We start from the raw sequence: 144,179 nt of genomic DNA, 5'->3' as shown, positions 1-144,179 counted from the left end.
GCTTTAAAGAAGAACTCTGAGGATAGCTGTGCTTGGTCATGTTAGCTCAGGGATTGGCTTTAAAGAAGAACTCTGAGGATAGCTGTGCTTGGTCATGTTAGCACAGGGATTGGCTTTAAAGAAGAACTCTGAGGATAGCTGCGCTTGGTCATGTTAGCACAGGGATTGGTTAAAGAAGAACTCTGAGGATAGCTGTGCTTGGTCATGTTAGCACAGGGCTTTAAAGAAGAGCTCTGAGGATAGCTGCTCTTGGTCATGTTAGCACAGGGATTGGCTTTAAAGAAGAACTCTGAGGATAGCTGTGCTTGGTCATGTTAGCACAGGGCTTTAAAGAAGAGCTCTGAGGATAGCTGCGCTTGGTCATGTTAGCACAGGGATTGGCTTTAAAGAAGAACTCTGAGGATAGCTGTGCTTGGTCATGTTAGCACAGGGCTTTAAAGAAGAGCTCTGAGGATAGCTGTGCTTGGTCATGTTAGCACAGGGCTTTAAAGAAGAGCTCTGAGGATAGCTGCTCTTGGTCATGTTAGCACAGGGATTGGCTTTAAAGAAGAACTCTGAGGATAGCTGCTCTTGGTCATGTTAGCACAGGGATTGGCTTTAAAGAAGAACTCTGAGGATAGCTGTGCTTGGTCATGTTAGCACAGGGATTGGCTTTAAAGAAGAACTCTGAGGATAGCTGCGCTTGGTCATGTTAGCACAGGGATTGGCTTTAAAGAAGAACTCTGAGGATAGCTGTGCTTGGTCATGTTAGCACAGGGATTGGCTTTAAAGAAGAACTCTGAGGATAGCTGCTCTTGGTCATGTTAGCACAGGGATTGGCTTTAAAGAAGAGCTCTGAGGATAGCTGCGCTTGGTCATGTTAGCACAGGGATTGGCTTTAAAGAAGAGCTCTGAGGATAGCTGCTCTTGGTCATGTTAACACAGGGATTGGCTTTAAAGAAGAGCTCTGAGGATAGCTGCTCTTGGTCATGTTAGCACAGGGATTGGCTTTAAAGAAGAACTCTGAGGATAGCTGTGCTTGGTCATGTTAGCACAGGGATTGGCTTTAAAGAAGAACTCTGAGGATAGCTGTGCTTGGTCATGTTAGCACAGGGATTGGCTTTAAAGAAGAACTCTGAGGATAGCTGCTCTTGGTCATGTTAGCACAGGGATTGGCTTTAAAGAAGAGCTCTGAGGATAGCTGTGCTTGGTCATGTTAGCACAGGGATTGGCTTTAAAGAAGAACTCTGATGGATAGCTGTCTTGGTCATGTTAGCTCAGGGATTGGCTTTAAAGAAGAACTCTGAGGATAGCTGTGCTTGGTCATGTTAGCACAGGGATTGGCTTTAAAGAAGAACTCTGAGGATAGCTGCGCTTGGTCATGTTAGCACAGGGATTGGCTTTAAAGAAGAACTCTGAGGATAGCTGTGCTTGGTCATGTTAGCACAGGGATTGGCTTTAAAGAAGAACTCTGAGGATAGCTTTGGTCATGTTAGCACAGGGATTTTTAAAGAAGAACTCTGAGGATAGCTGCGCTTGGTCATGTTAGCACAGGGCTTTAAAGAAGAGCTCTGAGGATAGCTGCTCTTGGTCATGTTAGCACAGGGATTGGCTTTAAAGAAGAACTACTGAGGATAGCTGTGCTTGGTCATGTTAGCACAGGGCTTTAAAGAAGAGCTCTGAGGATAGCTGCTCTTGGTCATGTTAGCACAGGGATTGGCTTTAAAGAAGAACTCTGAGGATAGCTGTGATTATCATGTTAGCACAGGGCTTTAAAGAAGAGCTCTGAGGATAGCTGCATTTGGTCATGTTAGCATTCTAAATTGGCTTTAAAGAAGAACTCTGAGGATAGCTGTGCTTGGTCATGTTAGCACAGGGCTTTAAAGAAGAGCTCTGAGGATAGCTGTGTTTGGTCATGTTAGCACAGGGCTTTAAAGAAGAGCTCTGAGGATAGCTGCTCTTGGTCATGAAACAGGGATTGGCTTTAAAGAAGAACTCTGAGGATAGCTGTGCTTGGTCATGTTAGCACAGGGCTTTAAAGAAGAGCTCTGAGGATAGCTGTCTTGTCATGTTAGCACAGGGCTTTAAAGAAGAGCTCTGAGGATAGCTGCTCTTGGTCATGTTAGCACAGGGATTGGCTTTAAAGAAGAGATCTGAGGATAGCTGTGCTTGGTCATGTTAGCACAGGGCTTTAAAGAAGAGCTCTGAGGATAGCTGTGCTTGGTCATGTTAGCACAGGGCTTTAAAGAAGAACTCTTGCCATTTTCTTAAACATCTTCTCTAAATTGTATTTTATTTCTATTGTGTTTATATTTTCTGCATCGTTGGGAAGGGCTTACTGTAAGGTCTACATGTCTTGTTGTATTCGGCACCTGTGACAAATACAATTTGATTTGATCCCTAACTCAAGATCATCCCCAACACTGCTGTTCCAGTGGAACCCCTACTGCACCTGAACCCTTGACCCTCTCATCCCCTCCTCTAGACCCTCCATTGGCCAGCTTGGACAGGAAGCAAGGCTTGGCAAGCTCCATAGCCACACACCCCATCCTATGGCTTAAGCTCTGTCTCAAATGTTGAATCATCAGCAGCACACCACCCTACATCACACTGCTGGCTTGCTTCTGAAGCTAAGCAGGGTTGGTCCTGGTCAGTCCCTGGATGGGAGACCAGATTCTGCTGGAAGTGGTGTTGGAGGACCAGTAGAAAGCACTCTTTCCTCTGGTTTAAAAAAAAAGATCACGATGCAGTGTTTGGGGACATTACCCTGTGTAGGGTGTCATCTTTCGGATGGACAGTAAAATGGATTTCCTGACTCTGTGGTCACTCAAGATCCCATGGCACTTATTGTAGGAGTAGGGGTGTCAACCCGTCTCCTGGCCCTCATACAATTATGGCCATCTAATCATCCCCAGCTTTCTATTAGTTCATTCATCCCTCTCCCGTGTAACTGTTCCCTGGGTTGTTGCTGTAAATGACAATGTGTTCTCAGTCAACTTACCTGCTAAGACAATCTGGGATGTACCTTGAAATGTGTGTATGCAGAGAGAAGGGTACGGTTGCTAAATGATCTCTAATAAAGTCTAGCCTCCTGATTACCAGACTGATTACCACTGTGGTATCATACACACTGAGTATACAAAGCATTAGGAACACCTTTCCACGTCATAGACTGACCAGTTGAAAGCTATAATACCTTATTGATGTCACTTGTTAAATCCACTTCAATCAGTGTAGATGTAAGGAAGGAGACAGGTTACATAACGATTTTTAAGCCTTGAGACAATTGAGATATGGATTGTGTATGTGTGGGCAAGACAAACGATTTAAGAGTTTTTGAACAGGGTATTGGTAGTAGGTGCCAGTTGCACCGGTTTGTGTCAAGAACTGTAACACTGCTGGGTTTTTCACGCTTAACAGTTTCCTGTGTGTATCAAGAATGGTCCACCACCTAAAAGACATCCAGCCAACTTGACACAACTGTGGGAAGCATTGGAGTCAACACGGGCCAGCATCCCTGTGGAACACCTTGTAGAGTCCTTCCCCCAAAGTGAGGCTGTTCTCAGGGCAAAAAAAAAGGGGGGGGGTGCAACTCAATATTAGGAAGGTGTTCCTGATGTTTGGTATAGTCAGGGTACCAATCCATATAGTGAACATTCATGTAAGCTCGTGAGATAAGGCGGCTGGTGAGGGTAAATAAAGTCCCCCTACACCAGTGAGTCCAGAATGGCATCTTAGTTTATGTGTCATTCTGAAGCGCTGTGGCTTCCTTCCTACACCATGTGTTTTTGTGGCTTGTCAGAGTTAGGGATGCTCATTAGCCAAAGGGCTGAAGTAAACTTCCTCCATCGGCTATCACCCAGACCGCTCTGCTCCCTGTCACTCATTCCTAACAGGGTGTCAATGCCGTGGTAGCCTACGTGACGGGCACTGCTAAATGACACATGCCATGTCTGTGTGCTCGGATCCATACGAAGACAGAACAGTGTGACACGTCTTGGTGACATTCGCTCTACCACTGTCTCCTCCCTGAACATGACAGAAGCCCAAAATACAAATCCAGAGGCACTTTCGTTGGCTCTAAATAATACAGATAACATCATTTTCTTGAGTTACCATAACCACAAGCCTCAGAAATAATTTGGAATAAACTTTATAGGCTATGTGAAATCCATTTGGACATTGTGAGGTACCAGTTGACTGACTGCGTCTCTCTGGGGAGGTCAGTGTGGGGGTGGACGGGAGGTAGAGACGTATTACTCCTCACTATATCTGGGAGGAAATATGTGGGGTTCCGGCCGTCATGCAGACTGGTCATTGTAGAATTCAGGGATGGGAGTAGTCTTAACAATTACACACAGTGGAACAATGGACTGTCATAACCAGAGAGAGAGAGGAGAGACAGGGGGAGAGAGAGAGAGAAGGAGCGACAGAGAGAGGAGAGACAGGGGGAGAGAGAGAGAGAAGGAGCGACAGAGAGAGGAGAGACAGGGGGAGAGAGAAGGAGCGACAGAGAGAGGAGAGACAGGGGGAGAGAGAGAGAAGGATCGACAGAGAGAGGAGAGACAGGGGGAGAGAGAGAGAGAAGGAGCGACAGAGAGAGGAGAGACAGGGGGAGAGAGAGAGAGAAGGAGCGACAGAGAGAGGAGAGACAGGGGGAGAGAGAGAGAGAAGGAGCGACAGAGAGAGGAGAGACAGGGGGAGAGAGAGAGAGAAGGAGCGACAGAGAGAGGAGAGAGAGGGGGAGAGAGAGAGAAGGAGCGACAGAGAGAGGAGAGACAGGGGGAGAGAGAGAGAGAAGGAGCGATACAGAGAGAGGAGAGACAGGGGGAGAGAGAGAGAGAAGGAGCGACAGAGAGAGGAGAGACAGGGGGAGAGAGAGAGAGAAGGAGCGACAGAGAGAGGAGAGACAGGGGAGAGAGAGAGAGAAGGAGCGACAGAGAGGGGGAGAGAGAGAGAGAGAAGGAGCGACAGAGAGAGGAGAGACCGGGGGAGAGAGAGAGAGAAGGAGTGACAGAGAGAGGAGAGACAGGGGGGAGAGAGAGAGAGAAGGAGCGACAGAGAGAGGAGAGAGAGGGGGAGAGAGAGAGAAGGAGCGACAGAGAGAGGAGAGACAGGGGGGAGAGAGAGAGAGAGAAGGAGCGATACAGAGAGAGGAGAGACAGGGGGAGAGAGAGAGAGAAGGAGCGACAGAGAGAGGAGAGACAGGGGGAGAGAGAGAGAGAAGGAGCGACAGAGAGAGGAGAGACAGGGGGAGAGAGAGAGAGAAGGAGCGACAGAGAGGGGAGAGAGAGAGAGAAGGAGCGACAGAGAGAGGAGAGACCGGGGGAGAGAGAGAGAGAAGGAGCGACAGAGAGAGGAGAGACAGGGGGAGAGAGAGAGAGAAGGAGCGACAGAGAGAGGAGAGACAGGGGGAGAGAGAGAGAGAAGGAGCGATACAGAGAGAGGAGAGACAGGGGGAGAGAGAGAGAGAAGAAGCGACAGAGAGAGGAGAGACAGGGGGAGAGAGAGAGAGAAGGAGCGACAGAGAGAGGACAGACAGGGGGAGAGAGAGAGAGAAGGAGCGACAGAGAGAGGAGAGACAGGAGAGAGAGAGAGAAGGAGCGACAGAGAGAGGAGAGACAGGGGGAGAGAGAGAGAGAAGGAGCGACAGAGAGAGGAGAGACAGGGGGAGAGAGAGAGAAGGAGCGACAGAGAGAGGAGAGACAGGGGGAGAGAGAGAGAGAAGGAGCGACAGAGAGGGGAGAGAAAGGGAGAGAGAGAGAGAAGGAGCGACAGAGAGAGGAGAGACAGGGGGAGAGAGAGAGAGAAGGAGCGACAGAGAGAGGAGAGACAGGGGGAGAGAGAGAGAGAAGGAGCGACAGAGAGAGGAGAGACAGGGGGAGAGAGAGAGAGAAGGAGCGATACAGAGAGTGAGAGAGAGAGAAAGACAGAGAGAGAGAGAGAGCTAGAGGGAGGGTAGCAGGGGGTCTCCCTACTTACGGACGACTGCAATTAAAATATAGTGTGGTCAGTGAGGGAACTCACTGGAATTCAAATTGGATTTTGTATGGTAGTGAACTGGGTGGGAGGAGAGAAACAATATAACGTCTTCTTCTTTCTGAACAATGGGACTTTGATAGAGAGACCTGTTCAAGAATCGCATCTGTTTGACCTATTCTTTAATTGGTTTCCATGGAGTCCACGTTAGCTCCTTTTCAAACTTAAAGACACCTCAGGATTCTCTCTCATGAAAACACAACAACACACAGACTTGAACTATTTGGCGCCAGCAACAACTATCTCCGTGGGAACACTCACAAGCGCTCTACACTGAATTGAATTCAACATAAAAAATCTGTTTGCTTTATGTTATTCCCAATCATGAGATCAAAACAGCATAACGTAAACACTCCGCCAGTCCCTTTGTGACATCACCAGGGGTTTGCTTCGTTGCACCTACTGCAAATCAAATTCACAGGTTTATTTCTGTTTCGGCTCTCTCTCTTTCTCATTATGAAGCTCGGTATTTTAACGGACATTTCACCCTATAGTTGAGCTACGTGATTCATTTCCTCATTGTCTCCAAACAGAGGTGCAGGGAGGGAACGCTCAGTGATGGCCGCAAGGCCTCATTTGCATTTTGTACTGCAAATAAAAGCTGATGATTCATACTTACAGATGAGTGGGAACAGTTAGTGAGTGCCAGCGTTCCTATTTGGGGTGTATGGATATTATTATGGGTTGGGAAGAGGAGTGTGATAGGGTTGTGACAAAGCAGCGGCCATTATTCCTTGTCGTTAGGTCGGCCTGGGGCAATGTGCTGTATCCATGGGTGGTTGGTTGGTTGGTTTGGTTTGTCTCCTTTTCTGTCTGCCTTTCCGTCCAACTAAGCCACGAGCACACCAGTGGCAAGTGTGACTATGTTATATCAAAACACTCACAACTCAGAAGACTGGACTTGTGTGTGTGTAGCCTAGTAAACACACTCACACTCACATAAACCATCATAAAATTCATCTCAGCTCGAGAGCTTAACAGCTGTAGAACAAGAACAGACTATATGTCCGTAAGCATTCAGAGTGCAATTCTAAATCCCTAATCAAATTGTAGTGTTACTACGGAAAACATCATTCTTATTAGCTTCTGTTGAGGAACATCGACTGAGGGCAGCCCACCTGAGTTGACCTTCCACCTGGAATCTGTGTGGGTGTAGCTGCACAGCCCAGTGAACTGAACTAATCAAAAGAGATTGAAAAACCGTCACTTTAATTACAACATACTGCAACAACAAACTTTAGGCCAGAATTGTTTACGTGGATGAATGTCCTCCTAAGCTAATCAAATTAAAAGTTTTGTGGTTTTGGTTGATTGTTGATGTAATTTTGGTGATGATTAAAGAATTTGAGCGTTTCTTTCACAAACCAACACCATTGTCTGTTTGCTTCCTGTCATAGGATAATCTATAACGCCCCTATCGTTTATGAGTCACACACTGGAATAATGACGTTAGAGGAGCTGCAGTGTCCTACTCAAAGTTAACTGTCTCAAGGCTACAGCAAGGGAGAGTTAGGATCCCAGATAAGTGACAAATGGCAATACAGTGTCACCTCTTAACAATGCAATGTACTCTACATGCGAGTGTACATTTTACTTAAACAGATTCTGGGTTGTAACTGTCTACTGTAACACATTTTTCTCAAAGCCAAATATTCTAGTGAGGTTGGGAGTGGAATCCATTGTATACTTGATTTGGGCAATTTACTGCACTTATTTTGTCAAGATGTCAAGATCAGGATCGCCTTGACCTTGTTGGCTTTGATGCCTGATTGTAACGGTCATCGGTGGAAGAAGGTGAGGACCAAAGTGCAGCGTGGTACTTGTTCATGTTATTTATTTAAACTGAACAACATCTAACAAAGAAACAAAAAGCACAACCGAAACAGCTCCGTCAGGTGCAACACACACTACACAGAAAGTATAGTCACCCACAACTCAAAGGTGAAACCAGGCTACCTAAGTATGGTTCTCAATCAGGGACAACGATTGACAGCTGCCTCTGATTGAGAACCATACCAGGCCAAACACAGAAATCCCAAATTATAGAAAAAAGAACATAGACTGCCCACCCCAACTCACGCCCTGACCATACTAAAACAAAGACAAAACAAAGGAACTAAGGTCAGAACGTGACAGTACCCCCCCCTCAAAGGTGCAGACTCCGACCGCAAAACCTGAACCTATAGGGGAGGGTCTGGGTGGGCGTCTGTCCGCGGTGGCGGCTCTGGCGCGGGACGTGGACCCCACTCCACCATAGTCTTTGTCTGCCTCTTAACCCGCCTCCGTGGCCTCTTTAGAGCGGCGAACTAAGGTCAGAACGTGGCACTGATTTCCCCTTATCCTGACAACTTCACTTCATTTTCATATTGAGGAAGTCAAACGTAGATAACTGGAAACAACATGATGAACAATGACAACATACAGTGCATTCAGAAAGTATTCAGACCTCTGGACTTTTTCTACACTTTGTTACGGTACAGCTTTATTTTAACATGGATTAAATTACTTTTTTACTCATCAATCTACCCACAATACCACATCATGACAAAGTGAAAACAGGTTTTTAGATTTTTTTTGCAAATAAAAATTCCTTATTTACATATGTATTCAGACCCTTTGCTATGAGACTTGAAATTGAGCTCAGGTGCATCCTGTTTCTATTGATCATCCCTGAGATGTATCTACAACTTGATTGGAGTCCACCTGTGGAAAATGTGTTTGATTGGACATGATTTGGAAAGGCACATACCTGTCTATATAACATCCCACAGTTGACAGTGCATGTCAGAGCAAAAACCAAGCCATGAGGTCAAAGGAATTGTCCGTAGAACTCCGAGACAGGATTGTGCTGAAGCACAGATCTGGGGAAGGGCACCAACATTTTTTTGCAGAATTGAAGGTTCAGAAACACAGTGGCCTCCATCATTCTTAAATGGAAGAAGTTTGGAACCATCAAGACTCTTCCTAGAGCTGGCCGCCAGGCTAAACTGAGCAATCGGGGGAGAAGGGCCTCGGTCAGGGAGGTGACCAAAAACCCGATGGTCACCCTAACAGAGCTCCAGAGTTCCTCTGCTGAGATGGGAGAACCTTCCAGAAGGACAACCCTCTCTGCAGCACTCCACCAATCAGGCCTTTATTGTAGAGTGGCTAGATGGAAGCCAATTCTCAGTAAAAGGTACATGACAGCTCGCTTGGAGTTTGCCAAAAGGCACCTAAAGGGCTATCAGACCATGAGAAACAAGATTCTCTGGTCTGATGAAACCAAGATTGAACTCTTTGGCCTGAATGCCAAGTGTCACATCTGGAGCAAACCTGGCACCATCCCTACGTTGAAGCATGGTGGTGGCAGTATCATGCTGTGGGGATGTTTTTCAGTGGCAGGGACTGGCAGATTAATCAGGATCAAGGGAAACAATAACGGAGTGAAGTACAGAGCGATCCTTGATAAAAACCTGCTCCAGACCTCAGACTGGGGCGAAGGTTCACCTTCCAACAAGACAATGACCCTAAGCACACAGCCAAGACAACGCAGGAGTGACTTCGGGACAAGTCTCTGAATGTCCTTGAGTGGCCCAGCCAGAGCCCGGACTTGAACCCGATCGAACATCTCTGAAAAGACCTGAAAGTAGCTGTGCAGCGACGCTCCCCGTCCAACCTGACAGAGCTTGTGTACAAAATGCAGGTGTACCAAGCTTGTAGCATCATACCCAAGATGACTCAAGGCTGTAATCGCTACAGAAGGTGCATCAGCAAAGTACTGAGTAAAGGGTCTGAATACTTATGTAAATGTGATATAAAGTTCTTCATTTTTAAGAAATGTGCACAAAAAAATATGCTTTATCATTATGTGGTATTGTGTAAAGATTGATGAGGGGAAAAAACGATTTAATCAATTTTAGAGTAAGGCTGTAACGTAACAAAATGTGGAAAAAGGGAAGGGGTCTGAATACTTTCCGAAAGCACAGTAATTACCATAATGTGAACACTCACATAAAACAGCCATGAATTAAAACAGTATCACCATCATGTGAACACTCAAATAAAACAGCCATGAATTAAAACAGTATTACCATCATGTGAACACTCAAATAAAACAGCCATGAATTAAAACAGTATTACCATCATGTGAACACTCAAATAAAACAGCCATGAATTAAAACAGTATTACCATCATGTGAACACTCAAATAAAACAGCCATGAATTAAAACAGTATTACCATCATGTGAACACTCAAATAAAACAGCCATGAATTAAAACAGTATTACCATCATGTGAACACTCAAATAAAACAGCCATGAATTAAAACAGTATTACCATCATGTGAACACTCAAATAAAACAGCCATGAATTAAAACAGTATTACCATCATGTGAACACTCAAATAAAACAGCCATGAATTAAAACAGTATTACCATCATGTGAACACTCAAATAAAACAGCCATGAATTAAAACAGTATTACCATCATGTGAACACTCAAATAAAACAGCCATGAATTAAAACAGTATTACCATCATGTGAACACTCACATAAAACAGCCATGAATTAAAACAGTATTACCATCATGTGAACACTCACATAAAACAGCCATGAATTAAAACAGTATTACCATCATGTGAACACTCAAATAAAACAGCCATGAATTAAAACAGTATTACCATCATGTGAACACTCACATAAAACAGCCATGAATTAAATGCATTTTCCCCATATAATCTGCAAGAATACATCTAACATTAACCTTGTCACAAACAACTGTCAACAGAGAACACTTAAATATATTTAAGTGGCACGACTTCTGGAAATTTCTTGAGATCATAATTGCTCTAAATTGCCATTTCTTTCTTGTGTCTTTTTTGAGTCCTTAAAACATCTTGACAATGGAAGGTATTCAGCAGTTTGGATGACAAATATGTATCTCTCCATAGCATAATGCTGTACTGTAAATTAATACTCATTTTAAGTCTATTCATTTTGTACTTTCTGATTTAAATAGTCAAAAAATGTAATGTAACTGTAATTGCATAAAAGTACTGATTGCTTTTGATAAAGAACATTATCTGTTACCTGTTGTAGTAATTCTAACCATGCCATGGGTAATTACAGGTAACTATGCAGTTGGTACAACACATGGAAGTGTTTTCTGATGTTTATTAAATATTCAATCAATATTCATTATTTTAATTTAATTAATTAATTGCTAATATGTAACATGGAGGTACTCTATATAAATGAATCCATTTGTTTGGCTGTGGTTATTGACTGGAAAAATGTCAACAGTTACACAAGTGAAATTAAAACAGACATGAATCAATTATTAACGATCACGATATTGATGCACAGTGATTTGTCATTGAATATGACAAAATGCCTATATACAAATATACACTGAACAAAAAAATATGAATGCAATATGCAACAATTTCAAAGATTTTACTGGGTTACAGTTCATATAAGGAAATCAGTCAATTGAAATAAATAAATCAGGCCCTAATCTATGGATTTCACATGACTGGGAATATAGATATGCATCTGTTTGTCACAGATACCTTAAAAAAAAGATAGGGGCGTGGATCAGAAAACCAGTCAGTATCTGGTGTGACCACCGTTTGCCTCATGCAGTGCGACACATCTCCTTCACATAGAGTTGATCAGCCTATTAATTGTGGCCTGTGGAATGTTGTCCCACTCCTCTTCAAGTTGATGGATATTGGCGGAAAATGGAACATGCTGTCATACACGTTGATCCAGAGCATCCGAAACGTGCTCAATGGGTGACATGTCTGGTGAGTATGCAGGCTTTGGAAGACCTGGGACATTTTCAGCTTCCAGGAATCGTGTACAGATCCTTGTGACAAGGGGCCATGCATTATCATGCTGAAACTGTCACGCCCTGATCTGTTTCACCTGTCCTTGTGATTGTCTCCACCCCCTCAAGGTGTCACTTATTTCCCCCGGTGTATTTATCCCTGTGTTTCCTGTCTCTCTGTGCCAGTTCATCTTGTATGTTCAAGTCAACCAGCTTGTTTTCCCCCATACTCCTGATTTTTCTATTTTCTTTTTGCTAGTCCTCCCGGTTTTGACTCCCGCCTGTTTCTGGACTCTGTACCCGCCTGCCTGACCATTCTGCCTGCCTTGACCCTGCCTGCCACTCTGTACCTCCTGGACTCTGAACTGGTTTTGACCTTTTGCCTGTCCATGACCATTCTCTCGCCTACCCTTTTGGATTATAATAAATATCAAAGACTCAAGCCATCTGCCTCCCGTGTCTGCATCTGGGTCTCGCCTTGTGCCCTTATAGTACGAACTGGCCGTGACAGACCCAGCAGACTTGGACCAGCTCCACCATGCTGTCTCCCTGCAGGGAGCCACCATTGGGAGGCATAAGGAGCTACTACCGGACCTTCTGGAAGGGCTTCAGTCCCTGACGGAACGCCATGACCAAGGGTTTAAGGCTATTATGGAGCAAATCAGGGAGTTAGCTCATACACAGCCTGCCACCTCTGAGAATCCACAACCACCTAGTAACTTTTTTCCTATTAGTGGTGAGTTTGTACAGCCTACCCCAGCTCCCTAAGAACCCTGCTTACCTTCTCCGGAGCGATATTCTGGGGATCCTGGTACCTACCTCTCAGTGCTCCCTTATTTTTGAGTTACAGCCATCTTCGTTTCCTTCAGACCGATCGAAAATAGCGTATATTATTACGCTAATGTCGGAAAGGGCGCTCTCCTGGGCTACGGCAGTTTGGGAGGCGGCCGGAAAACTTCTTGAATTGCGTCGAGACTCCCATAGTGTGGCAGACTACACTGTTGATTTTCTCACATTGGCCGCCGAGAGTACCTGGAATCCGGAGTCCCTTTTCAGTTAACCCACTGTTCCTAGGCCGTCATTGAAAATAAGAATTTGTTCTTAACTATTAAAATAAAACATTAACGTTCGCATGACTCATGAGGTAGAAGTTACGTTTATTTAATTACATTTATAAGGTTTCCTTTGTTCATATTTCCCTTTTCTGGGTTATGTCGGAGTTATCTCCTTCTTCCAAAATCAGTGCGTTCAAAACAATGGGAAATTGGAAAAAAGGAGCTCCGACTGAGAAAAATCGATTTGAACGGTCATCCAACTCGGAAATCCAATTTAGGAACTAGGGCCTTTTTCTATAGCTCCAACTTTTTCTGACCTGAAGATCACTGTCATGGTTTGACCCCGTATTTTTCAGGTTCCAAGTTGTTTTGAACGTGGCATAAATCCTATGTCTACTGTTTTTGTTGTGCGTAGTAGGACCGCCCGTGCCTTAGTGCGCATAGAAACAGGCTACGTGGCCAGCGCTCCACGCTTTGGAGTCAGAATCTGACCTAGAATATGTGGACAACTACAAATACCTAGGTGTCTGGTTAGACTGTAAACTCTCCTTCCAGACTCACATTAAACATCTCCAATTCAAAATTAAATCTAAAATCGGCCTCCAATTTTGCAACAAAGCCTCCTTCACTCATGCTGCCAAACATACTCTCGTAAAACGGACTATTCTACCGATCCTTGACTTCAGCAATGTCATTTACAAAATAGCCCCAACAGCTGTCAAAGCAGTTTACCGATCACTGTACCTGTACACAGCCAATCTGTAAATAGCCCATCTAACCAACTACCTACCTCATCCCCATATTATTACTTACCCTCTTGCTCTTTTGCACCCCAGTATCTCTACTTGCACATCATCATCTGGACATCTATCACTCCAGTATTAATGCTAAATTGTCATTATTTTGCCTCTATGGCCTATTAATTGCCTTTACCTCCCTACTCTTCTACATATGTACACACGGTACATAGATTTGTATATTTTACTTTTCTAGTGTGTTATTGACTGTACGTTCGTTTATGTGTAACTCTGTGTTGCTTTTGTTGCACTGCTTTGCTTTATCTTGGCCAGGTCGAGGTTGTAAATGACAACTTGTTCTCAACTGGCCTACCTGGTTAAATAAAGCTGAAATAAAATAAACACAAAAACGTTGAGTAAGAGAAAATGATTGTTCCATGTATGCATGGTGTTGAAATATCATTAATAATCGTTAAGTCTGATTAAGACGAATGTAGCAATGTAACAATAGATGTGGAAATGGCCTTTTACATTGTAGAATAACCAGTTTATTGGTTGTAATTGGCAATTGGGTGCTTATATTATGCAGGCCTACCTGTTTGAGTTCCTCTGTTTGACAGATGCCATTTGGTTTCTCAAGGGGAGGCTGTACAGTCTTGCCCTCTACCAGTGTCCGTTCAGGTAGGTCAGGTTAAGCCTGATACAGAGGCTATTTCTTTTAGACTATTGCCCATGTATATTTGGTGAATCTACTTGTATGTTTTGTATGATATGGTGTTTGTGACTTGACTGGACTTGCTCTTAGAATGCACAACTTGGACTTGACTCGTTCCACTTGGGACTCGACTTGAGACTCGAACCTTGTGACTTGCTTGTGACTCGAATAATAGTGACTTGTTCCCACCTCTGGCCCAAAGTAAAGCTCAGCCATTAAATAAAAATAAAATTGAGCTCCACATTTCATCATATACTCTTTACCTGATACACAAATGACAGTCTTTATTACAATTATCCAGAATGCAACCAACCATGTCTTTTGACTGATCATTAAATCAAATTGTATTTGTCACATGCGCCAAATACAACAGGTGTAGACCTTACCGTGAAATGCTTATTTACAAGCCCTAACCAGAAACCGTGGATTGATGGCAGCATTCGAGTGAAACTGAAAGCGCGAACCACTGCTTTTAATCAGGGCAAGGTGTCTGGTAACATGACCGAATACAAAACAGTGCAGCTATTCCCTCCGCAAGGCTATCAAACAAGCTAAGCGTCAGTACAGAGACAAAGTAGAATCTCAATTCAATGGCTCAGACACAAGAGGTATGTGGCAGGGTCTACAGTCAATCACGGACTACAGGAAGAAATCCAGCCCAGTCACGGACCAGGATGTCTTGCTCCCAGGCAGACTAAATAACTTTTTTGCCCGCTTTGAGGACAATACAGTGCCACTGACACAGCCTGCAACGAAAACATGCGTCTCTCCTTCACTGCAGCCGAGGTGAGTAAGACATTTAAACGTGTTAACCCTCGCAAGGCTGCAGGCCCAGACGGCATCCCCAGCCGCGCCCTCAGAGCATGCGCAGACCAGCTGGCCGGTGTGTTTACGGACATATTCAATCAATCCCTATACCAGTCTGCTGTTCCCACATGCTTCAAGAGGGCCACCATTGTTCCTGTTCCCAAGAAAGCTAAGGTAACTGAGCTAAACGACTACCGCCCCGTAGCACTCACTTCCGTCATCATGAAGTGCTTTGAGAGACTAGTCAAGGACCATATCACCTCCACCCTACCTGACACCCTAGACCCACTCCAATTTGCTTACCGCCCAAATAGGTTCACAGACGACGCAATCTCAACCACACTGCACACTGCCCTAACCCACCTGGACAAGAGGAATACCTATGTGAGAATGCTGTTCATCGACTACAGCTCGGCATTCAACACCATACTACCCTCCAAGCTCGTCATCAAGCTCGAGACCCTGGGTCTCGACCCCGCCCTGTGCAACTGGGTACTGGACTTCCTGACGGGCTGCCCCCAGGTGGTGAGGGTAGGCAACAACATCTCCTCCCCGCTGATCCTCAACACTGGGGCCCCACAAGGGTGCGTTCTGAGCCCTCTCCTGTACTCCCTGTTCACCCACGACTCACCCACGACTGCGTGGCCACGCACGCCTCCAACTCAATCATCAAGTTTGCGGACGACACAACAGTGGTAGGCTTGATTACCAACAACGACGAGACGGCCTACAGGGAGGAGGTGAGGGACCTCGGAGTGTGGTGTCAGGAAAATAACCTCACACTCAACGTCAACAAAACTAAGGAGATGATTGTGGACTTCAGGAAACAGCAGAGGGAACACCCCCCTATCCACATCGATGGAACAGTAGTGGAGAGGGTAGCAAGTTTTAAGTTCCTCGGCATACACATCACAGACAAACTGAATTGGTCCACTCACACAGACAGCATCGTGAAGAAGGCGCAGCAGCGCCTCTTCAACCTCAGGAGGCTGAAGAAATTCGGCTTGTCACCAAAAGCACTCACAAACTTCTACAGATGCACAATCGAGAGCATCCTGGCGGGCTGTATCACCGCCTGGTACGGCAACTGCTCCGCCCTCAACCGTAAGGCTCTCCAGAGGGTAGTGAGGTCTGCACAACGCATCACCGGGGGCAAACTACCTGCCCTCCAGGACACCTACACCACCCGATGTTACAGGAAGGCCATAAAGATCATCAAGGACATCAACCACCCGAGCCACTGCCTGTTCACCCCGCTATCATCCAGAAGGCGAGGTCAGTACAGGTGCATCAAAGCTGGGACCGAGAGACTGAAAAACAGCTTCTATCTCAAGGCCATCAGACTGTTAAACAGCCACCACTAACATTGAGTGGTTTCACTAACACTCAGTTTCACGCGAATGCTGCCATCAATCCACGGTTTCTGGTTAGGGAATGTTTTTATCGTTGCTATGGGAACGACATCTTCAACGCACGTTCTAATGAACTCGCACACCGAATCAGCGTATTTGTCAATATTTTTATCTGACGCAATACGAAACATGTCCCAGTCCACGTGATGGAAGCAGTCTTGGAGTGTGGAGTCAGCTTGGTCTGACCAGCGTTGGACAGACCTCAGCGTGGGAGCCTCTTGTTTCAGTTTCTGCCTGTAGGCAGGGATCAGCCTCTTTAACTATGCCACTTTGTTTACATACTCATCTCATATGTATATACTGTACTCAATACCATCTACTGTATCTTGCCTATGCTGCTCTGTACCATCACTCATTCATATATCCTTATGTACATATTCTTTATCCCCTTACACTTGTGTCTATAAGGTAGTAGTTTTGGAATTGTTAGTTAGATTACTTGTTGGTTATTACTGCATTGTCGGAACTAGAAGCACAAGCATTTCGCTACACTCGCATTAACATCTGCTAACCATGTGTATGTGACAAATAACATTTGATTAGATTTTGATTTGATTTAAACAACAATGCAGTTCAAGAAATAGAGTTAAGAAAATATGTACTAAATAAACTACATTTTAAAAAATCTAATCAATCAAGAAGTAACACAAGAAATGTACATAACAATAACAAGGCTATATACAGGGGTTACCGGTACCTAGTCAAAGGCAAGCTGCTTAGCTGAAAAAACAAAGGATAAATATGGGCCGAAAACACAATTCATCTCCATCGTTCATTGAAGTTTATGGGTAATTTACAGCAAAACCTTTAATAGAGCCAATCATTTCAGTAACCACTGGTAAAGTTGAAAAACTGAGAAATAACATGACATTGAACAGTGAACCATCGTATGTGTGTATCTAATAATTTAAGAGAAGTATTGCTGTTTTGAATTTGGTCAAGTTTGTGTGGAAGAGGTGGAAAAACAGTTGTTATCCATCAATTATGATACATGGCAGGGTACAGACAACCTAGATGGGAAACTATAGAGAATGGTAGTAGACTGTATTTCCACCCCTATTTGCCATGTCTTTAACCAAAGCCTAAAGGAGTGTGTGTGTCCACAGTTGTGGAAGGAATCTAAAATAATTCCACTACCTAAAAATAGTAAAGCACCATTTGCTGGCTCTAACAGCCAACCAATCAGTTTGCTGCCTGTTCTTAGTAAACTGATGGAGAAAATTGTGTTCGAACATGTCACGACTTCCGCCGAAGTCGGTCCCTCTCCTTGTTCGGGCGGTGTTCGGCGGTCGAAGTCGGTCCCTCTCCTTGTTCGGGCGGTGTTCGGCGGTCGAAGTCGGTCCCTCTCCTTGTTCGGGCGGTGTTCGGCGGTCGAAGTCGGTCCCTCTCCTTGTTCGGGCGGTGTTCGGCGGTCGAAGTCGGTCCCTCTCCTTGTTCGGGCGGTGTTCGGCGGTCGACGTCACCAACCGCTGATCCATTTGTCATTTTCCATTGGTTTTGTCTTGTCTTCCCTCACACCTGGTTCCAATCCCATCAATTACATGTTGTGTATTTAACTCTCTGTTTCCCCTCATGTCCTTGTCGGGGATTGTTTGTTGTATGTATTGGTGATAGTTATGTTCTGGTGTGCGACGGGTTTTGCACCCTCTTATTTTATTTTGTATATTTTGGTTTTCTGAGTTTTTGTATATTCATTCAACTGCTCCGTTTATACCAAGTTCACTCTCCTGCGCCTGACTTCCCTGCCACCAGCATGCACCCATTACAGAACAAATACAATGCTATTTTTCAAAGAACAAGTCAACTACTGACTTTCAGCATGCATATAGAGAAGGGTACTCAACTTGCACTGCACTGACTCAGATGACTGATGATTGGCTAAAATAACTGGATAATAAGATGATGGAGCGGTAGATTTCAGTGCAGCCTTTGATGTTATTGATCATAATGTTATTGAAAAAAACTCACTAGTTATGGCTTTACATCTCCTGCCATCTCAAGGTTGGGGAGTTACTTATACAATACAACACAGAGAGTGTACTTCAAAGGAAGCTTCTCTAACATCAGATATGAACAGTGCCATGTCCCTCCGGGCAGTTGCCTTGGGATGTTACTCTTCTCGATTTGCCTCTTGTCTTACAAGAAGCTAAAATGACGATGTACGCTGATGATTGCACACTTTACACATCAGCACCTACAGCCAGTGAGCTCCAACTCTCAGCAAGGAGTTCCAGTCAGTGTCAGAATGGATCATTCACAATACATTGGTTTACATTGGTCTTAATCTAAAATGAAAAGCATTGTATTTGGTTCAAAGCATTATGTTTGACCTAAACCTCAACTGGAGTTGTTTATAAAGGGTGTGACATTGAACAAGTTGAAGAAGCTGAACTCATAGGAGTGACATTGGTTGGTCAGTTATCATGGTCAAGTCATATTGACAAAGTAGTGGAAAGGTGTGTCTGTTATAAAAAATATGTTTGTTTTTTTAGACAAAGAACAACTGTACTGGTTGTTCAATCTTTGATTTATTCCCATCTTGATTGCCGTCCAGTAATATGGTCAGGTGGAGCAAAGAAAGACCTTGCAAAGCTGCAACTGGCTCAAAACAAAGCAGCATGCCTTTCCCTTAACAGCACACAGAGAACTAACATCAACAACATGCATCATATTCTTTCATGGTTGAGGAGAAATTGACTACTTCTCTTCTAGTCTTTTTAAGAAACATTTGAATAGACTTTTAAATAGACATACCCCACCAGACACGCCACTATGGGTTTCTTCACTGTACCCAAACCAAAAGCAGATTTAATGCATCGCTCAGTTATGTATAGAGCCATGTCATCATGGAATGCTCTGCCACTAGAGGTTACTCAGGCAAAAGGCAAGTTTAGTTCAGAAAACATCTTGTATCACAGCGCCTCTCCTATTTCTAAAGATCTAATTTAACTGTACTGTATACAAGTGTGTAAATAGCATTTTTGTCTCTTGGTGTCTTTCAAATATATAACTCTTAATTTAATGTAATATATTGTGTTGTTCTTGTCAATAACTGTTGTGTACTTTGTCATTCATTTGTAAATGTACAGTGCATTCGGGAAGTATTCAGACCCCTTCCCTTTTTCCACATTTTGTTACATTACAGCCCTGTTCTAAAATGGATGAAATAAATGTTTTCCCTCATCCGTCTACACACAATACCCCATAATGACAAAGCAAAAACAGACATACTTTATTTACATACAGTTGAAGTCGAAAGTTTATGTACACCTTAGCCAAATACATTAAAATTCAGTTTTTCAGTAAAAATTCCCTGTCTTAGGTCAGTTAGGATCACCACTTTATTTTAAGAATGTAAAATGTCAGAATAATAGTACAGAGAATTATTTATTTCAGCTTTTATTTATTTCATCACATTCCCAGTGGGTCAGACGTTTACATACACTCAATTAGTATTTGGTAGCATTGCCTTTAAATTGTTTAAGTTGTGTGAATTTTGGCCCATTCCTCCTGACAGAGCTGGTGTAACTGAGTCAGGTTTGTAGGCCTCCTTGCTCGCACACGCTTTTTCAGTTCTGCCCACACATTTTTTATTGGATTGAGGTCAGGGCTTTGTGATGGCCACTCCAATACCTTGACTTTGTTGTCCTTAAGCCATTTTGCCACAACTTTGGAAGTATGCTTTGGGTCATTGTCCATTTGGAAGACCCATTTGCGACCAAGCTTTAAAGCTATAACTTCTTGAGAAGTTGCTTCAATATATCCACATAATTTTCCTATCATCATGATGCTATCTATTTTTTGAAATGCACCAGTCCCTCCTGCAGCAAAGCACCCCCACAACATGATGCTGCCAGCCCTGTGCTTCACGGTTGGGATGGTGTTCTTCGGCTTGCAAGCCTCCCCCTTTTTCCTCCAAACATAACGATGGTCATTATGGCCAAACAGTTCTATTTTTGTTTCATCAGACCAGAGGACATTTCTCCAAAAAGTACGATCTTTGTCCCCATGTGCAGTTGCAAACCGTAGTCTGGCTTTTTTATGGTGGTTTTGTAGCAGCGGCTTCTTCCTTGCTGAGCGGCCTTTCAGGTTATGTCGATATAGGACTCGTTTTACTGTAGATACTTTTGTACCTGTTTCCTCCAGCATCTTCACAAGCTCCTTTGCTGTTGTTCTGGGACTGATTTGCACTTTTCTACCAAAGTACGCTCATCTCTAGGAGACAGAACGCGTCTCCTTCCTGAGCGGTATGACATCTGCATGGTCCCATGGTGTTTATACTTGCGTACTATTGTTTGTACAGATGAACGTGGTACCTTCAGGCGTTTGGAAATTGCTCCCAAGGATGAATCAGACTTGTGGAGGTCTGCAAAAAAAAAAAATCTGAGGTCTTGGCTGATTTCTTTTGATTTTCCCATCATTTCAAGCAAAGAGGCACTGAGTTTGAAGGTAGGCCTTGAAATACATCCACAGGTGCACTTCCAATTGACCCAAATTATGTCAATTAGCCTATCAGAAGCTTCTAAAGCCATGACATCATTTTCTGGAATTTTCCAAGCTGTTTAAAGGCACAGTCAACTTAGTGTATGTAAACTTCTGACCCACTGGAATTGTGATACAGTGAATTATATGTGAAATAATATGTCTGTAAACAATGTCGTAACCGACTTGCCGATGTGTCATTGTCAAAGTAGATGTCCTAACCGACTTGCCAAAACTATGGTTTGTTAAGAAGAAATTTGTGGAGTGGTTGAAAAACAAGTTTTAATGACTCCAATCTAAGTGTATGTAAACTTCCGACATCAACTGTAAGTATTCAGACCCTTTGCTATGAGCCTCGAAATTGAGCTCATGTGCATACTGTTTCCATTGATCATCCTTGAGGGGTTTCTACAACTTGTTTGGAGTCCAACTGTGGTAAATTCAATTGATAGGACATGATTTCGAAAGGCACACACCTGTCTATATAAAGTCCCATAGTTGACTTTATATGTCAGAGCAACAACCAAGCCACGAGGTCAAAGAAATTGTAGAGCTCCGACACATGATTGTGTTGAGGCACAGATCTGGGGAAGGATACCAAAACATTTCTGCAGCATCGAAGATTCACAAGAACACAGTGACCTCCATCATTCTTAAATGGAAGAAGCTTGGAAACACCAAGACTCTTCCTAGAGCTGGCCACCCTGCCAAACTGAGCAATCAGAGCAGTGATTGGGAGGTGACCAAGAATCCGATGTTCACTCTGACAGAGCTCCAATGTTCCTCTGTGGAGATGGGAGGACCTTCCGGAAGGACAATCATCTCTGCAGCACTCCACCAATCGGAAGTCACTCATCAATAAAAGGCACAGGACAGTCATTTGGAGTTTTCCAAAAGGCACCCATAGGACTCTCAGACCTTGAGAAACAAGATTCTCTGGTCTGATGAAACCAAGATTGAACTCTTTGGTCTGAATGCCAAGTGCCACGTCTGGAGGAGACCTACAGTGAAGCATGGTGGTGGTAGCATCATGATGTGGGGTTGTTTTTCAGCGTCAGGAACTGGGAGACTAATCAGGATCGAGGGAAAGGCGAACAGAGCAAAGTATCTTTGATGAAAACCTGCTCCAGAGTGCTCAGAACCTCAGACTGGGGCTAAGGTTCACCTTCCAACAGGACAACGACCCTAAGCACATAGCCAAGACAATGCAGGAGTGGCTTCGGGACAAGTCTCTGAATGTCCTTGAGTTGCCCAGCCAGAGCTCGGACTTGAACCCGATCAAACATCTTTGGAGACCTTAAAAAAGCTGTGCAGCAACGCCCCCCATCCAACTTAACAGAGCTTGAGGGGATCTGCAGAGAAGAATGGGAGAAACTCCCCAAATACAGGTGTGCCAAGCTTGCAGTGTCATACCCAAGAAGACTTAAGGCTATATTCACTGCCAAAGGTGCTTCAACAAAGTACTGAGTAAAGGGTCTGAATACTTAAGTAAATGTGATATTTCACTTTTTGATTTGTCATTATAGGGTAATGTGTGTAGATTGATTAGGAAGAAAAACGATTTAATAAATTTTAGAATAAGGCTGTAACGTAACAAAATGTGTTAAAAGTCAAGGGTTCTGATTACTTTCTGAATGCACTGTATGTGGAAGAGTAGCTGCTGCATATACAGTTGCTAATGGGGAACCTACTAAATTAAACTAAACTTCAGATGATCACAGAGAGACTGTGGTAGAGAGAGAAAACTAACAGATGACCCCAGAGTTAACGAACAGCAATTAGAGAAGAGAAGTAGCTCTGCAGTCTTTTATGCCCTTCCACATGTCACCTTCCTCAACTTTTACCTGGAGTGGAAGAGAGAAAGTTGTACAATGTGTCATCATAATACTTCTTTAATGAAGTATAATACTATCTCTACACACAAGGAAAGAGCAAGGAGGACCCATCATATCGTTTGATACACTAATAATGTCTCACCCTGGCCGAGAGGGGCTGTAACTAAACTCAGTTCAGTACCATAGATCCAACTACACCACCCTAGGATTGTACCAAGAGCATAGGGAGTAACAGTTTTACCATAGATAACACAGGTTCTTTAAGAATGGGCTTGAGTGGAAATGGATGAAAGGAAAATCAGAGGCAACCAAGTAATACTTCTCTTAGCCTCTTGAGACTAGGGGGTAGTATTTTGATGTTTGGACGAAAAACGTACCCAAATGAAACTGCCTATTTCTCAGGCCCAGAAGCTAGAATATGCATATAATTGGCAGATAGAAAACACTCTGAAGTTTCCAAAACTGTCAAAATATTGTCTGTGAGTATAACAGAACTGATATTGCAGTTAAAAACCTGAGGAAAATCCAACCAGCAAGTGCTGTTTTTCTGAAACCTCCCTGTTCCATTGCATGCCTTCCCTCCATTTAAAGGGATATCAACCAGATTCCTTTCCCTATGGCTTCCACATGGTGTGAACAGTCTTTAGACATAGTTTCAGGCTTTTATTCTGAAAAATTAGCGCAAATGATCACATCGCGTCAGTGGATAGCTGTGTCCCCCCAGAGTTTTGAAGGCCATAAAGATCATCAAGGACAACAACCACCCGAGCCACTGCCTGTTCACCCCACTATCATCCAGAAGGCGAGGTCAGTACAGGTGCATCAAAGCCGGGGCAGAGAGACTGAAAAACAGCTTCCATCTCAAGGCCACTAGACTGTTAAACAGCCACCACTAACATTGAGTGACTGCTGCCAACACACTGACTCAACTCCAGCTCACTTTAATGATGGAAATTGATGTAAAAAATATATCACGAGCCACTTTAAACAATGCCACTTAATATAATGTTTACATATCCTACATTACTGATCTCATATGTATATGTATATACTGTACTCTATCATCTACTGCATCTTGCCATCTTTATGTAATACATGTATCACTAGCCACTTTAAACTATGCCACTTTTATGTTTACATACCCTACATTACTCATCTCATATGTATATACTGTACTCGATACCATCTACTGCATCTTGCCTATGCCGTTCTGTACCATCACTCATTCATACATCTTTATGTACATATTCTTTATCCCTTTACACTTGTGTGTATAAGGTAGTAGTTGTGGAATTGTTAGGTTAGATTACTTGTTGGTTATTACTGCATTGTCGGAGCTAGAAGCGCAAGCATTTCGCTACTCTCGCATTAACATCTGCTAACCATGTGTATGTGACAAATAAAATTTGATTTGATTTGGTGCGCGAGCAGCATGGAGCAGACATTTTCTCTCTCTCTCCTATTGAAACATTATTGATTATTTATTGTAAAGACAACCTGAGGATTGATTATAAAAAACATTTGACATGTTTCTACAAACTTTACGGATACTATTTGGAATTTTCGTCTGCCCGTTGTGACCTGCACGAGCCTGTGGATTACTGAACAAAACGCGCCAACCAAATGGAGGTTTTTGGATATAAAAATAATCTTTATGGAACAAAACTAACATTTATTGTGTAACTGGGAGTCTCGTGAGTGCAAACATCCGAAGATCATCAAATGTAAGCGATTCATTTGATTGCTTTTCTGACTTTTGTGACCAATCTACATTACTGCTAGCTGTTTAATGTTTTGTCTGCTGAGAGAGCTGTCCTAACATAAACGCTTGGATAGCTTTCGCTGTAAAGCTTTTTTGAAATCTGACACGCCAGGTGGATTAACAACAAGCTAAGCTGTGTTTTGGTATATTGCACTTGTGATTTCATGAAAATTCAATATTTTTAGTAATTCAATTTGAATTTGGCGCTCTGCAATTCAGCGGATGTTGACGAAAATTATCCCGCTAAAGGGATTGGTGCGCCAGAAGGTTCTCTTAGCAAAACCAAGGCTTTAAAAAAATCTAAAAAGCTCTGCCACAGCCTCCAAACAAATATAGTTTACCTCTCACCTGTACTTTCCCCTGGACAGCCACACCTCAACCAATGGAAACAAGGGTTATAAAGAGGCAGAGAAAAACAGGGAGCCCATCACATTACTCAATGAATCAAGCAATAAACAAGCGCTCAATTAAGAGCAAAGGGTTAGAAGCATGCACAATAATTAAGAGCATTTGTCAGACCTGTGACAATGAAATCAGCACTAGATTGAGTACAGTTACATGCACACAATAATATGATTATTGCGGACAGTCAGATTAATATAATAGTTAGATTAAAACGTTTACATGCTTTGCAAGAACAACGATTTCCCTAATAATCCTGTATATATGGACACATATGAAATCAGGCTATCTGATGGGACTTTGATGAATGCAGAAAATCTCAATCAAAATGAATGTTCTACCACTGCAACATGTTCGTTTTGGGAAGCCTATTTGATTCTGAGTACGGACATAAATAACGTTTGTATGTGAACTACTTCTAAGATGCATACTTTCAGTTGTTCCCTAACTCACTTGGTTCTCGGCTGGTGCTAGCACATGCAGATCAAATACACCACTGAAACTCGGACGATTAAGGTGTTTACATGTCCTAATAATTCAAAAGATTTCTCAGAAAACCGGGTGTTTTAATCATCGTATGCTTACTTTGATTATGACCGTACACCGATTAAGATAAGCAGACTAAGGTGTTTACATGACCAATGCAATACTCGGCCTACTGCCATAATCAGTTTATTATTAGTGTGTGTGTAAACCTACTCAATGGTTCTAAGAATACCAGGTTTTCTTCTGGATGGTGTCAATAAAGGTAACTTTTGTTTTGAGCTTTTATACGGGCAATTGTGACTCTTAAATTCTCATTTTACTTGATCACATTTTAGCCAAAACAGTTAAAAGCATTACTGGCATCACCCACCAGAAGTTACATTGACACCTTCATGGAGATAAAGAGGATTGTGGTCTCAGGATGGATTGTCCCCCTTTGGCAGTGGTCATCAAACCTGGTCCTAAAGCAATAGCATGCAATCCTACTGCATTCTGCTCACCTATGAAGTTACTGGGTCAAAACATATAAACAAAACCCACAACATTCATGTTTAGCTCATTTGACTCTTTTAATGCAGTTTTGTTTTCAACAACAATGACTTTTGACCCTGTACTAAGAATAGCGCATGTCCTTGTTTTCCTCACTGGGCAGCATCTTGTGTAACATGACGTTGTGCAACCATTATGGGCACTGTGGGACAAATACACACAGAGCAATCATCTGCAAAGACTGATGGGAATTATGCAAATGTGCTGTGACTGAAGCGGACACTAAGCATCCGTGGTCGCCACATGAGCGTGAGACGGACTTAGGCTCTGATGTCACTTAGATGTTGTCTTGGCCACTCATGGCCAAAAAGTGTTACTTAAGTAAAGCTGACCCAGGAAGCGCCATAGGAGACATATAAACTTGCTACTAAGCCTCAAGGGCTGATACGTGGTCAGTGTTATGATTGGCCCCCTTATGGTCAAGGTTAGGGTTGAGGCAGGATCAACTAATCCTATATCTGTGGAAAGACAAGTGGTGTCCTATTGGACTGCAGCTGGTAAGAAAACAATCCCAGCTCTGATGCAGTTGGCAGCCATCCTCAAGTCCTCTTATTACAGATTCAACTCAGCATTCACTGTTTGTTCTTATGGTAGCAAACAGAGATGGCAAACATGGTTAAGTCACAAGAACGAGAACCTGGAAAGATAAATCATGGGAAGAGGCGACACGTGCAAATCCTAAACAGAATTAGTGACAAAGGGTGAAGATTAAAACTGTGATGTCATCACACAAAGACTCTGACGTAAACACATCGACGTTGACATTTAAAATGGTTAAGTAAGGGTTAGGTAAGGGTTAGGTAAGGGTTAGGTAAGGGTTAGATAAGGGTTAGGTAAGGGTTAAGTAAGGGTTAGGTAAGGGTTATGGAATAGGTTAGGTTTAGAGTCTGGGTTAAGGATAAAGGTTTAGGTTAGGGATGTCCCAATGATCTTGGATAACACTAATGGTACTAAGACGGGGTGGCAGGCAGCTTCCATTGTGGGTAGGATAGAAAAAGGCCACACGGCATCGACCGCCCTCACCAAGACATGATGGAGGAGCACAGAAACAGATGGAGGAGAAAGATCTTTATTTTTCCACAAACACTTCATATATATTCTCATATACACTTCGGAGACTGAGAATTGTGAAAAACATCAAGTGAAATGAAATTGTATTCATAACATGCTTCGTAAAACAACAGGTGTAGACTAACAGTGAAATACTTACTTACAGGCCTATACCAACAATAGAGCAGGAGAGAAAATAGAGAATTAATCAAAAAGTAAAACACATAATAAAACAAGTAATAACAAATACACAATGAGTAAAAATAACTTGGCTATATACATGGGGTACCAGTACTGAGTCAATGTGCAGGGGTACGAGGTAATTGAGGTAGATATGTACATATAACTAGGAATAAAGTGACTAAGCAACAGTTATGTTCAACAGAAAAAATACTTAGAAATCAACTACAATCACTTCCAGTGAATGCTTAAGTCATATTATCAAGCCTTTCATAACAAAATTACCATATTATGAAATAAATCAATAAACAAGTTATGTAATACAGGAATTAAAGCAATCTCATTTGAATGGTGTTGATATGCTTTGACACGGACATCACTAGTCAAACGAGTCTCTGCAAATGCGTATCCAGATCAGACACTCAGTGTCCCAGGACTAAATCAGATTATTAGTAGTCCACTGCCCACCGCTGTGAGGCAGAAAACAGGCCTGACTGAAGCCACTCTGGGCTGGCTGAACAGGAGTCACAGAACAATGACGAAAAGAGGAAGACCAGCAATAGATAAATGTCTATTTTGGGGGGAAATCTTTTTTTTTTTAAACAAGTAATCCGTCCATGCTCCACATTTTGAGCCGTAGATTCACATGTGAAGGATATGTGCAGCCACACATAACAGTACCAGTTGAAAGTTTGGACACTTAATTATTCCAGGATTTTTTTTTTTTTAAACTCTTTTCTACATTGTAGAAGACATCAAAACTATGAAATAACACGTATGGAATCATGTTATAACCAAAAAAGTGTTAAACAAATCAAAATATATTTTATATTTGGGATTCTTCAAAGTAGCCACCCTTTGCTTGATGACAGCTTTGCACACTCTTGGCATTCTCTCAACCAGCTTCATGAGGAATGCTTTTCCAACTGTCTTGAAGGAGTTCCCACATATGCTGAGCACTTGTTGGCTGCTTTTCCTTCCCACTGCAGTCCAACTCATTCCAAACCATCTCAATTGGATTGAGATTGGTGATTGTGGAGGCCAGGTCAACTGATGCAGCACTCCATCACTCTCCTTCTTGGTCAAATAGCCCTTACACAGCCTGGGCGTGTGTTTTGGGTCATTGCCCTGTTGAAAGAAAAATGATAGTCCCACTCAGCGCAAACCAGATGGGATGGCGTATCACTGTATATAACATGTAATAGCAGACAGTGATGCTCTTCTTTGTAGTAAAAGAGGAACGATCTCAACCTGTCACACATAGCAGGGGTGAGATGGGGATAACTCCATCGTTAGCACACCCACTCCACCTGCATTTTACCCTATTCATATCATCAAGCTACACTTTATTACATCCTTATTATCATTATTAGAATCACTGGAGATCTCCACCAATCCCCTGGGGAAATCAAAGAAACACGTCTCTGTTTCCATTGATCATCCTTGAGATGTTTCTACAACTTGATTGGAGTCCACCTGTGGTAAATTCAATTGATTGGACATGATTTGGAAAGGCATACACCTGTCTATACAAAGGTCCCACAGTTGACAGTGCACGTCAGAGCAAAAACCAAGCGATGAGGACAAGCCTTTTATTTTTAATAACTTTATTTTTTTTAACAGTTTTTGCTTTAGCATTATGAGGTATTGTGTGTAGATTGATGAGGGGAAAAAAACAATTTCATCCATTTTAAAATAAGGCTGTAATGTAACAAAATGTGGAAAAAGTCAAGAGGTCTGAATACTTTCTGAATGCACTGTAAAAACGTATTTTCTGTGCCATGAAGGAATTGTGCGTAGAGCTCCGAGACAGGATTATGTTGAGGCACAGATCTGGGGAAGGGTACCAAAAAATATCTGCAGCATTGGAGGTCCCCAAGAACACAATGGCTTCCTTCATTCTTAAATGGAAGAGGTTTGGAGATCTTCCTAGAGCTGGCCGCCTGGCCAAACTGAGAAAAGGGCCTTGGTTAGGGAGGTGACAAAGAAACCGATGGTCACTCTGACAGAGCTCCAGAGTTCCTCTGTGGAGAGGGGAGAACCATCCAGATGGACAACCATCTCTGCAGCACTCTATCAATCAGGCCTTTATGGTAGAGGGCCAGTTGGAAGCCACTCCTCAGGAAAAGGCACATGACAGCCTGCTTGGAATTTGCCAAAAGGCATCTAAAGGACTCTCAGACCATGAGAAACAAGATTCTCTGGTCTGATGAAACCATGATTGAACTCGTTGGCCTGAATGCCAAGCATCACATCTGGAGGAAAAATGGCACCATCCATATGGTGAAGCATTGTGGTGGCAGCATCATGCTGTGGGGATGTTTTTCAGCGTTAGGAACTGGGAGACTAGTCAGGATAGAGGGAAAGATGAATGGAGCAAAGTACAGGGAGATCCTTGATGAAAACCTGTTCTCGGGACCTCAGACTGGGGTGCTCAGGACCTCAGACTGGGGAAAAGGTTCACCTACCTATAGGACAACGATCCTAAGCACACAGCCAAGACAATGCAGGAATGGCTTCGGGATAAGTCTCTGAATGTCCTTGAGCGGCCTAGCTAGAGCCCGGACGGAACCCCGATCAAACATCTCTGGAGAGACCTGAAAATAGCTGTGCAGCGACGCTCCCCATCCAACCCGACAGAGCTTGAGAGGATCTGCAGAGAAGAATGGGAGAAACTCCCCAAATACAGGTCTGCCAAACAAATACAGGTGTGCCAAGACTCAAGACTGTAATCGCTGCCAAAGGTGCTTCAACAAATTACTGAGTAAAGGGTTTGAATTCTTATGTAAATGTAACATTTAATTTATTGTTTATTTTTTTCATTTGCAAAAAATTCTAAAAACCTGTTTTTGCTTTGTCATAATGGGATATTGTGTGTAACCGATTTAATCCACTTTAGAATAAGGCTGTAACGTAACAAAATGTGAAATAAGTCAAGGGGTTTGAATACTTTCTGAATGAGCTGTATAACAGATACTGACAGACAACAGGAAGTTGGTATCTAATTAATTCAGCTGATCAGTTGGCCTACCTGTGCATAATTAATCTACCTGTCCTCAAGGACACATGCGTAGTATCTGTCACTCGTTTATTTTAAGCATTTACCAAGTGTACATGTAATTAACCAAACAAAGCAGGGACTTGATGTGTAAAAAGTAAAAAATACTGGAGTGGCTAAAATGACAGAGAGAGGGACAACTAACAAACAAACAAACAAAAACACACAGGACAATGAGTTAAGTTTGCTCCTGCATATGCCAGTCTGGCTGTGCCAAAGTTAGGGCTGTTTGTATTAGTCATTAAATAAACCAAGATCCATTCATTGGCAGTAATACCAACTTGGAGGTAAATGTCTCACCACTAATGTTTGGCCTATTTGTCTTCCCACTCCTCTGTAAAATAGATGTCAGAGTCTACCACCAGTGTCACCCACCTCTAGTACCTCGTTAAAGTGGAGGAATACATTCGAATACACTCTGAATTCAATTACTGTCCGTTTTAAACCAGGCCGTATCACTGCTCTCTATATTTTCTGGACACATGAGCTTTGCCCATTAATGTCAGGCATTGCCTCTGGGGACCCTTGGGCCTAGCCACCTCATATAAAAGCAGTGGGAGGAGGACCCGTTAACAGTCATAAGGCCACTGTCACCTCCTTTATTGAGATGAGTTCCTCCAAGTCGACCACAACACTGACTGCGTTAAGTAAACGTGGCACGTGGTGGCTGGTACCAGGGGTGGCAAATCTAGTAATCCAGTTATTAGCATGGCACCACAGATAAGTGCATGTACCACATTACAATTACGAAAGCAAATGATCATCAATTAAAGGACATCTGTTTCCATGGCGAATTAGTGTCCTCTCTTTGGGTCATCTACTGTAGCCGATGCTCTCTACAGACTTACAGCGGGCCAGTGTCTCAGTCTCGCATAGTCATCTACTGTAGCCGATGCTCTCTACAGACTTACAGCGGGCCAGTGTCTCAGTCTCGCATAGGCATCTACTGTAGCCGATGCTCTCTACAGACTTACAGCGGGCCAGTGTCTCAGTCTCGCATAGGCATCTACTGTAGCCGATGCTCTCCACAGACTTACAGCGGGCCAGTGTCTCAGTCTCGCATAGTCATTTACTGTAGCCGATGCTCTCTACAGACTTACAGCGGGCCAGTGTCTCAGTCTCGCATAGTCATCTACTGTAGCCGATGCTCTCTACAGACTTACAGCGGGCCAGTGTCTCAGTCTCGCATAGTCATTTACTGTAGCCGATGCTCTCTACAGACTTACAGCGGGCCAGTGTCTCAGTCTCGCATAGTCATTTACTGTAGCCGATGCTCTCTACAGACTTACAGCGGGCCAGTGTCTCAGTCTCGCATAGGCATCTACTGTAGCCGATGCTCTCCACAGACTTACAGCGGGCCAGTGTCTCAGTCTCGCATAGTCATCTACTGTAGCCGATGCTCTCTACAGACTTACAGCGGGCCAGTGTCTCAGTCTCGCATAGTCATCTACTGTAGCCGATGCTCTCCACAGACTTACAGCGGGCCAGTGTCTCAGTCTCGCATAGTCATCTACTGTAGCCGATGCTCTCCACAGACTTACAGCGGGCCAGTGTCTCAGTCTCGCATAGTCATTTACTGTAGCCGATGCTCTCTACAGACTTACAGCGGGCCAGTGTCTCAGTCTCGCATAGGCATCTACTGTAGCCGATGCTCTCTACAGACTTACAGCGGGCCAGTGTCTCAGTCTCGCATAGTCATCTACTGTAGCCGATGCTCTCCACAGACTTACAGCGGGCCAATGTCTCAGTCTCGCATAGTCATCTACTGTAGCCGATGCTCTCCACAGACTTACAGCGGGCCAGTGTCTCAGTCTCGCATAGTCATCTACTGTAGCCGATGCTCTCTACAGACTTACAGCGGGCCAGTGTCTCAGTCTCGCATAGTCATCTACTGTAGCCGATGCTCTCCACAGACTTACAGCGGGCCAGTGTCTCAGTCTCGCATAGTCATCTACTGTAGCCGATGCTCTCCACAGACTTACAGCGGGCCAGTGTCTCAGTCTCGCATAGTCATCTACTGTAGCCGATGCTCTCCACAGACTTACAGCGGGCCAGTGTCTCAGTCTCGCATAGTCATCTACTGTAGCCGATGCTCTCCACAGACTTACAGCGGGCCAGTGTCTCAGTCTCGCATAGGCATCTACTGTAGCCGATGCTCTCTACAGACTTACAGCGGGCCAGTGTCTCAGTCTCGCATAGTCATTTACTTGTTGTCAGTCTCACTTTCTCACAACAGGACCTCATCACTGTGTTGGGTCAAATTCTACAATACAAAAAAGGATGGCTAGTGATTCCATATTCCGGGCCTTGAGCCCTTCCTGTGTTGCATCACACGACTTAGTGATTGGTTGAGCGGGGCGTTGATTTGACAGTGAGGTGACCGAAAGCGTTCGCTCCCCTTGTCTGACATGGTAGTGTGTTCTATTTGTGTCGGACAGCATGTGCTTCTCATGATGGGACCTGACACCGCTCCTGGAGGAGAGGGGGGAAGGAGATGGAGAGAGAGGGGGGAAGGAGATGGAGAGAGAGGGGGGAAGGAGATGGAGAGAGAGGGGGGAAGGAGATGGAGAGAGAGGGGGGAAGGAGATGGAGAGAGAGGGGTGAAGGAGATGGAGAGAGAGGGGGGCAATTACTGTTACACACAGTGTAGTATGATGAAGATGCTACGGGACAGTGACTCCCTTCAATGTTTTCCTTGGCAGGGCGCAGAGGTTCTCTAAGCAGGACTACATACACCAACATTTAAAATTTATAGTCAGTCAATAGCGGCTAAGATTTTTTAGATGAGGGATGACAGAGCTATGTTGGGATTGGGATCCTTCTACAATTCTAAGGCAGGGGTGTACAGATCCATTCCTGAATAACTACATGTGTACAGGATTTAGTTCCAGCCATGTACCAATAGGACACCTGATTCAGCTTGTCATGGCTAAATTTGCAATCACGCTCTGCAACTGGAAATCCTCACATCTCCCATTTTCTCCAGCTCTGCTGTCAGACCGTCACCTTAGTCAGAAGATGGATGCTGTTATCAAATGTAATAACATTAAGATATTCTGGAGAAGAATACACTTCTTTCATGTTATTTCATTGCATTATTCCCTAGGGTTCCTTGTAAACCACAGATATATTGTTTTCCCTGCTTTTTCATACTCAAGACGTCTGAATGATGTGAGAGAGATAGACATGGTATATAGAAAATTGTCCTTTCATCAAAATGTGGGGATGTAAGGTGTAGACGTCTAGACAATTACGTATTAACAACCAGATGGATTTTCTATTAGGGTTCTAATGGAAATATAGAAATGTTAAAAAACTATTATGAAGGAAAATGCTAACACTCGCTCACCATTAAAAAATGTATGATTTATTTAAGCAAGGTTAAAAGATAAAACATTTCGGCCTACAATGGCCTTCGTCAGAGTCAATCAAAAAAAAACTGTGTTTAAATAAAACATCGAATTTTTATGCTGAGCGAATGTTGCACCTTTTCCTTTGCACCGTTGATTACATTTCCAGAAAACTACTATGAACCAGAACTAAAAGAAATCTATGAGTGTGTGGGAGAGAGAGAGAGAGAGCGACGGACGGAGGAAGGGAGATAGATAGATAGATAGATAGATAGATAGATAGATAGATAGATAGATAGATAGATAGATAGATAGATAGATAGAAAGCGACAAACTGGCAGAGAAAATGAGAAACAAATATAAGAAGGCAAAATAAAGAAACTGAAACAAAGACTAAGCAGAAAGACAAAGAATGGAAAAAGCAGAGTTCTAGTCTGTGCTCTCTATGAAGCTGATTGGGATTCTAATGGCAGTCAGTGTGAAATTTGGATCAAGTGAGAGAATCACTCCTGTCTGGCAGGCCAAGAAGACAGGAGTGACATAGCTAGTGATGTACATGTATGCAGCAGTAATGAATCATTGAGAAATGCTACTGACGGTCTTGGTGAAAACCCTTCTCTGTGACATTTTTTGTTTTACCTTTATTTAACTAGACAAGTCAGTTATTTTCAGTGATGACCTAGGAACAGAGGGTTAGCTGCCGTGTTCAGGGGTAGAACAACATAATTTAAAAAAATCTTGTCTGCTTGGGGATTTGATCTTGCAACCTTTCGGTTCCTAGTCCAACACTCTAACCACTAGGCTACCTGCCACCCCATTAGTAGGTTCACCACCAGAAGGCAAGACAGGTCAGCTGGAAAGGTTAGGAGAATGTTAACAAACAGTCATGTCTTTGCTTAGTTGAGATGGGGGATAATGGCTCTGAAGTGCAGCATGTATGCTATTTCTACCCACAGTAAATGATGGAGGAGACCTTAGGAAGAACTAGGTCATACAGTCGCTATTGAAAGTCTACACACCCCTTGTAATCTTCCCATTTTGTTGCCTTTAAATTATTTTTTATTTGTTTTAATCTCTAATGCTCTACACAACATACTCCACATTTTCAAAGTAAAAGAAAGTTATGCATTGATGCATTGATTGCTTGTCTTCACACCCCAGAGTTCATTATTGGTGGAAGCATTTTTGGCAGCCATTACAGCTGTGACTCATTTGGATCCCTTTGTATTTTCTTGTATTGTGGTGGCAGCATCATGTTATGGGTATGCTTGTTGTCGACAGGGACTGGGGAGTTTGTCAGGATCAAAAGAAACTTGAATGAAGCAAAATGATTCACAGCTGTAATGGCAGCCAAATGCACTTCCATCAAGTATTAACTGTATTGATGTCTTCAAACCTCAGAGTTAATGCTTGATGGAAGCGCATTTGGCAGCCATTACAGCTGTGAATAATTTTTAATAAGATTCTACCAACAAACCTTGCACTTTTAGGGGAACATATCTATTGGTTTTGTCAAAACAGCTCAACCTCAGTAAATATGGTTGGGAATCATTGATGAACAGCGATATTCATATTTTGGCTAAACAAATTTACGCAGATTTTAAGCACGACAAAGAATGTACGTTCAGGAACACTCAACACCTCTTGGAAAGCCATTGTGGTGTGTCTTTGACATTCAAATATGTGTAATAGTGTTGTGGAAATAAAACTCTATTCAAGGGTTAGGTTTTCAGAAGACTGAGGCAGGTTTTCCTCTAACTTTGCTCCTTTTGTCACGCCCTGATCTGTTTCACCTGTCTTTGTACATGTCTCCACCCCCCTCCAGGTGTCGTCCATCTTCCCCATTATCCCCTGTGTATTTATACCTGCGTTCTCTGTTTGTCTGTTGCCAGTTCATTTTGTTTGTTGAACCTACCAGCGTTTTCCCCCTTGCTCCTATCTTGTCTAAGTTCCTGTTGTCTAGTTTTTCCCGGCTTTGACCCTTCTGCCTGTCCTGACCCTGAGCCTGCCTGCCGTCCTGTACCTTTGCCCCACCACTCTGGATTACCGACCTCTGCCTGACCTGACACTGAGCCCGCCTGCTGTCCTGTACTTTACACCCTCTCTGGATTATTGACCCCTGCCTGCCTTGATCTGTCATTTGCCTGGCCCTGTTTGAGGAATACACTTTTGTTTCTTCACCACTGTAATACCTTTCAAGTTTCTTTTGATCCTGACAAAATACCCAGTCCCTGCCAACAACAAGCATACCCATAACATGATGCTGTCACCACAATACAAGAATATACAAAGGGATCAAAATGATTCACAGTTGTAATGGTTGCCAAAAATGCTTACACCGACAATGAACTCTGGGGTGTGAAGACATAAGCAATCAATACATTGTCAATTCATTTGGAAAATGTTCTATAACTTTCTTTCACTTTGAAAATGTGATCTGTAGGGAAAAATGAAATCCTTCATAGATTTAATTTTAGGACAGCAAAATGTGAAGACTGTAAAAGGGGTGTGTAGACTTTCACCAGACTTCACTAGCTTACATTGTGTACATCAGTTTATTAGGTACACCCATCTAGCACCAGGTCGGACCCCCCCTTGTCTCCAAAACAGCCTGAATTCTTTGGGGCATGGATTCTACAAGGTGTGGCATTCAAAGGGAACTAACGTGTGCCAGGAAAACATTCCCCACACCATTACACCATCGCCTCCAGCCTGTACTGTTGACACCAGGCAGGATGGGGCCAGAGACTTATGTTACATCTTGATTCTGCCATCAGCATGACGCAACTGGAACCAGGATTCGTCGGACCAGGCTATATTTTTCCATTCCTCAATTGTCCAGTGTTGGTGATCGCATGCCCACTGGAGCCGATAGGAGTGGAACCCAGTGTGGTCGTCTGCTTCAATAACCACCACCACCAGTCCACTCTGAGCTATTGAATCATTATTTGCCTGTTTGTGGCCAGCCTGTTAGCTTGCACAATTCATTCCATTCTCCTTCGACCTCTATCATCAACAAGCTGTTTTTGCCCACGGGACTGACGCTGACACTTTTTTTTGTTTGTCACACCATTCTCGGTAAACCCTAGACACTGTCATGTGTGAAAAGTCCAGGAGGTCGGCCGTTTCTGAGATACTGGAACCAGCGCGCCTGCCACCGACGATTATACCACTCTCAAAGCCGCGTAGGTCACTGGTTTTCCCATTCTAATGTTCAATCAAACAGTAACTGAATGCCTTGGTGCCTGTCTGCCTGCTTTATATAGCAAGCCACAGCCACGTGACTCTGTCATTTTGTGAATGGGGTGGTGTACCTAATAAACTGGCCATTCAGTGTATGTTGGTGTGTAATCATGTTTAAGAAAAGTTGAGGAACTCTAATCTACAGACAGTGCTTTAAAAGGGCCATATATATATTATTTTTTAAAGTTGAGCTAGTAAGCTCCTATAGCATTCCGAACATTCTGTTCAAGACATTTTAAGCGATTGCCATGAAATATTGGACAATGCATTTCAGACCAATCTGTTGTTCTTGAAGTTGATTAGTACAATTATATTAATTTAGAATGTACTCTGAGGTAATCTGTTATAAATATTCATCATGTCTCAGCAATATTTTATTTATAATTTCTAATTCAGGGCACAAAGTCTGCATTTGATTGTCTGAGTGAGAATCATTTTGAGAAGTGCACCACCAAAATTACAATTCTGTCCATTTTCTGAACAGGACTAGTGCATGACATAATACAGGTCTCCTTTTTGTAGAACAGACCAGCCACTGAGATAAAGAACAACTATAGTCTAATAATTATGTCTGCATCCAAGCCTGTGTGCGTGTTAGAAAATATGTTGTATTCTAAACACACACACACACGCACACAACCAACATTTATGACTCATCTCATTCAAACTACCCCAGACTTTCACAGATGCGTTCATTCAAGTTACACCAATGTAACTCCGCGCATACGCAATCTCTGAGCTCAGAGCGTGACACTTGTCGCGGGTCTTGGCTATATAAATCCAAACTGCCGTGCTTTATTTGAAGAACTCCTTATACACATTTCTTGATCCATCACTCGTGGAAGAGGAAGAGAGTTCTCAACAAATACCTAAAATCCAGGGACACAACGACTCAACTGAAGGTATGAGACCATATATGCTGGCAACAAGCCCAAGCATAGATCATACTTCATTTTAAAATGTTATTTACACTTGTGTGTTGGAAGGTGCCATTACATGTTATTCCTCAACATGGAAAGCTGTTCATAGATTTCCACATTAACTTGATGGATACGCAAAGATGCACGCATAATTCATATATTCCCTCTCTGCTATCTCGTTTTGATTTTGTGGACGTTTCACCAACCCCTGGATTTATGGCCCACTAAATGGATTACTTTGCATGTACATATTCTATTTAATTTATTTCTGGCTGTAAATTCCTAGTCTGATAATGGTAGAGATGACAGGAATTTAAAATGATAGACAGTGTATTCTCATCACAATTGAAAAACTTTTACTTAAGTCATGCACATGTAGTTTATATTATCCTGCAACTTCATCGCATGCAACGAATGCCTCTCAATTTTATGAACAAAACGTATTGTACAAACATTATAATGATTGAGGGAGACGTGAAGTTAATTGTCTCCATTCTTCTTCAGATCTCGTTGAACCCCTGACATGAAGCTCAATTTCCTCGTCACCACCGTGGTTCTGCTCATTGCTTTCTTACCGCGCTATGAGTGTAGGGCTATCGAGAGCCCTGGCGCTGTCCAGCGCGCCACCGCTCCACATCACGACGCGCAGCAACAGTCTCTTCCCCTCCTGACGCGACATGGAGAGGAATACTACATCCGACTGGGAAACGGGAACCGCAACTCTGCTGCGTCCGCACCTAAAGGCATGTACCCAGAGGGCTCCCCAGCGGTCTACAACAGAGCCTTGCAGCTCCAACTGACGCAGCGTCTTCTACAAGGCAAAGTTGGGAACATCAGCCGGTTCGTCAGCGGCTTCGCGAACCAGCTCGACGACTCGATTGAGAGGGGGAGGAGGTCTGATGATCCGCCGATATCTCTAGATCTTACGTTCCACATGCTCCGACAGATGATGGAGATGTCCAGAGCTGAACAGTTACAGCAACAAGCCCATAGCAACAGAAAAATGATGGAGATCTTCGGGAAATGAAAACTACATCCATCCATCCGCCAAAGATTTGTTTTACATTTAGCACAAAACACACAGTATTCTGTACCATAGTGCTGCTTTTCCATCTTTGTTTATAATTATTTATTTTATAGCTTTAACCTGACGGTGGAGACTAAATTGGTTTGTAGGTTACTTGTAATTATGATTGTAGCCAATATCATGCAAGATAAAGTATGTCCTATGCATTTGTATTAGGCTATTGTTGTTGAAGTTCTGCGTCAAAACTGTAGAATATACACGATTCTGTCTCTCTTTAAGACAAAAACATATTTTTTTGGTAGATCTTATAGGCTTAGGAAATGACGTTTTATTGTATGTTATGTTATTTAAGTTTGTTAATAAACTTATGAGCAACCGGTACATTTTTGTTGTGCAAGAGAATGTCTTATACTTATATTTTTCAATAAAATCTGAAAAGTTGTTTGCACTTCTCTGTGGATATTTGTAAATTCTACAGTTTATCGCCCATATAGTTAGCCATTTGAATCTAAATTTGGTTTTGTATAAATACTGGACACAAACTTCTCACTGATCTGAAGTGTCTGGCAAAAAAAGCTAAAGATGATGATCTGTATAGCCTACAGTAGTCCGTACAATAGAATCACGTCTGAGGATGGAGCGAGAGCGTTTCTTTCAATCCCGCAGATGTCTAATTGCATGTGCTTTGAAAAGCAGCGCCTGTCCAACGGCAATAGTCGCTATACCATGTGTCATGCAGTGAGAAATAAGTCCAAAAAGAAAGAGAGATTAGGTCTACTCTTAATCATAAAGATAAACAGAATTTGTTTTTCCTGTCCTTGAACTGATTTAGGATCAGCTCGCTGCCACAAGTTGAAACACTCACATAAAAGGATACAGAATTCAAAAGAAAAAAACATATAGTGAAATGACTATTGTTAATGCATTTATATTAGCCTACTGATGACTTGTGCCACCAAATTGATCCAGACAAGGTAAAGAAAAAATGACATTAGAATCGAAGTCAGAGAATCACTGGAAATGTGAGCACAATAACAAGCTGAGAGGAGTTAGTGAGATGACCATTGCCTCAAAGGAGCCTCCTTACAATTCAAGCCTCATCTACCTAGCTGTTTCAAAACACTCCTCTATGAAGGAGCGCCACTCATTACACAGTCCAAGCCACTGCTTCGCTAGTGACAAGACAATAAAAACACCAGATGAGCTCTTTCTTGTGTGAGATGAGTGGCACGCGTCTGTATGCCCTGATCCTTGATCCGTAGTGTCAACATAAACAAAATAACTGTGTCTGTGAGTCATTCAGCTTATTGTCTGCCCTACATAGCAACAGGGGGCTCATTACAGTGTGGAGCCTAAATTGTAAATGTTGCAGTGAACTATTCTGTGAAGAGTGAACTATGCTGTAAACCTGATTGACAAGATAAGTAAATGATGGATCTGGGTGTGTGGATTGTTAAAGCACCACCACAAGATTCACCTTACACACACACACACCCTCCACTGGGCTGGAAGACACTATTTGGATTACGCAACAAGCTTCCTGACATCGTTAGCTGAACTGAGGCAGTGAGATGTGTGAACTAACGCCTGTTTAATCCTAAGAAGGGGAGGCATAAGGGAAATACCACATAGAGAAATGGTGCTGGAGGCCAATGGAAATGACTTTGGCCCACATGCCCTGAATGGTCTATACTCTGCTGGAAGACAAAGTATCTACAGTGAGGCAGTAAAGACAATGGTGCATTATGATTTTCTGCACAAAGGAAGAAGGACACCTGAACAAACAAGCGGTTTTATTCACACATTTTATGCATGCAATATAATGTACACTGTGACAAAATGCAGGCAAAATATCTTCTTTCTTCTTATATTTTTTATGAGAAAAGTCTGCTTGCCATCTCTTACAGTAATTGAAAAACCTAGCCATGTATATATTAAACCTGGAGTGCCTTCAGAACGCTTTCACACCCATTGACTTTTTCCACATTGTGTTGTTACAGCATGAATTTATAATAGATTACATTTAGATTTTGTGTCACTGGCCTACACACAATACACCATCATGTCAAAGTGGAATAATGTTTTTAGACATTTTAAAATTGGATAAAAAATGAAAAGCTGAAATGTCTAGAGTCAATCAGTATTCAACCCCTTTGTTACGGCAAGCCTAAATAAGTTGAGGAGTAAACATTTGCTTAACAAGTCACATAATAAGTTGCATGGACTCACTCTGTGTGCAATAACAGTGTTTATCATGATTTTTGAATGACTACCTCATCTCTGTACCCCCACATACAATTATATCTAAGGTCCCTCAGTCGAGAAGTGAATATCAAACACAGGTTCAACCACAAAGACCAGGGTTTTCCAATGCTTCGCAAAGAAGGGCACCTATTGGTAAATGAGTAAAACAACGAAACAGATATTGAATATCCCTTTGAGCATGGTGAAGTTATTATTTCCATTTTGGATGGTGTCTCAATACACCCAGTCACTACAAAGATACAGACGTCCTTCCTAGCTCAGTTCCCAGAGAGGAAGGAAACCATTTCACCATGAGGCCAATGGTGACTTTAAAACAGTTACAGAGTTGAATGGCTGTGATAGGATAAAACTGAGGATGGATCAACAACATTGTGTTAATCCACAGTACTAACCTAATTGACAGAGTAAAAAGAAGGAAGCCTGTACAGAATACAAATATTCCAAAACATGCATCCTGTTTGCAATAAGGCACTAAAGTAAAACTGCAAAAAAAATGTACTTTATGTCCTGAATACAAAGCATTATATTGGTGGCAAATTGAACACAACAAAACCACAGAGTACCACTCTTCATATTTTCAAGCAAGGTGGTGGCTGAATCATGTTATGGGTATGCTTGTCATCAACAATAACTAGGGAGTTTTAGCAGGTATAAAAATAAACAGGATGGAACTAAGCACAGAGAAAATCCTAGAGAAAAACCTGATCCAGTCTGCTTTCCAACAGACACTGGGAGGAAAATGCTCTTATCAGGACAATAACCTAAAACACAAGGCCAATTATACACTGGAGTTGCTTACCAAGACAACATTGAATGTTACTGAGTGGCCTAGTTACAGTTCTGACTTAAATAGGCTTGAAAATCTATAGCAAGACTTTAAAATGGCTGTCTAGCAATGATCAACAACCAACTTCACAGAGATTGAAGTTTGTTTTATTTTTAAACGAGCAAATATTGTACAATCCAGGTGTGGAAAGCTCTTAGAGACTTACCCAGAAAGACTGAGCTGTAATTGCTGCCAAGGTGATTCTAACATGACTCACATTTTTCATAAATATTTGACAAATGTTCTAATTTTATTTTTCACTTTGACATTACAGTGTTTTATGTAGATTGTTGACAAAAATTAAATCAATTTGAATCCCACCTTGTAACAACAAAATGTGGAAAAAGTAAAGGGGTGTGAATACTTTCTGAAGGTACTGTATATATTATTATACTATGTGAATTCATAATGTAACCAAATATATATATATATATTTTTAAATACTTTTTCAGTAAAAAAACAAACAATAAAAGGCAGAAAAATCTTCTGGAAGTTCTTGTTTGAGATGTTCAGCTGATGATATTCTCTAATGATGTAGTTCAGACGGTGGCATCTTGCCAACTTCATTAAAGAAACAACACTGCTGCTTAGACAAAACTCTACAACGGCAGTCTGAGGGAAAACTAAAATTAGCCACAAAAAAAATATTTCTTTAACAAATCAAATTTAATCAGGCTAAAAAGTCTTCCTATAGTGAACTTCCTGACTCCTGAAATGCACTCCTATTGGGAAAAAAACATGTCCACATCCAGCTGCATCCAACCACAGCTTTGGGAGGAAGTCCCAGGAGAGTTTTGTGTAAGAAGGCTCTATCTATCACCTGTGCAGGTGTGCTTCAGGTAGATGTTGTCCATAGGCACTGATCATGGATCAGCTTAGCTTTCCCCAATCCTAACCTTAACGATGAGGAGGGAAAACTCAAAACTGACATTAGAACAATGTCCAGGGGCAACTTCATCCTACTCCTGCAAGAAGTATCTTTGAGTCTGGACCAAAGATGGTGGATAAATTAAGATGTCCCTCTCAGGCCGTTTACCACTGAAAAAAAAGGATCAGTTCCGGTCTGATTAACGAGGTGGCTCTCACATAGGCTTCAATGCATTAGCAGCTGGGTTTGGTCTGCTTAGTTCATTGACTCTATATGAACCAGAAAAAAATGAGAGAGTCTGATGTCTCACTTCCTCTCCATCTCTGTTTGGGCCATGGCTGATGGTTGGCTGTGCTCTGTGGTTGGCTGAGTTAAGGGGCGGGGGATGGGAGTGGGGCAGCTGTTGAGGATCCACCTCCTACTTCAGCCTCTGCCTTTCCCCCATCTACCTCCTCATACTCACCTTCGTCATCTACAGACAGAGGGATATTGATGTGAGAGATAAATGTCTGATAAACAACAACGCAAGAACTACATATACTGCCTATGGAAAGCTTAATATACAGTTGAAGTCGGAAGTTTACATACACTTAGGTTGGAGTCATTAAAACTCGTTTTTCAACCACTCCACAAATTTCTTGTTAACAAACTATAGTTTTGGCAAGTCGGTTAGGACATCGGCAAGTCGGTTAGGCCAAGTCGGTAAGGACATTTTTTACAGACATATTATTTCACTGTATCACAATGCCAGTGGGTCAGATAAGTTTAGATAAGTTGACTGTGCCTTTAAACAGCTTGGAAAATTCCAGAAAATTATGTCATGGCTTTAGAATCTACTAATATGCTAATTGACATCATTTGAGTCAATTGGAGGTGTACCTGTGGATGCATTTCAAGGCCTACCTTCAAACTCAGTGCCTTTTTGCTTGACATCATGGGAAAATCAAAAGAAATCAGCAAAGACTTCCGAAAACAAATTGTAGACCTCCACAAGTCTGGTTCATCCAATTTCCAAACGCCTGAAGGTACCACGTTCATCTGTACAAACAATTGTACTCAAGTATAAACACCATGGGACCACGCAGCCGTCATACTGCTCAGGAGGGAGACGCATTCTGTCTCCTAGAGATGAACGTACTTTGGTGCGAAAAGTGCAAATCAATCCCAGAACAACAGCAAAGGACCTTGTGAAGATGCTGGAGGAAACAGGTATAAAGGTATCTATATCCACAGTAAAACAAGTCCTATATCGACAACCTGATAGGCCGCTCAGCAAGGAAGAAGCCGCTGCTCCAAAACCACCATAAAAGAGCCAGACTATGGTTTGCAACTGCACATGGGGACAAAGATCGTACTTTTTGAAGAAATGTCCTCTGGTCTGATGAAACAAAAATAGAACTGTTTGGCCATAATGACCATCGTTTGGAGGAAAAAGGGGGAGGCTTGCAAGCCGAAGAACACCATCCCAACCGTGAAGCATGGGGGTTGCAGCATCATGTTGTGGGGGTGCTTTGCTGCAGGAGGGACTGGTGTACTTCACAAAATAGATGTCATCATGAGGAAGTAAAATTATGTGGATATATTGAAGCAACATCTCAAGACATCAGTCAGGAAGTTAAAGCTTGGTCGCAAATGGGTCTTCCAAATGGACAATGACCCAAAGCATACTTCCAAAGTTGTGGCAAAATGGCTTAAGGACAACAAAGTTAAGGTATTGGAGTGGCCATCACACAGCCCTGACCTTAATACTATAGAAAATTTGTGGGCACTGTACTGAAAAAGCGTGTGTGCGAGCCAGGTTGCCTACAAAGCTGACTCAGTTACACCAGCTCTGTCAGGAGAAATGGGCCAAAATTCACCCAACTTATTGTGGGAAGCTTGTGAAAGGCTACCTGAAACGTTTGACCCAAGTTAAACAATTTAAAGGCAATGCTAACAAATACTAATTGAGTGTATGTAAACTTCTGACCCATGTGATGAAAGAAATAAAAGCTGAAATAAATCATTATCTCTACTATTATTCTGACATTTCACATTCTTAAAATAAAGTGGTGATCCTAACTGACCTAAGACAAGGAATTTTTACTAGGATTAAATGTCAGGAATTGTGAAAAACAGAGTTTAAATGTACTTGGCTAAGGTCTATGTAAACTTCCGACTTGAACTGTAGCTTTCACCTAGCCTGTTTTCAGATCAATAAAGATGACAGCCCGGAAACAAGGAAAGTAAACCACACAAGACAATTGAGATGCACCCCACCCTGCAGGGGCAGACAGAATGAGACACAATAAGATGTTTCACTACCAACTCTTCCTACCTGAGATGAAGTCAATGCTACGCAGGGCCCTGCCCTCTCTCCAGAAGTTAACGGTGTAGTGATCCATCGCCTCATATCCTTGCTCCACCTTCTCCAGGTGGGAGGTACTCGACGCCTCCCCAGTCCTGACACACACACACACAGGGAGAGAGTCAGGCTTTACCTTATTGTGTATGGTGTTTAGAGATATGTACAAAATGCGGTACATGATACACACTTTGTTCTGTCAGCATGTGTACTCACCTTTTAAGGAGGTCCTTTACAGTCTATAAGACAGAGAAATGGAAAGGGTTACTCTAAATTCCTGATTTATGTGAAAAGTTGAATCAGGATTGAAGCCTGAATGTTAAGGGAGAGTCAGTCAGTCACCTGTAAGAAGACAGCCATCTCTGGTTCCTCCAAGGTCTGTATGCCTGTCTCTACGGTCTTACAGCTCCGCTCCAGGTGCTCTTTGTACTTCTTGGTTAAACCACGAATGTAGTTGAGCTTCTCTTCCTGCTCGGCCACCACCTTAGAACTTAAGTCCCTCTTCCTCTCCTCCAAGATGGCGTACAGATGGTCAAACTTCTCACACAGCTGGGACTTCTGCCTCCTGCCATTCTCCTGTGCGCAGGCAACCACACACACATGGACGGACAGACAGACGGACACAAACACACAAGCGTTTTCTCCCGTTGCCTTGCCTAATGATCATGACCCAGCTCTGAACACGACCCAGCTCTGAACACGACCCAGCTCTGAACACGACCCAGCTCTGAACACGACCCAGCTCTGAACACGACCCAGCTCTGAACACGACCCAGCTCTGAACACGACCCAGCTCTGAACACGACCCAGCTCTGAACACGACCCAGCTTTGACCATGACCCAGCTCTGAACAAGAACCAGCTCTGCATGACAATCCTGGGTAACACCACCACAGGTGACACAGAGGGGACTGGAGCCACTCCAGCTTCCTCCCCAGTTCAGTTGTTACTAGCTCATCAACTCCAATGTGTGTGTGTGTGTGTGTGTGTGTGTGTGTCCACTCTCTCCCCATCAACTCTCCTCTTGGTTTCTCAGTGTGAGAGAGAAACGGCAGAATACTTAGTGTGTTTCTTGGTATGTGTGAGGGAGGACAAAGTGTCCGAACGTATTCGTTTATTTTTGTGTGTGATAGAAACAAACAGACTTAGAACACCTTCTCATTTTTGTATAGGGGGGCTCAATACAGTAACATCCTGGTTTCAGTTGGCTGTGTTAGTGAGAGGCAGACAGACAGAGACAGAAATACAGGTGCTGCCACACTGGCCCAGTCACCTCTATGGTCCGGCAGGTCTCCTTTAACTGACTGATGATGCCCTGGATCCTGTCGTTGTTCCCCACCATCATCGCTATCCCGTCAGTCAACTCCGTCTGGGGGCACGCAGTACACGTACACACACACACACACAGAGCCAAAACGGATCAGTCACTGAGAGAGTTGCAATGCACTGACATGCGCAGGAGGCAACTGTCCCATTTCACCTACTGTGCATCTCTTGAAGATGTTTTCCTACATCAGTCAAGACCATACAGCAGATAGTTGGGTCCTCACCTTCTGTGTCTGGTACATGCTTTTGAGCGGCGCCACCTCACAGTCCTGGTGGGCTCCAAACACCTTGCACATGGAGCAGGTGGGAACGCTGTGGGTCACACAGTAGATGTTGATCTTCTCCTCCTTGTGCTCTTGGCACATGGCCTGCTCCTCTGTCCTCTCTGGGGCCGCTGGCTTGGCGCTGCTGGAAGGGGGAGGGAGACATGATGAGACTCCCAATACTAGGGGTGCATCTTACTGTAATAGTTTAGTGGCTTCCTCTCCTGATCAGTTTCCTTCCACTGGATGTTGTGAATCAGGCTGCCTGCCCATGATAACTGAACATCATTCAGTCATGATAGCCTATCAAGGTCATAATAGGCTACATCACATCCTAAGCCTTAAGCATCTGTACAAACAGTATCTAAATGGAGTGACGTGTGTGTCATACCTTAGTTTTTAGTCACCCTTCCTCCCAACACGTAAGCATTGCACACACACACACACGTCGGCTGGGAGTATATCATTGTGTTACTCGGACCAGAGACCTCCTGCCAGCCAAATCAACCCTCTGACTCACTGTGGGACCATGGGTTAATATGGGCACCAGAGGCTGGGTGACATATACACTGCCTTTAAGCACGCAAAACTACACAATAAGCAAGCGTACCTCTCCTTCTCTTTTTTCCTCTATCAAGCTAGTGAATGTCAAACACACAGAGCACCCCTCACCTCCATTCCACTCTATCCCTCTCTATGTCGAGCAAAAGAGTTTTGTCTCGTGAATAAAGTCTAAAGCGTTAAGCGTGATGTCGAGTGAAAGGACAGTAGAGAGCTAGATTACATTGCCTCATGGCTCCTATTCTTCATAGCAACACATTCATCTGATGGATTCTTATAGCACTAAACCCTCCAGCAGACACCATAGATAAGATGACACTCTCACTACAAAACCGCGGACACTTAGCTCATTTTAGCTAGCGGGAGTTAAATATAAACAGTAATCCGTCATGTAAATGTGATGTTTGTGATCTACGTACTTCCTTGACTGTATTTAGCTCCAGCTGTTGTCATCGCTGTGGCTTCTGGAGGGAGAACATCTGATTGAAGGACGTCATCTACTACTGTATTTCATTATTTCTTTATCAACACTATTTTATGATCTACTACTAGTCACCTTCATCAGCCACCATTTGTCTTTATAAGGCAGCCTGGAATACTTGTATACGAGGCCAGAAAAGTAGTCAATATTGTAGAAAACATTCAGTATGAGTGGCAGCAGGAGTTTTTCCACAGTAAAGATTGAGGCCCAGCTTTGTCTTGGTCAGGTGTCAGGTCATGTGATGAGGAATCAGGAAAAATAACACGTTTCAACACTGGAGTTTCAACACATTTTTAATGTAGGCTGTATGTAGTTTTTCAGAGCTATCATTATACAGTGGGGCAAAAAAGTATTTAGTCAGCCACCAATTGTGCAAGTTCTCCCACTTAAAAATATGAGAGAGGCCTGTAATTTTCATCATAGGTACACTTCAACTATGACAGACAAAATGAGAAAAAAAATTCCAGAAAATCACATTGTAGGATTTTGAATGAATTTATTTGCAAATTATGGTGGAAAATAAGTATGGATTTCTGGATTTTTTTCTTTCTCATTTTGTCTGTCATAGTTGAAGTGTACCTATGATGTAAATTACAGGCCTCTCATCTTTTTAAGTGGGAGAACTTGCACAATTGGTGGCTGACTAAATACTTTTTTGCCCCACTGTATATGTCACTGTCAATGCCCTAACTGGCCTATTTTAACAAATCACTGTTCGTCTTCATGTAAGCAATTCACTGTTCGTCTTCATGTATAAGGAATTCACTGACATATTGCAAGTAGTATTCGAGCCTGGGAATGTAATACAATGGGTGAATAAGATAAGGAAATTACACATAAAAAAAGCATTTTCCCCTGAACTCACAAAATAGAGTAACTGGATGTTTGTATTTAGTTTGTGGTACAGCAGGACCATGATGGTAGTGTCTGAGACAGACTCTATTTCCTTTATAATTACTATTTAAAATTATTCCTGTAACAAGTACTGTAACAAGCTAGTGAGAACATGGAGAAAATGGTTTCCCCCCAGTTTGCTCATCTCTTCATGCACCTTGGCTGGAAAGTGAAGTACAGGCACTGGAAGTATTATTTTTCCTTTGGACTCCTATAGTGTACGACTCTCTCACCTGGTGGACTCCTGTTTGAACATGTCAATGATGTTCTCCACCAGCAGGTTCCTCTGGAGCCCGTAGACCCCATGGCGGTCCAGGACCACCTCGTGCCTGCAGGACGGGCACCGGAAACGGCCACCGGAGGTCACTGACCCCCCTCTGGTTGGGAGGTATGGGTTGGAGGCCTAGACAGGATAGAACAGACAGGGGCATATTAAAATGTATACCAAATGTAATATCTATTATTGTCTATGCCTAATATTTCATCTGTAATACTATAGTCACATTTGAGGCTACACAAAATGACATGGGAGCACATTGCTGAGATTGAACACTGCAATGGCTCATGGGAAACAACAACAACAAGATAAAATAAAACACAAAATGAGAACAGTGCAGAGGTTTTGGTGTACATAGCCTATGGGCATGGACAAGAAACAAACAAAAACAATATCCCTGATATACAGTAAAACTAGTTGTTAGAAATAGACCAACAAATAATAAAGTTTGTAGATTAAACACGGTTTAATATATATGTATACCGGAAAAAACATAGCTATTACTTACGTTATTGCAGGACTACTTTACCTGAAAGATATCATTGGCACACTTTCTACACAGGTTGTGTTGACACGGTAAAATGACCACTGGTTTGGTAAATGTTTCCAGGCAGATGGGACAAATCAACTGCTTCTCCAAATTGTCCATGACGTTTCTCTTCTGATACACACCCACTCACTCCGTTAAGACGTTAAAAGTGTCAAATGAATAATAAGAAATGGTTAATTCGGCATTATAACGTCCCAAGCCGCTTATTTCGGAGTAAAATTGAAAAGTAGGCCCACGGTAATTGCTCCGGTTCAACCTGTTCCTCACACTGAGTATAGTGTGGCACCCAAACTGGCTGCTCGAGCGGGTGTCAGGGCTGTTTTTAGAAAGTGTCAGGTCGAAGGTTGCCATGTTTACTTGCCCATATATGAAAATGAGTCTAGATAGGGCTTGGGCAGTTAATGATTCCTCGCAGTAGTCTTTAAACTGACCCCATTTAATGTAAAGCTGTGTGTCATCAAACTGTTAGCCTATATGCAAATATCATTGTATAACAAAAGTGTTTGAGGATGTGTTGTTCAGGGGAACAACATGAACATGTGACATAATAGGCTATTTATATTGGCTGTGGTAGGATTTACATTTTGGACTCAACTGATGTTTTGATGAGCATCGCAGTTCGTTGGTAATCCTAGGGGAGTTCAGTAAACCTACTAGAATTTCAGTGGGCGCCCTGAAACTGTAAAAAATTGACGAACGCTCTACCATTTAAGTTTAATCCGCTTGTGGTTATTACATTTGCAAATTAGAATCCACCTGTGTCTGATGAACAGTGGCATACACACTATGATTGAATATAAAAGCAGTATAATGAGCCAATTTGATGTATTATGGTATTTTAAAATAATATCTACGCATATAAAACGTATCAGAATATATGATCAGCATCATGAACAGTATGTCGTAGTGTAAACAGTACAGTATCTCGCAGATCAAGGAAGGAACGTTCATCCAGTTCATGTTTCAAAACATTCTAATGTTAATCATTCAGATACATTGTATCAGAATTTTTCATATGAATACATAGCAACACATGACTGGCTACAAAGTAATTTCTATGTTTATTTATGGAAAATAGACAACAACACTGATTGGGAAGGTCGGGAAAAGGTTTGGAGAATGCGGGCATCGATCCCGCTACTTCTCGCATGCTAAGCGAGCGCTCTACCATTTGAGCTAATTCCCCTTCCTATACAATGGCAGCAGTGACTCATATAAATGCATCAGGCTATTTAGAATGACGCGTTGAACGTGAGTAGCTGGTTAGGTGCTATGTTTCCACCACCCTCTCGAAGTTAGACTTTTTAGTCTGTCGTCAGAGTAACAACAGCTTCTATGACACTTTAATTTAGGAAACAGTTCATTACCACCATGTCAACCTTATTAGAAAATTTCGCCAACGTCGTTACAGCTAGTTTAGTTTTAGTCTAGGAATATACAGAGTACTGTCCTAGATTTTATTAATGGTTGCACACAGCCTCAGTATATTTGACACGGCTCATGCTCGCTAGCTCGTAACGTTAAATCGTAACGTTAAATGTGTTGAATGCGTTTGAAGCGAGATGTAGCTAGCTACCTTTAGCTATGTGCATATCTCGTTTGTTTTTATAATTCGCAATCTAAATATGTGACTGCTAAAATGTCGTCTACTCATATATTATTCGACGCTAAGTAATTAATTACAGAAAGTAAACTCGGACACCAACCAGCCACATATATCCATATATATAATAATACATGCACACATATTGTTACGTATAGATAGCCCGCTAGTCAACGGTTTCATGTACTCCCTTCGATAGCTCAGTTGGTAGAGCGGAGGACTGTAGAGGTTACATAGCGATCCTTAGGTCGCTGGTTCAAATCCGGCTCGAAGGAGTTTTTTTTTGCTCACCTGATTTGTGAAACCAGACCTAACAACAAATTTAAGTATAATTTGTACGCCTATATGTTTGTAAGATGCGTAATGTAATTACAAAAAAAGATGTTGAAGTAACTTTTCAAAAAGGAAAGTCTATTGTCACATGACACAATTCTAAATCTCTCAATCCTTTCACAGCCATACTTATGCCTACTATACTGCATAACAAACAACACAAAACAATAACAAACACAAAACACATTGCACACAAAGGAACACTCATTCATAATTTACAAAGTGTAGTCAAGGGGTGGAATGGAGGCCTTCTGGGATCTACATCGGAATGAATCCCCCTTAGACCTGGGTTCAAATAATATTTAGGGTATTAAGGAAGGAAGTATTTAGATATATTTTTGTTGTTGTTGAAAAGACAAGTTTTTGAATATTGGAATTTATTTGGAAATACACTTGGAACTTCTGCATCCCATGCATTCAACCCAGGTATTTGAAAATAGTATTTTAAATAACTATTTGAAAATAATTTCAAATATTAGGCTATTTTTGGGAATTATTTGAAAAAACGTGAAAATACTTCCAATATAAGTAGTTAATTCAGGGCACATTATTTGAAAATGCTAAAACACACAGAAAATACGTTTTTACAGTGCATTCAGAAAGTATTCAGACCTCTTGACTTTTTCCACATTTTGTTACATTACAGCCTTATTTTAAAATGGATGAAATTGTTTTTTTCCCCTCATCAATCTACACACAATACCTCATAATGCTAAAGCAAAAACTGTTAAAAAAAATAAAGTTATTAAAAATAAAAGGCTTGTCCTCATCGCTTGGTTTTTGCTCTGACATGCACTGTCAACTGTGGGACCTTATATAGACAGGTAGGTGCCTTTCCAAATCATGTCTAATCAATTGAATTTACCACAGGTGGACTCCAATCAAGTTGTAGAAACATCTCAAGGATGATCAATGGAAATAGTATGTACCTGAGCTCAATTTCAAGTCTATTAGCAAAGGGTCTCAATACTTATGTAAATATGGTGTTTCTGTTTGTAAAAATATATACATTTGCAAACATTTCTAAAAACCTGTTTTTTTCACTTTGTCATTATGGGGTATTGTGTGTAGATGGAGCAGGAAAAATATTTATTTAATCCATTTCACAATAATGCTGTAACAAAATGTGGAAAAAGTAAAAGGGTCTGAATACTTTCTGAATCCACTGTAAATAACAAATACTTAAATACACATGTATTTGAACCCAGGGCTGGAATCCCTATGACATCACCAGTCCTCTAATGTCTGCTCTCAGGTGTGTTAGGGATAGGCCTGTCGTCCGTCACCAATCAACCTGGTCTTCTTGCTGGTATTGGTTGGTTGCTGTATTATGGGGATGTCGTCAGCATCTGGAGAGGGTAAGATCAATTTATCAGTGCATTTAGTTTATGTTGTAATGTTACACAGAACTATGAAAATATGGCATATCCTCCAAAACTGTCCTAGAAATAAGCCTACTACAGGTGTAGGATCTTAATTTGAGCCAGTTTGATACATCAGGAATAATCCTGCAGCAACAGGAAATGTGAATTATTATGTGGTTTATAATGAATGGATTTTTTTTTTAGGGGCAAATCAAGTCTAATATTTAAAGTGGAAATTACAAACTTTAGAAGCTTTTTAAACCTTGACTACTCTACAAGTTTGCAAAAAGAGTGATCAAGTTAAGATCCTACATTTGTACACTAACTATAGGAAGTGACGTCTAACCTCCTGCCTCCTGCTGCCGGTTGTCCTTTTGGCACCAGAGACTAGGCACACTTTGTCACAGCCTGGCTGTCTTGAAGGGCCGCTTTAATCACTTCCCTACAGTAGTAGGTACAATTCCTATTGGTACATGCTCACAATAAATACGTTATCATAAGCAATGTGTTCTGAAGCCAAATATATGAGTAGGCCTTCTTATCATCCCCCCATGATGGCTGAGAGACTCTGCAATGAGTGCTGGAAACAAAGGCCATTGTGAGATGGGGCTCAAAATAACTGCTTATGGAAACACATTTAGAGATGTGACTCAGAGGCAGTAATTATCAGTTATGTTGGAGAACTGCAGCAGACATGAAGAATAAAATCACACCCAACCTCCCACAGCTACCTGGCACCAGAGCAATGTATCATATCCAAATATCTGGCCCAAATATATCAAGTCTCTTTATTTTCATTAACAGGCTGACTTGGTGCGTTGGAGAAAACATCGTATTCACAGTCTATGCCATTCCGCTGTCTTCGTGACTTTGCTTTCACATCAAAGTCACTTCGCAGCATCAAATGTTTTCCCTTTAATAGATGAGGAAGTATCGATACGGTAGGAGAGTGATGTAGAAAGAGCTTATTAAAAGGGTTGCTGCTGTTGTTTCAACAGAAGGATAATAAAACTGCGAACTATAGGCTAATTCTGAAGCAGTAAGAGATAGTGTGTGAGGCTTGCTCAGGGTAGAAGTTGCCCTTAGGCACAGCATTACCTTACCCTCCCAGAGTCCTAACCTTATTAGGAAGATGAAAGGCAAAACTGACCTCAGTTCAGTGTCAAGGGGCAATTTCATCCTTCTCAGTGGGGCTCACCTGGCTCTCTGTTTCAAAACCCTGCTGAACATTGTAGCTGTGAACACCCTCCAGGTGTGTGCTGCTCACCTGTCTCCATGTCTGTGCGGATCTGCTCCCCCAGGTTGCCAGGGAAAATGTAGGTGTCGGGGTCCTTTGGTTTTTACACATCCCACAGCAGCAGTTCAAGTAGCAGCACAGGCAGCAGCAGAAGTAGCAGCCTGTTAGCATGCTACAGACCATAAACAGGATGGACATAGACCATTCACTATTAACACATGAACATAGACTAGATTTCCTTTTTCACACACACACACACACACGCACACACACACACACACACACACGCGCGCGCACGCATGAAATAAACGTTGAATAAACGTTGAAGTTCTCTCAAAACTGCTGAGCCACGTACAGCCTGAGGGAGACATAGCTGTTGTAGATGTTCCTCTTGGAAGCATCTGGCAGGACGGAGTGGGCATTGTTGAGCTCCTTGAATTTATCTGTGGCGTTCAGGTTCTCTGGGTTCTTGTCTGGATGATGTTTCAAAGCAAGCTTTTTGAATAGAAAAAAATGTATTACAAAATTGAAAAGATTATTCACTCCAGAAGGCTAAGCTAGCCGAAATGCCATCTTCTTCATTTTTACTATCTTGCTACTTTATGGTCTTATCTAATGCTTTCAGTAAGAGGCTGCACTATTATCTCTCATTTCCAAGCTGAGATCTTTTCCCATGTTTCAGTGTGTATCCCGTCATCTCTAGACGCATTCCTGTCTACACTCTCAATACCTGCAGATCACTCTGAATACCTGCAGATCACTCTGAATACCTGCAGACCACTCTCAATACCTGCAGACCACTCTCAATACCTGCAGACCACTCTCAATACCTGCAGACCACTCTCAATACCTGCAGATCACTCTGAATACCTGCAGATCACTCTGAATACCTGCAGACCACTCTCAATACCTGCAGACCACTCTCAATACCTGCAGACCACTCTCAATACCTGCAGATCACTCTCAATACCTGCAGACCACTCTCAATACCTGCAGACCACTCTCAATACCTGCAGACCACTCTCAATACCTGCAGATCACTCTCAATACCTGCAGACCACTCTCAATACCTGCAGACCACTCTCAATACCTGCAGGCCACTCTCAATACCTGCAGACCACTCTCAATACCTGCAGGCCACTCTCAATACCTGCAGACCACTCTCAATACCTGCAGACCACTCTCAATACCTGCAGACCACTCTCAATACCTGCAGATCACTCTCAATACCTGCAGATCACTCTCAATACCTGCAGATCACTCTGAATACCTGCAGACCACTCTCAATACCTGCAGACCACTCTCAATACCTGCAGACCACTCTCAATACCTGCAGATCACTCTCAATACCTGCAGACCACTCTCAATACCTGCAGACCACTCTCAATACCTGCAGGCCACTCTCAATACCTGCAGACCACTCTCAATACCTGCAGGCCACTCTCAATACCTGCAGACCACTCTCAATACCTGCAGACCACTCTCAATACCTGCAGACCACTTTGAATACCTGCAGATCACTCTGAATACCTGCAGGCCACTCTCAATACCTGCAGATCACTCTCAATACCTGCAGACCACTCTCAATACCTGCAGACCACTCTCAATACCTGCAGACCACTCTCATACCTGCAGGCCACTCTGAATACCTGCAGACCACTCTCAATACCTGCAGATCACTCTGAATACCTGCAGATCACTCTGAATACCTGCAGACCACTCTGAATACCTGCAGACCACTCTCAATACCTGCAGACCACTCTCAATACCTGCAGATCACTCTGAATACCTGCAGATCACTCTGAATACCTGCAGACCACTCTCAATACCTGCAGACCACTCTCAATACCTGCAGACCACTCTCAATACCTGCAGACCACTCTCAATACCTGCAGACCACTCTCAATACCTGCAGACCACTCTCAATACCTGCAGATCACTCTCAATACCTGCAGACCACTCTCAATACCTGCAGGCCACTCTCAATACCTGCAGACCACTCTCAATACCTGCAGACCACTCTCAATACCTGCAGGCCACTCTCAATACCTGCAGACCACTCTCAATACCTGCAGACCACTCTCAATACCTGCAGATCACTCTCAATACCTGCAGATCACTCTCAATACCTGCAGATCACTCAGAATACCTGCAGATCACTCTCAATACCTGCAGATCACTCTCAATACCTGCAGATCACTCTCAATACCTGCAGACCACTCTCAATACCTGCAGACCACTCTCAATACCTGCAGACCACTCTCAATACCTGCAGATCACTCTGAATACCTGCAGATCACTCTGAATACCTGCAGGCCACTCTCAATACCTGCAGACCACTTTGAATACCTGCAGATCACTCTGAATACCTGCAGGCCACTCTCAATACCTGCAGATCACTCTCAATACCTGCAGACCACTCTCAATACCTGCAGACCACTCTCAATACCTGCAGACCACTCTCAATACCTGCAGGCCACTCTCAATACCTGCAGACCACTCTCAATACCTGCAGATCACTCTGAATACCTGCAGATCACTCTCAATACCTGCAGGCCACTCTCAATACCTGCAGGCCACTCTCAATACCTGCAGGCCACTCTCAATACCTGCAGATCACTCTCAATACCTGCAGACCACTCTGAATACATGCAGACCACTCTGAATACCTGCAGATCACTCTGAATACCTGCAGATCAGATCCAGTCAGCAGTCAGCACCGTAGCAACTAGTGACAAAGATGGGGTGAGAACCCTCAAATCAGTCAACATACACACCTGCCAGGCATTAGTACATTAGTACAATACTGATATAAGCACAGTTTTAGTTGGAATAGCATGTATAGCACAATTAAAAGTCTTCTAAGTCAGGCTAGAAAATGTGTAGATATTGTTGACAGACACCATGAAATAAATATAATCCCAGTCAGCTTTGCATAAAACAATAAATATAACTACAGTCAGCTTTACATAAAACAATACATATCACTACAGTCAGCTTTACATAAAACAATACATATAACTACAGTCAGCTTTACATAAAACAATACATATAACTACAGTCAGCTTTACATAAAACAATACATATAACTACAGTCAGCTTTACATAAAACAATACATATCACTACAGTCAGCTTTACATAAAACAATACATGTAACTACAGTCAGCTTTACATAAAACAATACATATCACTACAGTCAGCTTTACATAAAACAATACATGTAACTACAGTCAGCTTTACATAAAACAATACTTTACATAAAACAATACATATCACTACAGTCAGCTTTACATAAAACAATACATATAACTACAGTCAGCTTTACATAAAACAATACATATAACTACAGTCAGCTTTACATAAAACAATACATATAACTAAATGTTCTCGCTCTCTCTTTTTTTGCTGTATATTGTAATTTGTCATTAACATTTGATGATGCTCCGAAGCACGTCTGCTTGTTCATTTTTTATGATGCCAACCTGCTCGGAAAATGCCACTATGTTTACATATTCATTAACAACAAACAAGGGCTGCTCAAAAGCTAACCATTTGGATGGTTCCTGAAAGTGAATTCCAATTAGACTAATTAAGAACGACTAACTGTAATGGCACCTGTATGCGTCTGAAGTGAATTCATATTATAAGTCATTAGATTCTGACTTACTACTGTACGTGTCAGAGTGCTTCCAATGGAAATGTATTGGTGAAATGAGAGAGAAGGCAAGGTATGCAAGAGGTCTTGACAGACATATTTTGGTTAAAATGTAAGTTACAGCATGTAGGTTAAAATAGTTATCCTAAACAAAATCTACATTAAAATGCGGAATTACATTGCAAAATATAATTGAAAACGGCTTGGGTTATAGCTGAGTGAATTGATCTTGAGTAAGCATCAAAGGCCCCTGTCATGACACAATAACTAGATTAAGGTTGAGTACGGGGACCAGTAGGTTTTTATCAGCAGCTCTTCATGTTGTAGGACGTCTGTTCTTCTGTTTTATTGTAAGGTTCAGGTACTACTTGTTGTGTGGGTACATAGAAAGTGGGGCTGCAGCCATAACGCTAGGGTCTATTCCCAACGTGTTCTGACAAGCTTCCGAGTACACCCGCCCTTGCATATGGGGGGCGCACACACACACCTACACGCACGCACACACACACCTACACGCACGCACGCACGCACACACACGCACGCACGCACACACACACACCTACACGCGCGCACGCACGCACACACACACACCTACACGCACGCGCGCACACACACACACCTACACGCACGCACGCACACACACACACACCTACACGCGCGCACACACACACACACACACACCTACACGCACGCACGCACACACACACACACACACACACACACACAGGAATCTTGTATAAGCCCTGACCTGAGTACAACAAGGGGTGCCATCTGTTCTGTAGTATTAATATTTTAGTTTTATGGAAGTTATATTGTATTCATGCAGCTATCTGACAATAACTGTCTGTGATTATAGAAGGTCTTGCAGCAGTCAGTCAGAGTGTCTGTCTGACTCACAAAGTCTTGTTTTTTGTCTCCTGAAAAACGGCCCATTAAAATCATTCCCACTGACCTCCATAGACATGGGTTGTTACATGACATTTGTTTGTGCTTTCCAGCACACGTTGCATGGTCACAGATCAATGTATAACCTGCTTCTGTGGAGAAAATGATCTTCGTATACTAACAAAAACAGTGTTTAGAGTATATAGAGTTAAATGGATGGAACGTTTTATATGGGTTAACATGCTCAAAGGGTTGCTGTCAGTGATGTCATATGCAGTTCAGTTTCTCCATTGAGGCATACGGTTATCTGTTGTCTGTTGTTTGTCTGGTTACTCCACTAACTAGCCAAATGACTCCCAAATTGTGTGTCCTATAGAAACAACCTGATGGGTCGGCCCAAATATTTAAGTGATCACCCACTGGTTTAACCAAGCACACAGCTCAAGAAGTGAGGTGAAAGTGTGTCTGTGTGCCTGTAGGACTTATTGATGTCGTCCAGTGTACAGGTCTTTTGGAGGCCCAGGACTAAGTATAGGGCCTCTCCTGAGGTGGACAGGGAACGCTGCTTTTGTTCCGACATATTCTCTCACCATTACCTGCACAACACAGCAACCACAATGATTTGATTCCTGATATTGACTGTGTGGTTGTTCAGCTGATCCACTGATCTATCAGTAATGGTATACTGTTCACACAGCATCCCTATTCATCATTGATAGAACTGCTATAAATAGTAACAAAGAATTTTCCACAGAGATTGTACCGTTCCATTGTTTTATCACTATGTTATCTCCAACACTCTATTCGATCTAAGAGTTGCTAAAGACATTGGCAAAATTCGTCAGAGAACACCAACATGAGAGAACTTGTCACCTTACTGTTTTAACGAACACCGAACAACAGAACTCAAAAGACTTAACTAAGAGAACTTTTAGCCAATCACATCCTCTGCATTTGTCCACAGCTATTCCTCTTTCCCGTTCCTCTCTTTCCTAACTGTTCCTCTGTCCAGACCGTCAGCTCCAGTGCTCCAGTCGTCCCTGGGAGAGACAGACAGGTCAGTGGATTCAGGTGTCTGCTCTGTGGAGGACTAGTTCAGCGGATGAGATGAAGAAAACATACAGGCAGATAGTCATGTGCTCACGTTTCAGCAGGCCCAGCCGCCAGTGGCCCTAACATGATTGGCTGGATGTTGGGTTGGGGTTTAAAGGGGAGTTGGAAGTAGGTCTACTATATTGCAGGATACTGAGGTGTCTGGGTAGAATAGTAGTAGTGTCAACGGATTGATGACTTTCTGAGAGAGGGTGAAAGATAATGTAAAATATTGACCGTAATGCTGTGCTTTTTAGTCTACTATCGTTTTAGTAGGCTTGATAGGATTACACCGTGGGTTTCACAAAGCTTCTGCATTCAGTGACAGAAGACCACCACCTAGTGGAAGATAGAAGAAACGCAGAAAAAAGTATTGTCCTCTTGTCTTCTTCCACAAGATGGCGATACATACATGCAGAGTGACATACATGCAGAGTGACATACATGCAGAGTGACATACATGCAGAGTGACATACATACAGAGTGACATACATACAGAGTGACATACATACAGAGTGACATACATGCAGAGTGACATACATACAGAGTGACATACATGCAGAGTGACATACATGCAGAGTGACATACATGCAGAGTGACATACATGCAGAGTGACATACATGCAGAGTGACATACATACAGAGTGACATACATGCAGAGTGACATACATGCAGAGTGACATACATGCAGAGTGACATACATACAGAGTGACATACATGCAGAGTGACATACATGCAGAGTGACATACATGCAGAGTGACATACATGCAGAGTGACATACATGGTGGTGACATACATACAGAGTGACATACATACAGAGTGACATGACATGGTGGTGACATACATGCAGAGTGACATACATGCAGAGTGACATACATACAGAGTGACATACATGCAGAGTGACATACATGCAGAGTGACATACATGCAGAGTGACATACATGCAGAGTGACATACATACAGAGTGACATACATACAGAGTGACATGACATGGTGTTAAAAACGTAGGTCGAAAAGGGTTTGCAGGTGGACACAAAGTTTACCATGACCAATATGCATTATACTCACCTAAGCTCCATGTATATAAAGACTACAATAATTATAGTAATATTGTATCTTATAATTTAGATTGGGTAAAGTTTGCAAACCAGTGATTATTTCAAGGAGTGGCATATCGCAGTTATAATGTATTGTTTATGGTGTTGAAAGTCCATACAAAACAACAGATTGGAGTCACATTTTATTGACTGTTTATTTCCTGATCTGAAAGAAGATACTTGTGGCCCCTGGGCAAACAGCAGGTAAGCAGCTCACCTGTCCCTGGACTCCCTTCTCTATACTCCGTGTCTCCTGGGCTTGCACACTGACTTGTGTGGCTAAGCATGTCTACCTAGGGACCAATATGTGTGTGCTTTAAAGAGACCGTAGGAGGAATTAATTAAGAAATGCTTTCCTACCCTTTCCCGCAGACAGTCACACTCATGGGAGTGTGCACACACACCCACAAGCGCGCACACGCACACATCTCATTTAGAGTAGTTAAGTGGTTTGTTGAAAACATTTTGTAAAACCTACCAAATCAACACCAACCTCCACTACACTTTTAGAAATGTCTATTAACAAATGCAGCTTAATAGCCACCACAGCTAAACCCAGTCATTCTCAGTTGATATCCAACCGAATGAGGCTAGATAGGCTTGTCCTTGGCTAAGGGCAATATGGGGTTCCACTATCATGTGCCTTGCCTTCGCTGAGGTTGAGTGACTGGCTGGTGGAGTGATTTGGCACAATGTTGCTTTGGTTGCCTGGAAAAGACGCAGGACCTTGTGGCAGGGAGTGTGATTGTGTGGAATTGCATTCAGAGTGCCGTAGAAGAGAGGGAGAGATGGAAGGATGGAGTCGAGAGGGAGAGATGGAAGGATGGAGTCGAGGAGAGGGGTATAGCCCTACTCATTATGCCCCTCAACTGGCATTCAGCCTGACTGTTGCCATGGTGCAGCTCAGAATTTTCCCCCAGCTCTCCTACATAAGGAAACAAAAAAAATGGTCTAATTGGAATGTAAGTAGAGGTGGTTCTTAGAACAGTGTTTTCAGGGGAGAAATCTGGAATGGTGTGTTCCTTGACTTCTTGGAAATAAGGTCTTATTTACATCTAACCTACTACTCACACAACGGACATTAGAGACACACCGGACAATAGAGACACACCGGACAATAGAGACACAACGGATAATAGAGACACACCGGACAATAGAGACACACTGGACAATAGAGACACAACGGACAATAGAGACACACCGGACAATAGACACACACCGGACAATAGAGACACACCGGACAATAGAGACACACTGGACAATAGAGACACACTAGACAATAGAGACACACTGGACAATAGAGACACACTGGACAATAGAGACACACCGGACAATAGAGACACACCGGACAATAGAGACACACTAGACAATAGAGACACACCGGACAATAGAGACACACTGGACAATAGAGACAAACTAGACAATAGAGACACACTGGACAATAGAGACACACTGGACAATAGAGACACACTAGACAATAGAGACACACTAGACAATAGAGACACACTGGACAATAGAGACACACTAGACAATAGAGACACACTGGACAATAGCCACTTACTGCAGGTACTAGTTGTTAGGTCAGCCTGACATTGATGGAGGAGTAGTATGAATTCCTTTCTCTCTCTCTCTCTCTCTCATACATTTGTGGGAAGTTCTCCTCCCTACTGAGTGTGACAGACATTCACTGTGATCTCAAATGAATATCATGAATAATAATATGTGTATTTGATAGGGGGACTGTTCAAATACTATTCCTACCCCAACACCTGTCTAGGAACAATAAAAACCTTTCAGATAATTAATGAAGGTAGGGTAGTCAATAAGTCACTTTTCAAGTAAGTAGCCTATTATTATTTGTATTATTAATGTGAACTATGAGACACCATACAGCTTTTATTAACAGATCATAAAACATTTTTGAAGAGTATTCCACTAAATTCCACCATAGCCTCACATTGAAAACTGTTGAGTACTACTTCTCAAGTACAACTGGGTGACTCATGCAAGAAAGGTAATCACAGGCAATGATGTGGACCTCTCTAGGGCAAACCCCATTGTGGTGGAATACCCTTGTGGAGGTCTGCGCCGTCGGTGTACGACTGCTCAAATCCGTATTGGGGATCGCCCTGGACATGTAGCCAATAGTGTGGCTTGTTGCAAACAAAATCTACGCCATTGTCCAATCACTATAGATGTGACACTGGTAGCCTTGCTGCAATTGGATAACTTGGACAAGGGCGTCTTGTTTTCTCTCCAGCAGCTCCATCTCTGGCAGGTGGTGTGTTCGAGAGAAGCCTCATGTTTAGAAAGGTAGCTAGGTAGTTAAAGGAAATCAATTTACCTTGGTTCACATTTTTGCTTTTTCGTTGCAGTTTATTTTTGTTTGATGTGCCAATATTTTTCCCGGACGACGGGTTTAGGTGAGATGGACGTCGGGTTTCCCCTTGAGTCAGCCACTTTCTTTTGAAATCACACAGTGCTGCATTGAGTGAGACCGATGTGTGGTGAATCACGGGTGCTATTTATCCTTGCATTGAGGAAAAAAAAGATAGATATTGATAGTTTCTTCTCGCACCGAAAATCTTGAATGAATACCACCGAACCACTGCTCCAATATGTTCCTCGTATGATTCCTTTCACTTCACCCACTAGTGATGTACATCGGCAGCTGTTTTTTTTAAGTGGTCTTCCCTTTTTGTTTTGGAGACAATGCGGAGCCATATCACGACGAAGCACGTCTGAGACGAGTTTTGGAGAAGACAATGAGGAAACGTTTTTATGAAGATAGAGAAAATATAGAGGCCTCGTCCTTTGAGGGCCCAAATCTGTGTAGAAAAAGGTGCTAAGTAGCAGCATGAATAACATCCCCGGTTAGAATGGGAACAAACGAGACTAGCGGCATAGGCAATGTATTAATGACGGCGATTTTGGCAAGTTTAGAGTCGCCTAGAACAAAGATAAGTAGCTTTCTTCACTGCTGAAGTATTACAACGGATTCCCTCCACACAATACAGGAGGAATACCGCTCTACAATCAACCCTCTTATTTTCCTGCGTTTTACTTTCCATTTGATCAATTCATTTCCCATTTTAACTGATTTTTATTCGTTTTTTTTTATCTGGATCCAACTCTGACTTTGTTCAATGGAAGTATGTTATCAGCTGCCGGTTTTGCCTCTAGACAGGCCGGTTCCTAAGCATGTCCTCAGCCGGAGAGGAGCCATCAGTTTCAGCTCCAGCTCGTCTCTCTTCGGCGCTCCTGATCCAAGGCAGCTGTCACAGGTAATGCCTCATTACTTCAACTGGATCGGTTTCAAATGAACTGTCTCGGCTCTCCATAATGACACTACATAATCAATTTGATGACATCTCATGCACTACCTAATAACTAACTATTGGATCGCTTCTTTCAGATTCATATGAGTGGTATGGGAATCCTGCAGGTGGTAGCCTATCGATTTGCAATGTCACTCTAAAACTACAAAATGTTCAAGTGGTTAAATGCAGTCACTCTTCAACTCAATGTATTGTTAAGCTACATTGTCTGAATTGTTGCAACGCCTTCAAGTGTTCGTTGCAACAGCTGTCTACTTGTTACTTTGTGCACCAAGGAACGTGCTGCCTGGATACTTTTGTTTGTATTCGATCTTGTGTGTTCCAGTCTAGACACATTTAACAGACTCTCGTTAAATAGGTGAGCCACATTGGCTACTCCTTGATTTCTCATCACGTTGTATAGTAGGCCTATTCATGGAATAGTTGTGCAATGTAGCTTAGGCCCATGAGTTACAGTATTTTGTTAAGGAAACTTTGGCGCAAGGAAACAATGATATGAGCGGGAACTGATAACCTTAACTAACACAATCACCAAATGATGAGGACATCGACTCACGTGTTTGGTAGTTGATAGATAGCCATCCTACAGAGTAATTGTATGTTAAATCAGGGGTGAATAACTCGTGTCCGACGCTCACATGTCATTGTATACCGAACACATTAACCAGGCAGTGAGGTCTGTGCGAGCCGCGTCCCTCTTCGGTGGGATATCCATTAGTCTTTTGTCAAGCCCACTGCTCCACATCACATAATCACCCCTGTGTCTGCTTTCAAATATCCACTCAACAACAGATATACAACCCCTCTCTGTCAAAGGCTATCAATGTCCTGGCATAGAATTGGATGCATAAAGACCTGCTTAGTTTTCTGATGCGATCATCCGTTGATTGAATATTCCAAATGGCTGCCATGTTGCACTATGGGACGTTGTTTTGAACGGGGAACGGTCGTTCTAGTTTTATGCACCCATGCGAAACCTGTAGTACAATCACACTGTGTACAAACACTGTAGGAGCCATTGTGCTCCTGGGTCGTGTTTGCCCCTTGTTTCTCTTGAGTGTGCCACAGTTCATTTGTAATTGGTGGGCTGTGTTTTAAATTATTATTCTTTTGGCCCTTTTGTTGGGAGAAACGGCTCACTTGCAACGAGCCACAGGCTTTGTAGTGTTAAGTGGGGTTCTTTTGAAACAATGATTTGCATCAGGTTTTGGTTTGTGCAGCAGATGAGAATGGGTGCAGAAGTGAAGACCTTCCCACTGTAGTTGGACACCAGGGTATGGAATGGAGACGTGTTTGCTATATGGGTTTTTTACACACACACTACTTGCCATGGAGTGACTACTGTCCCTCTCTAAACATCATTTCTCTCCTTCTGTGTGGCCATAAGGGTGAGTATTTTCCTCTGTGGTCACTGCTGTGTTCTGGTTCCAGTGTGCTCGCTTCCTGGTGTTTGTTTAAGCGGGGACAGGGGACGGGCTAGAGCTAGCATTACTGAGGGAGCAGGTTCAACATGTGCCTGAGGGTAGTGGTTTGGCTCTCCGCCAAACTCCCAGATGGCCGGAGTTTCAGGCCCTCTTGCTCTCTGATGAAGACATTTCCTCTTGTAAACAGAGGGTGAAAGTGTAGGGTTTAAGAAAAGATGACATCAGAGAAGTTCATTTTTGTGCTCGCTGTCTGCATGTGGATGGGTGTAAAATATGCTCTAGTAGAGGATAATGGCCAAAGGTCGCAGCTGGTTTGTCTGTAGGGCTTCCAGGGTTTTTTTTTCTGGCCTCTAAGGCGGAGTGGCCAATGGCTAGGTCGCCAACCGAACATTGAGAGGAAGTGAGTGTGTGTGACGCACAGAGGCAGGCAGTATTGCCTCATCTGACTCCTGAGTTGGTGTTTACATCCAGAGAGCCAGGCCAATGCAGGGAAGAGTGCAGCTGTCAGTACCATGTGCCTGGTGCATTGATTGATAACTGAAACACACACCTCTCCACTGATAAGGCCAGGCCACAGAGCCAATTGAGATTTGTCTTGTGTGTATCCGAGATATAAAAGTCAATATGTAAACAGAAACACAGTATTGATGAGTTGCAGCGGTTAGTCCCATGCAGATTTACGACAGGAAAAAGGAGATTTGTCAAATATGAGCCAGCGTGCTACGCAACAGGACGAGAGAGCACCACTTGTTTTTCTGCAGGCGGAGGGGATCACATCATGAGCACGCGCGTTGATCTTAACTGAAGCGATAAGGTTTTGACGTAGTGGTGTGCGTGGCTGGATTGACGTAGTTTCAGGATGTGGTAAGAATGCCGAAGGAGCTGTTAAGAGTCTTGCTGCTATTCTTTCACAACCACAGGGCTTTAACCCCCAACGTGCCACACAGACTATTCTCATGAAGGTTATCTGAATGCGTGTAGACCTTATAGGACTAGTACGTGGTCTGTCCTTTTTTTCATTAGATTTGTCTTCACATGACTCTTCTGCTTGCGGTTCCTTGTCAGGTTTTGTTGAAATGGTGTACTCACCTGATCAAGGCATTCAACTGGAAAGGTTTGGGTCTAAACTCAATTAACTGTCATCTCTCTCTATCCCTGGAGGAGTGTAGGACCTAACTTCAGGAGCTCCTCTATAGTAGGAAAGAAAGGACCTTAACAAACCATACAGTTCTCAACAAGTCTCTTATTTGGCCAGGTATAGACTAAGTTGACTGACACTAACACATTCTAGAAACATTGGTGTTGGAATGAAGTTTTGAATAATTCAATTTCTACCTTGATTCACCTCACATACTACAGCTGTTTCAATGCCTGAACCACTTCCTGCCTATAAATCCCCCCCCCCCCCCCCCCCATCTCTGATCTTGCGTAGATATGGCTCAACACAGAGCACATTTGCAACCCCATTCTAAACCTCTCCCTATAAAAATATTTTCAATGACTTTGTGACAGTTCTCCAGAGTAAAAAGCCCAGGTTGACTATGTCTGGCTGCTGTCTGCAGTGCTCTCTCACCATGTGTCTGGAAGTGTTCTACTAGAACACCATGACCTGCCCTGCCTGGCCTATAGTAGCATGAAACTGCCTCTATGGCCTAGAAACTAATCAAAGTTATTTTGACCAATGGGTTTGTGTAGGATGAGCTGATCCCAGATATCCAGTGCACCTCTCCTTCACAGGCCAGTGGGCCCTTCTAAACCCACCGAATGACCTCTGACACTGGAGTGGAGTGTCCCCCCATAAACCAGTGTTAGTAGGTAGACTCAATCTCTTGCTTTGTGTAAGCTGTGGCTGGCACACATGCAGCAACCTGCATTGCAGTAAAGTCCAGGTTTATGGCTTTAGCATTGCCTTACTGGAATGTGCCATGGCGTATTACAGCATTGCACCGCAAGGGTATAACTCTTAGGAGGACGTTTTCACTTCATGAAGCTCTGCTGACTCCAGCTGCTTTTAGTGCTCAGTTTACAGACACTGTTTGTGGCTGATATTCCAGAATTGATTGGCATACTGCTGGCTTCCTCCATAGTTTGATGTGATGTCTGTCTCAGCTAGGGCTGGGTGAGCTGGACTAAAAATCACAGCTCCCTTTATTTTATTATTATTTAACTTAGTGGCAGTTCATGATTTTATTATGATTATTATTTTTCTATAAATAAGCTTAGTTGCACAATTAAAGATGAATACACTGCATTTCAAGCAGTTGGGAATAATCAAATGAATTCGGGGCTTGTCATTTTTAAAATAACTGCTATATATAAGCCTTCAACTCTAAGACCCCCTCCAAGTGTTTTAACAACATGGCCTGTTCATGTTGTTTAGATGCTGAAATCAAGTGGCCTACCTGGATAAGATGCTTATCACATGTTACTTGTCAGTCTACACCCGTTTATGAAGTATAACAGTGAAATGTTTATTTACGGACCCTTCCCAACAATGTAGAGAGAGAGAGAAAATAATAGAAAAATCCCAATGATTTTTTTTTTTTTCCCCCCAATTTTTTACATTGAATTCTGTTCATCTGCCATCCTGGGATTTACTGTATTACTAGCATTGCACACAAATATACATATGAGATGAGTAATGTAGGGTTCACATACCCTACATTACTCATCTCATATGTATATACTGTACTCTATACCATCTACTGCATCTTGCCTATGCTGTTCTGTACCATCACCCATTCATATGTTTTTATGTACATATTCTTCATCCCTTTACACTTGTGTGTGTGTATAAGGTAGTTGTTGTGGAATTGTTAGGTTAGATTACTCGTTGGTTATTACTGCATTGTCGGATCCAGAAGCACAAGCATTTCGCTACACTCACATTAACATCTGCTAGCCATGTGTATGTGACAAATACAATGTGATTTGAAGAGGTGCTAAAAACACCAACATGGACAAGTTAATAAAAAGCCCTTTGGCCGTCTATTACCAGTAATGGCTAAATCACAGACACTGTTAGCTATATGCAACGAGTGGAAATAAACAAATGTATTGCAAATCCAGCACACCTTTACAGTGGGGCAAAAAAGTATTTAGTCAGCCACCAATTGTGCAAATTCTCCTACTTAAAAAAGATGAGAGGCCTGTAATTTATCATAGGTACACTTCAACTATGACAGACAAAATGAGAAGAAAAAAATCCAGACAATCACATTGTAGGATTTTTTAATGAATTTATTTGCAAATTATGGTGGAAAAAAACTTTTGTTATTGACCAAATACTTAATCTCAATACTTTGTTATATATCCTTTGTTGGCAATGACAGAGGTCAAACGTTTTCTGTAAGTCTAAACAAGGTTTTCACACACTGTTGCTGGTATTTTGGCCCATTCCTCCATGCAGGTCTCCTCTAGAGCAGTGATGTTTTGGGGCTGTTGCTGGGCAACACGGACTTTCAACTCCCTCCAAAGATTTTCTATGGGTTTGAGATCTGTAGACTGGCTAGGCCACTCCAGGACCTTGAAATGCTTCTTACGAAGCCACTCCTTCGTTGCCCGGGCGGTGTGTTTGGGATCATTGTCATGCTGAAAGACCCAGCCACGCTTAATCTTCAATGCCCTTTCTGATGGAAGGAGGTTTTCACTCAAAATCTCACGATACATGGCCCCATTCATTCTTTCCTTTACATGGATCAGTCGTCCTGGTCCCTTTGCAGAAAAACAGCCCCAAAGCATGATGTTTCCACCCCCATGCTTCACAGTAGGTATGGTGTTCTTTGGATGCAACTCGGCATTCTTTGTCCTCCAAACACGACGAGTTGAGTTTTTACCAACAAGTTTTATTTTGGTTTCATCTGACCATATGACATTCTCCCAATCTTCTTCTGGATCATCCAAATGCTCTCTAGCAAACTTCAGACGGGCCTGGACATGTACTGGCTTAAGCAGGGGGACACATCTGGCACTGCAGGATTTGAGTCGCTGGCGGCGTAGTGTGTTACTGATGGTAGGCTTTGTTACTTTGGTCCCAGCTCTCTGCAGGTCATTCACTAGGTCCCACCGTGTGGTTCTGGGATTTTTGCTCACTGTTCTTGTGATCATTTTGACCCCACGGGGTGAGATCTTGCGTGGAGCCCCAGATCGAGGGAGATTCAGTGGTCTTGTATGTCTTCCATTTCCTAATAATTGCTCCCACAGTTGATTTCTTCAAACCAAGCTGCTTACCTATTGCAGATTCAGTCTTCCCAGCCTGGTGCAGGTCTACAATTTTGTTCCTGGTGTCCTTTGACAGCTCTTTGGTCTTGGCCATAGTGGAGTTTGGAGTGTGACTGTTTGAGGTTGTGGACAGGTGTCTTTTATACTGATAACAAGTTCAAACAGGTGCCATTAATACAGGTAACGAGTGGAGGACAGAGGAGCCTCTTAAAGAAGAAGTTACAGGTCTGTGAGAGCCAGAAGTCTTGCTTGTTTTTAGGTGACCAAATACTTATTTTCCACCATAATTTGCAAATAAATTCATTAAAAATTCTACAATGTGATTTTTCTGGATTTTTTTTTCCCCTCATTTTGTCTGTCATAGTTGAAGTGTACCTATGATGAAAATTACAGGCCTCTCTCATTTTTAAGTGGGAGAACTTGCACAATTGGTGGCTGACTAAATACTTTTTTTGCCCCACAGTATACAAGCATAGCTAGTAGCTACTGAATGTCATTTTACGAGAAAAGCGAACAAAAGTTGTGACGCATGCTTTTCTGGATGAAGAGCAGCAGGTGTACACGGAGCATAGGGGGGAAAGCATTTTGCTACACTACAAGCGTTTCACTACACCAGCAATAACATCTGCTAAGTATGTGACCAATAGAATTTGATTTGAGGGGGGGCAACTGAACAGAACTCATCCAGAGCTCTTGGACTTCTGGCAGAAAGCCATTTTATAGGATATCTGATGGCAAACATTTAGTAGTGAAATGCATACAAGTTTATCAAATTTTATTTGTCACAAGCACAGACTACAACGGGTATAGACCTTAATGTGAAATGCTTACTTACAAGCCCTTAACCTGCAGTTCAGTTAAGAAAATAGTTTATATTTAGTAAAATAACACAATAGAATAATATTGAGGCTATATGCAGGGGGTACCGGTACTGCGTCAATGTGCTATGGAACAGGTAAGTCGAGGTAATTTGTACATGTAGGTAGAGGTTACGTGACTGCGTAGTTGATAAACAGCGAGTAGCAGCAGTATTAAAAACAAATTGGGGGGGGATCATTGCAAATATTATGTTAGCTGTTCACCAGTCTTTTGGCTTGGGGGTAGAAGCTGTTAAGGAGCCTTTTGGACCTAGACTTGGTGCTCCAGTACCGCTTGCCGTGTCTATGACTTGGGGGGGCCAAGTCATAGACACGGCAAGTCAAGTTTGGATACACCTACTCATTCAAGGGTTTAGCTTTATTTGTACTATTTTCTACATTGTAGAATAATAGTGAAGACATCAACTATGACATAACACATGGAATCATGTAGCAACCAAAAAGTGTTGAACCAATCAAAATATATTTGAGATTCTTCAAATTAGCCACCCTTTGCCTTGACAGCTTTGCACACTCTTGGCATTCTCTCAACCAGCTTCACCTGGAATGCTTTTCCAACCGTCTTGAAGGAGTTCCCACATATGCTGAGCACTTGTTGGTTGCTTTTCCTTCACTCTGCAGTCTGACTCATCCCAAACCATTTCAATTGTGTTGAGTTTGCGTGATTGTGGAGGCCAGGTCATCTGATGCAGGACTCATTACTCTCCTTATTGGTCAAATAACCCTTATACAGCCTGGAGGTGTGTTGGGTCATTGTCCTGTTGAAAAACAAATAATAGTCCCACTAAGCGCAAACCAGATGGGATGGCAATCGCTGCAGAATGGTGCGGTAGCCATGCTGGTTAAGTGTGCCTTGAATTCTAAATGAATCACTGACCGTGTCACCAGCAAAGCACCATCACACCACCTCCTTCATGGTGGGAACCACATGTAACAGTATAACTTTAGACCGTCCCCTCGCCCATACCCGGGCGCGAACCAGGTACACAACCAGGCACACATCAACAACAGTCACCCACGAAGCATCGTTACTCATCTCTCCACAAAAGCCGCGGCCCTTGCAGAGCAAGGGGAACCACCACTTCAAGGTCTCAGAGCAAGTGACGTCACCAATTGAAACGCTATTTAGCGCGCACCACCGCTAACTAGCTAGCTATTTCACATCCGTTACACACACATGCGGTGATCATCCGTTCACCTACTCTGCGTCTCAGACACGGAGGTTGGAACCAATCTCAATTTCCACCGGTCTAATGTTAATTGCTCATGTTTCTTGGCCCAAGCAAGTCTCTTATTGGTGTCCTTTTAGTAGTGGTTTCTTTGCAGAAATTTGACCATGAAGGCCTGATTCACGCAGTCTCCTCTGAACAGTTGATGTGACTTGAGCTCTGCAATTTCTGAGGCTGGTAACTAATGAATTTATCATCTGCAGCACAGGTAACTCTGGGTCTTCCTTTCCTGTGGTGGTCCTCCTGAGAGCCAGTTTCATCATAGAGCTTTATGGTTTTTGCGACTGCACTTGTAGAAACTTTCAAAGTTCTTAATGTTCCGCACTGACTGACCTTCATGTCTTAAAGTAATGGACTGTTTTAATTTTTTTCCCTCTTTGCTTATTTGAGCTGTTCTTGCCATAATATGAACTTAGCCCTATTTGGTAAAAGACCATCTTCTGTATACCACCTCTACCTTGTCACAACACAACTGATTGGCTTAAGAAGGAAAGACATTCCACAAATGAACTTTTAACAAGGCACACCTGTTAATTGAAATGCATTCCAGGTGACTACCTCATGAAGCTGGTTGAGAGAGCTTTGAACACGCTTGGCAGTCATCAAGGCAAAGGGTGACTACTTTGGAGAATCTCATAATTATTATTATATATATTTTTTTGGTTATGATTCCCTGTGCTATTTCATAGTTTTGTCTTCACCATTCTACAATGTAGAAAATTGTAAAAATAAAGAAACCCTCAAATGAGTAGGTGTGTCCAAACTTTTTACTGGTCCTGGATGTCAGGAAGCTTGACCCCAGTGACGTACTGGGCCGTACGCACTACCCTAGTCTCCTGAGGGTGGGAAAAGGTGTTGTCGTGCCCTCATGACTTTCTTGGTGTGTTTGGACTGTGATAGTTGATGTGGACACCAAGGAACTTAACTCTCGACTCGCTCCACTATAGCCCCGTCGATGCAAATAGGGGCGTGTTCGGCCCTCCCTTTTTCCTGTAGTCCTCAATTATCTCCTTTGTCTTGCTCACGTTGAGGGAGAGTTTGTAGTCCTGGCACCACACTGCCCTGTTGCTTTTTCCCAAAAATAACTATGTACTTCTAGGTAGGGCTGGACGATATTGGCAAAAGTATCATCACTTACATAAAATACCGTAATATATATATTTTTTATTTGAACAATACAATGAGTAGTGTGACCCATGGGTGACAACGCATACATTCTAAGTGATTTCAATGGGTTATTGAAATTCAGCTCATGACAATAAATAGCTAGCCAGCTACTTAACCCTGTTGCCCAAAGCTGACGTTATAAGCAGCCAGCCAGCTAGCTTCATCTGGCTAGTGAGGCTCGACCTGACCGAGTTATGTTGTGAAGCTAGCCACAATAAGGATTTGGCACAATAGTGGAATTTGTAGTTTGCCTTCAAAATAAAAGTACCTCATTTTTTAAAAAGGTGATGCAGAAGGTTACAATTGGTGGAATCATGCCATATTTAGACAAGATCATGTTAAACAAGGTTGGAATGTGACACAATGAAATGAGGTATCAGTCTACTTGGTGACACTCACAGTTTACGCAAATATTAGCGTTGTAGCTCTTATAGCGTGACTGTGAAATCCCCTCCCCAGTCAGCCTATTATTCATAATGCACTGTACAGCTTTACCTAAGGATTGGGGATCTAAGAAATGGGCTAACAGTCTACTCAATACCCAATATATTTTTTCCTAATGTCCTCTGCGTTATCAAACTCCGACATCCACACAGCATTGTTTTTCCTCAGGAATAGTGTAAAATACACAGGTTGACAATAAATGTGGCTCAATTCAGTTGTTTCAGAGTCCTGCAATAAGAGCTATGACGCTAATGTTCTCTGTGTCACTGAGTAGATTGATACCCCATGTCATTGATCCACAATCCATAGGTAAGGCTGTATAGTGAAATGCATTACCGTTCAAAAGTTTGGGGTCACTTAGAAATGTCCTTGTTTTTGAAAGAAAAGCACTTTTTATTTGTTCATTTTAAAATAACATCAAATTGATCACATACAGTGTAGATATTGTAGCTGGAAATGGCTCATATTTAATAGAATATCTACATTTATCAGCAACCATCACTCCTGTGTTCCAATGGCACGTTGTGTTTATTATTTTAAAAGGCTAATTGATCATTATAAAAACATTTTGTAATTATGTTAGCACTGCTGAAAAGTGTTTCTGATTTTAAAGAAGCATTGAAACCGATCTTCTTTAGACTATTTGAGTATCTGGAGTATCAGCATTTGTGGGTTTGATTACAAGCTCTAAATGGCCAGAAACAAAGCACTTTCTCCTGAAACTCGTCAGTCTATTCCTGTTCTGAGAAATGAAGGCTATTCAATGTAAGAAACCAAAGATCTCGTACAACGCTGTGTACTACTCCCTTTACAGAACAGCACAAACGGTCTCTAACCAGAATAGAAAGAGGAGTGGGAGGCCCCGGTGCACTACTGACAAAGAGGACAAGTACATTTAGTGTGTGGTTTGAGAAACTGGCAGCTTCATTAACTAGTACCCACAAAACACCAGTCTCAATGTCAACAGTGAAGAGGCGTCTCCAGGATCCTTTTTATATGTTGGACCAAACCATACATGCAAATAACGAGTTGAAACTGCTTGTTGTCAGAGAGGAAGATCTCTTTTGTCATTGTTGTGAGTGGCAGGTGGAGAGGCTTGGTGTCCCTGTGCGAGTGGAAAGGTGCACCAAAGGAGCGAATGGGATGAGACCAAAAAGACATCCTCGATTCTTGGAACATCGTGCTAAAACATATTAATTCGATATCACCCAGCCCTAGCTAGAACCCAGTGTTTTTATGCCGTCTGTGGGCTGTCCTCAGCTAGAACCCAGTGTTTTTATGCCGTCTGTGGGCTGTCCTCAGCTAGAACCCAGTGTTTTTATGCCGTCTGTGGGCTGTCCTCAGCTAGAACCCAGTGTTTTTATGCCGTCAGTGGGCTGTCCTCAGCTAGAACCCAGTGTTTTTATGCCGTCTGTGGGCTGTCCTCAGCTAGAACCCAGTGTTTTTATGCCGTCTGTGGGCTGTCCTCAGCTAGAACCCAGTGTTTTTATGCCGTCTGTGGGCTGTCCTCAGCTAGTACCCAGTGTTTTTATGCCGTCTGTGGGCTGTCCTCAGCTAGTACCCAGTGTTTTTATGCCGTCTGTGGGCTGTCCTCAGCTAGTACCCAGTGTTTTTATGTACCCCGTCTGTGGGCTGTCCTCAGCTAGAACCCAGTGTTTTTTTTATGCCGTCTGAACCCAGTGGGCTGTGGGCTGTCCTCAGCTAGAACCCAGTGTTTTTATGCCGTCTGTGGGCTGTCTTCAGCTAGAACCCAGTGTTTTTATGCCGTCTGTGGGCTGTCTTCAGCTAGAACCCAGTGTTTTTATGCCGTCTGTGGGCTGTCCTCAGCTAGAACCCAGTGTTTTTATGCAGTCTGTGGGCTGACCTCAGCTAGAACCCAGTGTTTTTATGCCGTCTGTGGGCTGTCCTCAGCTAGAACCCAGTGTTTTTATGCCGTCTGTGGGCTGACCTCAGCTAGAACCCAGTGTTTTTATGCCGTCTGTGGGCTGTCCTCAGCTAGAACCCAGTGTTTTTACCACTGACAGCGTGAGGAAGTCTAGTTTTATCGCTGGGGGTCATTTCAATGTGGAAGGACCAATGAGCACCAAAATGAAGTTAATAGGAGGATATTAAATTGGGTGTGAAATGAAAGAGTCCCTGTTTGAGAAAGGAAGGCGTATACATGTTCCATCCTAAAAATGTGTAATAAGTGAAGGCTTTGATTTCTGATCAAACCGATGGCAAAGGGGTCTTAAAAGGTATTAGAATTACATCAGAACACAATGTTGAAGTAAAGACCCCTTCCAACTAATAGCAACTTTTTGGGGGGGATTTCTATGAAACATTTCCTTGTGCTTTGAAGTTCTGTTACCAAAACCCACATCTTTAAGATATTTTCTAATTTCTCTCCCTTGTGAGGGAGAATAATGAAAGTTCACAGAACAAGGAAAGGTAGAGCTATCAATTAGTTAGTGTTTTTACTGATATCAATTTTGTTTAAGTGAATAAAACAAATTCTGGTAATAAAATGGGAAATAGAATTTCTGCAATTGATTTGGCTACAATGGGAAATCGTAGTAGTCACAAACCACAGTTTGGTTCACAAGTTTGGACAGTACAGCTCAGAGTAGTGTACAGAGCACACAAGTTGAGTACACTAATGTGCTGTACTTTGTTGTCCAAACTTGTGAAACAGACAACTATGATTGGTTCAGATTTGTTTCTGGTCTGGATGACCCAAATTTGGTCTTGTTTGGGGGCAAAGTTCATTAAAACAATTAGCCAGTGTGGCGAATGATACCCAAATATATGCAGAAGAGGATCTTGCATATATATATATATATATATATATATATAATTTCTTTTTTGTGTACCTATTTAGGATACATCATGATGAAGCTAATGACATTCATGTCCATAATTGTGCATTTCTGTGTAGTACAGACCAGGGACCCATGATTAAATTCAGTTAACGTGTGTGAATCACTTCACTTACTCTATTTCAATAACCAAAAGAGGTTTTTCAAAGTCTGTGTGTACGTCATAGCTGACACCGCATTATTTCTGCAAACATGGTTGAATCTTCATTTGGAACAGATATTTTAAGAGTTTCTGGAAAGCACGGACACAAAGATTTTACCGAAATTCTGTTACCAAATTTTGCATCTGCACAGCTCTTCCAGTAAATGTGTTTTTGTAAAATCGTCAGTGTAAATTGTTAAAAGTAGTCCTTGTTCATGAGTTGTATGGTTTTTGTTAAACTTTGAAATCAATTATTTTTGCTTGGCATACATTTGAAGTGACATTGCCCTGGGGCTGAAACGGGGAAGTGTGGGTGGATGAGCTTTGACCAGGCTCTGCTTAACACCACTTTAAAGGCCTGGAGCTGTTAGACTTGGCATCAATGATCATTCACAGGGTTCGCTCTGTAGAGCTGTCTGGTTGGGTTTAGATTTAGCTTCAAGTACACCTACAGTAGTGTCAACTAGGCTACACATGATCAAACTTGATGCTGAAAAAGTCTCTAGATGCGTTACACTTGAATTCCATCTAAAAACATTTTGTTTTACTTAAACTGTTCTCTCAGACAAGGTAGGATTAGGACACACATTTTGTTTGTCGTTTACTTGTGTAAAACTGAACCAACTACAGACACTAACCTGATCTCTGTTTCACAGGCAGCCCTCCACACCTCTGATTCAGAGGGGTTGGGTTAAATGTGGAAGACTCAATTAAGTTGAATGCATTGTTGGGTAACTGACTAGGTATCCCCCTTTCCTTTCACATGGCCCGGGGTTGATGCCTCAGTCCAGTCTGACCTCTGACCTGTCTGACCGATCTTGGAGAAGTTGCCTGACCATGCCTGGGGGGGACCTGGTAATCCTGCCAGTTGGCTGCTAAATCAAATCAAATCATCAAATCAAATCAAATTTTATTTGTCACATACACATGGTTAGCAGATGTTAATGCGAGTGTAGCGAAATGCTTGTGCTTCTAGTTCCGACAATGCAGTGATAACCAACAAGTAATCTAACTAACAATTCTAAAACTACTGTCTTATACACAGTGTAAGGGGATAAAGAATATGTACATAAGGATATATGAGTGAGTGATGGTACAGAGCAGCATACAGTAGATGGTATCGAGTACAGTATATACATATGAGATGAGTATGTAGACAAAGTAAACAAAGTGGCATAGTTAAAGTGGCTAGTGATACATGTATTACATAAGGATGCAGTCGATGATGTAGAGTACAGTATATACGTATGCATATGAGATGAATAATGTAGGGTAAGTAACATTATATAAGGTAGCATTGTTTAAAGTGGCTAGTGATATATTTACATCATTTCCCATCAATTCCCATTATTAAAGTGGCTGGAGTTGGGTCAGTGTCAATGACAGTGTGTTGGCAGCAGCCACTCAATGGTGGCTGTTTAACAGTCTGATAGCCTTGAGATAGAAGCTGTTTTTCAGTCTCTCAGTCCCAGCTTTGATGCACCTGTACTGACCTCGCCTTCTGGATGATAGCGGGGTGAACAGGCAGTGGTTCGGGTGGTTGATGTCCTTGATGATCTTTATGGCCTTCCTGTAACATCGGGTGGTGTAGGTGTCCTGGAGGGCAGGTAGTTTGCCCCCGGTGATGCGTTGTGCAGACCTCACTACCCTCTGGAGAGCCTTACGGTTGAGGGCGGAGCAGTTGCCGTACCAGGCGGTGATACAGCCCGCCAGGATGCTCTCGATTGTGCATCTGTAGAAGTTCGTGAGTGCTTTTGGTGACAAGCCGAATTTCTTCAGCCTCCTGAGGTTGAAGAGGCGCTGCTGCGCCTTCTTCACGACGCTGTCAGTGTGAGTGGACCAATTCAGTTTGTCTGTGATGTGTATGCCGAGGAACTTAAAACTTGCTACCCTCTCCACTACTGTTCCATCGATGTGGATAGGGGGTGTTCCCTCTGCTGTTTCCTGAAGTCCACAATCATCTCCTTAGTTTTGTTGACGTTGAGTGTGAGGTTATTTTCCTGACACCACACTCCGAGGGCCCTCACCTCCTCCCTGTAGGCCGTCTCGTCGTTGTTGGTAATCAAGCCTACCACTGTTGTGTCGTCCGCAAACTTGATGATTGAGTTGGAGCGTGCGTGGCCACGCAGTCGTGGGTGAACAGGGAGTACAGGAGAGGGCTCAGAACGCACCCTTGTGGGGCCCCCGTGTTGAGGATCAGCGGGGGAGGAGATGTTGTTGCCTACCCTCACCACCTGGGGCGGCCCGTCAGGAAGTCCAGTACCCAGTTGCACAGGGCGGGGTCGAGACCCAGGGTCTCGAGCTTGATGACGAGCTTGGAGGGTACTATGGTGTTGAATGCCGAGCTGTAGTCGATGAACAGCATTCTCACATAGGTATTCCTCTTGTCCAGGTGGGTTAGGGCAGTGTGCAGTGTGGTTGAGATTGCATCGTCTGTGGACCTATTTGGGCGGTAAGCAAATTGGAGTGGGTCTAGGGTGTCAGGTAGGGTGGAGGTGATATGGTCCTTGACTAGTCTCTCAAAGCACTTCATGATGACGGAAGTGAGTGCTACGGGGCGGTAGTCGTTTAGCTCAGTTACCTTAGCTTTCTTGGGAACAGGAACAATGGTGGCCCTCTTGAAGCATGTGGGAACAGCAGACTGGTATAGGGATTGATTGAATATGTCCGTAAACACACCGGCCAGCTGGTCTGCGCATGCTCTGAGGCGCGGCTGGGGATGCCGTCTGGGCCTGCAGCTTTGCGAGGGTTAACACGTTTAAATGTCTTACTCACCTCGGCTGCAGTGAAGGAGAGACCGCATGTTTTCGTTGCAGGCCGTGTCAGTGGCACTGTATTGTCCTCAAAGCGGGCAAAAAGTTATTTAGTCTGCCTGGGAGCAAGACATCCTGGTCCGTGACTGGGCTGGGTTTCTTCTTGTAGTCCGTGATTGACTGTAGACCCTGCCACATGCCTCTTGTGTCTGAGCCATTGAATTGAGATTCCACTTTGTCCCTGTATTGACGCTTAGCTTGTTTAATAGCCTTGCGGAGGGAATAGCTGCATTGTTTATATTCGGACATGTTACCAGACACCTTGCCCTGATTAAAAGCAGTGGTTCGCGCTTTCAGTTTCACGCGAATGCTGCCATCAATCCACGGTTTCTGGTTTGGGAATGTTTTTATCGTTGCTATGGGAACGACATCTTCGACGCACGTTCTAATGAACTCGCACACCGAATCAGCGTATTCGTCAATATTTTCATCTGACGCAATACGAAACATGTCCCAGTCCACGTGATGGAAGCAGTCTTGGAGTGTGGAGTCAGCTTGGTCTGACCAGCGTTGGACAGACCTCAGCGTGGGAGCCTCTTGTTTAAGTTTCTGCCTGTAGGCAGGGATCAACAAAATGGAGTCGTGGTCAGCTTTTCCGAAAGGGGGGCGGGGCAGGGCCTTATATGCGTCGCGGAAGTTAGAGTAACAATGATCCAAGGTTTTACCACCCCTGGTTGCGCAATCGATATGCTGATAAAATTTGACACTGAAGTGATGAGTGACGGTACAGGCCAGATCAGACACGCCAGCAATAGCTGTCAGCTAAAGGGGGACGTGTCTGTGTGTTTGTGATTGAAAAGGTTATATGCAGTAGTTTGGGGTCTTTCTGCTTACGGTTATGCCAGTCTGTTTATCCCCCCGCCCACGCGCACAGGGTGGATATTACTCACGCTAAGCGCTGGTGCTGTGTGTGAACACAGCGGCGTGTTGACAGTAAAATACTGCACCACAAGCCTGTTTGCAAGCCGGTCAAATATTATCTTGGATTGGCCGTCGCCGTCATGGGAGCTTAGAATTAGAGGACACTTAGGGTCAGAGGAAGATGGACACACCCAGAGAGAGAGGGCGTCTGTGACAACAGTTTGGTGGAGACTAACCCTGATCCTTATCTGGGTTTCTAAGTGGTTACAGTTGGACGTGGTTGTTAAACTGGTTACCATAACTCTGGACTGTTTTTCAGATGTGATCAATCCCAATGGGACTAGGCCATAACAAGCTGCTTAGACATTTTGTTAATAATAATTCTGTCACCTTCAGTTGACACCCATAAGCATCAATAAATTGCTGTTTTTAACGGCCTCTCCACTACATTGTGAGGAGAATATGGCTTCAAAGCGTTTTGTTTTTATTCGAGAGTGGAGCCCAGAGGGGATGAGCGAGGGAGAGAAATAAACAGAGTGAGGGAATGAAAATGGGTAAAGTATATCATGAATGCAAATGAGGCTAAGCCGATTGACGTCACGGGCCTGAGTGATGTGCCATCTGGGGACACCCTGGCTGGAGGGGAGGAGAGCCAAGGCAAGCTCAGCCCAGGGAGGGGGAGTCTTGTGGGGAAACTAGCTCTGGAGACACCACCCTCCCCTCTCTGGATCGTGCGTGTGTGGTGCAAGGGGAGGTGAGCCAAGACCGTGTACAGGCCTGAGCATTTGTCTGTGGGTGACAGCAGGTTGAGGATATCCCCTGGTTGGTTCCTCTGTTACTGCAACCTGCTGATTAGGGCCAGGCACCAGTGTACACCTACTAGGTAGATAGATATATCTCTCTTGCTCTCTAGTATTGTCCTAGGTCTATGTTTGTGTGCATTTTTTAAAAGAAGTTTGACTTGGCTGTATGAATACTCTTACCCCCCCCCCCCCCCCCTCTTGGCTGTATGAATACTCTTACCCCTCCCACTTGGCTGTATGAATAATCTTACCCCTCCCACTTGGCTGTATGAATACTCTTACCCCTCCCACTTGGCTGTATGAATACTCTTACCCCTCCCACTTGGCTGTATGAATACTCTTACCCCTCCCACTTGGCTGTATGAATACTCTTACCCCTCCCACTTGGCTGTATGAATACTCTTACCCCTCCCACTTGGCTGTATGAATACTCTTACCCCTCCCACTTGGCTGTATGAATACTCTTACCCCCCTCTTGGCTGTATGAATACTCTTACCCCTCGCACTTGGCTGTATGAATACTCTTACCCCTCGCACTTGGCTGTATGAATACTCTTACCCCTCGCACTTGGCTGTATGAATACTCTTACCCCTCCCACTTGGCTGCATGAATACTCTTACCCCTCCCACTTGGCTGCATGAATACTCTTACCCCTCCCACTTGGCTGCATGAATACTCTTACCCCTCCCACTTGGCTGTATGAATACTCTTACCCCTCCCACTTGGCTGTATGAATACTCTTACCCCTCCCTCTTGGCTGTATGAATACTCTTAACCCTCCCTCTTGGCTGTATGAATACCCTTAACCCTCCCTCTTGGCTGTATGTATACTCTTACCCCTCCCACTTGGCTGTATGAATACTCTTACCCCTCCCACTTGGCTGTATGAATACTCTTACCCCTCCCACTTGGCTGTATGAATACTCTCACCCCCCCCTCTTGGCTGTATGAATACTCTTACCCCCCTCCGTGTGTGTGTGTGGTAGTCTCGGTAGTCTCGATGCCACTGTCTCCTCCCCCCCCTCTTTCTGTCTTGCGTGCTCGGTAAGCCTAGTGTCGTTGGGAGTGTTGTCTGCTGCTGTCCTAATCAGCAAGCAGCTTTGCTCTATCGTCACGGTAACAAGGAGCCTATTACTGGGGAAATGAGGTGTGATTAACTCTTAGGTTTTACCAGATGGACATCTCAACCCAGTCTGTCTAGAGCAGCATGTTCCCCCTACATGTAGTACAGAGCTTCCCACACCAGCTCTCACTACACGCACCGTGCATATGTCATGTGTACACACGCGTTCGCACACGCTCCGTGCATATGTCATGTGTACACACACTCCGTGTGAGTGTTTTCTGCTGCTTACGCAGCATGCATGTTTCTCACACTTGCTGATAAATAGATGGAGAGTGTGTGTACCATCACAAAGATGACGCACCTTGTGGGCCTGTGTGAAACCCAACCGTTCAGCAGCCTAACAGTCCTCAGCAGAATGAAATGGATGGTTGAACCCAGATGACTTTAGTAGACGGAAGGCCAGCACCACTCGTATTATTCAAGTGTTTAACATCGTTGCATATTTCTCTGGTTCTCCTCTGATTTACCAATATCTTGGAAGCATAAATGTTATTTTTGTCTTTCCTCTCCTTCAGAGACGAGGGGCCATCTCGTATGACAGCTCAGACCAGACTGCTCTCTACATTCGTATGCTCGGTAAGTACTGCCCCCTGTCACATACAGTACACACCAACTAGTGTTATGCTAGTTACTGTGAGTACTGTCCCCACCCACACTCACTCAGCAGCACCACCAGCCATTTTGTTGTAGTACAACTAGCATTTCAATACTAGCAACTAAGTACTGCTCACTGTCCCCACATTTACAATGAACAGGCATCAGGCCTCTAGATTGCACATCAAGGAAAGGGTTGAAATATTGTTGTTCTTGTCATATTACATAATAGCTTAAGTAACAACGTAAAAGGGATAAATACATTTTTAGAAAGGGATGGAGGAATTCAGGCAGACAGAGATGGATGCAGAGGGACTCACTCGTCTGATCTCTTTGATAATCTCTCCATCACATAAGGTTTAAGTCATGTCCGAGTCCGTCCAGGCCAGCCGTTGGGCCACAGAATTAAGCCTCTGAATTTTGAGCAGATTTACTGAGGCCGAGGTTTAATTCTGTGTTGTACTGGGTAGATAGGTCAGTGGAATGTTCTGGGTCCTCTGTGTGGATGCTAGGAGTCCACTCGATTTAGACCAGTATGTCTGTGTGGTTGTTTGTAAGTGTCTGTCCTGTCTTGTTGGTTATGTATATATTATGTTGTCTGCACTGCCACGTAACATTTGGGGATAATAGTTTATTGAGTTGGATTTTGCCCTGCCTACCCAGCAGTCAGTCTAGCAGACCAGACAAAGACAGATTAGACCTTTATGCCTGTTCTGTTGTCATGGGAGATTATATACATAGGGTCAGGAGTTTTCCAGGAAATACTCTGGGCCCTGTTTATAACCTACAACTGGCCAGGTCACTGACCTCACTTCCTGTCTGGAGGAAGCTATGATGGTTTGTGCTGCAAATAGTTTGATTAACTATTTTCGGATACAATTCTGTTCGAAGTTAACTTAGATTAAAAAAAAAAAATTAAACACCGATTACTGACATCTTCAGTAGTTCAATCATCTCAAGAAGACTATTTAAATGACCATTTTAACTCAATGATGTAACAACAAGTTGCTGCTACTAGCGTTCCCCTGGTTATCTCTGGCTCTAGTATTAGGCCTACTTTGAGAGCATGTGTTTTTGTGGAGTTGCTGCTACTAGCGTTCCCCTGGTTCTCTGGCTCTAGTATTAGGCCTACTTTGAGAGTATGTGTTTTTGTGGAGTTGCTGCTACTAGCGTTCCCCTGGTTCTCTGGCTCTAGTATTAGGCCTACTTTGAGAGCATGTGTTTTTGTGGAGTTGCTGCTACTAGTTCCCTGGTTCTCTGGCTCTAGTATTAGGCCTACTTTGAGAGCATGTGTTTTTGTGGAGTTCTGCTACTAGCGTTCCCCTGGTTCTCTGGCTCTAGTATTAGGCCTACTTTGAGAGCATGTGTTTTTGTGGAGTTGCTGCTACTAGCGTTCCCCTGGTTCTCTGGCTCTAGTATTAGGCCTACTTTGAGAGCATGTGTTTTTGTGGAGTTGCTGCTACTAGCGTTCCCCTGGTTCTCTGGCTCTAGTATTAGGCCTACTTTGAGAGCATGTGTTTTTGTGGAGTTGCTGCTACTAGCGTTCCCTGGTTCTCTGGCTCTAGTATTAGGCCTACTTTGAGAGCATGTGTTTTTGTGGAGTTGCTGCTACTAGCGTTCCCCTGGTTCTCTGGCTCTAGTATTAGGCCTACTTTGAGAGCATGTGTTTTTGTGGAGTTGGTGGATATTAAAATGTATAATAAGAGGTTCTGCAACATCTCAGTTCAGGACATGTAGGCTATTTGCCAGGGCCTGTGATAAATTACTAGGCCAGTCTGTCATAGTGTGTTTAAAAGCATTACAGCGTAGAGGTCAGTGCACATTGCAAATCAACTGTCTGACCCATATTCCCCTGACGTCAAGTAGAATGGGAAAACGTGACACTCCACATCTCATCACACATTTTAAACGTGCAGCTCACACAGACACCAAATGACTTGGATGTGTGACTGCATGTATATCTGAGTTTGTGTACATCATGCATACATTTTTGTATATTTAAATGAAATCTGTGAAAGCTGTATGTGACCGTCCTTTAATGGTAATTCCCAGTTTTGCTATTTTGCTAGGGGCTTGTGTTATATTCAAACAGCTGTTCCCAAGTAAGTAAGCTGGTGGGAGTGAGACTGTACTGAATGACTGATCTGATGTACAAATCAGTGCTGAAGAGCTGCATTAGCCTGTCAGTCTGACTGTGCTGCTGAATGACTCACCTAGGAGACCAGTATTGACTGGGTTGCCTGGACCAGTGCCATAGTACCATAGCAATAGTCAGTGTTTGCCTCTGAGTATGAAGCACAAACCTGTCTACTGTAGGTTGCTCTGCTGCTCTGACTACTAATACTAGTGTTACTGTAGCCTTGCCTGGCATTGCATGCTCAGCTGTTCCTAGTTCCTTTAGTGGTCTACATGCTGCTGCCCTTTGGAGAAAGGGAGAGGAGGAGAGGGAGAGTGCATGTGTGTGAGTACAGCATGTTGGTGACCTGTGTGTGGGAGCACTCTATCTCAACTGTACATTTCATGACTCTTGAGGACGTGTGTGCGTGTTGCTTCCCTCTAGGAGATGTTCGAGTGAGAAGTCAGGTAGGATTTGAACCAGAAGGAAGAGGTTCCTATCCGTATCTGTGCATTGACTTCCGGACCCTACACTGTGAGTATGAACCATGACGACGTATTTCCTCACTGCCTAGTAGTTGTGTTGACTTTCCTCTAGTTACCCTCACTGATCAGTTAAGAGATAGAGATGGTACCGGCATACAGCCCTGCCCCTGCGGATACTACCGCTCTTAAGTCGATAGATCTGCTACACCTGACAGATCTTATTTATTTCACACACTGATTAGTTGACATCATTGTCTTTATGTGAATAATCCTTATGTGACTGAGCAGGATGGGTTACTGTTCTAGTTCAGGAAGTGGAGTGATTTTTAATTTGGACAAAGTCTTGTAGAGAAAATACTGTGACATTCAGTTCATGAATAGAAAGTTGTAATCTGACCGCCAACCCTGAATGTGAGTCCTGCTACGTTAGTGGCTCCCAGTCCAGTGGAGTTCTCTCTCTGATAGATGTTCCATGTGTTTCCAGCCATGGTGTATGTGTCCACTGACGAAGCATGACGTGTGTGTGTGTGTGTGTGTGTCCAAGCAGTAGTTGTAATCTGACCGCCAACCCTGAATGTGAGTCCTGCTACGTTAGTGACTCCCAGTCCAGTGGAGTTCTCTCTCTGATAGATGTTCCATGTGTTTCCAGCCATGGTGTGTGTCCACTGACGAAGCATGACGTGTGTGTGTGTGTGTCCACTGACGAAGCATGACGTGTGTGTGTGTGTCCAAGCAGTAGTTGTAATCTGACCGCCAACCCTGAATGTGAGTCCTGCTACGTTAGTGGCTCCCAGTCCAGTGGAGTTCTCTCTCTGATAGATGTTCCATGTGTTTCCAGCCATGGTGTATGTGTCCACTGACGAAGCATGACGTGTGTGTGTGTGTCCAAGCAGTAGGCTAAGTGTAGGCAGTGTAAGTGTCCATCCTCAGGCAGTGGTGTTCATAGTTGACCAGTCTTGAATCCAGAGTGACCTCACAGGAATGCAGTGTGTATGTACATAAATTATTTGTCCACTTCTTTCCTTCTTATTGATTACATTTTTATTGGTTTCGTCAGTCTTCTTATTGATTACATTTTTATTGGTTTAGTCAGTCTTCTTATTGGTTTCAAATCAAAGTTTATTTGTCATGTGCACCGAATACAACAGGTGTAGCCTTAGTGAAATTCTTACGTGGGGAAAAAAACACATGGCACAATTGGTTAGGCGCCATTTCACAATTCATCAGTATTCTTATTGGTTTCATCAGCGTTCTCATTCACATATTGAACTTTTTGGACATTTGGATAGCTCTTAGTCTCAATTATAAGTCTACCCAAACATTCATGCAACATTCCTGATATAAGATTTGGAGCAGATGTCTGTGACTCTAGTGCCTGGGGATTATCAAGCAGAGTACATTACTAAATGATTAGACCTCTACTGTGTAAACCAGACACGCCATGTCATCCCTCTGTTTCTTTCTGTACAACAGGAAACTGTTGAATCTATCCTCTGTTGTAAACCTTGTACTGCAAGGGGTCCTCGGCCATATCTGTGTTTTTGACGACAAACATTTTATGACCATTACTAACAGATAACAAACAACAACTGGCTATGGAATAGTTGAGGGTGTAATACAATGTTATAATATTAATCCACAACTCATGTTCTTACCCCTTGGTAACATTGGCCTGGGAGGCTCACAGGGATATTGGGAGGCTCACAGGGATATTGGGAGGCTCACATGGATATTGGGAGGCTCACAGGGATATTGGGAGGCTCACAGGGATATTGGTATCCACTGTACGCCATACATTTTTCAACTTAAAGGCCCAGTTTAGTCTGAGGTTGGAATAATACTGAAAATTGATGCCCTTTTAGTGTGAGACCTGTTTGCTTGAAGTTTCAGCCGTTTTGGAGGGTTGGAGTTTTGGCCTGCCTGGTGACATCATAGGTGGTACATTAGAAAGAGTCCTAAACAGGAGGTTGGTGACACCTTAATTGGGGAGGACAGGCTCATGGTAATGGCTGGAGCGGAATAGGTGGAATGTTATCAAACACACAGTTTCCATGTTTGATACCATTCGCTCCGTTCCAGACATTATTTTGAGCCGTCCTTCCCTCAGCATCCTCCACTGCAGCTAGTTTTCAGTTCTCTTCTCCTCACTCAGACCACTCCCAGACAGTCCCAGACAGTCCCAGCAAATTTCTTGCTTGAGAAATTGTACTTCGCTAAGAAGGTATTTTGTTTATTTTTTACCATTTTGTAATTGGAAACATTAATTTTTTATTTTGTTGTTGTTGAATTTTACCCCTTTTTTCTCCCCAATTTCGTGGTATCCAATTGTTGTAGTAGCTATTATCTTGTCTCATCGCTACAACTCCCGTACTGGCTCGGGAGAGACGAAGGTTGAAAGTCATGCGTCCTGCGATACACAACCCAACCAGCGCCCTTAACCACTGCGCCACCCGGGAGGCCTAGTACTTTATACTACTGGTCAAAGTAACACTCCTTGTATTCTAGTTTTATATCACCTGAGTTATGAGGGGGTCCCTGATGAATTTGCTATAACAAAGAGGGTCCTGGACCCAAAGTTTGAGAACCACTGTTTTAAACAACTCCAATGTTCTGAATAAACCCTTGTGTTTTCAGCCTGCTCAGAATCCACCTCAGCCTCTAGTCTTATCCCTGGTCCTGGCTTCATCTCGGCTGGGCCCGTGTCTGGTAGGCGGCTCCGCAGACTGCTCAGCTTCCAGAGATACCTACACTCGTCCCGTCTGCTCTGGGGAACAACTCACCTCAACCCCCTCCACATCCTGGATGAGGACTACATTGGACAGGCCAAGGTCTGATGCTCACGCTCTGAGCCAATCATACACTCGTATGCACAATTCATGTTTATGTACACTTACATGTACATGTGTTTTTCTCTTGCCAGTGTATGCTGGAAAGGGTCGGGAGCTGGAATTTCGACATTTTCCTCTTCGACAGATTAACGAATGGTATATTTCTAACATATGTCCACTTTTTCTCCCAGAGCTTTACCTACATTTTTGTAACGTCCTCATCCTCACAGAATGAGTGTGACATGACTGCATAGGCCTGCTTTCAACTCAGACATATTTAGACAATGATGCCCTCTGGTGTTTGTTTTGCTGAATGCTGTGTAGAACTGGGATGTTGGGGACTCTTAAGTCATTCTCCATAGATTTTCATTGCAATGCTAAACTCCACCACAAAAAACACAACTACCCGCCCCTGAACACTATTCCTGACAAGCTCTTAAACTAAATCTCACATCCCTCTCCATGCAGGAAACAGCCTGGTGACGATGACCTTCCACCTCCTGAACCAGTATGGTCTGCTGGAGCTGTTTCAGCTGGACATGGTGAAGCTGTGGCGCTTCCTGGTCATGGTGCAGGAGGACTACCACAGCCTCAACCCCTACCATAACGCTGTGCACGCTGCTGATGTCACACAGGCCATGTACTGCTACCTGCGAGAACCCAAGGTAGCAGACAGATTGACCGTGCTAGTTTTCTGTTGTACAGAAAGTATTCAGAAGTAGCTTAATGGGTGTTTGAACTGGGCTATCCCACTGAGCTAAAGCCTAGGCATTTGCTCCTGGAGCCTATAAAAATTGAGCTGACATTCCCGGTCTCTCCATAGCTGGCCAAGTCCCTGACGTCCTGTGACATCCTCCTGGGCCTGCTAGCAGCTGCTACCCATGACCTGGACCACCCGGGAGTCAACCAGCCTTTCCTCATCAAGACCAACCACTACCTGGCCAAGCTCTACAGGGTGAGAGCCCATAGCTGGAGCAGTCCACAGCTACTTTAGAAGCCATATTAGACCAGAGGGTTATACTACAAAGCAGTATGACTGAGTTGGCTAACTATTGATTTTCTGGTTAATTAAAAAGATAAACTTGGGCCTCCTGAGTTGCACAGCGGTCTAAGGCACTACATCACAGTGCTGAGGCGTCACTACAGACTGGTTCGATCTCAGGCTGTGTCACAGCCGGCCATGACCGGGAGACCCACAAGGTGGCGCACAACTGGCCCAGCGTCGTCCGGGTTAGGGGAGGGTTTGGCCGGATGGTGTTCTCTTGTCTCATTGTGGCGGGCCGGGCGCCTGCAAGCTGTCGTCAGTTGGAAGGTATTTTCTTGTCTCGTTGTGGCGGGCCGGGCGCCTGCAAGCTGTCGTCAGTTGGAAGGTATTTTCTTGTCTCGTTGTGGCGGGCCGGGCGCCTGCAAGCTGTCGTCAGTTGGAAGGTATTTTCTTGTCTCGTTGTGTCGGGCCGGGCGCCTGCAAGCTGTCGTCAGTTGGAAGGTATTTTCTTGTCTCGTTGTGTCGGGCCGGGCGCCTGCAAGCTGTCGTCAGTTGGAAGGTATTTTCTTGTCTCGTTGTGTCGGGCCGGGCGCCTGCAAGCTGTCGTCAGTTGGAAGGTATTTTCTTGTCTCGTTGTGTCGGGCCGGGCGCCTGCAAGCTGTCGTCAGTTGGAAGGTATTTTCTTGTCTCGTTGTGGCGGGCCGGGCGCCTGCAAGCTGTCGTCAGTTGGAAGGTATTTTCTTGTCTCCTTGTGGCGGGCCGGGTGCCTGCAAGCTGTCGTCAGTTGGAAGGTATTTTCTTGTCTCATTGTGGCGGGCCGGGCGCCTGCAAGCTGTCGTCAGTTGGAAGGTATTTTCTTGTCTCATTGTGTCGGGCCGGGCGCCTGCAAGCTGTCGTCAGTTGGAAGGTATTTTCTTGTCTCGTTGTGTCGGGCCGGGCGCCTGCAAGCTGTCGTCAGTTGGAAGGTATTTTCTTGTCTCGTTGTGTCGGGCCGGGCGCCTGCAAGCTGTCGTCAGTTGGAAGGTATTTTCTTGTCTCATTGTGTCGGGCCGGGCGCCTGCAAGCTGTCGTCAGTTGGAAGGTATTTTCTTGTCTCATTGTGTCGGGCCGGGCGCCTGCAAGCTGTCGTCAGTTGGAAGGTATTTTCTTGTCTCATTGTGGCGGGCCGGGCGCTTGCAAGCTGTCGTCAGTTGGAAGGTATTTTCTTGTCTCATTGTGTCGGGCCGGGCGCCTGCAAGCTGTCGTCAGTTGGAAGGTATTTTCTTGTCTCATTGTGTCGGGCCGGGCGCCTGCAAGCTGTCGTCAGTTGGAAGGTATTTTCTTGTCTCATTGTGTCGGGCCGGGCGCCTGCAAGCTGTCGTCAGTTGGAAGGTATTTTCTTGTCTCATTGTGTCGGGCCGGGCGCCTGCAAGCTGTCGTCAGTTGGAAGGTATTTTCTTGTCTCATTGTGGTCGGGCCGGGCGCCTGCAAGCTGTCGTCAGTTGGAAGGTATTTTCTTGTCTCATTGTGTCGGGCCGGGCGCCTGCAAGCTGTCGTCAGTTGGAAGGTATTTTCTTGTCTCATTGTGGCGGGCCGGGCGCCTGCAAGCTGTCGTCAGTTGGAAGGTATTTTCTTGTCTCATTGTGGCGGGCCGGGCGCCTGCAAGCTGTCGTCAGTTGGAAGGTATTTTCTTGTCTCATTGTGGCGGGCCGGGCGCCTGCAAGCTGTCGTCAGTTGGAAGGTATTTTCTTGTCTCATTGTGGCGGGCCGGGCGCCTGCAAGCTGTCGTCAGTTGGAAGGTATTTTCTTGTCTCATTGTGTCGGGCCGGGCGCCTGCAAGCTGTCGTCAGTTGGAAGGTATTTTCTTGTCTCATTGTGTCGGGCCGGGCGCCTGCAAGCTGTCGTCAGTTGGAAGGTATTTTCTTGTCTCATTGTGTCGGGCCGGGCGCCTGCAAGCTGTCGTCAGTTGGAAGGTATTTTCTTGTCTCATTGTGTCGGGCCGGGGCCTGCAAGCTGTCGTCAGTTGGAAGGTATTTTCTTGTCTCATTGTGTCGGGCCGGGCGCCTGCAAGCTGTCGTCAGTTGGAAGGTATTTTCTTGTCTCATTGTGTCGGGCCGGGCGCCTGCAAGCTGTCGTCAGTTGGAAGGTATTTTCTTGTCTCATTGTGGCGGGCCGGGCGCCTGCAAGCTGTCGTCAGTTGGAAGGTATTTTCTTGTCTCATTGTGGCGGGCCGGGCGCCTGCAAGCTGTCGTCAGTTGGAAGGTATTTTCTTGTCTCATTGTGTCGGGCCGGGCGCCTGCAAGCTGTCGTCAGTTGGAAGGTATTTTCTTGTCTCATTGTGGCGGGCCGGGCGCCTGCAAGCTGTCGTCAGTTGGAAGGTATTTTCTTGTCTCATTGTGTCGGGCGGGCGCCTGCAAGCTGTCGTCAGTTGGAAGGTATTTTCTTGTCTCATTGTGGGCCGGGCGCCTGCAAGCTGTCGTCAGTTGGAAGGTATTTTCTTGTCTCATTGTGTCGGGCCGGGCGCCTGCAAGCTGTCGTCAGTTGGAAGGTATTTTCTTGTCTCATTGTGTCGGGCCGGGCGCCTGCAAGCTGTCGTCAGTTGGAAGGTATTTTCTTGTCTCATTGTGGCGGGCCGGCGCCTGCAAGCTGTCGTCAGTTGGAAGGTATTTTCTTGTCTCATTGTGGCGGGCCGGGCGCCTGCAAGCTGTCGTCAGTTGGAAGGTATTTTCTTGTCTCATTGTGGCGGGCCGGGGCGCCTGCAAGCTGTCGTCAGTTGGAAGGTATTTTCTTGTCTCATTGTGTCGGGCCGGGCGCCTGCAAGCTGTCGTCAGTTGGAAGGTATTTTCTTGTCTCATTGTGTCGGGCCGGGCGCCTGCAAGCTGTCGTCAGTTGGAAGGTATTTTCTTGTCTCATTGTGTCGGGCCGGGCGCCTGCAAGCTGTCGTCAGTTGGAAGGTATTTTCTTGTCTCATTGTGTCGGGCCGGGCGCCTGCAAGCTGTCGTCAGTTGGAAGGTATTTTCTTGTCTCATTGTGGCGGGCCGGGCGCCTGCAAGCTGTCGTCAGTTGGAAGGTATTTTCTTGTCTCATTGTGTCGGGCCGGGCGCCTGCAAGCTGTCGTCAGTTGGAAGTTATTTTCACCGACACATTGGTGCAGCTTGCTTCCGGGTTATGCGAGCAATGTGTCAAGAAGCAGTGCGGCTTGGTAGGGTCGTGTTTCAGAGGACGCATGGCTCCATCTTCACCTCTTCTGAATCTGTAGTGGAGTTGCAGCCAGCGGCAAGGCTGGAGGGGAGTTGCAGCCAGCGGCAAGGCTGGAGGGGAGTTGCGGCAAGGCTGGAGGGGAGTTGCAGCCAGCGGCAAGGCTGGAACTACCACTTGATACCACAAAATTGGGGAGGAAAAAGGGGCATAAAGATGAATAATAAAAAAGCTCATCTTAGATAACAATTAGCCCAAACCCATTACAAGCTTATCTTTCCTAAAAAATAAAATGTTATATCAGAATATTTAGGACAACTTTTTGATCCTGCTTTGTAGTATAACCCTCTGGCTAACGCTACGCTGTCATGTTGGCCAAGCTCTAGAGGGGAGAACGTAAAGCAATCCAAGCTCTAGAGGGGAGAACGTAAAGCAATCCAAGCTCCTGTAGCTTTAGACCTGGCTGGAGATCAATAGATGGCCATGTAATGTTGAGGTCCATGATTGAATGCAGTTAGTAGCTCAAGATGACAGCATTCTCAATCTGTCTCTGGTCTGTAGAACTCCTCTGTTCTGGAGAACCACCACTGGCGGTCTGCAGTAGGTCTGCTCAGAGAGACTGGCCTGTTCTCCCACCTGCCTGCTGAGGAAGGGTCAGTCATGTTCTTTTTCCAGTGCCAAATGGTTGATCAATAAACGTTACTCTGTTAAAGAGCAAGGTAATGAGTTGGTTGTTGTAGTATACATTTTATTTAAACTCATGAGCTCATCAGGCTGAAGATGGAGCGCCAGCTGGGTTCTCTGATCCTGGCCACTGACATCAGCAGACAGAACGAGTACCTGGGGAAGTTCAGAACACACCTGAACCAGGATGACCTGTGCCTGAGCAACGCCAGCCACCGACACTTCATCCTCCAGGTCAGTTACCAGCTGGACCATAGGTTTAGAGTTGGGCCTGGGGAAACTGTGGTAACTAACCAGTAATTGTGGCTCTTAGTTGTGCATGGGGAAACTGTAGAACTGGCTGTTTTGTCTCTAACTCATTGCAGATGGCTCTGAAGTGTGCGGACATCTGCAACCCCTGCAGACCCTGGGAGCTGAGCAAACAGTGGAGCGAGAAAGTGACTCAAGAGTTTTTTCACCAAGGTAGCCTCTCATTAATCTCTCATTTTCTCTTCACCTATCCTGTTGATTTCTGATCAGTGTGTGTTGTCTATCCCTCTGTAGGAGACATTGAGAAGAAGCACAAACTTGAAGTCAGTCCACTGTGTGATAGCCAGAGAAACTCAATGGGAAACATTCAGATTGGTAAGTTATGATGGTTTCTAGGTAAGTACTAGCTACATTCCATTGATAGAACCAGAAGCTCTATTAGGCCTGCCTTTCGAACCCTGTGTGTCTCCCTGTCTTCCCTTCCCCAGGCTTCATGACGTATGTGGTGGAGCCTCTGTTTGCCGAGTGGGGTCGGTTCTCTGACACGCATCTGTCCCAGACCATGCTGGGCCACCTGGGGCTGAACAAGGCCAGCTGGGGTGGGTTAGTACAGCAGGAGCGGCCGTCGAGCCCCGACGAGTTGGAACCTAGCAGACCTGCCTCCGTCACCATGCCAACGCCTGCCATCACTGAGTCAGAACCAGAGTCTGCCTCTGCTGTGGAACCCACAGCCGTCACCACGGCAACAGCCACGGGAGCAACCAACTCCAAAGAAATACCTCAGGGAAGGAAAGAGTCCTGACACTCCACGTTTGCCCTTACAACCCTGACCCTTAACCCTGGGCCTCACCACACTGGGTGGTGGAAGGGGCAGGGTGTGGACTTCAAACCCCACCCCCCCACCTGAACTTTAAGTTTGTTGCTTTTGCGTCCTGTCTTTGACAAACCACTGATTTTATTTAATTTTTAATTCCTTTCCTTGACATGGAGAAACACCTAGATACCTCATTTGGCTACTGCTGTATTATTTTTATTAGCTTGTTTTATTTATTTGTCCTCTGAAGTTTTGGCCTTACTAATTTGACACTTTTTGGTGGCAAAGTGAATCTAAGGGAATGACAGTAACTGAAGAATACACTTTTCTAGTTGAAGTGCCATTTTCAAACCAAGTTCTACAGGATGCTTTGAAAGTCATTGAGAAGAGGCTCTCTAAAGACTGCACAGAAATGACATGGTGTGTGTTGATTTTATAACGAATCTTCTTCCTCGTGTAAAAAAAGTGACATGCCCAGTCCTTTTGCTGCCTCTATGAAGACTGTTTACAGACGTCTTTGTTGTCACATCGAAATTATTTCGGTTCCGCCTTCTAAGCACAGATGTGAAGAAACATTAGCGTTTGAACTGTCGCCCCACTGCTGAAGTCAAGCACAAAGCCTCCGTCTGACAGACGGACAGTCACCAGATGCCATAAAGGAAACACCACCTGTGCTCCATTGTATTCCTCTTCTCCTTGCACTCCCAAAAGACTGACATGTTGGACACCGCTTCTGTTCTGAAAGAATTTGGGACAGAATGAATGGTATTCTAGAATGCAATGTTATTGTAGAATAGAACCAATATGAAAAAGCATTATTGTAGACTGTAGAGCATGGGTGACCTCGATCTCTGTCACCCTGGATCCTTTCACACGCATCTCATCTAAACTCCATCACAATGCAACTCGCTCAGGGTTTTGCCAATCTCTATCCCAAGGTATAGGTTGGACTGTAGTAGTTTAGCTACCTGGTAAACATGTTTACGTCTACTGAATGGGACTCTCTCTGAATGTCTCATCATAGCCACATGCAACCTAGAGGACTGCTCTACCGATGCCTTAACTATGCACAAACTATGCTAAGTGACCAAACCAGCTTCTACTACTCATTAAGTGCATCGTATGCTTGCACTCTGATCCCCTTTGCCTTTTGTGATTAAACTCAATCCTTTTTTTACATGGAATGTTTCCATCTAATTTAGGTGGTTTTTATCTGATTCTGTATAGACGGCACAGATGTTTTGAACAATAACGGGTGCTTTTTATTTTAGCTGATTTGTCATTTCGCTGTAAGACTGTTGATAAACTGTTTACATTTTTTTTGCAGCAGCCATTTTGGGAAGATGACTTCAGTATCAAGCCGTTTCGTAAAGGCTTTGCTGTGTTGACCTTTTGATACATGTTGCAGTTTGATTAATAAAAACAGTTGACAAATTTCAATGATCCAATTGAACTTCAGTGTTCGGCATCATAAACAGGGCTGTATTGAGTGATACTCAACATCGCAGCTTAATGTAATGAATAGAGCTGACATGACAGGCAACTCTGTTCTACATCATACCGTTCTGAACATGGAGCTTCAGGGCTCGACTATGTAGACTGAAAGGCTCCCATGTTAGCGGAGACTCATTCACGTCAACTCATTTGGAAATGACCTTTTTTACATTTCTGTAACACTTCAGTGATCGATTGTAAGAGCCCTCGGTCATTCATTGTTCAACCACTCAAGGTCTCTGCTTGTGGACACAGTTCCTATTTACCTGAAATGTATCTTTGTGATTAAGAATTGGAGAAAAAAAACATTTCATGCACACAGTCATTGGTTTTATTCATACATTTGATTCTAGGTTTGTCAAATGTGGATGACATTTCCTATGTTAGGGTTTTAAATCAAGTATTACTGACAGTTGTCCATGTTCCCTTATACTCCCACCATGCAAAGGTTCAAAGCTTAGTATTTTTCCATGAAATAAACTGGCTAATGTCTTCAATTGTTTACCATCAGTGGAACAGGTTACGGTATTAAACTGTTTGACATTTTCTGTGGTTTAAAAAGAGGGATACAGCTGGTCATGGAGTAGCATTACCTCAGAATGGGCTTGTCATGGATCTGGAACTAATAAAAACGTCCTCCTGCCCAGCATCGGTAAGTAATGAATAAAATGACTGGTAGAGTATCCCCGTTTTCAGACTGTAGATTAGTGTAAGTTTGGTCCACTCTGCATAGTGAGGTACGGAACTTGTCCCAGTACAACTCAAAGCGATCTAGTCTACAATTAAATCAACCATGGACGCTTTGATAATTGGTAGCAACTATGACTTGACAAGTATTAACTAGAAATAAATTTAACCGACTAGGATGCAATTTACAAAAATATTAAGTGATCCCTCTTCTCTGCATACATCTCTATCCCTAGTAAGAAGTAGACAAAGACCCAGTGAGGCAAAAATAAATACAACTGCCTTAAAGTGCATGCAAAATGGATAAGCCTTTGTCTGTGCATTTAGAAACCGTTCAATCCCCTTTAATACATGTAGTTAACAGTTGAGGAATGTTAGGATTTTGTAGTGTTCGACTACATCTAGAACACACACGGGTGAATCATTGGAATTTAGTTGTGGTACAAAAATCTACATTAAAAGAAAATCTGACAACCAATCTTGGACTGTCCTAATTTAAGATCGAAGACTTCGAAACTGGCATCAATTTAACAAAAATAGGACATTTTAAATGAAAGTTAAAAAAATAATTACATATGGTATGTTATGAAAGTGCAAGAACTGAAGACTGAGGCAATACTGTTGGTGAGTAGGAATAGAGAGCAGATTGATTGTATATCTAGTCAAACAACATGGCCATCCAGAGACGGGTGACAAACAGGTTGATAAGGCACTTAAGTGTCCTTGGAGGTCAAACCATCCCTTGGCGCTCAGAGGAGCTTTCTCTGGCCAGTAGATTTCAACATGTGCTGCCCAAACTACAGGTCAGGTAAAAGAGACAGGCGCAAATTAGTTTCCAAACTCTCATCAAATATTAGATCAGATTACTTTATAAAATCTTAAGATTTTAGTCATGCTTGCACTTCTCTTACCATGGGTGTGTCTGGGTGTAGTTTCACGACAGGGGCTGGGGTTTTCAGCCAGTGCTGCCTTACCTATAGGCCAGAGAAAGTTAAGCAAATGACAACCCAGACACACAATAGCCAAAAATTCACAGATTAAGGTTTTACAGTGTAGTTTGAAACTATAAGGCCCAAACTGGGGATTCAAGGCTGATGTAATAGTAGTATCAGTGTTGCTCTTACCAGGGGAACCTCTACTTTGTCGGTCTTGGGGAATTCAGAACAGAAAGGTTTGAGTTCAGAGGCTGGGAAGTCAAACTCTTTGTTCTCATTGCTGTTGTGGCGATAGCGATGGGCGAACTTGCGCTTCAAGGCATTAGCGATGAGAAACGCAGCGTCGGTGGGTTCACTAGGCTTGGCTTGGCGCTCTAGCCGGCTGGACAATAATACACAGGAAGTAAGGGAAAATCTGTTTTAGCTGGAAATTAGTCAAGTTTTCAGTTAGTAAAACAGTTGTGCCCATCTTCTAATGTAGAAGTCAGACGAACATGGTGCCCACCTCTTAGCGGGCGTAGCTTGACTTTGCCGATGTCTTTAAGCACATCCAGCATGTTGGGGACCTCTGCCTGCTTGGGCTCCTGGTCCAGCAGTGTCTGGCCATCTGTCTTCTTCCCACGGCGCTCCTGGATGAGGTCAATGACCGAGAAGCTCCGCTGGAATCCCATGAGTGGAGGAGGGGGAGGTGGAGGGGCGCAGGGTGGTGGAGGGCGACCTGGGGCTGAGGTGAAGGAGAGAACTTGGTGAGACATGTATAGCTTAGACAATTATGCCATAAAGCTTTCATCTTCAGACAGATAGGTCATTAGAGGAAAATGTAGAAATACTGCATCTTACCCAGCAAGTTTTATTTAACTAGGCAAGTCAGTTAAAATTCTTATTTACAATGGCGGCCAAAGCCCAACGACACTGGGACAATTGTGCGGCGGCCAAAGCCCAACGACACTGGGACAATTGTGCACCGCCCAATCACGGCCGGTTGTGAAACAGCCTGGAATCTAACTAGGGTCTGTAGTGACACCTACCACTGAGATGCAGTGCCTTAGACCGCTATGAGTTGTTTGAACTTTGTGTGTTTGTTTAGAAGATTATTTCTTTACCCTTTAGTGTGTGTTCCAGGGTTCTCTGTTCCATACCTGGTGTCTGTGCGTTCTGCTCCTGGGTCAGTACTATCTGTGTGATCTGGGCTCTGAGTTTGGCCAGCTCCATCTCCAGAGCACTGATCTTCTGGATGGCTTCATCGTTGCTGCGGGTTTGACCCTGGGGCTCTGGCTCGGCCTGGTGCAGGCTGGGTAATGATCTACGTCTGGGCTGAGGCGGGTGAGAACGGAACATGAGCCCAGACGGTGCTTCTGACCTGAATGGGACCAATGGTAAACAAGCACCATATTAGAAGAGAGGAAGATGTTATAGTTAACACATGAGCAAAGGAACTGCCTAATGAGCAGTGTATGGGTCAATAAACAGTAGCTTTCTAAGGGCAGCATCACAGCTTGAGAAACTGTGTCCGTTCCACGGCCCATTCCTCTTCTTACCTCAGTCTTCCAAATCCAAACCAGTCATTTTCATCTTCCTCCTCTTCCCTGTCGATCCAGACAACATCAGCCAAAGAGGCAACCGGTCCATTCTGTCTCCCAGCACTGTTCAGGACACTACCGTCTTCAGTGTAAAGATTGAGCTGAGACACAGGGCAGCCATATTAAACAATACACCTAAACATTCTCCTTACATACCAGAGGATTGGGTCAACAACAAAAAACTCAGTCCTGTTTAGCCACACACGTGCTATTCTCATCGTATGACTCAAAACTGCATTCACACTACTTGGAAATGTATTCTGACAGACATTCGAATTTTTTGGTCAACCAAAGCCAACGGAGAGCATTCATGGTACAAGAGGGTAACAAGGCCGATCCTTATGCTGTCTATCAATAGCCTGTCAAGGCAGATTCTTATGCCGTCTATCAATAGCCTGTCAAGGCAGATTCTTATGCCATCTATCAATAGCCTGTCAAGGCAGATTCTTATGCCATCTATCAATAGCCTGTCAAGGCAGATTCTTATGCCGTCTATCAATAGCCTGTCAAGGCAGATTCTTATGCCGTCTATCAATAGCCTGTCAAGGCAGATTCTTATGCCATCTATCAATAGCCTGTCAAGGCAGATTCTTATTGCTGTCTCTAAAAACTCAGCATAGGAAAGGTAAGAAAACAGAAGAAATAAGGACAGTGGATAGTCCTAATAAGAGGACCTTTGGTATGCTGGTTTGCTACCAGAAATGTGTCAGCAGCAGAAGGTTACTATTACAGGTTTCCAGGTGAACTGACCTAAAGCAGACAATGCATTCCTCACAGAAAGGAAGGACAGCTAAAGAGAGGGAGAAAGAAAACAGTGTTGAAAAGACAAACTGAATCTAAAGATTGAGAACAGGGAACTAACATGACGACCTAAATAAACTTTAGAAACAACTGTTCCTGTGACTAATGCAAAAACATTTTTTTTTTTACCAGACTTATGTTTTATCTAAACATTCAAAAGGCCCCGTAATGCATTTTCACCAAATTGGGGCAAATGGCAAAAACAAAAACTCTTTGGTCCTTTAAAAACCTTCTGAATGTAAAATAATGTACTATAACTTGAAAAATAAATAGGACCCTGAATGACAAAATATTGATGTTTCCAACATTAGGGCTGTTTTTCTAAAGAAGTTAAATACACTTTGTGTTTAATTTATTTTGCCATGACATTAATGAGTATCGCGATACTGGCATCGTCCCAGTCCTACTAATAATCCCAAACAATCAGCACGTAGGTTCATTATTTCCATTCTGTTTAGAGTTGGAGCATCAAAACAGATGAACAAGCAGGAAACCACTCTTGATGAAAGTGACTTAACCATTAGATCAGAATACATCAGGCCAGAACGCTAAGAAAACATGACAAGGCTTGGAGAGGACAGAGTCACTGTAGCAAGCGCTGATTGTTTCAATAACTATGTCACACACAGATCATACTCTGTCAAAGTATGTCAGCAGACAGTCTACAAAGAATAGTATCAATCACTTTTAGTTCTATAACATGTCATTGATCATTGGAGACTTCCGACATAGTATGCCTGCCTTCTCTGTCGCAGATACAGTCTTACCTGAAAATGGACCCTGGGGCATGGTTTAAGGGGAAGATTGGTGGCTATTCTTCTCACAATACTCCTTGAGGACCCATACGCCTTGCCTGAAAAGCCAAAGTCCTGCCAAAAATAAACACATAAGCTTATGGTTATGTACTACAACCAAGATAATGGGTATGTCACAATTAAATCATGCCTTAAAGACAGTATAGTGAAAGAGCCATGAGGACAAGATGTGCAACGTGGAGACTTTAGTGATCCACAAATAACATATACAGTTGAGGTGGGAAGTTTACATACACTTAGGTTGGAGTCATTAAAACTCATTATTCAACCACTCCACAAATTTCTTGTTAACAAACTATAGTTTTGGCAAGTCGGTTAGGACATCTACTTTGTGCATGACAAGTAATTTTTTTATTATTTTTTTTACAGATTATTTCACTGCATCACAATTCCAGTGGGTCAGAAGTTGACATACACTAAATTGACTGTGCCTTTAGAAAGCTTGGAAAATTCCATAAAATGATGTCATGGCTTTAGAAACTTTTGATAGGCCAATTGACATAATTTGAGTCAATTGGAGGTGTACCTGTGGATGTATTTCAAGGCCTACCTTCAAACACAGTGCCTTTGTTTGATATCATGGGGAAATCAACCAAGACCTCAGAAAAAAAAAACTGTAGACCCCCCCCCCCCAAGTCTGGTTCAGCCTTGGGAGCTATTTCCAAATGCCTGAAGGTACCACGTTAATCTGTACAAACAATAGTACACAAGTAAACACCATGGGACCACGCATCCGTCATACCACTCAGGAAGGAGGTGCGTTCTGTCTCCTAGAGATGAACGTACTTTGGTGCGAAAAGTGCACATCAATCCCAGAACAACAGCAAAGGACCTTGTGAAGATGCTGGAGGAAACAGGTGCAAAAGTATCTATATCCACAGTAAAACGAGTCCTATATTGACATAACCTGAAAGGCCGCTCAGCAAGGAAGACACCACTGCTCCAAAACCACCATAAAAAAGCCAGACTACGGTTTGCAACTGCACATGGGGGACAAAGATCGTACTTTTTGGAGAAATGTCCTCTGGTCTGATGAAACAAAAATAGAACCGTTTGGCCATAATGACCACCGTTATGTTTGGAGGAAAAAGGGGGAGGCTTGCAAGCCGAAGAACACCATCCCAACCGTGAAGCACGGGGGTGGCAGCATCATGTTGTGGGGGTGCTTTGCTGCAGGAGGGACTGGTGCACTTCACAAAATAGATGGCATCATGAAGACAGAAAATTATGTGGATATATTGAAGCAACATCTCAAGACATCAGTCAGGAAGTTAAAGCTTGGTCGCAAATTGGTCTTCCAAATGGACAATGACCCCAAGCATACTTCCAAAGTTGTGGTAAAATGGCTTAAGGACAACAAAGTCAAGGTATTGGAGTGGCCATCACAAAGCCCTGACCTCAATCCCATAGAAAATGTGTGGGCAGAATTGAAAAAGCGTGTGTGCGAGCAAGGAGGCCTACAAACCAGTTACACCAGCTCGGTCAGGAGGAATGGGCCAAAATTCACCCGACTTATTGTGGGAAGCTTGTGGAAGCCTAAATGAAACGTTTAACCCAAGTTAAACTATTTAAAGGCAATGCTACCAAATACTAATTGAGTGTATATAAACTTCTGACCCACTGGGAATGTGATGAAAGAAATAAAAGCTGAAATAAATCCCTCTACTATTATTCTGACATTTCACATTCTTAAAATAAATGGAGATCCTAACTGACCTAAGACAGGGAATTTTTATTAGGATTAAATGTCAGGAATTGTGAAAAACTGAGTTTAAATGTACTTGGGTAAGGTGTACGTAAACTTCTGACTTCAACTGTATACACGCATGACTAAGTCGGTTTGGATAAAAGCATCTGCTAAATTTTGATCTCAAGAAGCTTTAACTTTGTCTAGAGCCCCACGCTGCTTATGAATATACTGTAATTTTTTTTTTTAAATGCTAAAAAGTCTGATCGGTGACAGTTGAGATGACAGATATCTGGTCTGACCACGATAGGGCTGTGGCTGTCACGAAATTTCCCCAGACGGTGATTGTCAAGCAAATAACTGGTACTTGACCATTAATTAACAAACGCATTTAGCATCTCCTGGCTTCCACACATAGCCTACAAGCCACTGATGCAGACCTTTGGAACATCTACCATTTTAAAAAGTAATACATCCATATAATATAGCCGACACTATCACAATAAGTCCATTATTTATTTTAGGCAAGTCTAAAGAAGCATGATATGAAGAAAATGTTGTCTATTTCAGAAGAACAGAATAGCATACTCTTGAGTTGTCCTTACGCTTGGGTCCTGATCTGGCTATGCCAAATGGCTGTGGGCTACACTAGTTCCTTTAGTAGACAAGATTTACTTAGAATTCCATGGAATTATTTTCTAGTATGGAGAATACAATTAAACAAAGCTGAATAAAATAGAAAGGATATATTCTCCAAACGATTTGAGGGAGTGTGCACATTTGGCTATTCTGTGTTGAGCAGTTAACAAAGAAACAGGTATTCCTATATGCTTAATTTAGAGTTATTAATGTAACTTGTTCTACAAACATTGGGCTATTCAAACATTGGGCTATACTTTTAGATTTTTAATACATTGCAAGGCTGCATGATGCGACTAATTATGATTTGAAAAAAGTCACTTAAAAAGCATGAGCTCTGCTTTGCTGTTTTTTTGCGCAGGCTGTACACACAACATCAGTCACTCATTCACAATTTGACAAGCGCTTGAATTTCATGGCAGCATCCCCTTAGTGTGGCTGTAATGTACCCTAAAATATATATCTATGCCTTTTCCAGCCAGTGGCTGTTAAGCTCCCTTCTCCCCGAGTGCTCCAAAAATCACCTCTCACTCACGTGATTGGGTCTTTCTCACAGGCAACAAAAGACCGACACACACATTGGGGACACAACTGCACGCGTCCTTATCCAATTCCTAGGTGCATATTGAAGATATTGGAAGAACTGTCCACATTTGTTTAGTCAGCCAACAAGATGAGTAGACCTGACGAACAACAAAAGCACTATCCTATGTCAATGTACTATACCCCATAGTACAAAAGTTGACCTACTCTATTCTGTGCGAGAAATAAATATTCCAAATATAGTCTGGGACAGTTGTGGGATGGAATAGAGCCCAAATTAATACAACCACTAGCATTAAAAAAAACTTTTTTTTATGCAATGTGGCTGAAGCAACAGCTCAGAACGTTAAGCTTAAAAATCTTGTTAAACCATAACGCTATTTCTTCACATTATAAGCACAGCAATGCGCACACGGTAGTAGGCTATAAGCGCAAATGTTCCATTATCGTAAAACATCATTATCAAAAGTGACCGCAAATGTAATTATACATGTAATGTTTTTATTATAAAAAGGTGCATTTTGTTTTTTCCCAAAATTGTTTCTCTCGTCTCATCGCTGCAATCCCCCAATGGGCTTGGGGAGGCGAAGATGGAGTCACGCGTCCTCCGAAACATGACCTGCCTAACCGGCATGCCACAAGGAGTCGCTAGAGCAGGATATGTCAAGTAAAGGCCCACCAGTCAAACCCAATTGTGCACCGTCCTATGGGACTCCCAGCCACGGCCAGTTGTGGCACAGCCAGGGAAATGAACTCGGGTCTGTAGTAACGCTCCCCAAACTTGAAACTTACACGCGGTTTATGTATGCCAGATAGGCTCTACACCCTTTGTAAAGTGGATTAATGTGCATAATTTTAATAAGTTATTTGGCCACTTTATTTGTGATACAAAACTTATCAAAACATATAGGTCTATGGGTTAGGCTACATGAGGTGTGCGACTATGAAAAATAAAAGGCTTTTTTTAATGCTGGGCATCATTCACAAGTGATAATATATAATTCATAAGTTATAGGCTAATATTGTCACCCATCATACTATTCTTGATTTAATCTAGTCTTTACATAAACTAAACAATATATGTGTGAAATTAGTTTCAATTTAGAATGAACCATTATCATGCACCTCAAAACAGGGACAGGGAAAAAAACAAATACATGTCATCAAATAGTGAATGGAGGACGCTTTTCCTGTGGTTCATTTTCATGCCAGCCGGGTAGGCTATACACCTGTTGAAAATATAAGCAATGTGCTTAATATTAGAAAACTTAATAAATATTGTAGGCCTAGCCTATAGAAAGCTAATGGGAGCCTCCTCTTTTTAAGAGGCCATCACTGTTTCCTCACACAATTGTATAGCCTATAGAAATGTTGCACAACATGAGCTCATGAGCTCTCATTAAGTGATTGATTATATTTTCAAATACTTTTGCATTGATGTCAGAGTGATTAGAGGGACAATAGAGTGCTGAGTACCAGGCAGTGAGCAAGTTCAGTAGGCTACTAAATGACCAGCATCAGAGCTTGGAGAAACCTAATTACCATGACTAAACGCTCACATGGAATTTGGCTGCCTTCATGACCACCGGTGTGGCGGTAATACTGTCACCACACCAGCCCTAACCATAGCAGTCTATTTAAAAATAAAATAAAAAGCACATACCAGGTTCTTTTCTATCCTTGTATTTTCTTGACTCATTCTATCGATGCGTTTCAGAGAGGCCGTTGTAGAGTAGTCCACAAAAAAGCATCTTCTCTGAGGTAGTCTGGGGCAATAAGAGGGAGACAAAACAGGGAAAATACCTGTAGTTAGTTTGAGCAACAACACCAAGGCAGCAATATGTGGAGAAAACACAGGTCAGGGTTAGAGTCCGTTCCATATTCGTATTAAGAGTACTGACCCTCACAGATCATTGGACAGAGACTCAAGCTGTCAGTCATTACAGTTAAAGGTTTTCCCATGTGCTAGTTTTTTGCCTTCCTCCAGTTATTTTTAAGTTGTTCATTTTATCTTATCCTAGCAATCATCCGACTTCTCTTTGTATTCATAATAGTGATGACAAGTTTTATACCTGCTTTTTTAGGACCCTCTGCCTTAAAGCTCTCAAAAGGCCCCCTGGCTGAGAATAAATGAAAATGTTGATTTGACAGTTCATATTCTTGTGTGGCTACTGCTTGTCTGCAACGGCTGACATGCAATAATGTGCTTGATATGCAATACTGTACTCTAAACCTCATTGCATATCGACCAGTGCAGACTGTAGCTAGTTATTGTGTGTAGACAGACAACTTGCCAGCATCCCTGACATACGTTAGCAAGTTGCTGCGTGTAAATAGCTAACGTAAATCCTAAACTGTCTGAAGTAATTTAACTAGCGAGGGACGAAAGACAGTAACTGTTGTTTTTTTGTTGTCTGTAAATATATATTGCGTGACAAACAACTTATAGTAGTTAGGTTAAGTATCTTGCCATAAACCTCTATTTCCATATGTACGCAAGCATAGTGAATGGTTTGGATACCTATAACATGTTAGTTAGCTACCGGCTAAACTAACTAGCAGTAGCTATCGAAACTTCTTCCTAACCAAGGGGTTGAATGTTCCGTGGTGTACAGTTGGTTAAACGAATCAACCAAAGGCTCACTGGGTTTTTAGCAGTAGCAAAGGCGAAATCATAGCTACATTCGTAGATCGAATTTGATCAAATAAAAACTTACTCGTGTCCTTACGACAACATCCAATAACAGCTTTATGTTCACCTCAAACAACCCTAAATGTTCACTTTTAAATCTCCTTCGTCCTGGCAAAGTGAGTAGGCGGGAACATGTTTATTTCTTGACGAATGGGTTGGTAGATTTGTTTTATAAACCAATAGGCATTGAGGAATCGTTTAGGTTGGGCGTGTACAATAACTTTATGATAATGTTATTGGTTGATTATAATGAATAGCAGCACATCAACTGACCACCTGCAGTATTGTCAGAAAGGAGGCAGACTTTGTTATTCGTTTTACGCCGTTAATGTAGCAAGTCTTGCATAACGTGGACAGTTGTGAAATGTCAAGTAACATTCATTAATTGTTAGTAGTTTACTGTCACTGTCTTTGTAGAATAATTTGGTCAATTACATTACATTCTTGAATACCGCTACATTCAATCAAGGTCGTGACAATTTGCTAACGTAAAACCTTTGATGAATGGCTCTTCGCCTTGTCGGTCACAACTGAACTGTCCAATCAGCTGTCTTCAAACTGAGACCGTGATGAATTCAATATGGACGTAAAATGTACCAGTTAGCCAGCTAGCTAGCTTTTTGCCGAAATTTTGTTAATAAACACGCTTCAGTTTTATTTCGATGTTGTGACGGAAACAGATGTATCTGCTTCTCACAACTGCTTAGTTTATTTTCAACCGCATTGTATTTGCGTTTTTAAAAATATAATTCAAACAGGGGAAGATCACTTGGAGAAAAGGTAATAATATGCTAACGATAACTAGCTAGATCTCTAGCCCAGCTCCTGCTTGTCCTGGGCGTGTTTTCAGATGTTCTGCGTAGACAACAATGCTACACAAGCAAGGTGAAGTTGCCAGCTAATGAGCAACTCTTGCAGTTCTGATAATAAACATGGATGGCCCTTCACTGTAATTATCCTGACAGTCTTAACCTGATAACTAGTTATGTGTTGTTGTTAGCTAGCTTGCGAACTATTTTAACTATTGCTTTTAGCTATTGGTCTTGCTTGCTACGCTATGTTTCATGTGCACGGAGGAGTGCAACTGCCTGGTTTATCAGAATAAAACCATGGGCGTTCTCAACAAAAAAAGATTAAGAACGCTATATTCACTTGGTTTTGGCCCATGGCATTAACGTTAGGCTAATTGGGCCTTTTGTTGCAGCCATAACATGTTAGCCTCCATAAAACGTTAGCGCCCTTATTTGCTATGCACATCTATCTTCACAATGGGCAGGGCCATATATCAGAACACTCTGCTGATACCATATCAGTAGCTAAATACATTGCTTTAACCTCTGTTATCATGTTTCAATGTGGACCTCCACGCTTTATTTGTCAGCCAAGTGTCCAAAGAAAGTTAGCTGTAGTTAGCTAGCTAGCTAGTTGACATAGCTATAAATATCGGTAGGTCTACACACCAAGATAATAATGGTAATGCATTTCAAGTGACCTGTCAAACTGATTGTTTTTCACAAATCACAATATGTTGCTCATATTGATTACAGTATTTGAACAGGTTGATACATCGTTACCATTTAATATTGACAGGTTGTTTTGGTCATGCAGTTTGCCAAAAATAAAAGCATTTAGAGACTTGTCACTGAAATGGATGTCATTGTAATTAATAGGTTTGGTACTGTACAGCTACATCTGACTTGATCCTATTATGTACACAGTGTGAAGAGGCTGGTTTGATGTGCACGGCACAGAGAGAGGAGGCACCATGAGTGGGGAGCTGGATGCGCTGACTGTGGTGAACCAGCTACGAGATCTTGCAGCTGACCCCCTCAACAGACGAGCCATAGTACAGGACAATGGCTGCTTACCAGGGCTCATCCTCTTTCTGGACCACCCCAACCCTCAGGTTGTCTACTCCGCATTATTGGTAAGGCTCATCCACCACCATTTGACTGTTTTGTTGGCAATGCATAAGGTCAGGAGTTTTTCCTGAACATATGACCTGGAAAAACTCCTGGCCCTATTATGCAGAAATGTGGCCTGCTCCTATGACACAATTATCAAAAGGAATTGGAACCGGGAAGAAGGACAGTCTAATCTTGAGTGCAACATGCGGTAAGTCATTCATAACCATCTGTCCGGTGGTGTCAGGTTAGGTTAGAGTGACGGTGCGAAGGGCAATCCCTCCCACTGTGTCGGCGCCAGGCAGGAACATTGATATTTACCCAGCAACATCTACAACAGGGTTTCCCAAACTTGGTCCTGCCCCCCCACCCCCGGGTGCACGTTTTGTTTCTTGCCCTAGCACTAAACAGGTGATTCAAGTAACCAACTCATCATCAAGCTTTGATTATTTGAATCAGCTGTGTAGTGCTAGGGCAAAAAACAACGTGCATTTCCAGACCCACATCAAACTTCTCCAATCCAAAGCTAAATCTAGAATTGGCTTCCTATTTCGCAACAAAGCATCCTTCAATCATGCTGCCAAACATACCCTTGTAAAACTGACCATCCTACCAATCCTCGACTTCGGCGATGTCATTTACAAAATAGCCTCCAATACCCTACTTACTTTGCCACCATGGCCTTTTTTTGCCTTTACTTCCCTTATCTCACCTCATTTGCTCACATCGTATATAAACTTGTTTATACTGTATTATTGACTGTATGTTTGTTTTATTCCATGTGTAACTCTGTGTCGTTGTATGTGTCAAATTGCTTTGCTTTATCTTGGCCAGGTCGCAATTGTAAATGAGAACTTGTTCTCAACTTGCCTACCTGGTTAAATAAAGGTGCAATAAAAAAATAAAAAATTAAACCAGGAGAGGCCTCAGGACCGAGTTTTGGAAACCCTCTTCTAGAAGAACCCTGTTCTAAAAGAACCCTGTAGAGGAACCAGGAGATTGGTGTCGTCTGGTGCCTGGTGTGGCTCTCTGATGCCAGGCTGTAATAATGTTAATTAAAACTAGTTGCAAAATAAACAAAAAAATATCAACAGGGTGAAAAAAGAAAAGTGGTAGGTTGCATCACCCATATCTGAGACTGCAACAAAAATACAGTTGTATTTTCTTGTAGCTACACGATCAACAATGTCAGTGTTTGAAGAAGAGTGTTCTCGGGCACATCTCCTAGGATACACACACACACACACACTTTATATAATTGTTCTTATTTAGTGGTGACCTGGACAGTGTACACTCAAAGCCTGTACTTGCTGCGAATGCAGTAAGCTAAGGTAAGTTGCTAGCTAGCATTAAACTTATCTTATAAAAAACAATCAATCATAATCACTAGTTAACTACACATGGTTGATGATATTACTAGTTTATCTAGCGTGTCCTGTGTTGCATATAATCAATGCAACGCTGGGGGATGATTTAACAAAAGCGCATTTGTGAAAAAAGAACAATCTTTGCATTACTATCTAACCATAAACACCCATGCCTTTCTTAAAATCAATACACAGAAGTATATATTTTTAAACCTGCATATTTAGCTAAATGAAATCCAAGTTAGCGACCAATATTAACCAGATGAAGTTATGTCACTTCTCTTGCGTTCATTGCACGCAGAGTCAGGGTATATGCAACAGTTTGGGCAGCCTGGCTCGTTGCGAACTAATTTGCCAGAATTTTACGTAATTAGTACATAACATTGAAGGTTGTACAATGTAACAGGAATATTTAGACTTAGGGATGCCACCTGTTTGATAAAATACCGAACGGTTCTGTATTTCTCTGAAATAATAAACGTTTTGTTTTAAAAATGATAGTTTCCGGATTCAACCTTATTAATGACCTAAGGCTCGTAGATCTGTGTGTTATTATGTTATAATTAAGTCTGATTTGATATTTGATAGAGCAGTCTGACTGAGCGATGGTAGGCAGCAGCAGGCTCGTAAGCATTCATTCAAACAGCACTTTCGTGAGTTTTGCCAGCAGCTCTTCGCAATGCTTCAAACATTGAGCTGTTTATGACTTCAAGCCTATCAACTCCCGAGATTAGGCTAGTGTAACCGATGTGAAATGGCTAGCTAGTTAGTGGGGTGCGCACTAATAGCATTTCAAACGTCACTCGCTCCGAGACTTGGAGTAGTTGTTCCCCTTGTTCTGCAAGGGACGCGGCTTTTGTGGAGCGATGGGTAACGATGCTTTGAGGGTGGCTGTTGTCGATGTGTTCCTGGTTCGAGCCCAGGTAGGGGCGAGGAGAGGGACGGAAGCGATAGTGTTACACTGGCAATACTAAAGAGCCTATAAGAACATCCAATAGTCAAAGGTATATGAACTACAAATGGTATAGAGAGAAATAGTCTTATAAATACCACATTAACTACAACCTAAAACCTCTTACCTTGGAATATTGAAGTCTCATGTTAAACTTTCATATGTTCTCATGTTCTGAGCAAGGGAACTTAAACATGAGCTTTTTTACATGGTACATATTGCACTTTTACTTTCTTCTCCAACACTTTGCATTATTTAAACCAAATTGAACATGTTTAATTATTTATTTGAGGCTAAATGGATTTTTATTGATGTATTATATTAAATTATAATAAGTGTTCATTCAGTATTGTTGTAATTGTCATTATTACAAATACATTTGAAAAATCATAATCGGTCGACCTCTACTTTAAAGTACTACTAAGTTGCTTTTTCAGCTATATGTACTTTACTATTTACACTTTTTTTACTTCTACATTCCTAAAGAAAATAAAATACTTTCTACTCCATACATTTTCACTGACACCCAAAAGTACTCATTCATTTTGATAGGAAAATGGTCCAATTCACTCACTTATCAAGAGAACATCCATGGTCATTCCTACTGTGTTTGTAAATAATGTCTGAGTGTGCCCCTGGCTATCCGTAAATAAATAAACAAGAATTGTGCCATCTCCATTGCTTAATATAAGGAATTTGAAATGATTTATACTCTTACTTTTGATACTTAAGTATATTTTAGTAATTCCATTTTCATTTGATACTTAATTATATTTCAAATCAAATACTTTTAGACTTTTACTCAAGTAGTATTTTACTGGATGACTCACTTTTACTTGAGTTGTTTTCTATTAAGGTATCTTTACTTCTACTCAAGTATGACATTTGAGTGCTTTTTCCATCACTGGCTCTCACTGCGCTTAAGTGGCTGGTTGGCTGCTCAGCTGTGATTGTGTGTATGCATCTTTGCCTGGCTGAGTTTTAACACACACACACATACACAACTAGAGAGAGTGATAGCCCTAGGTTTGTTTAAGCTGTAATGGTTTCCCTTGTCCTACCAGGCAGTGCGCTACCTTGCAGAATGTCGGTCCAACAGAGAGAAGATGAAGGGAGAGCTGGGCATGATGCTGAGTCTGCAGAATGTCATGCAGAAGTAAGTCCCCTACCTGTCACCGCACTGCACTGTATCGGACTGAGCACACACGCACTGCACTTTTCACTGAAAACCAGATCCTGATATTTCTCTTGTTTTCAGGGGACAATAATTGCCTCCGTGCCTGTCTGCAAATTTTCTTGACCGGAAGGTTATCTAAGGTTGCCATGTCAGGTTGAATTTGATCAATCTAGAATTAAAGTCTGCCGCTAAACAATTAATTAGCTGTTTCTGCACATTTAGGGATTTGATGCAACCTGCCACTTTTCAATTTTTTAAATTTGACCTTTATTTAACTTCTTGACGCACACATCCCGTTAGCGGGATCATTTTCCTCAACATCCTCTGAATTGCAGAGCGCCAAATTCAAATTAAATTACTAAAAATATTTAATTTTCATGAAATCACAAGTGCAATATAGCAAAACACAGCTTTGCTTGTTGTTAATCCACCTGGCGTTTCAGATTTCAAAAAAGCTTTTCGGCGAAAGCATACCAAGCATTTATGTAAGGTCATCTCTCTCAGCAGACAAAACATTACAAACAGCTAGCAGCAAAGTAGATTGGTCACCAAAGTCAGAAAAACAATCAAATGAATCGCTTACCTTTGATGATGTTCGGATGTTTGCACTCACGAGACTCCCAGTTAAACAATAAATGTTCCTTTTGTTCCATTAAGATGATTTTTCTTTAAAAAATAAAATTTAAAAAAAGATTATTTTTCTATCCAAAATACCTCCATTTGGTTGGCGCGTTATGTTCAGAAATCCACAGGCTCGAGCGGTCACGGCCATGCAGACACAAATTCCAAATGTCAAACGTTTTTTATAATCAATCCTCAGTTTGTTTTTACAATATATAATCGATAATATTTCAACCGGACCGTAGCTTCTTCAATAGGAGAGAGAGAGAGAAAAAGTCTGCTCCAAAACGTTGCTGGCACCCAGCCATCCACTGACGCGGTGTGATCTTTCTCGCTAATTTTTCAGAATAAAAGCCTGAAACTATGTCTAAAGACTGTTCACACCATGTGGAAGCCATAGGAAAAGGAATCTGGTTGATATCCCTTTAAATGGAGGGAAGGTATGCAATGGAACAGAGAGCTTTCAGGAAAGACAGCACTTGCGGGTTGGATTTTCCTCAGGTTTTCGCCAGCAATATTTGTTCTGTTATACTCACAGACAATATTTTGACCGTTTTGGAAACTTTAGAGTGTTTTCTATCCTAATCTGACAATTATATGCATATTCTAAATTCTGGGCCTGAGAAATAGGCAGTTTTGGGTACGTTTTTCATCCAAACATCAAAATACTGCCCCCTACACTCAACAAGCTAACTAGGCAAGTCAGTTAAGAACACATACTTATTTTCAATGATGACCTAGGAACAGTGGGTTAACTGCCTTGTTCAGGGGCAGAACCACAGATTTTTACCTTGTCAGGGGATTTGATCTTGCAACCTTCCAGGTTACTAGTCCAACACTCTAACCAGTAGGCTACCTGCCGCCCCGATCTAGTCAGTATCCCCACTTTTTTTTGTTAAATTTTGAATAATGTTAGGGTTGCCAGGTATTTTTCTCATGGACCGTTATCGGCTAAGCAGCTACACTTTCATCGCTGCATCTGTCTCTTCAAATAAATACATGTTAATGTCCATTAAATGCCCTTTAGTTAGGCATAAAACATGAAACATTGAATTTTCCTTCACTGTAAACTAGGCCTGGGAATTGCCAGGAACCTCACAATGCGATGTTATCACCATACTTTGTACCGATACGGTATGTATTGAGATTTTATACTGCGATTTTTATTGCAGTTTGATGTTCCAAACATATTGCTCACTATATGTCTGCTGCAGAGGGATATGAGAGGATGTTTTTTTTTATCAGTCATGGACAGAAAAGTGCTGAAAGCAACATGTTGGCTCACTATTTAAGAAGATGGGGAACCAGCTATAGCATGAAAAATACAGTTTTGGCGCAGGTACAGCCCACTAGCGTCAGCTAACGCTACCTAGCGGAAAAAAAAACAACTATTTGTTTTTACTAATTGATACTGAGTCAAAGTATGGATTTGTAATATCTTCCAAAATAATATTGTGATACCCCCCCCCCCCATCACTACTAAAAAAAAGATGGTTAAAAAGTATGCCCTCTGTTACCTTGCTAAATCAATATGGCTTCCACATTCTGGTCACCCAGTGGGGTCGCTAGACCTCCAGATAGGGTGGTTGTGTGCTCCCCCTCCTAGTGAGAGGAACTGGAGGGTGTGTGGTAAGTGACTGCTGTTTATGATTGGCTCTCAGAAGTGTGCCAGCGGTTGGCAGGCCTGGTATCAGGCTGTATGATCTTCTCCCAGGGCACAACCCTCTGTGAGACTGACCCTGGGCTAACCAGCCAGTCACTTCAGCTAGCAACAGGCCCTATCAAGATGGGTCCTGCGGTCACCCCGACTCCCTCTGCTCCCATTCCACACAGTGACTTTGTGTGGAGGTCATTAATGGCTGGAGAGACTGAACACAAGACTGAAGGGAAAGTCTAGCTAAGTTACCACTCCCAAGGCTCTGCATTGTTATTATTGGTACAGAGATTTAGCTTGTGAATGGAGCTTTGTCTAGTCCATTCACACAGAAGAACAATGTAATTTCGCCTGTCGCATATCAGTCCCCCCACACACACATTCTGAAATTACATTTTTGTCTGCCCCCAGTTTTATCATTGGAATGCGATACAAAATGAGGCAACGGTGTGCTTTAGGACCATGCAGATGCCTCCAAGCTGTCGTGTAGGCTGTTTGGAGTGTTTATTCAACTGGATTAAAACATATATATATACAATGTTATTTTTGTCGATGTTTGGTAGTCGAAGTCTACACCCCTTTGTCGGTGATAGGTCAACAGTAGGGGTGGGAACTATCGACAGGAGGATTCAATTAAGTGTTTGCTCTCTTTCAACTAGAGAGACACGGGTTAGAGCGTTAGACTGGTAACTGGAAGGTTGACAAAAGCTGACAAAAGCTCAGTCCGATGATGACCCTTTCTCCAAATCGATCCCGCTCCAGAGTACAGGCTTCAGTGTAACGCTCATTCCTTCGACAATAAACACGAATCCAACCATCACCCCTGGTGAGACAAAACCCCGACTCGTCAGTGAAGAGCACTTTTTGCCAGTCCTGTCTGGTGAGCACTGATGGAGTGATTGTGCGTTCCTGTTGTAACTCAGGCAGTTGTTGTAACTCAGGCAGTTGTTGTTGCCATCCTGTACCTGTCCCGCAGGCGTGATGTTCGGATGCACCGATACTGTGCAGCTGTTGTTATACGTGGTCTGCGAGGATGATCAGCTGTCCGTCCTGTCCCTGTAGAGCTGTCTTAGGCATCTCACAGTATGGACATTGCAATTTATTTCCCTGGCCACATCTACAGTCCTCATGCCTCCTTGCAGCATGCCTAAGGCACGTTCACACAGGGACCCTGGGCATCTTTCTTTTGGTGTTTTTCAGAGTCCGTAGAAAGGCCTCTTTAGTGTCCTAAGTTTTCATAACTGTGACCTTAATTGCCTACCGTCTGTAAGCTGTTAGTGTCTTAACGACCGTTCCACAGGTACATGTTCATTAATTGTTTATGGTTCATTGAACAAGCATGGGACACAGTGTTTAAAACCTTTACAATGAAGATCTGTGAAGTTATTTGAATTTTTACTAATTATCTTTGAAAGACAGGGTCCTGAAAAAGGGCTGTTTCTTTGTTGTTGCTGAGTTTACATCCAGTGAAGTTGTCTCATTGTTCTATCTGTGGTGATACCCCAGCACCTACAGGTCACAGGGCACGACTTCTGTCTGTGGATTGGTGGAATTTGTGGGTTGCCTTCAAAATAAGTCCCTTATTTAAAGTGATGCAAATTGAACAAATGGTGGAATCATGCCATATTTGGTCGAGATAATGCTAAACAAGTTTGCAATGTTTTTACATAATTTAATTAAACACATATTAATTTGACAATAAATAGAAAAAAAACTATTGAAATCCCACTGATGTATTAGACTGCATAATTGCATTGCGGGCATACTTATATTCACTGTGTACAGCCTTACCCCATTTCATGGGTGCACACTCCATGGGTATCGTCCTACTCAGTGACACCCACAGAACGCAACTATGTAGAGTTTACATAATATTAGTTCTAACTCGTACTGAAGGACTCTGAAACCACTGTGAAATGAGCCACATTAGCTGTGAACGTTCAATGCACATAGTAAGTTAACTGGTGAGCTAATGTGGCTTGTTTCAGAGTCCTGCAATAAAGCTGAGACGCTAATATTTGGGTAAACTTTACATAGTTATGATCAGTGGGTGTCGGAGTTGGCTGATCATCAGTTTCATGGGGGCACAATCCACAGGTAAGGCTGTACAGTGACCTCAGCTGACTGTAGGTTTCTGTCGGAGTAACCCTCTCAAGGTTCACTGTTTTATTGTTCACATTACTACATCTGTTATCTATTTTGTGTCTTTCTTTTTTAATGCAGGAGGTTGCAGGAGTTTGGCCCAAGCAAGTCTCCTCTTCTTATTGGTGTCCTTTAATAGTGATTTCTTTGCAACAAGTCAACCTGATTCACACAGTGTCTTCTGGACAGTTGACGTTGAGATGTTTGTTACTTTAACTCTGAAACATTTATTTGGCCTGTGATCTGAGGCTGGTAACTCTAATGAACTTATCATCTGCAGCAGAGGTAACTCTGGGTCTTCCTTTCCTGTGGCGGTCCTCATGAGAGCCAGTTTCATCATGAGTTTTTGGGACAGCACTTGAAGAATCTTTCAAAATTCTTGAAAACTTCCGGATTTACTGGCCTTCATGTCTTAAAGTAATGATGGAGTGTTGTTTCTCTTTGCTTATATGAGGTGTTCTTGCCATAATATGGACTTGGTCTTTTACCAAATAGGGCTGTCTTCTGTATACCACCCATACCTTGTCACAACACAACTGATTGATTCAAACGCATTAATAAGGAAATAAATTCCACAAATGAACTTTTAACAAGGCACCCCTTTTCATTGAAATGTATTCCATGTGACTACCTCATGAAGCTGGTTGAGAGAATGCCAAGAGTGTGCAAAGCTGTCATCAAAGCAAAGGGTGGCTACTTTGGAGATTCTCAAATATAAAATATATTTTGGTTAACACATTTTCGGTTACTACATTATTCCTTATGTGTTATTTCATAGTTTTGATGTCTTCACTATGTAGGAAATAGCAAAAAAATCAAACAAACCCTGGAATGAGTAGGTGTGTCCAGACTTTTGACTGGTACTGTATGTATGTGGACACCTTTAAATCCAGAATTGGAAGGCTGGTTTGCACAACTCAACTTTGCCAGACAACAGACGTCCTATCTGGTTATATTGGCTGAATGATGTCTTGGTGACATGTATAGTATTAGCCTGCAGGGGCATCCTGGGATCATCACAGTATGGCAGTACTGACCACGCATGTCTGTGTCGAGGAATACTGCTGTCCTCTAGCCATGCTCTGTCTCCACAAAGGAGACAATGTACTTATGTATGCTTTATAAATCATGATCAGTCTCTCTGATTCGACAGGAATTATTTACTTATGTCTACATTTTTCTGTTAAAGATGCACTATGTAGAAATAGCTCCGCCATTTCCTGGTTGCTAAATTTGTAATAGTTCTCCTAATTTCAGTTTGTGACCAAACAAATATAGTGTTGATAATCATTTTACCATCTAAACCACTGTGAAATATATTTTCCATAACCACACACATTGTATTTCTATCTGTTTTGAAGCTTGTTTTCAAAACCAAAGTAAAAGAGGCAAAAACCAATCTTTATCACGGGAAGCATAGACACCGCATACAGAACAGATCTACCAATTCTTAGACTTGCCTTCAATGAGTGACAGATCTAGAACACACATTTCCATGTGAATTTGATCAACAACAAAAAGAAGTGACACATTGCGGCTTTTAAATGACATTAGACTAATACTTTCATTAACAGTATTATTATTGAACCTTTTAGAGAGGGACGGAGACCTTAGTGAATGTATGGTCGTTTTATGAGTGTAGTGTGGTCATTTCTCCTCCTACGAGGCTGGCTATTTATACAGTGGAAAGGTTAGGTGGTGACAGGCCTGTCACACTGGCTCTCTGTCGGGGACCACCCCCCCCATCCCACCCTACCTCCTCCATGCAGCTGGACAGCTCTCTTACTGTGCGTCTGGCAATGACACTACTTGTAGAAATATCAACCACTCAGCCCAGTGGGCTCTGGGAGAGACTTGGACAGGCCCAGACCACAGGAGAGGACACCCAGCTGTAATGGAGACCACCGTTGTCGTGTTGCACAGAGGGGAAGAGTAGACATGGAAACTTTACTCTTTATGTGTCCACTTCCTTATTGACTTGGATTCATTGGTACCATCTTGCCCGGATTTGAAGAGAGGACTTGGACATGATGAAATAACATATGTAAAATCTCACACAGCAACTATGCCTTTGTTTGCTGAGACAACTGTCCACAAAAGTACTTGAACATTTTTAACCTTTTGATACTTAACCTCTCTTTCTCCCACCCTCTATTCTCCCCCTCCCACCTCTCTCCTCCCTAACCCTCCCTCAGGAGCACCTCCCCAGGGGAGACCAAGCTTCTGGCGTCTGAGATTTATGAGATTCTGCAGGCGGCTGGTAATGACCAGGCAGAGCAGGCCGAGGCTGAAGCCGCCTCCTGCAGACGCAAGGCCCACTTCTTCATGGGCTCCACCAACAAGCGGGCCATGACCGTGGTGCTGCACATCGACGGCCTGGACGACTCAGTGAGTGGATAGTGGTGTTTCCACATTGTACACACACAATCCCATAACACACCTGAGGAGAGCAGTTTGCCAGACCAACAGCCCAGGCTCCATTCCAAACTGGCTGCTTGCTTCATGACTTCTAGCCTTTAATGTGTCTCCTTGGGATGAAAACAGGTGAAAAAAATAGAATCGCTTTCTTTGTTATTGTGATAGGTTAACACAGTCGATAAGTCACCACCTCTAAGAACCCTTGAGTTCGGCATATTGTCGCCCTGTTGTCAATGTGACCACACAGTCTTAACACACATTGTCAAGTAATGTGGGTCAGTGTTGTAAATGTCAGCCATTGAACAGCAGGGTGTTGAGATTAAACCTGAACATCACACCACAGGAGAGCTGCACCTGTCCCTGATCACATTACACCAGACAGACAGCCTCAGTGACCAACACTCATACCACAAGACAATGGAAGATGGGCTCTTTTGACATTTCATGTCTATTACCGTGTTGCATATATCTATGCAACATTAAACCCCTTCATCTGAATAGAATGTGAAGGTTTACAGGGTTACTGGGTGACCATTTTATTTAAGACTGAATTGGTCTTGTCCTCTGCACAACTTCCCTTTCTCTCTCCATCCCTCAGACTCGTAGAAGTCTGTGTGAGGAGGCCCTACTGAAGATCCCAGGGGTGATCAGCTTCACCTTCCAGATGGCTGTGAAGAGGTGTGTGGTCAGGATACGCTCTGACCTCAAGGCTGAGGTGAGTTGCTCTCTCCACAATGTCATTCCATGGCACTGGGAAATAGATGAAGAACATCCCTTTTTTGATGACTTTGATCCTGTGATGAAGAACATCCATCTTTGTGTTCCTCAGGCGCTGGGCACGGCGATCAACTCCACCAAGGTGATGAAGGCTGCACAGGTAGTGAAGGGAGAGGATGGAGGAGAGGTAAATGGAGGGAGGGAGGGATAGTACTGTCAAATGAAATTACAACTCACTTTACAGTAAAACAATCAAATGAAGGTGAACAGAAGTTAATAATATAAAACAAAAGAATATTGAAATGATTGATTCAAGGCTGTGCTAAATAACTGTAAAATAATGTATTAATCTTCAGGCTAAAAGGGTTTTGAAACGTCATATAAAAAGCTCCACTGTGTCTGGCCCTCTTACCTGACAGGGCAAGTCATTGGGTTATTGTTGTGCTGTTGCAGCTTTGTAGGCATGGTAGAGCTCGTCTGTGTAGCTGCTGCGTGCTGGGAATATGTTTATATCCTGGTGTGCTTGGGATGGTAGCTTGATCACAGATGAATCTTGGTTATTTGGAGTGACACCATTAGCTGGTCATCTCTCTCTAACCTGAGGGGATTACTCACCGCCAGGTCACATGACCAATCCCAGCATGCCCTGGGAGCAGTGTGGCACGACACCATGTATCTTTGGGAAACTGCAACCCCGATCAGAGGAGAAGAGCCAGCAACAGAACTCCCACTCCCGGGAGATTTCTTCCTTTAGGTGCTCAATCATGGCCTGAAATGTCCCTCTCCAACACAAGCGACAGCTCCTCACTGACCTGCTGCTGTTCCTGTTATGTCCATCAGAGGGCAGAGCTGGTTCATTTATGTTTCAGAGATGACCCTGGAGAGGTAGAGGATAGCTTGAAATTGCCTGAGCAACGTGTTGTTTTGTCTGCACTGTTTTTGTCCCCCACAATGAAATCGGGGAGGGGACTGGATCTGTCTACGTCTGTATGTTCGTCACATGCACTATCTTAGACAGCACTGGCCTGATTTTGACGTAACTTCTGTGAATGATGCGTCTTGCCATAGAGATCTTACATTTACATAATTACACAGAATGTCAAGATGGTGGCACTATAACAAGTGATTGCAAATGCCAGCCTTGAAAGTTCACGCCACTCACCTCGTTTGACCTGAAGTCCTGAAATTCGGTGTATAGGTCCCTCTCCTCACAAAGGAACACATTTACCTCAGGGACCCATAAGGTCCGCCATGATGGATTTTAGCCTTTTAGAATTTTGTGAAAAAAACTTTCAACGCCAGTCCTCTGGCACCGAAGACTGATCTGCATGAAACTTCATATGCTGCTATGAACAAAGGTCCACCAACACACAATATTTTCCAGACTTGTACCTAAAACAACATGGCCACTATTGACCAATAAACATTAACGTGGGTGTGGTCTGGCACATAAATGCATATAATTCAGTCACAGATATTCATATTGTAAGAAAATTTGGTAAACATGTTGCAAAAACTGTCAAGGCTCAACATATGCAAGAACATTCATATCGACCACATGGTGGCACTATAGTGGGGACATATTTTATTACTACCAGTATAGTCTAGTTTGAATTGTTGTCACTAATTGGCCCAAGGGGTGGGGGCTGCATCATTTGTGGGGGATGACATGTTTACTGTTGCCTTGTTTAATTAAACCAGTTTGCCACTAGGCAGGGATTCTGAACAACTGTTGTCTATCTCTCTCACCCCCCTTCCTCCGTCTGTCCCACCCTCCCTTCCACCGTCCTTACGTCCCACCCTCTCCCTCTGTCTGTCCCACCCTCTCCCTCTGTCTGTCCCACCCTCCCTTCCACCGTCCTTACGTCCCACCCTCTCCCTCCGCCTCTCCCACCCTCCCTTCCACCGTCCTTACGTCCCACCCTCTCCCTCCGCCTGTCCCACCCTCCTTTCCACCGTCCTTACGTCCCACCCTCTCCCTCCGTCTGTCCCACCCTCTCCCTCCGTCTGTCCCACCCTCCCTTCCACCGTCCTTACGTCCCACCCTCTCCCTCCGTCTGTCCCCCTCCCTTCCACCGTCCTTACGTCCCACCCTCTCCCTCCGCCTCTCCCACCCTCCCTTCCACCGTCCTTACGTCCCACCCTCTCCCTCCGCCTGTCCCACCCTCCCTTCCACCGTCCTTACGCCCCACCCTCTCCCTCCGCCTGTCCCACCCTCCCTTCCACCGTCCTTACGTCCCACCCTCTCCCTCCGTCTGTCCCACCCTCCTTCCACCGTCCTTACATCCCACCCTCTCCCTCTGTCTGTCCCACCCTCCCTTCCACCGTCCTTACGTCCCACCCTCTCCCTCCGCCTGTCCCACCCTCCCTTCCACCGTCCTTACGTCCCACCCTCTCCCTCCGTCTGTCCCACCCTCCCTTCCACCGTCCTTACGTCCCACCCTCTCCCTCTGTCTGTCCCACCCTCTCCCTCTGTCTGTCCCACCCTCCCTTCCACCGTCCTTACGTCCCACCCTCTCCCTCTGTCTGTCCCACCCTCTCCCTCCGTCTGTCCCACCCTCCCTTCCACCGTCCTTACGTCCCACCCTCTCCCTCCGTCTGTCCCCCCTCCCTTCCACCGTCCTTACGTCCCACCCTCTCCCTCCGCCTGTCCCACCCTCCCTTCCACCGTCCTTACGTCCCACCCTCTCCCTCCGTCTGTCCCACCCTCCCTTCCACCGTCCTTACATCCCACCCTCTCCCTCTGTCTGTCCCACCCTCCCTTCCACCGTCCTTACGCCCCACCCTCTCCCTCCGTCTGTCCCACCCTCCCTTCCACCGTCCTTACGTCCCACCCTCTCCCTCCGTCTGTCCCACCCTCCCTTCCACCGTCCTTACGTCCCACCCTCTCCCTCCGTCTGTCCCACCCTCCCTTCCACCGTCCTTACTTCCCACCCTCTCCCTCCGCCTGTCCCACCCTCCCTTCCACCGTCCTTACGTCCCACCCTCTCCCTCCGTCTGTCCCACCCTCCCTTCCACCGTCCTTACGTCCCACCATCTCCCTCCGTCTGTCCCCCCAGCTGATGCTTCCATTCCAGGAGGGTGCGGAGGTGGTGGTGGTGGAGCACAACGTGGACGTCCCAGACTACCTGCCTGAGGAGGACAGCCCGTCTCAGGAGCAGGACAAGGCCGTGACCCGTGTGGGCTCCATCACAGATGGTGTGGGCTGGCTCAGCACCGCCGCCAACTTCCTGTCCCGCTCCTTCTACTGGTGACCACTTCCTGTGTCAGTACCCATCGTCACAACCCGAAACTACCAACTGACGGTCGGTCGCCTTAGCCCACCAGCCCTGCCTATCCCCTTCCCCGGTCATCCAGCCCTTCTACTCTCTAGTCCCTCTCAGCAGCCACACAGAGTACCACTCTGCTCAGTGTCTATATGGAGCACTGGACTGCCATGCGACCCTGAATAGGGTTGCAAAATTCCAGGAACATTCGATAAACTCCCTGGTTTTCCAGATATCCCGGTTGGAGGATTCCCGGAATCAGGAGGGAATAAGCAGGAAAGCTACCAGGATTTCTGGAATACCAGGTAATTTATTGAAAGTTCCTGGAATAACCTTCACTTGTATATAAGAGGAAATAAGCTAAGAACATGCTAGCTACTGTACCACAGGTAAAGCACTGCACACTAAATACACATTCAACCGTTACACGTTATGCACCTCACAAGCCATCGACGGAGGACTTCAGAATCAGCTTCTCTTCTTTTCCTTTAGAAAATGAGCTTTCTCTGGTGCCCGACGGTCCATCATCTCTTTGAAACCAAATTGCATTGTGGGAATGCATGGCATTGCATAGTCTTCTGAGTTGCAGCGATTGCATTGGATGATGCTGCGCTTGTGGAAATAGGTTATTTTTGTGCTTGAGTTTGAGTTCTCATCTTTTCCTCATTTAAAAAAAAAGAGGCTTTTTTCACCTTTTTCTGTCTTTTGCCAACCTCTCATTCACTTTTGGTTCCCTCATGTGGGGAGCCTGTTTAAAGCGTGCTGTAATTATTTTGTGTGTGCTGATCTTGCGCGTTGCCTTTCCTCAATCCTTTGTGTGTGCCTTTTTCATGCTTTGCTGCAATCTATTACTATTTAGTGGTCCATCTGAACTTTGCTCTAAACCTCTGAAGCCTTGTGAATAATGCCATCTCGGTCCTCTACGTCCGGAGCTTGTTTGCCCCAGCACGTCATGTCTCTCACAGGGAGATGTCATATCTGTCGTAAGGACACGAGACCCCAGCGAAGGCTGCGGTCCAGTCAGTCAAATGACACTAGCTTCCACATAGAGGACTGTTGATGCAGAAGGAAAAGGGACATCGCGATGGTTACGGTTCTACTATAGCCATCTGCATTGGTCCACTTGTTACCTCTTGTAAGTTTCCGAGGACTTGGGAATCCCTTGGTTGAACAGTACAGTAGAGGTGTGTTCAGACAGATCGTTGTTGTGATGTATTGACTGACATCCTGAATTTACTTCTTAGTTCTTTCCCCTTCTTCACGGTTTCTGTATAGCATTATCATATGGCGTTCTGAAAGGTCAGAGAGTAATCAACTAGGCCTAAATCATTGTAGTGGAGTAAAGTATCTCGCCCTAAATGTGTCTCTCAACCTAAAGCTCATCAACATCTTCACTATTGTGGCCCAGCCACTTTAATGTTTGTTTTACCCCCTTTTAGCCAGCTGTGTCCTTAAAACAAAGTACACACACACACACCATTGCTGCTGAGAGGAAGACTGTAGAGGTGTAAGCAGCATCGGGGGGTGGATATGTACATTTTGTAAATGGTTCCTGGTCTCCAATCTATGTTAATCTCTGTCCTGATTTCCGGAAGAAATCATGTATTTTTTTTTCTGTTACAGTTCAACTTCGTCTGCATTTTACTTTGTTGAAAAATGGCACAGAATATAATTTTCGATGTAGATAACACCCTTTATCAAGAGGCTTTGACTAATTTCCAATATATTTAAAGTATGATGATACTGTAGGTTCTTGCAGAGAACTGGTTTTGGATTGACTTAATTTTCTTTTGAGAGCCTTTCATGCCTGTAATCCTGCCTTCATGATCTCATCTGATTTGAGTGTGATTGACATGCATTGTGTAAAGGAAGTGCCGACCAGACAATGAATAGTCTCCTGCTTGAGGCCATACTCACAGCTCACATGGCTAGTCGAATAGTATGATTTAAAATGACCTCAAAGAATTAGCCTAATAACATATATCCACTAAAGTGAGTCTCTTATCTAGCACCAGCCCTCAAAAGTAGTGCTTACCAACAACAACGAACACGACAACAACAAGTCATAGGATGAAGTTGAGAAATCCTCAGTGTTATATTTAATCCCAATCCTTAGTCTTCCTTTTTTCTCTAACATCCACAGAATCCGTCAAGATTCGCACCATGGAGTTAATTGTAATGTATGTTATACCCCTTGTACTGTTTATCATCAATACTTGAATCCGTTATTTTGTCTCTGTTTAAATCCCCCATGTGATATGCAGTCCGTTTTTAATCCCACCCTATCCTTTAAACGCCACTGCATCAGGATGGCTGACAGAATCGTGTATCAAGTCCTCAGAATAGTAGCTTCTTCTCATATACAGTGTTTATCTGACATATAACGTAATATAATATATTGCAGATCTCAAAACAGTTCATTCCCAATTCAAAATATTAAAAAGAATTACAATTGTTTGCGTCTGTTGTGATGTCAGCAGTGTGTGTTGTGATGTCGGCCGTGTGTGTTGTGATGTCAGCAGTGTGTGTTGTGATGTCAGCAGTGTGTGTTGTGATGTCGGCCGTGTGTTGTCAAATCAAATTTTGTCACATGCGTTGAATACAACCGGTGTAGACCTTAAGGTGAAATGCTTACTTACAAGCCCTTAACCAACAATGCCGTTTTAATAAAAATAAGTGTTAAGTAAAAAATAAGTACAAAAAAAATAACATGGTTGGATAGTTAGAGCAGCAGCGAGGCTATAACAGTAGAGGCTATATGTACATGTAGGTAGAGGACAGCAGTGTGTTGTGGTGTCAGCAGAATGTTGTCAGTAGTGTGTTGTGATGTCAGCAGAATGTTGTCAGTAGTGTGTTGTGATGTCAGCAGAATGTTGTTGTCAGTAGTGTGTTGTGATGTCAGCAGAATGTTGTTGTCAGAAGTGTGTTGTGATGTCAGCAGAATGTTGTCGGTAGTGTGTTGTGATGTCAGCAGAATGTTGTTGTCAGTAGTGTGTTGTGATGTCAGCAGAATGTTGTTGTCAGAAGTGTGTTGTGATGTCAGCAGAATGTTGTTGTCAGAAGTGTGTTGTGATGTCAGCAGAATGTTGTTGTCAGAAGTGTGTTGTGATGTCAGCAGAATGTTGTCGATAGTGTGTTGTGATGTCAGCAGAAGAATGTTGTGATGTCAGCAGAATGTTGTTGTCAGTAGTGTGTTGTGATGTCAGCAGAATGTTGTTGTCAGTAGTGTGTTGTGATGTCAGCAGAATGTTGTTGTCAGTAGTGTGTTGTGATGTCAGCAGAATGTTGTTGTCAGAAGTGTGTTGTTGTCAGCAGAATGTTGTTGTCAGTCGTGTGTTGTGATGTCAGCCGAGTGTTGTTGTCAGTAGTGTGTTGTGATGTCAGCAGAATGTTGTCAGTAGTGTGTTGTGATGTCAGCAGAATGTTGTTGTCAGTAGTGTGTTGTGATGTCAGCAGAATGTTGTTGTCAGAAGTGTGTTGTGATGTCAGCAGAATGTTGTCGGTAGTGTGTTGTGATGTCAGCAGAATGTTGTTGTCAGTAGTGTGTTGTGATGTCAGCAGAATGTTGTTGTCAGAAGTGTGTTGTGATGTCAGCAGAATGTTGTTGTCAGAAGTGTGTTGTGATGTCAGCAGAATGTTGTTGTCAGAAGTGTGTTGTGATGTCAGCAGAATGTTGTTGTCAGTCGTGTGTTGTGATGTCAGCCGAGTGTTGTTGTCAGAAGTGTGTTGTGATGTCAGCAGAATGTTGTTGTCAGCAGAATGTTGTTGTCAGTAGTGTGTTGTGATGTCAGCAGAATGTTGTTGTCAGTCGTGTGTTGTGATGTCAGCCGAGTGTTGTTGTCAGAAGTGTGTTGTGATGTCAGCAGAATGTTGTTGTCAGCAGAATGTTGTTGTCAGTCGTGTGTTGTGATGTCAGCCGAGTGTTGTTGTCAGAAGTGTGTTGTGATGTCAGCAGAATGTTGTTGTCAGCAGAATGTTGTTGTCAGTAGTGTGTTGTGATGTCAGCAGAATGTTGTTGTCAGTAGTGTGTTGTGATGTCAGCAGAATGTTGTTGTCAGTAGTGTGTTGTGATGTCAGCAGAATGTTGTTGTCGGTAGTGTGTTGTGATGTCAGCAGAATGTTGTTGTCAGTAGTGTGTTGTGATGTCAGCAGAATGTTGTTGTCAGAAGTGTGTTGTGATGTCAGCAGAATGTTGTTGTCAGAAGTGTGTTGTGATGTCAGCAGAATGTTGTTGTCAGAAGTGTGTTGTGATGTCAGCAGAATGTTGTTGTCAGAAGTGTGTTGTGATGTCAGCAGAATGTTGTTGTCAGAAGTGTGTTGTGATGTCAGCCGAATGTTGTTGTCAGAAGTGTGTTGTGATGTCAGCAGAATGTTGTTGTCAGTCGTGTGTTGTGATGTCAGCCGAGTGTTGTTGTCAGAAGTGTGTTGTGATGTCAGCAGAATGTTGTTGTCAGCAGAATGTTGTTGTCAGTAGTGTGTTGTGATGTCAGCAGAATGTTGTCAGTCATGTGTTGTGATGTCAGCCGAGTGTTGTTGTCAGAAGTGTGTTGTGATGTCAGCAGAATGTTGTTGTCAGCAGAATGTTGTTGTCAGTCGTGTGTTGTGATGTCAGCCGAGTGTTGTTGTCAGAAGTGTGTTGTGATGTCACCAGAATGTTGTTGTCAGCAGAATGTTGTTGTCAGTAGTGTGTTGTGATGTCAGCAGAATGTTGTTGTCAGTAGTGTGTTGTGATGTCAGCAGAATGTTGTTGTCAGTAGTGTGTTGTGATGTCAGCAGAATGTTGTTGTCGGTAGTGTGTTGTGATGTCAGCAGAATGTTGTTGTCGGTAGTGTGTTGTGATGTCAGCAGAATGTTGTTGTCGGTAGTGTGTTGTGATGTCAGCAGAATGTTGTTGTCGGTAGTGTGTTGTGATGTCAGCAGAATGTTGTTGTCGGTAGTGTGTTGTGATGTCAGCAGAATGTTGTTGTCAGTAGTGTGTTGTGATGTCAGCAGAATGTTGTTGTCAGCAGAATGTTGTTGTCAGTCGTGTGTTGTGATGTCAGCCGAGTGTTGTTGTCAGTCATGTGTTGTGATGTCAGCCGAGTGTTGTTGTCAGAAGTGTGTTGTGATGTCAGCAGAATGTTGTTGTCAGCAGAATGTTGTTGTCAGCAGAATGTTGTTGTCAGCAGAATGTTGTTGTCAGTCGTGTGTTGTGATGTCAGCCGAGTGTTGTTGTCAGAAGTGTGTTGTGATGTCAGCAGAATGTTGTTGTCAGCAGAATGTTGTTGTCAGTAGTGTGTTGTGATGTCAGCAGAATGTTGTTGTCAGTAGTGTGTTGTGATGTCAGCAGAATGTTGTTGTCAGTAGTGTGTTGTGATGTCAGCAGAATGTTTTTGTCGGTAGTGTGTTGTGATGTCAGCAGAATGTTGTTGTCGGTAGTGTGTTGTGATGTCAGCAGAATGTTGTTGTCAGTAGTGTGTTGTGATGTCAGCAGAATGTTGTTGTCAGTCGTGTGTTGTGATGTCAGCAGAATGTTGTTGTCGGTAGTGTGTTGTGATGTCAGCAGAATGTTGTTGTCGGTAGTGTGTTGTGATGTCAGCAGAATGTTGTTGTCGGTAGTGTGTTGTGATGTCAGCAGAATGTTGTTGTCAGCAGAATGTTGTTGTCAGTAGTGTGTTGTGATGTCAGCAGAATGTTGTTGTCAGTAGTGTGTTGTGATGTCAGCAGAATGTTGTTGTCGGTAGTGTGTTGTGATGTCAGCAGAATGTTGTTGTCGGTAGTGTGTTGTGATGTCAGCAGAATGTTGTTGTCGGTAGTGTGTTGTGATGTCAGCAGAATGTTGTTGTCGGTAGTGTGTTGTGATGTCAGCAGAATGTTGTTGTCGGTAGTGTGTTGTGATGTCAGCAGAATGTTGTTGTCGGTAGTGTGTTGTGATGTCAGCAGAATGTTGTTGTCGGTAGTGTGTTGTGATGTCAGCAGAATGTTGTTGTCGGTAGTGTGTTGTGATGTCAGCAGAATGTTGTTGTCGGTAGTGTGTTGTGTTGTCAGCAGAATGTTGTTGTCAGAAGTGTGTTGTGATGTCAGCAGAATGTTGTTGTCAGAAGTGTGTTGTGATGTCAGCAGAATGTTGTTGTCAGTAGTGTGTTGTGATGTCAGCCGAGTGTGGGTTGTGATGCAGTATATATATATTTTTAACTGCATTGTTGGTTAGGAGCTCGTAAGTAAGCATTTCATCGTAATCGTCGCATTGACTAATACAATTTAATTTGATGTCAGCAGAGTGTGTGCTGTGATGACGATCCTCATTGGAAGGGAATACTTTGGCCTTGGCATGCAGTCCTCTACCATGGCCATAGTAGCTGTAAACCTGCTAGTGTTTCCAGATCAAAATGCTGAGGGTAGCCGAGAGAAAGGAGATATGATCAAATCTGTTTTCCTTGCAAGTGCAGAAATGTACTGCCATAGGACATCCCCCTGCTGTTACCGCAGCCTGGTCCACCTCCCCCGCTGTTACCGCAGCCTGATCCACCTCCCCCTGTTGTTACCGCAGCCTGGTCCTCCTCCCCCTGCTGTTACCGCAGCCTGGTCCACCTCCCCCTGCTGTTCCCCCAGCCAGGTCCATCTACCCAGCCTGGTCCACCTCCCCCTGCTGCTCCCCAGCCTAGCCAGTCCACCCCCCCGCTGCTCCCCCAGCCTAGCCAGTCCACCCCCCTGCTGCTCCCCCAACCTAGCCAGTCCTTCTCCCACTGCTGCTCCCCCAACCTAGCCAGTTCACCTCCCCTGCTGCTCCCCAACTTAGCCAGTTCACCTCTCCAGCCTAGCCAGTCCACCTCCCCCTGCTGCTCCCCAACTTAGCCAGTCCACCTCCCCTGCTGCTCCTCAACCTAGCCAGTTCACCTCTCCAGCCTAGCCAGTCCACCTCCCCTGCTGCTCCCCAAGCCTAGCCAGTCCACCTCCCCCTGCTGCCCCCAACTTAGCCAGTTCACCTCTCTAGCCTAGCCAGTTCACCTCCCCTGCTGCTCCCCTAGCCTAGCCACTCCACCTCCCCCTGCTGCTCCCCCAGCCTTGCCAGTCCACCTCCCCTGCTGCTCCCCCAGCCTTGCCAGTCCACCTCCCCTGCTGCTCCCCAGCCTAGCCAGTCCACCTCCCCTGCTGCTCCCCTAGCCTAGCCTAGCCAGTCCACCTCCCCCTGCTGCTCCCCTAGCCTAGCCAGTCCACCTCCCCTGCTGCTCCCCTAGCCTAGCCAGTCCACCTCCCCCTGCTGCTCCCCTAGCCTAGCCAGTCCACCTCCCCTGCTGCTCCCCAGCCTAGCCAGTCCACCTCCCCTGCTGCTCCCCAGCCTAGCCAGTCCACCTCCCCTGCTGCTCCCCAGCCTAGCCAGTCCACCTCCCCCTGCTGCTCCCCTAGCCTAGCCAGTCCACCTCCCCTGCTGCTCCCCCAGCCTTGCCAGTCCACCTCCCCTGCTGCTCCCCAGCCTAGACAGTCCACCTCCCCTGCTGCTCCCCAGCCTAGCCAGTCCACCTCCCCTGCTGCTCCCCAGCCTAGCCAGTCCACCTCCCCTGCTGCTCCCCAGCCTTGCCAGTCCACCTCCCCTGCTGCTCCCCAGCCTAGCCAGTCCACCTCCCCTGCTGCTCCCCAGCCTTGCCAGTCCACCTCCCCCTGCTGCTCCCCAGTCTAGCCAGTCCACCTCCCCCTGCTGCTCCCCAGCCTAGCCAGTCCACCTCCCCCTGCTGCTCCCCAGCCTAGCCAGTCCACCTCCCCCTGCTGCTCCCCAACTTAGCCAGTTCACCTCTCCAGCCTAGCCAGTACACCCACCCCCCGAGGCAGTACTGCTGGTGCACATCTCCGGGTGGCTGTGCTCCTCTGTTCACCATGTGCCAGAGGGCTTTGTCAGGCAAGTAGAGAGGTGTAGTTAGTGAATCTCACAGCTATCAGCTGGATGTATGTGGACTGGCTGGAGAGGAGACTGGGTATTTCCCTGTTGATTTTCATACAGATCAACGTGGAAGGATCTGGCCTTAATTTCACCCAACTTTATATGAGGTGAACAGTCCTGAACACAGAAGGATCAGTGAGGGAAGGATCAAGAGTTCATTGAGGTCATGCAATGCTTTCAGTAAAACATTGCAATAATGTAATATATTGATTTTCTGTTATTTATTATACATACTGGTACATCATTTGACCTTAAACTAAGTTCCTGTTATTATGAACCCACCTATCATGGCCCCACCTATAATCTATTCTGATGAAGCTACCCTGTATAGAATACTGTCTGGTTTTCAGTTTTCCAGTTTTCAGGGTAATGTGATGTGCTCTCCACTAGAGGGAGTCTTGGCTGAGAAAAAATGGAAATGACAAATTGTGACCAACAAATGGGAAAAATGACTCAAAATTCACCGTTCAATCTCATGTCAACGGAGAGGACATGGACAAACATACTGACAACTGTGTTTCTACATTAACAGAATAGTTGCCTAAAAACATAGTTTCAGTCTGATTTAAGACTATCAACTGTTTTAGCAATAGAGAGTTCTAGAGCAGTTCTCTGAAATCAGGCCCATGATTCTATTAAAAGATCTGGGATGTATTGTAGATTTGGGATGTATCGTGTCCCCCAATAAAAGTAAAAGGTAAGCAGAGCGAAGTAGTAATTGAACAGGGTAGCCTACACGTTCAAACTTGATTTAGATGGTTTCATAATTATCATTTATAAATACCTGTCCTCTGGTTGTAGGCAATGCAGCATTGAGGAACACCAAATATATTATTTTCTACCAGGGTTTTTCTTTTAACAAGTCTCATAAATTCTCCAAATATTCTTCCAATATTCACTCACAAACTCCTACGGATACACCCACACATTCTGAAGAAAGCAACTATTTGCCAGGGAGAGAAGTAACAGAGCCAGCTACACCTCCCTGCAGATCTAGAACTGTGTTTGCTGGGTTTCTGGAATAGTGGAGAGAACTAGCAGCTTATCTTATTTTGAGAATTCATTTCACAAAAAGGTTTTAATTTCTGGGATATTTCAAATAAGATTCCACTTCCACCCACATCTTGTCTGATCAAACGGCACCAGCTCTTCTCCTAAACACTCCTTGTTCGTCTGCGATATCAGCCCCCCTCTTGCATATTGGTGCATACGTGTGGTCCATATCACTAGGAGCAGCGCTATATGCATTTTTAATCTGCTTGCCGGGGATGAGGGCCTGAGTGTGAGAAGATGGATAGGGAAGAACGGTGTATCTGCGGAGCCGCTTTGACGATATGATTCCAGGTTCAGCATCCAGTCAATGAGATCAGCTGTAAATCCTCCTGCGCTGGGCACGGCGTGAAATGATGTGGCTCCTGTCATTTATGTCAAATCACTTTTCAGGATGTGTGAGTGTAGCAATCAGCGTTACAGAGGCACCATAACTCTCGGGCTGAGGGCCCTTAAGCACTGAGCGAGCGGCGTGTTGTTGTATAACGAGATGTAATGCCTCTCTTTAGATGGGGGTGGGGGGGCTGGATGAGGGAAGGTCACAGGCAGACTGGGTTGGAGATCCAATTTTCTCATGCAGGGTTCAGTCTCTATGGGGGATAAAGAGTGGAAAGACACCGGAGGAGCAGAGCACTGAGAGAGGCCATTGATGTCATTATCATGCTCAACATTCAATGCTAATCTTTACACTTACTCCAGGATCAATGGAGTCATGACACTTTTAGTTCAGCCAGGATGGGCAACACTGGAGTGCATAAATAAGTGTACTTGTCGGCCAGAAAAAGGCACAGAGAAGAAGACTATCACTATGTACCCTTGTTATTTAGAATGCTGTGTGGGCCCCACCCTCCGCCTATGGATGATGTATTGTGGGTATTATTATTATTATGATTGCGTATATATCTACTGCCTGTGTGTAAGTAGTCCTCCTTCGCTCCCTGTGAAATGGTCCTGATGAGATGCATGCCACACACACACACACACACACACACCAAGTGAGAGCGAGAGGCTGTAGCTCATAATTGTGGCCGTAGTTCATTATGACCCTCGGATGATTTGGAGCAGCCAGGGGAGCCTCGTCCTCTGACACCGCCACGTCCGCCCGGCGACAACCACTCCAGGCACTGATTGGTGGGATGAAATGTTGCCGTCGAAAATGAAAAGGTCCCAGTGTCAAAATAATTCATGATATGCATAATCCTGTTGGCCTGATGACATGGTGGATATCTGGATTAGGAGGATAATACAAGTGTTCAGGCTGCAGTTACAACTCTTTAGCAGGCGAAGGAGGGAGGTGTCTGTTTTATCAGTGTCAAGAGTGCTGGATTATGGGGTCAAGATACTTCAAGGGTGTGTGTATGTCCATGCTTCAATGTATGTATGTATATTCCAGTGTGTGGTGGGTCTCTCCACACCCCACCTGTGATTTGAATATCTGCTGTAATTGTTCCAAAACCGCTCATCAGTGGATCTGCCGTCCACCATTAGGGCTCAACAATATGGTGTGACATTCTAATTCCCCTCAATGACAGGTTATTAGGAGAGCCAAGCAGCCGGCACATAATTAAGCACCATAACGTTGACCTGTAATGTGAAGTAATGCTGAGAATGAATGGCAGGGAATGAAATAGGCACTTTGTTATAACACAGGAAAAGTGAGAGAGGTAGTAGGGCTAACCTTGTATCACAGCCGGATCATTTTTACAGCTACTTTCCTCTCTGGATTTGTCTTTGTAACAGGTGGGTAATATGGGGAGGATTTGAGTAGCTGAGGGATGGCTGTGTTCGTTATAGGAGATTGTTTGACAACTGAGTTTATGCGATAAGCTAGTATTCATTGTTGACCAGTTGTACTTAGGATTCTCTTTCTCCTATACTTAAAGATGAAGTTGATGTCATTTCATGCACTTTACTTCCAGTGCTCTACATATGTGTGATATGAACAATGACAATCTGCCATGAAAATAACCCCAAAAGTAAATTAGACTTTTTTTTTTTTTTTTTTACAGTTGAACTTCAGATTGTGAATAAATCCATTACATTTGAGCATATCAATTACGGAATCTATTTGAAGCTGCAGTACATGGCCGATATGGGACAGAAAAGAAAACGTGTACATTTTCCATGTGGCACTGAAGCCTGTTACACAACTCCAGGCATGTTGGCTGCGGCCTCCGTCCGCCTTCTCCTCTCCAACAGCTAGTGGACGTCGTGATGAGCAATGGATCCATCTGGTGTGTCCTCTCCTCCAACTGGTGTGTCCTCTCCTCCAACTGGTGTGTGAACATGAAGTATAGATGGCATTTTTACCAGCCCAGAGCCACTGCTACCTGGAAGATATGGCATAGACACTGAGTGTACAAAACATTAGGAACCTTCCTTAGTATTGAGTTACAGACCCTTTTGCCCTCAGAACAGCTTAAAGTCTTCGGGGCATGGACTCTACAAGGTACCAAAAGGGATGGCATTGGACATGGGAAACTGACCTCTGACCTCATTTGATTGTGTAAACTCAAGGCCCTAACCAGGTCAAAATAGTATTTATACTGAACAAAAATATAAATGCGTCATGCAACAATTTCAAAGGTTTTACTGGGTTACAGTTCATATCAGTAAATACATGAATTAGGCCCGAATCTATGGATTTCACATGACTGGGCAGGAGTGCAGACAATAGTAGGCCTGGGAGGGCATAGGACCACCTATTTGTTAGCCAGGCCCAGCCAATCAGAATTAGTTTCCCCCCACAAAATGGCTGTATTACAGGCAGAAATAACCTAATAGTGTACAGTGTAGGTTAATGTAGTCAAGACAGTGTTTTTCTATAGGCAAGAGAGCATAATGTTTAAATGAGACTCATTTACCTATTCTTTTTATATACGCATTAAATGTGGTTTTATGGATGAATTCGCATGTTAATTTACACAGTTCTAGAAGTCTTAGCCAGCCAGCTGGTTATCAGTGTTGATTGAATTGTAGTCTCTCTCACCTCCAGACCTCGATGTAAAGTAACACTGTATGCTGAGGGCCTGTGTAATTGCGGGTTTGTGGCAGGGCTGTTGAACAGAAGGTCTGCACTCTTCTTTCCCTGTCTCTCCTTCCCTCTCTCCCCCTCTCTCTTTCTTTCCATCCCTTCCTCTCTCCTGGTCTCTCCCTCCCCCATCCATCTATCTCTGTTAGTCCTCCCTCACCCCCTTTTCATAACGGTGACAGATGGCTTCAGGCGAATCTCTCATAATCATGTCAGGACGGGTCCTTCGATCCCAATTCAACACATTTCATCAGAGAGAGAATTACACACAGATTAAGCCTGCTGCTAGAACAGACAACAAAGGCACACAAAGATGGGCCTGGCAAACAAGTGTTCCTTTAATCATGTGACTCCTGTCACACCACCTCACCCTCTTACCACAACAGAATGAACCCTGTCATACCACCTCACCCTCTTACCACAACAGAATGAACCCTGTCACACCACCTCACCCTCTTACCACAACAGAATGAACCCTGTCATACCACCTCACCCTCTTACCACAACAGAATGAACCCTGTCACACCACCTCACCCTCTTACCACAACAGAATGAACCCTGTCACACCACCTCACCCTCTTACCACAACAGAATGAACCCTGTCACACCACCTCACCCTCTTACCACAACAGAATGAACCCTGTCACACCACCTCACCCTCTTACCAAAACAGAATGAACCCGCTGAAATTTGACTTCTCCCCAAGTTCCTCTGGGTCCAAATCACTAAGGACTTAAAATGGTCCACTCACACGCGCACAGTCATGAAGGAAGTTTGGTGTGGCCCTCAAAACATCAAAAAGTTCTACAGCTGCACCACTGAGAGCATCTTGACTGGCTGCATCACTGCTTGGTATGGTAACAGCACCACCCTCGATCACATACACTGCCGAGGGTGGTGCGGACAGCCCAGTACATCACTGCTTGGTATGGTAACTGCACCGCCCTGGATCACATACACTGCCGAGGGTGGTGCGGACAGCCCAGTACATCACTGCTTGGTATGGTAACAGCACCACTCTCGATCACATACACTGCCGAGGGTGGTGCGGACAGCCCAGTACATCACTGCTTGGTATGGTAACAGCACCACCCTCGATCACATACGCTGCCGAGGGTGGTGAGGACAGCCCAGTACATCACTGGGGCCGAGCTTCCTGCCATTCAGGACTTCTATATCAGGCGGTGTGAAAGGAAGGCCCAGAAAATTGTTAAGACTCCAGTCATCCAAGCCATAGACTGTTTTCTCTGTTTCCACACAGCAAGCGGTACTGGCTCATGAAGTCTGACACCTACAGGTTCCTGAACAGCTTCTACCCCCAAGCCATAATGCTGCTAAATACCTAACAAACTGGCTATCTGAGTTGACTCTTGTATTTATGTTTTGCACTGTCTCTATGCACACTCCCAGGAATCTACACACTCACTCGCTCACTCACACTGACACAGCAAAAACACATAACATGCACACACATTTATGCTGACTCTACACACAAGCACATACTCACATACAATCTTAATGTATGCTGTTGCTACTCTATCATATATCCTGATGCCTAGTCACCTTACCCCTATATATATATATACATATATATATACCCCTACCACTCCAGTATCCCTGCATATTGTAAATATGGTATTGGACCTGACCAATATAAAGCTTCTTACTTTCTCGTATGTTTTTGTTCTATGTTATTTTCAGTACTACATTAATATTGATTACTGCATTGTTGGATTAGGAGCTTGTATGAAAGGCATTTCACTGTACTTGTGCACGTGGCATTAAAACTTGAACCAACTCTTTGTCTATCTGTTTTTCTCTCTGTATCTCTGTCTCTCTGAGTCTCTTTATCTCTCTCTATCTTTGTCTCTGTGTCTCTTCATCTATGTCTCTATCTCAGTGTCTCTCTGTCCCTTTGTGTCAGTCTCTTTATCTCGGTATCTCTGTTTCTGTGTCTCTGTCTCTTTATCTCTCTCTTTATCTCTGTGTCTCTCTGTCTCTGTCTGTCTCTCTCGCTCTCTCTCTCTGTGTGTGTCTCTGTCTCCCTGTCTTTCTCTCTGTGTCTCTCTCTACTTCTGTCTCTGCCTATCTGTTGTTCTCTGTCAATTTCTCTCAATCACTGTGTCTCTCTCTCCCCTGTCTCTTTCGATGTGTCTCTCTCTCCCCTGTCTCTTTCTCTGTGTCTCTCTCTCCCCTGTCTCTTTCTCCCCTGTCTCTTTCTCTGTGTCTCTCTCTCCCCTGTCTCTTTCTCTGTGTCTCTCTCTCCCCTGTCTCTTTCTCTGTGTCTCTCTCTCCCCTGTCTCTTTCTCTGTGTCTCTCTCTCCCCTGTCTCTTTCTCTGTGTCTCTCTCTCCCCTGTCTCTTTCTCTGTGTCTCTCTCTCCCCTGTCTCTTTCTCTGTAATAAACGGATGTGTATAAATACTCGTTCTCCTCCCTCTGCTTGGTCCCAGTTTCTCATGGTTGCGCTTTTTGGGGGGTGATAATTTGACACACAGAGAATTGTAATTTCTCCCTCCCCTGCTGTGACCCCATCTCAGCTCCCCCCTTGCCTGTGCGTGACACTGTTAATTGTGGATCAGGTGAAGTTTCTATCACCTCATTTCAGGGCCATGCTCTGCTAGGGCCATTCTCCCCACTCAAAGGCCACGTAATTTCACAGCTTCCTACTCCTCATTTATCCCCCTTGAGTGGCTGGCTCCGGAAAGTTCCACATCACAGATTTGTTTTGCTCTTGTTTTCTGACTCACTGCCTCCCCTGGTACCCCACCCCCTTCACCCTCACATTAACTAGACCCCCTATCCCTCCATCCGTGGCGTGCCCCCACACACACTACAATATTGACTCCTACTGTACCCCTTCTTCCAACCCCCTACAGTAAGTGAGCTCCCTATCTGGCCTCTGTGGAGGTGAGAGTGTATTGGTATTTGGAATTTTATTAGGATCTTCATAGAGTTGTGAGGAGGAGGAGCTTCGTGGACCCTTAGTGTCCGGAACAAATTTTGCCATTCATTGTAGTCATTGCAATCCGTAGAGTTGCTATTTTCGCGAGTTTTCTCGTGTCAACTCGTGATATTTCTGGATTACTCATTATATGAATAGAGTCAGATTTAATCAACAAATACGATAGTCAGTTGATAAAAGGTTAAGGGTATAAGACTACACACACAGAGTCTTCACAAAGTATTCACACCCCTTGACTTTTTCCACATTTTGTTGTGTTACAGCCTGAATTTCAAATGGATTCAATTGAGATTGTGTGTCGCTGGCCTACATACAACACCCCATAATGTCAGTGGAATTGTGTTTTTAGAAATGTTCACATATTAAGTAAAAATTTAAAGCTGAAATGTCTTGAGTCAATAAGTATTCAACCCCGTTGTTACGGCAAGCCTAAATAAGTTCAGGAGTAAAAATGTTCTGAACAAGTCACATATTAATTTGCATTGACTCACTCTGTGCAATAATAGTGTTTATTATGATTTTTGAATGACTGCCTCATCTCTGTACCCCACACATACAAATATCTGTACGGTCCCTCAGTCGATAAGGGAATTTCAAACACAGATTCAACCACCAAGGGAGGTTTGCCTCACAAAGAAGGGCCCCTATTGGTAAGTTATTAATGACACTGGATGGTGTATCAATACACCCAGTCACTACAAAGATACAGACATCCTTCCTAACTCAGTTGCCAGAGAGGAAAGAAACTGCTCAGGGATTTCACCATGATGCCAATGGGGACTTTTAAACAGTTACAGAGTTTAATGGCTGTGATGATTGGAGAAAACTGAGGATGGGTCAACAACGTTGTGTTACTCCACAATACTAAACTAATTGACAGAGTAAAAAGAAGGAAGCCTGTACAGAATACAAATATTCCAAAACATGCATCCTGTTTGCAATAAGGCACTAAAGTAAAACTGAAAATCTACGGCAGCAAGACTTGAAAATGGCTGTCTTGCAATGATCAACAACCAACTTGACAGAGCTTGAATAATTTTCAGAAGAATAATGTGCAAATATTGTACAGTCCAGGCGTGAAAATCTCTTAGAGACTTACCCAGAAAGACTCACAGCTGTAATCACTGCCAAAGGTGATTCTAACATTGGGGCGGCAGGGTAGCCTAGTGGTTAGAGCGTTAGACAAGTAACCGAAAGGTTGCAAGTTCAAATCCCCGACCTGACAAGTTACAAATCTGTCGTTCTTCCCCTGAACAGGCAGTTAACCCACTGTTCTTGTTCTTAACTGACTTGCCTAGTTAAATAAAAATAAAAATGTATTGACTCAGTGGGTTGAATTAGATCAACTAGATATTTCTCTATAAATGTCTTAAAACATGTTTGTCATTATGGGGTATTGAGTGTAGATGAGTGAGAATGTATTTTATTTAACCCATTTCGAATTGAGGCTGTAACACAACAAAATGTGGAATGAGTCAAGGGGTATGAATACTTTCTGAAGGAACTGTATCTGGCTGTGTTGGCAAAATCACTACATATCCCATCGAGCCAAGTGGGGAGACGCTGCCTGTTGTCACAGTTCCAAGACCAGTCGGAAACGCCCATCGAACCCTCTGCCAATGATGCCAGTGGACCTCAAAACAGAACTTGGATCTGAGTTAGTTAGCAATGATATTTTAATGTCACCTTCGTCATGCAGTATTTGTGAAGTTTGGCAATGAGGAGGAAAACTAGCCAGCTAGTTTAGCCAGGGAAAACCGGAGAAAACGATCTCGGGCCTAGTGCGCATGGTTGCCAGCTGAGCACTAGGATAATTCAGGAGACTGAAGTAGTTTTTATGCTCTGATATCAGGAGCTGGCTGTGAAAAGTGTGATTAAGAAACTAATAAATCAGATGACTCATATTTAAGGAAAGCAAATTGATACACAATTCCAAAATCAGCTGTAACAGTCAATAGTAAAACAAAGCTTAAAACGATGTTTGAGTGAATCCTGATTACAAAAATGTCTGGTGAATTTTCTACCATGAGTGGTGGTGAGGAATTCGAGTCCTCACCACTCAAACTGTTGTGATAGTAGCAACTATCAACTGTCTCTACTGTGACTGTCCTGCCTCTCTCGGCCTCTGCCTCACAGAGGGGCCTTCTACGTTCTGTCTCTATAGCTAGTACTGGACACAGAGGGGCCTGGATCTCAGCTCTCTAACTCATACAATCATCAATAATCCTCAGCCACCCAAATCCTCACCATCCTATGGAAATCCTTGCATAGTAACTGATGGAGAGCTGTGTGCTGTTCGGGTGTGCCTGTCAGTGTGTGCTGTTCGGGTGTGTCTGTCAGTGTGTGCTGTTCGGGTGTGTCTGTCAGTGTGTGCTGTTCGGGTGTGTCTGTCAGTGTGTGCTGTTCGGGTGTGCCTGTCAGTGTGTGCTGTTCGGGTGTGTCTGTCAGTGTGTGCTGTTCGGGTGTGTCTGTCAGTGTGTGCTGTTCGGGTGTGTCTGTCAGTGTGTGCTGCTGTCTGTCAGTGTGTGCTGTTCGGGTGTGTCTGTCAGTGTGTGCTGTTCGGGTGTGCATGTGTCTGTCAGTGTGTGCTGTTCGGGTGTGCATGTGTCTGTCAGTGTGTGCTGTTCGGGTGTGCATGTGTCTGTCAGTGTGTGCTGTTCGGGTGTGCATGTGTCTGTCAGTGTGTGCTGTTCGGGTGTGCATGTGTCTGTCAGTGTGTGCTGTTCGGGTGTGCATGTGTCTGTCAGTGTGTGCTGTTCGGGTGTGCATGTGTCTGTCAGTGTGTGCTGTTCGGGTGTGCATGTGTCTGTCAGTGTGTGCTGTTCGGGTGTGCATGTGTCTGTCAGTGTGTGCTGTTCGGGTGTGCATGTGTCTGTCAGTGTGTGCTGTTCGGGTGTGCATGTGTCTGTCAGTGTGTGCTGTTCGGGTGTGCATGTGTCTGTCAGTGTGTGCTGTTCGGGTGTGTCTGTCAGTGTGTGCTGTTCGGGTGTGCATGTGTCTGTCAGTGTGTGTACACGTGTTTCTCTGCACACATTAGTAGACAGACAAATTGTGACTTTTTTTTTCTTTGCGTTAAACTTTTTGTTCATTCATCAATTATTCATGAGTAAAACTGAAGATCTCTCATTAACATAACATAAATAACCATTTGCTAATTTATGGAAACTACTAATTACTCGCCTTATTTGCCATGACTATGATGTAAAATATGCATAAACGTGTGATTATTTATTTGATTTCCCTGCGTTTCGGTTTAATCTACTATAATCATTAAACAATAGCAGCCTATTGGAGTGTGCTGTCTATGCCACCAAAAACTCAAACCAAGGAGGAAATTAGAAAAAAATATTTGGAATCAAACATATTCCCTAACCCATTCTCTGAAATAAGATGAGCTTTTTGACTAAAAATACTGTTGGGATTTGAGCAAAATAATAGTATTGTATTTAGGGAACAATAAAATAGATAACTATTGATTATGGTCAATCCTGATGCCCCTTGAAATATTCTACTTTTTGTTTTTAGATGCAAAAGTGTTCTGGAATTAAAATATTTGTTCTTTCAGCTCTAGAATCAGACACAAACTGACCGATAAAGTTCTGAACAATCCTCGAATGCAAAGGGACTTTATCTCAGTGATCTTCCCATATTCCTCTAAACTCCCAGACACCCAGCCAAGATACCAGAGTATTGTGTCCCATCTGGGAACATCAGATGAGGTCCTGCCTGTCAGCACGACTGCCACCGACGCCGCATTTAACCAAGATACCAGAGTATTGTGTCCCATCTGGGAACATCAGATGAGGTCCTGCCTGTCAGCACGACTGCCACCGACGCCGCATTTAACCAAGATACCAGAGTATTGTGTCCCATCTGGGAACATCAGATGAGGTCCTGCCTGTCACGACTGCCACCGACGCCGCATTTAACCAAGATACCAGAGTATTGTGTCCCATCTGGGAACATCAGATGAGGTCCTGTCACGACTGCCACCGACGCCGCATTTAACCAAGATACCAGAGTATTGTGTCCCATCTGGGAACATCAGATGAGGTCCTGCCTGTCACCACTGCCACCGACGCCGCATTTAACCAAGATACCAGAGTATTGTGTCCCATCTGGGAACATCAGATGAGGTCCTGTCACGACTGCCACCGACGCCGCATTTAACCAAGATACCAGAGTATTGTGTCCCATCTGGGAACATCAGATGAGGTCCTGTCACGACTGCCACCGACGCCGCATTTAACCAAGATACCAGAGTATTGTGTCCCATCTGGGAACATCAGATGAGGTCCTGTCACGACTGCCACCGACGCCGCATTTAACCAAGATACCAGAGTATTGTGTCCCATCTGGGAACATCAGATGAGGTCCTGTCACGACTGCCACCGACGCCGCATTTAACCAAGATACCAGAGTATTGTGTCCCATCTGGGAACATCAGATGAGGTCCTGTCACGACTGCCACCGACGCCGCATTTAACCTCAAATTTATGATTTTGTTATATCGGAATTAATTACCGATATTTCCCCCAAAACGTTGACGAAAACGTTTGACGTTGACGAAAACGCTAAGTGCAGGCAATTTAGCTCTATTTGTAGATTCATTTGGGCCCACCTGTGATGCTGGGTGCGCTAAGTAGGTACATCAGTTTTAATTACAGACCTCGCAGAGTAGGTTTAGTTAAATTACAGTATTAATTATCACATTTACCAGGTATCAGAGTGAGGAACGGTTGTGGATAAGCTCTTCCCTCAAACCTCCTGTTTCTCCTGATGACACACTCCCGTCCTTCACACCACCTTCAAACAATTGGACCTGGAGGAGAGCTGAGGCAGTGAAGCAGCCTGAATGTGACACACATGAATTATAAACACAATGACAACTTAAACCACTGAATCATGTCAGTCCAAATGCAGTGTAAACTTAAAGCCAATCACAGAGCTAGATTGTGAAATCCGTATATGACAGGGGTATTCAACTCTGACCCTACGAGGTCCGGAGCCTGCTGGTTTTCTGTTTTACCTGATAATTAATTGCACCCACCTGGTGTCCCAGGTCTAAATCAGTTCCTGATTAGAGGGGAACAATGAAACAATGCAGTGGAACTGAGGTCCAGTGTTGAGGTTGAGGGTTATATGTGGTGTAAAGATAGCCTAGAGGTTAAGAGCATTTAGCCAGTAACTGAAAGGTTGCTGGTTCGAATCCTGAGCCGACTAGGTAAAAAATATATTGATCTGCCCTTGAGCAAGGCACTAAATCTAGTTTCTCTGGATAAGAGCATCTGCTTAATGTATTAGGACATGATATAACCTGGTTAGGTAATGGTTCAGGATTTGATGAAGCATAGCTAGGCATTCTCTGGTCCATATACCTGAGCTTAGCCACAGTCCCCATTAGCACTGTGTCAGGTTCCAGGGTTGGAAATGTATCCAGGGTTGGAGCTGAGAGAGAGAGAGGAGGGCCTCGTTTAGCCCTTGGGCACTGTAGCCTTGTCCCAAAGTACTATATTAATCATCGTCACACAACACTATTAGACTATGTCATTCTATTAAAGAAATCACATTATCATACATTTCATTAATTAAAACCTAACCCAGTCAATCTACTCTGAGGAGGACTGCATCATCCATGAGGTGGAGGGGAATAGAGTGGAGGGGGTTGGTTCGGTGGCAGAGGGAACGGCCACTCCACTCCACTACTCCACTCTCTGTCTCTCCAAAGTGAAATAAAGGGGACAGATTTGCATGTCAGGGGCTTTTTGGGGGGCTGGGTTAGACAATAGCTACTGATGAAGGGGACTGCGGAGAGCGGATAAGTGTGTGTGTGAGTGTCTGCATGCGCTCGCATCGGGGGGTAGTGTAAGAGGCAAAATTCTTCTGACAAGTGTCCTCTCTCTGTGGAGCAAACAACCGTAAGAGAGGGGGAAGGGACGGAGGAAAAGAGGAGAGAGAGGCTTGATGCCCAAAACAGATCGAGAGCACAATTACCTCCTGCGTCAGGGCAGGGGGGGGGGGTGACGTGGGGTGAGGATGGTTATCCCGCCGCGACACAAACAAACATGGAGATGCTGTGATGAGACGTGGTTGAGATGTGGGTGTCATGGACTCCTCTGTTATAATGTCTGGGTGGTGAATGGAGAGTAGTTTCTGGGTCTTTCTGGGTCTTCTCTCAACCAAGCTGCACTGCCACATCTGTACTTATCATGTACAGATGACTCTTCAGATGGCCACAAAAAGTCTCACCACACAAGCTTACATACTGTACACACACACACGCACACACACGTGCGCACACACACACACACACACGCGCACGCACTAAACCTACACGCACACAAGCGCACACACAAAAGACAATTGTACTTGTTCGCTTGCAGTTATCATACAAATGAAAAGGTGTTAATACATGCAAAACAATTGTTTTTTAGAAATGATTGATAGATTTTTTGTGTACATTTATTTTAGTCTCTACTTTCCCTCCCTCCCTCCCTCCCTCCCTCCCTCCCTCCCTCCCTCCTCCCTCCCTCCCTCCCTCCCCCTCCCTCCCTCCCCTCCCCTCCCTCCCTCTATCCCTCCCCCTTCCCTCTATCCCTTCCCCCCCCCCTCCCTCAATCAACCCCCTTCCCTCCGTCCCTCCCTCCCTCCCTCCCTCCCCCTATCCCTCCCCCTTCCCTCTATCCCTTCCCCCCTCCCCTCCCTCAATCAACCCCCTTCCCTCCGTCCCTCCCTCCCTCCCTTCCCCCCCCTCCCTCCCTCCCTCCCTCCCTCCCTCCCTCCCTCCCTCCCTCAATCACTCCCCCCCTCCCTCCCTCCCCCTTCCCTCTATCCCTTCCCCCTCCCTCCCTCCCTCCCCCCTCCCCCTCTCCCCCCCTCCCTCCCTCCCTCCCCCTCCCCTCTCCCCCTCCCTCCCTCTCTCCCTCCCTCCAGAACTGATTAGTACGTGTGCTGAATGTTCCGTCACGCTGTAGTGTTGACCTGTAGCTGTCATCTCCCTGATTACTTCCCTGATTCACTCTCCTTGTTTAGTAATGTGCAATCAATCATAATCAATTAGCCAAAATGTTGAATAAT

At 43.8% G+C, this 144,179-nt stretch overlaps 5 protein-coding genes, 1 long non-coding RNA gene and 1 other non-coding gene across 11 annotated transcripts; 4 read left to right on the top strand and 3 right to left on the bottom strand.

Annotated features, from left to right (window-relative positions):
- The first annotated feature begins 37,765 nt into the window (after positions 1-37,765).
- On the top strand, positions 37,766-39,338 carry LOC115131088 (corticoliberin-like). The gene is made up of 2 exons (XM_029662694.2): positions 37,766-37,852; positions 38,375-39,338. Exon 2 carries the CDS (start codon positions 38,394-38,396, stop codon positions 38,895-38,897), a length of 504 nt encoding a protein of 167 aa, XP_029518554.1. The 5' UTR covers positions 37,766-37,852; positions 38,375-38,393; the 3' UTR covers positions 38,898-39,338.
- A 1,337-nt stretch (positions 39,339-40,675) lies between these two features.
- Positions 40,676-50,102, bottom strand: LOC115130137 (tripartite motif-containing protein 55-like). 2 transcript variants are annotated; one of them, XM_029660939.2, is made up of 8 exons: positions 49,531-50,102; positions 48,958-49,127; positions 46,750-46,930; positions 46,473-46,568; positions 45,543-45,776; positions 45,417-45,439; positions 45,174-45,298; positions 40,676-43,328 (listed from the first exon to the last, which is right to left on the bottom strand). In XM_029660939.2, exons 1-8 carry the CDS (start codon positions 49,648-49,650, stop codon positions 43,228-43,230), a joined length of 1,050 nt encoding a protein of 349 aa, XP_029516799.1. In that variant the 5' UTR covers positions 49,651-50,102; the 3' UTR covers positions 40,676-43,227. The 2 variants fall into 2 exon arrangements, with proteins under 2 accessions (XP_029516799.1, XP_029516798.1); XM_029660938.2 differs by having other exon boundaries at positions 46,750-46,933; positions 49,531-50,099.
- Positions 50,103-50,260: 158 nt separating this feature from the next.
- LOC115131087 (uncharacterized) lies at positions 50,261-54,812 on the bottom strand. The gene is made up of 3 exons (XR_003863883.2): positions 54,444-54,812; positions 54,119-54,260; positions 50,261-52,836 (listed from the first exon to the last, which is right to left on the bottom strand). It is a non-coding gene; the product is annotated as an uncharacterized LOC115131087 (long non-coding RNA).
- Positions 51,344-51,429, top strand: trnay-gua (transfer RNA tyrosine (anticodon GUA)). The gene is given in 2 exon segments: positions 51,344-51,380; positions 51,394-51,429. It is a non-coding gene; the product is annotated as a tRNA-Tyr (tRNA).
- An 8,270-nt stretch (positions 54,813-63,082) lies between the features above and the next one.
- On the top strand, positions 63,083-95,493 carry LOC115130135 (high affinity 3',5'-cyclic-AMP phosphodiesterase 7A-like). 3 transcript variants are annotated; one of them, XM_029660933.2, is made up of 13 exons: positions 63,083-64,100; positions 82,637-82,697; positions 84,785-84,817; positions 85,276-85,365; positions 87,951-88,144; positions 88,237-88,300; positions 88,613-88,809; positions 88,968-89,099; positions 92,868-92,959; positions 93,080-93,224; positions 93,356-93,452; positions 93,534-93,614; positions 93,728-95,493. In XM_029660933.2, the coding sequence occupies exons 1-13, from the start codon at positions 63,963-63,965 to the stop codon at positions 94,039-94,041; spliced, it is 1,638 nt and encodes a 545-aa protein (XP_029516793.1). In that variant the 5' UTR covers positions 63,083-63,962; the 3' UTR covers positions 94,042-95,493. The 3 variants fall into 3 exon arrangements, with proteins under 3 accessions (XP_029516793.1, XP_029516796.1, XP_029516795.1); XM_029660936.2 differs by lacking the exon at positions 84,785-84,817 and having other exon boundaries at positions 85,279-85,365; XM_029660935.2 differs by lacking the exon at positions 84,785-84,817.
- Positions 95,494-95,864: 371 nt separating this feature from the next.
- Positions 95,865-104,996, bottom strand: LOC115130136 (mitochondrial fission regulator 1-like). The gene is made up of 8 exons (XM_065019360.1): positions 104,898-104,996; positions 100,318-100,419; positions 98,708-98,850; positions 98,309-98,529; positions 97,671-97,893; positions 97,359-97,551; positions 97,146-97,208; positions 95,865-97,031 (listed from the first exon to the last, which is right to left on the bottom strand). The coding sequence occupies exons 1-8, from the start codon at positions 104,931-104,933 to the stop codon at positions 96,984-96,986; spliced, it is 1,029 nt and encodes a 342-aa protein (XP_064875432.1). The 5' UTR covers positions 104,934-104,996; the 3' UTR covers positions 95,865-96,983.
- Positions 104,997-106,290: 1,294 nt separating this feature from the next.
- Positions 106,291-124,598, top strand: LOC115130133 (armadillo repeat-containing protein 1-like). 2 transcript variants are annotated; one of them, XM_029660929.2, is made up of 7 exons: positions 106,291-106,706; positions 107,645-107,853; positions 111,214-111,305; positions 117,939-118,131; positions 118,760-118,876; positions 118,991-119,038; positions 121,938-124,598. In XM_029660929.2, the coding sequence occupies exons 2-7, from the start codon at positions 107,692-107,694 to the stop codon at positions 122,130-122,132; spliced, it is 807 nt and encodes a 268-aa protein (XP_029516789.1). In that variant the 5' UTR covers positions 106,291-106,706; positions 107,645-107,691; the 3' UTR covers positions 122,133-124,598. The 2 variants fall into 2 exon arrangements, with proteins under 2 accessions (XP_029516789.1, XP_029516788.1); XM_029660928.2 differs by having other exon boundaries at positions 106,407-106,706; positions 118,991-119,065.
- The last annotated feature ends 19,581 nt before the right edge of the window (positions 124,599-144,179 follow it).

Source organism: Oncorhynchus nerka, linkage group LG6 (assembly GCF_034236695.1).
Source record: "Oncorhynchus nerka isolate Pitt River linkage group LG6, Oner_Uvic_2.0, whole genome shotgun sequence".
In the NCBI taxonomy this organism is placed as follows: domain Eukaryota; kingdom Metazoa; phylum Chordata; class Actinopteri; order Salmoniformes; family Salmonidae; genus Oncorhynchus; species Oncorhynchus nerka.
The sequence above is the reverse complement of the archived record's forward strand: the minus strand, read 5'-3'. Positions and strand labels throughout refer to the sequence as shown.

Excerpts from the sequence above, each read along its gene's own strand:
- LOC115131088 (XM_029662694.2), top strand. The coding sequence starts at position 38,394 with ATGAAGCTCAATTTCCTCGTCACCACCGTGGTTCTGCTCATTGCTTTC.
- LOC115130137 (XM_029660938.2), bottom strand. The coding sequence starts at position 49,650 with ATGGACAATTTGGAGAAGCAGTTGATTTGTCCCATCTGCCTGGAAACA. Across the intron at positions 45,777-46,472 it reads AGACCTGCCGGACCATAGAG|GAGAATGGCAGGAGGCAGAA; the intron begins GTGACTGGGCCA and ends GCCTGCGCACAG. Across the intron at positions 45,440-45,542 it reads AGATGGCTGTCTTCTTACAG|ACTGTAAAGGACCTCCTTAA; the intron begins GTGACTGACTGA and ends TCTGTCTTATAG.
- LOC115130135 (XM_029660933.2), top strand. The coding sequence starts at position 63,963 with ATGGAAGTATGTTATCAGCTGCCGGTTTTGCCTCTAGACAGGCCGGTT. Across the intron at positions 88,810-88,967 it reads GCTACCTGCGAGAACCCAAG|CTGGCCAAGTCCCTGACGTC; the intron begins GTAGCAGACAGA and ends GTCTCTCCATAG. Across the intron at positions 93,453-93,533 it reads TCAAGAGTTTTTTCACCAAG|GAGACATTGAGAAGAAGCAC; the intron begins GTAGCCTCTCAT and ends ATCCCTCTGTAG.
- LOC115130136 (XM_065019360.1), bottom strand. The coding sequence starts at position 104,933 with ATGAGTCAAGAAAATACAAGGATAGAAAAGAACCTG. Across the intron at positions 97,894-98,308 it reads GCAGAACGCACAGACACCAG|CCCCAGGTCGCCCTCCACCA; the intron begins GTATGGAACAGA and ends CCTTCACCTCAG. Across the intron at positions 97,209-97,358 it reads ACAAAGTAGAGGTTCCCCTG|GTAAGGCAGCACTGGCTGAA; the intron begins GTAAGAGCAACA and ends TCTGGCCTATAG.
- LOC115130133 (XM_029660928.2), top strand. The coding sequence starts at position 107,692 with ATGAGTGGGGAGCTGGATGCGCTGACTGTGGTGAACCAGCTACGAGAT. Across the intron at positions 107,854-111,213 it reads TTGTCTACTCCGCATTATTG|GCAGTGCGCTACCTTGCAGA; the intron begins GTAAGGCTCATC and ends TTGTCCTACCAG. Across the intron at positions 118,132-118,759 it reads TCGACGGCCTGGACGACTCA|ACTCGTAGAAGTCTGTGTGA; the intron begins GTGAGTGGATAG and ends TCCATCCCTCAG.